General features: G+C 58.3%; 5 protein-coding genes across 11 annotated transcripts in view; 3 read left to right on the plus strand and 2 right to left on the minus strand.

Annotated features, from left to right (window-relative positions):
* Window positions 1-25,209: 25,209 nt before the first annotated feature.
* On the plus strand, window positions 25,210-87,421 carry DAGLA (diacylglycerol lipase alpha). Of its 4 annotated transcripts, none has more exons than XM_068556360.1 (20): window positions 25,210-25,314; window positions 60,883-61,021; window positions 61,417-61,628; window positions 63,014-63,115; window positions 63,963-64,101; window positions 67,662-67,749; window positions 69,731-69,865; window positions 70,467-70,544; window positions 72,211-72,335; window positions 76,059-76,212; window positions 76,795-76,878; window positions 77,041-77,118; window positions 77,594-77,674; window positions 78,524-78,666; window positions 78,987-79,055; window positions 79,391-79,463; window positions 80,671-80,867; window positions 81,703-81,832; window positions 82,363-82,550; window positions 84,010-87,421. In XM_068556360.1, the coding sequence occupies exons 2-20, from the start codon at window positions 60,927-60,929 to the stop codon at window positions 84,959-84,961; spliced, it is 3,123 nt and encodes a 1,040-aa protein (XP_068412461.1). In that variant the 5' UTR covers window positions 25,210-25,314; window positions 60,883-60,926; the 3' UTR covers window positions 84,962-87,421. The 4 variants fall into 4 exon arrangements, with proteins under 4 accessions (XP_068412461.1, XP_068412462.1, XP_068412463.1 ...); XM_068556361.1 differs by lacking the exon at window positions 25,210-25,314 and adding an exon at window positions 52,049-52,131; XM_068556362.1 differs by lacking the exon at window positions 25,210-25,314 and adding an exon at window positions 59,723-59,786.
* A 5,097-nt stretch (window positions 87,422-92,518) lies between these two features.
* Window positions 92,519-123,365, plus strand: MYRF (myelin regulatory factor). 2 transcript variants are annotated; one of them, XM_068555255.1, is made up of 27 exons: window positions 92,519-92,577; window positions 104,756-104,843; window positions 105,008-105,271; window positions 107,709-107,770; window positions 108,684-108,933; window positions 109,991-110,241; window positions 110,331-110,454; window positions 112,181-112,376; window positions 113,722-113,798; window positions 113,982-114,092; window positions 114,484-114,574; window positions 114,937-115,137; window positions 115,404-115,515; window positions 116,007-116,116; window positions 116,814-116,974; window positions 117,047-117,119; window positions 117,377-117,465; window positions 117,757-117,825; window positions 118,260-118,340; window positions 118,496-118,581; window positions 118,693-118,884; window positions 119,140-119,391; window positions 120,710-120,815; window positions 121,059-121,133; window positions 121,504-121,609; window positions 122,957-123,031; window positions 123,213-123,365. In XM_068555255.1, exons 1-27 carry the CDS (start codon window positions 92,532-92,534, stop codon window positions 123,291-123,293), a joined length of 3,429 nt encoding a protein of 1,142 aa, XP_068411356.1. In that variant the 5' UTR covers window positions 92,519-92,531; the 3' UTR covers window positions 123,294-123,365. The 2 variants fall into 2 exon arrangements, with proteins under 2 accessions (XP_068411356.1, XP_068411357.1); XM_068555256.1 differs by lacking the exons at window positions 92,519-92,577; window positions 118,260-118,340 and adding an exon at window positions 95,403-95,421 and having other exon boundaries at window positions 118,493-118,581; window positions 120,728-120,815.
* Window positions 123,366-126,288: 2,923 nt separating this feature from the next.
* On the minus strand, window positions 126,289-129,663 carry TMEM258 (transmembrane protein 258). Its single transcript, XM_068555903.1, has 4 exons — window positions 129,587-129,663; window positions 127,634-127,743; window positions 127,007-127,143; window positions 126,289-126,394 (listed from the first exon to the last, which is right to left on the minus strand). The coding sequence occupies exons 1-3, from the start codon at window positions 129,587-129,589 to the stop codon at window positions 127,017-127,019; spliced, it is 240 nt and encodes a 79-aa protein (XP_068412004.1). The 5' UTR covers window positions 129,590-129,663; the 3' UTR covers window positions 126,289-126,394; window positions 127,007-127,016.
* FEN1 (flap structure-specific endonuclease 1) lies at window positions 129,524-132,644 on the plus strand. The gene is made up of 2 exons (XM_068555902.1): window positions 129,524-130,044; window positions 130,748-132,644. The coding sequence occupies exon 2, from the start codon at window positions 130,766-130,768 to the stop codon at window positions 131,906-131,908; it is 1,143 nt and encodes a 380-aa protein (XP_068412003.1). The 5' UTR covers window positions 129,524-130,044; window positions 130,748-130,765; the 3' UTR covers window positions 131,909-132,644.
* Window positions 132,645-134,600: 1,956 nt separating this feature from the next.
* Window positions 134,601-136,642, minus strand: part of FADS1 (fatty acid desaturase 1) — a 14,203-nt gene continuing 12,161 nt past the window's right edge. For all 3 annotated transcript variants that reach the window (XM_068555507.1, XM_068555505.1, XM_068555506.1), the window contains exon 12: window positions 134,601-136,642. This exon is cut by the window's right edge and continues 473 nt beyond it. The gene's annotated coding sequence lies outside the window, so the exon portion shown is untranslated.

Consider the following 136,642-nt stretch of genomic DNA (forward strand, 5'->3'; position numbering starts at 1 on the left):
GAGAAACCGTTCACAAAATATTGGTTCAGTGAATAAATCAGATTATGGAATAGGATGCAGGGTACGAAGCAAGACTTGAAGGAAATATACCAGACTGTGGAAAGGAGAGATCTCTGCACAGCTGGAGCAAATATAATTTTTGCTTCTGCTTTGTGTTTGCATTTTCCCGGTTTCACACAAGGAGCATGTTTTCGTTTTTAGGAAGAAAAGTATTTTATTTGATTCGCTTAAAAAAATAAACGACTTTCATATATTCCTGGTGGGAATTCAATATGGCTCATTCTCTACGAAAGGCAACTTTGCAGTATTTATCAAAGTTGCAAATGCATTTGCCCTTTGACTCAGCAATCCTGAATCTACATTTTATCCTATAGGTAGAGCTGTTCATGGATGACATATGAGGCTACTCCCTACACCATTGCTTATTATATAGCAAAAGATCGGAAACAAATTAAACATGCACTGTATAGGGGTTTGGTTAAATAATCTTTGAAAGGAATACTATACAGCTGTAAAAAAAAAAGAATGAGGACGCTTTCTATACTGCTAGGGAAAGGGCACTGGGATATTTTTTAATGAAAAGGGCAACATTCAGAACAGTGTATTCATAACTTCTGTGTGAAAGAAAGGAAGGGAGAAAATATATTTTGTGTCCGTTTGTACTTTATCATAATGATGCTGAAAGGCAAGGTGATAATGAGAATATTTAACCGCTAGTACACAACAGATTACAGCTGGCCTTATAACCACTGCTGAAGGGGAACCCAAGAAACTAAAGAAGTAGCTGCCCTTAGAGACGGGAAAGTGGGGTGCACAGGACAGGGGTGGGGACCAGATTGACTTCTCAGACTCTGCCATTTTATACTGTTTTAATTTTTGAACCATGGAACTGTATTACCTGGTCAAAAAATAATAATTTCAAAAACACCACACACAAAATAGTGGCTTTCAGTCCCTGTTATCCCACCCCTGGGACATGAGGAAGGGGAGAGGGTTCGTTGGATTGCGTGAGCAATGGGTATCAGGGCATCCCCTGTTGTACTGGCCCAGGCATGTAGAAGACGGCATAGGTAAGGGTCAGGGATGTTCTTCCTGTCCTCAAAGGCCTCCGCAGGCTTCCTGGTGGGAGCAAAGGCCTTGGGGCTTTCTCGGCTGCCTCAGCCTGGCACAGTGCCTGGCACACAGTAGGCTCTTAGTAAGCGTATGTCTAATTAATTGCTCCGCCGCTGGCCTGATTATTTCACCCTTTGGGTGTAGGTAAGCCTCTTACCTACACAGATCTGCCCCCGTGGCTTAAGCCGTGGAGTTGCTGGTACGCGGGGCCATATTACTTTAATCAGATAATCAGATTACTCTTTCCCCTTGCATCTGGCAGAGACCAGGGCATTACTGAACGGGAAATGAAAGCATAAAGCGTCCATCCCATTGGGCAGATGTTTATCAAGTACCTGCCATGCACGGGCCCCAGGCCTAGGTTCTGCAATACAACATGTCCTTGGACTTCCTCTCCCAGGGCAGCCGGTCTCTGTGCACCCCCTTGCAGCTAATGTCTATGCAGCACTCACACGCAGCGTCTCTCTTGGTCCTCCCCCTAGCCCTGCATGAGAAGCGCTTTCATTATTCAGTGCCTGCAGGTGCAAGTGACACAAACCAGACTCGAACTCACTTAAGCAAGAGGAGATTCCTTTTTTTTTAATTTTTATAAATTTATTTATTTTATTTTTGGCTGTGTTGGGTCTTCGTTGCTGCGCGTGGGCTTTCTGTAGTTGCGGTGAGCAGGGCCTACTCTTCGTTGCAGTGTGCGGGCTTCTCATTGCGGTGGCTTCTCTTGTTGCAGAGCACGGGCTCTAGGCGCGCGGGCTTCAGTAGTTGTGGCACGTGGGCTCAGTAGTTGTGGCTCGCAGGCTCTAGAACGCAGGCTCAGTATTTGTAGCGCACGGGCTTAGTTGCTCTGCGGCATGTGGGATCTTCCCGGACCAGGGCTCGAACCCGTGTCCCTTGCATTGGCAGGCGGATTCTTAACTACTGCACCACCAGGGAAGCCCAAGAGGAGATTCTTATCGGCTTGTACAACTGAAGGTTAGTAGGTTTCAGGTATGGTGAGATCAAGGCTCTGGCTGTTTCTGTTTTCTTCTGTATCCCCTTTGTCCTGAGGCCGGCTTCCCTCATAGCAGCGAGATGTCACCAGTAGCAGGGGGCAGTATGTTTCCCTGTTCATGTTCATCAGAAGAGAGACTGAGCTTTCCAGGTCTCTCTCTCAAGAATAAGGAAGATTCTTTCCCAAAAGCTTTGAGTAAACCTAACCTCACATCTCATTAGCACACATTGGCTTAGACTTTCCCACCCCATAATCCAGTGGTTCTCAACCCTGGGGCTGCACATCAGAATTAAACAGGGAGTTTTTGAAAAAATATCTGGTGCCCAAGCCCTTCTACCCTGGTCCTATTAAATCAGAAATTTTGTAGGTGGGGCCCAGGCATCAGCATTTTACGAAAGATTCCCAGGTGTTTCTTTTCTTTCTTTTTTTTTTTTTTTAAATTAATTAATTAATTTATTTATTTATGGCTGTGTTGGGTCTTCGTTTCTGTGCGAGGGCTTTCTCTAGTAGTGGCAAGCGGGGGCCACTCTTCATCGCGGTGCGCAGGCCTCTCACTATCGCGGCCTCTCTTGTTGCGGAGCACAGGCTCCAGACGTGCAGGCTCAGTAGTTGTGGCTCACGGGCCTAGTTGCTCCGTGGCATGTGGGATCTTCCCAGACCAGGGCTCGAACCCGTGTCCCCTGCATTGGCAGGCAGATTCTCAACCACTGCGCCACCAGGGAAGCCCTCTTTCTTTTTTAAAAAAATATTTATTTAGGCTGCGCCGGGTCTTCGTTGCGGCATGAAGGATCTTTAGTTGCAGCATGCAGACTGTCAGTTGCGGCATGCATGTGAGATCTAGTTCCCCGACCAGGGATCGAACCCGGGCCCCCTGCATGGGGAGCACGGAGTCTTACCCACTGGATCACCAGGGAAGTCCCTTCCTAGGTGTTTCTAATGCACAGTGAGGGCCTCAGGATTAGGCTTGGGGAATTGTCTCCCAAGGAAGTCATCTGTCCAGTGACAGAGAGCCTGGTCTGACTGAATCAGAAAACTTCACACCTGTGGCCCATTGCTGGACCCTGCCGCCTGTCATACCAGCAGTTAATAATTTTAATAAATCCTATAATTTTCTTGTGAATAGTGTAATTATATTGCTTAGCAATTTGTGTGTGTACTAAAAGCATTAATTTGTTAAATGTAAACATCTAAAATATGCCACAATTATCGTAAGCTCTGTTAGCATGTCTTGGTTTTTTAATAAGCTGGGAGCTTCCAGAACTGGGTGTAGCCCAGGCCTCTAGGCTTCTGGGAGATTCCCAGCCTGATGTCCGGCCCCAGGCTGAGTCACCCAGACCCGGACCCTTCCCTTTTCTGGAAATTTGAAATTTTGATCCCAATTCTTCATTGCCCTGTAGTGGTTTTGGCAATACCCCTTCACAGGGGCCTTGTGGTGGGTGGGGTGCCCTCCCTGCTCTTGACCGTGAGCTTGATCACATGACTTGCTTTGACTGGTGGGGGAATGAGGTGAACCGAGGCTTGAAATGTGCTTTCCTGGCTGAACTTGCTCCCTATCTTGCACATCTGTCACAGCCCCTGGAAAACCACATCCCAGATGCGTGGCCCCTTCAGTCTGGGCCAAGGATGAGACATGCATCTGAGCTGAGCTGGACCTGCTGCCTGGAGCAGAGCCACATAGCCAAGCCCAACCCTGCTGCAGACCCATGAGTGTGAGAAGTCGTGATTGTCCTTTTAAGCCACTGAGTTTGGGCGTGTCTTATTATACATCACGATTGCCGCATTCATTGCCTGATACAGCTTCTCAGACTGTGAGGTGGACAGACATATCAGCCCCAAGCTCTTTTGGCCCCAGAGGACATTAGGGACCAAACATGGTGACAAGGAGAGTCTGAACAGAGAGCATTTCTCTTCTGCGACCCAGTGATAGCATGCAATGCTTATGAAGGTTATGGCCAAGCCTTAGTCTAAGTGTAGTGATTACAAGCATAGGTTAATTTGGAGCCAGTTTGCCTGGGTTTAAAGCCCAGCTCCACCACTTACATGCTGTGTGACCTTGAACAGGTCACTTAACTTCTCTGGGCCTCAGGTACCTCATCTGTCAAATGAGGATGTTAATAAGAATACCTACCTCTGTTGTGAAGATTAAACAAATTAATTTGTATAAGATGCGTAAAGCAGTGCCTGACACATAGTAAACAGTATACAAGCGTGGGCTCCTATTATTAAGCACTCTCCGTGCGTTTAATTCTCTCAACAAAGCAACCAGAGGATCTTATCACTGTTTTGTGGATAAAGGAACTGAGGTTAAGAGAGGTCAAATAACTTGTCCAAGGTTACATAACATGTGAGTCACTGAGCCAAGGTATGAAAACAATTCCATCTGATTCCAAAACATTCTTTTATCTCTGTATCCCCACATTTAGTGCGAACTTGGTGCCTGTCAGGAAACGATGCATGGTGATGAATGAATGAACAGGCATGGCTGGTGGGCAGCAGGCTGGGCTGTGACCGGAACTCCTTATCCAGTGCTCTCTTTACTTCTCCCAGTTTTTAATTGGGCTGCGCCTGGTTGATGAACGGGAACCTCCCGTTGGAGTGGGGGGATAGGGTACCATGGAAGCTGCCCCAAGTTGGGAGGCCAGGTCCCACATTCCAGTCCTGGCTCTGCCCAATCCAGCTTTGCCCAATCCCAAGGCCAGAGGCTTTGCAAACTCTCTGAGACTCGGTTTACTCTCCGCTTAAAGCAGGATCCTGCGGGAAGGAGAGCCAGGGAGCAGCAGGGCAGCCAAAGCCAAGGTCTCCCCTCTGTCCTCTGCTGCCTGCAGAAAGGCTCTGTCCTCCGAGGGAAATCTGAGCCCTGCTGAGCTGGCACATTCTGGGGTCCAGACAGCTGTGTCCCCTTTACCCCCAGCCCAGAGTGAAGGCCTGTGCCTCCAAAAGGCAAGGACAGGCATGGGGCCTTCTCAGGGCAGCAACGTGCCCTGGGCTGGACCCATAGGCTGAGCCCAGAGGGCTCAAGGGCCAGATACACCGAGGTGTCTCCTAATGGAAAAGGGCAGGCCGAGCCCTGTGGCCTGGTGTAGGGAAGAGAAAGGACCCGGAGGCAGAGCCTAGGGCTCACGTCCCAGCTCTGGTCTCTTAGCCACATGGAGCCTGAGTTTCCTTGGAATGGGAATCATAATTCCTGCATCTCAGGGTTGTGCTGAAGCTACAAAGGGGGTTCCTAGAGGGAGAAGGCCCTCTGTAAACTGTAAGGTCATCTGCTCCAGGAGGCTGCTTTCTGGATCTCAGTTTCTATGTCTTAAATGAGAGCAGGGAGCTCAAAGGATGCTTCTAGCTGGGAAGACCCTCGGCCCAGCCCTCTAAGAAATGGTGACCATAAGTCAGAATCCCTTATGAGATATTAGGCGGCTTCTGGTGTGATGCATTGCAAAGGAGACCACCACCAACCACCCTCCAGGCGTCCTTGTCCAAAATGCCTCATAACTGGAGTCCAACAATTTTCCTGGCAGTACAGGAGACAAAGGGATGAACTTAACAAGGCAAGAGGGAAACAGGGAAACAAATCCTGAAGGTGGAGCATTTGGCAAGACAACCAGTCTAGTCCTCACAAATCACTGTCATAAGAAAAGGACCTGCCAAACCCAAAGAGACCTAAGTGCAGCCAACCAGAGGGTCCTGATAGCACCCTAGTTTACACAAATCAGCTTAAAGGATGTTTGGAGGACAATGAGGGAATTTGAAAATGTGCTGTGCCTTAGATAAGATAAAAATGTATTGATGGAGAGGTCGAGATTGTTAATTTAGAAAAAAAGCAGGGCTTCCCTGGTGGCGCAGTGGTTGGGAGTCCGCCTGCCAATGCAGGGGACACGGGTTCGAGCCCTGGTCTGGGAAGATCCCACATGCAGTGGAGCGGCTAGGTCTGTGCGCCACAACTACTGAGCCTGCACTCTGGAGCCTGTGTGCCACAACTACCGAAGCCTGTGTGCCTGGAGCCCGTGCTCTGCAACGGGAGAGGCACCGGGACGAGAGGCCTGCGCACTGTGGCGAAGAGTGGCCCCCACTCACCGCAATTGGGGAAATCCGCATGCAGCAGCGAAGACCCAACACAGCCAAAAATATAAATAAATAAATAAATAAAAGACTAGGTAGAGGCTGACCTAGTCAGATGCACATTAAAAAAAAAAAAAAAGCAAATTACAAGGCAGCAAGGACATTTTGAGCTTGTCTTAATAAAAATATAGGGACTGCCCTGGTGGCGCAGTGGTTAAGAATCCGCCTGCCAATGCAGGGGACACGGGTTTGAGACCTGGTCCGGGAAGATCCCACATGCCACGGAGCTACTAAGCCTGTGTGCCACAAACAACTGAGCCTGCGCTCTAGAGCCTGCGAGCCACAACTACTGAAGCCTGTGCACCTGTAGCCCGTGCTCCGCAACAAGAGAAGCCACCGCAATGAAGAGTAGCCCCTGCTCGCCGAAACTAGAGAAAGCCGCGCACAGCAACGAAGAACCGATGCAGCCAAAAATAAATAAATAAATAAATAAATTTAAAAATATATATGTATATATATTCATAAAAAGAGATCTGGGAAGACAGACAAGAAGGTGTTTACAGCGATCCTTCCCAGATGGTAGGAATAGAGTGATTTGTTTTATTTTTGCTTATCTGCCTGTTCCAACTTTCTACAATGCATATATACAGCTTTGGTGATAATCAAAGGTTATTTTCTTTTATTTATTTATTTGCCGAGTCGTGCAGCATGTGGGATCTTAGTTCCCCAACCAGGGATCAAACCCACGCCCCCTGCACTGGAGGCATGGAGTCTTAACCACTGGACCGCCAGGGAAGTCCCTCAAAGGTTATTTTATGTTATTTATTTATTTATTTATTTATTTGTTAACATCTTTATTGGAGTATAATTGCTTTACAATGGTGTGTTAGTTTCTGCTTTATAACAAAGTGAATCAGTTATACATATACATATAACCCCGTATCTCTTCCCTCTTGTGTCTCCCTCCCTTCCACCCTCCCTATCCCACCCCTCTAGGCGGTCACAAAGCACCGAGCTGATCTCCCTGTGTTATGCGGCTGCTTCCCACTAGCTATCTGTTTTACGTTTGGTAGTGTATATATGTCCATGCCACTCTCTCACTTCGTCACAGCTTCAAAGGTTATTTTAAATTGGAGAAGTTCTCTGCACGGTCCCTGACTCTGATGGTCCCCTCTGGCCTCAGCCTCCTCTCCGAGCTCCTGCCCCATCTGGGACCTGCTATCGACACCAATCAGGCACCGGTGTCTCCCTCCCTCCCTCCCATCGTGTTTCCCCCGTGGAGGAGTGTCCATTGAATTACAGTAACATTCCAGCCTCTCCTGTGGAGCTCACTCCCTCTTTCTCCCCTGCAGAGAAGTGACTTATCTGATGGTCAAATTTCAGAGGAGCTCTTGGGCACACCCAGCCCAGCCCCTTCTCTTCTGGAAGCCTTTACTGCATCCCCACTTGGGCCAGGGACTGGGTAGTTTTGGTGGGTGAATGTCAAATTCAAGGGTGGGATTGTAGGAAGCTCCCTTGGTCAGCAATCTGCAGTCACAGCCGGAGGGAAATATTTTGATCTCTGTCTGGATGGCTGCTGTGTGTTTCTCTCAGTGGGTTCCAGGCTTGGATGGGGACGAGGAATGTTCTTTGCTGAATTCTCTAAAACCCGCATCTTGCTCTCCCTCCCCCAGTGGCCACTGCTCCCCTGCTCAACTTCAGGCCTCAGAGGAAACCCATCTTCTACCAGTGGAACTTCAGGGCTGAGTTTCTACTGAAGAGGAGAATAAGGCATCCCTGGGTGTGAAACCGTGCACCTCAGATTGGGATTTGAACCCACGTGCCGGGCCTCTAACCCAGCCTAAACCCAGATTGGGACTCGAACGCAAGCAGCCAGGACTCGAACCTGGCCAAAACCCATGGTCTTCCAACTGAGATCACACGTCTGCTTTCAGGACTTAATGCAGCTCAGGTTCTTGATATCTCATGGCAGGAAGAGTTCAGTGAGAGAAAGTGATAAGGAAGAAGTGGATTTATTTAGAGAGAAACACACGCCACAGACAGAGAGTGGGCCATCTCAGAAGGCGGGAGTGGCCCTAGGTATGGGGTTGTCAGTTTTTATAGGGGTGGGTAATTTCATAGGCTAATGAGTGGGAGGAGTATTCCAGCTATTTTGGGAAGGAGCGGGGATTTCCAGGAATTGGGCCACCGCCCACTTTTTGATCCTTATTGTCTGCCTTGGAACTGTCATGGCGCCTGTGGGTATGTCATTCAGCTTGCTGACATGTTACAATGAGTGTATACTGAAGTTCAAGGTCTAGTCGACTTGTCCGCCATCTTGGACCCATTTGGTTCTAATCCGTTTATGTCTTGTCCTCGGGCTATGTCATTTTTTCAAAGGTTGTGCCCTCCCCCCTTCCCTCCTGTTTCCAATCAGAGTTTTGATGGGTTTGAGTCCCAGCTGCGTGGGTTTGAGTCCCAATGTGAGTTGCACGGTTTCAGGTGGATGGAGCTGAGAGTGGTGGTGAGGCTCTGGCATCCAGACAGAGGAAGCAGCCTGGGCCCAGGTACAAAGGCTGGATGGCAAGGTGGGAGGGAGGAGTGAGCAGAGAGGAGGCCGTGCCCTGTGCCCAGGCTCAGCGGGCACCCTGCGGGCCAGGCTGAGGGAGTCGAATGTGGGGCCACAGACCGGTTTTAGGTCCAGATGTGGCACAGTCACCTTCAGATATTGGGACCATCCCTTGGGGCCACTTTGTGAGGACAGACCAAGGAGGAAGTGGCCTAGGAGTGAGGGGACCAGCAGTGGGATGGTTAACCCAGAACATTTACAGGGAAGGAAAAAAAAAAGAACATTTACAGGGGAGAAGAAAAAGAGCTGTTTAAAAGAATAAATGATGGCAGCAGCCTCCACATTCAAGTGAGCTGAGAACTTCATTTCAGAAACAAATCACTCCTGGTTGGCAAGAGCTCAGGAGTGGGCTCTTAATTATGCAAAGGTGGGCCCTTGAGCAGTGGCTGGCAACCCCGGCAGACCCAAGCCCCCTTTGGATGACAAATATTTTGTAACTACCCCTGTTGCCAAGCCGAAATGAAATTCCTAAGTAAACACACGTGCCCTCATAAGTGCTTTTTTAAAAAAAATCAGTGTAATATCCTAACTATAATACGAAGGAGAAATTAAAGGAAAGTAATTTATAATAAAATCATTTCAGGGACTTCCCTGGTGGCGCAGTGATTAAGAATCCACCTGCCAATGCAGGGGACACAGGTTCGAGCCCTGGTCCGGGAAGATCCCACACGCCATGGAGCAGCTAAGCCCGTGCATCACAACTACTGAGCCTGCGCTCTAGAGCCTGCGAGCCACAACTACTGAGCCTGCGTGCCACAACTACTGAACTCCACGTACCTAGAGCCCGTGCTCCGCAACAAGAGAAGCCACCGCAACGAGAAACCTGCACACCGCAACGAAGAGTAGCCCCCGCTTGCTGCAACTAGAGGAAGCCCACGCACAGCAACAAAGACCCAACTCAGCCAAAAATGATTAAATAAAATACAAAATAAATTTATAAAAAAAAACATCATTTCAGGGTGAAAACGCACAAGCCGACTGCAGAGGAGATGGGATGACGTGGCCCTGACACTTGATCCCAGTGGGACCACTGGGAATACGACAGCCACGGAGGCAGACGGACCCAGGTGGTCCTGATGGTGACTCAGACACCACGAGCCGTGCTGTGGCTGGTGGTGTGAAATGGGCAACAAGTCTTGGCAAAATTCTGAACAAAACAAAGGACAGTCTTTTCCTTCCGTGTACGTAATAGTCGTGTTACTGGAAAATTCTGTGTGTATTAGAAGCATGCAGAATTACTTTGTGTTTATATATAATAACTGGTTACACACACATTGTGACAAAGAAAAATGCCCTTACAGATTTCCCTGACCCCTCCTAACAGGGCTGTCTTGGTCTCACTGAGCATCATTGTCTTAGAGCCTCTTCTACAACGACAGCAATTGAAGCCAAAATGTAGATGCCCTGAAAAATCAACTTTGCATCTTCTGGTGGCTGAGAAGTGGGCAGAAGCCTAGGGAAGTGGGAGGAGGGTATGGAAAAGGGGATGGTGAGCAAGCCCCAAGAAATGGCATCAGATCTGGGCCAGAGGAGGCAGCGGGCTGGTGAGACACTTCCTGAGATGGGCATGCACAAGAGATGCTAAACATGGTGAGGTCCGCGGTTCAGCTGTAAACTGTTCTGCGGCTGCACTGTAATCCCCCTCCTCTGTCCCCAGACCTTCCATAAAATCAGTTATAAATAGTAATACTCAGTGGGGGATAAATAAAAATGATGGCTCATGCCCCGTAACTGCCAGGCACTGGAGGCTTTACCCACATCAACTCATGTGACCTTCAACCAGCCCAAAGAGGAGGAGCCACACCTGCCCATATTTTATAATGAGAAAATCAAAGCCCAGAGGGACAGAGAACCTTGCCCAAGGTCAGGCAGCTGTCTGTCAATAGCAGAGCTGGGCTTTGAACCTGGACAGTCTTGCCCTTGTGGTCCCGCTTGATCACCCCATCAGCAAGGGCCAGGCCTGTGCCTGGGTGAAGCACAATGGAGAGAAATCGCTGCAGGGGGGACCTGAGACAAGGTTGCAGAAATCTGGACTAGGAGGAACCAGGAGAGAGATCATGAGCATCTATTGGAGATTCTCAGAGACGCAGAGAAGGATGCCAGACTTCCCCAGTACAAAGAAGAGGGACTCAAGCCACTTCAGCTGGATCTTCTGGGAAAGGGTGACTCAAGGGAGGTGGAAGACTTGAAACATTCCACCTCCCCCCACATTTTGGTTACCCCCAAATGGTCATACTGGCTGACATCCAGGGCCATCTGATCTCTTTTGTTTTCTGAACTCCTACATTTCAGTTTCACCTATTCCCACCCCATTTATCAACAGTTGTATTTCTGTGAATTCACTGAGAAAATATAACACAAAGACGACTGTGAATACTGAAAAGCTTTCAGTAAACTTGAATGTTATTAATCACAATGGGATCCACATACATTGAAAAACATTACACACACAGAAGCCGAATGCTTTCCAGCTACAATGCTTGAGGACCTCCAGATGATGCTGGGTTAAGGGCACAGGTGGGAACCAGAGGCATGGTAGGGGCAGGCGATGCATCAGTCACGCAATTCTCCCAGGCCCCAGATCACCCCAAGGTCGGGGGGGCGCTTAGGGTCACCACAACAGTACTGATCCATATCATCGGCTCCCTGCTGGTACTATATGTCCTGAGGAAGGGCTTTGACTGGGTGGTCCTAATGCCACACTTTTTGAGAGTCCTGGACCCAATTTCAATGTGTGTGTGGGGCTTCCCTGCACCAACAAGCAATTCTGCCGCACCATCAGGGTGTCTGAGAATTCAGCTCAATCCTGACACCATCTACCCAGATAGCATCAGTTTCCGCAGGTTAAGGGCTCAGTCCCACAAGACTGCCAGTCACAAGCCCAGGTTGTTGCCTGTGCTTCTGGCCGACCAGCTATAAATCAAAAGTTCCTCCTTGGGTTCAGTTAATTTGCTAGAGCGGCTGCTCACAGAACTCAGGAAGCCAGTTTACTCACCAGATTACAGCTTTATCACAAAGGCTATTAAAGGACACGAATCAACAGCCAGATGAAGAGGGTGAGGTCTCAAACAAAGGAGCTTCTGTCCTCGGGGAGTTTGGGGCCAGGCCTGGTGGCACGTGGAAGCATTCTGGTTCCCCAACCTGGAAGCTCTTCCAACCCCCATCCCTTTTGTTTTTTTAATGGAGACTTTATTACTTAGGCATGATTGATTAACTCATTGCCATTGGTGATTGATTCAACCTCCAGCACTTCTCCCCAACCTGGGAATCAGCCCCACCTCTCCCTCTACTCATGGTGGTTCCCCTGACAACCAGCCACCATTAAGCACTTTCCAGAAGTCACCTCATTAACATAAACCCAGTTGTGGTGGAAAGGGGTTGGTTATGAAAAAACAAAACACCCATTTCACCTTTATGTATGTGGAGAGATTTCAGGAACTGAGGAAAAGAGACCAAATATTATTATTATGACTTTTAATAAAATTATTTATTTATTTATTTATTTTTGGCTGCATTGGGTCTTCATTGCTGCACGCGGGCTTCCTCTAGTTGTGGTGCCCAGGCTTCTCATTGCGGTGGCTTCTCTTGTTGCGGAGCACGGGCTCTCGGTGCGTGGGCTTCAGTAGTTGCGGCACGTGGGCTCAGTAGTTGTGGCTCGTGGGCTCTAGAGCAGAGGCTCAGTAGTTGTGGCATACGGGCTTAGTTGCTCTGAGGCATGTGGGATCTTCCCGGACCAGGGATCGAACCCGTGTCCCCTGCATTGGCAGGCGGATTCTTAACCACTGCGCCACCAGGGAAGCCTCAAATACTATTATAAAAGATGCTCCCATTGGTCTTACTGCAAAGGAAATTCCAAGGGTTTTGGGAGCTGCGAGCCAGGAACCATGGACAAAAGCCAAATATATGAGAAATATATGTTTGGCCATCTGAATGACAAAATATATATTTCTTATGTTATCTGTCATAGCATCAAATACTCATTATAGTGTGACTTCATGGGGTGGAGCTTAGGTCAACCCCCACAAGGGGATTAACTGACCTTCTGTCCAGTCTGTATAGAGGTGCCTTCAGACTGGGGGCCAGCCCAGGGCAATCAGCTCTGACCAATGGAGTCACTGCAGGGAGTGGCAAGGGGAACAAGTTGGGTCACATTAGCTGGAAAGTTGGCTAAAACTGAAAGGAGAGACCCTACCAAATGTTGGCAAGGATGTGGAGCAACTAGAACTCTCATACGTGGTTGGTAGGAGTGTAAATCGGTAAAGCCACTTTGTGAAACTGGAAGAATTGACCAAACCTAACATACATATATCCTATGACCCAGCAAATCTACCCCTTGGAATATACTCAACAGAAATAGGTGCATGCATATGCTCACCAAGACATATAAACAAATGCTCATAGCAGCAAATATCCATCAACTATAGAGTGGATAAATATTAGATTGAACCTTATGAAATGGTCTTTTATATTGTAGATTAAAAGGCTGAAGATTTGCAATTTCATATGATTAATCCTAATAGATTGTAGTATAGCCATGCAATGGAATACTACACAGCAATGAAAAAGAATGAGCTACTACTATATGCAATGATATGAATGAATCTCACAGATATAACAAAGAGTGAAAGAAGCCAATAACAAAAATAAACACACTCTATGATTCCATTTATTTGAAGTTCTAGAACAGGTAACATTATCCATGGTGATATACATCGGAATGGTAGTTTCCTTCATGGAATACTGACTGGGGGGAACCTCAAAGACTCTTCTGGGATGCTGGAATGTTCTAAATTTTGATCTGTATGATGGTTACCCAGTTGTTTAATAAATTACTCAAGCTGCACACACTGAAGATTTGTATGTAACTTATACCTCAATAAGAATAAAAAAGAAAAAAAAAACTACTTAGAAATGGCCAATAAGCACATGAAAAGATGCTCAACATCACAAATCAAAATCACAATGAGAGGGACTTCCCTGGTGGTGCAGTGGTTAAGAATCCGCCTGCTAATGCAGGGAACACGGGTTCAAGCCCTGGTTGGGGAAGATCCCACATGCCGCGGAGCAACTAAGCCCGTGCACCACAACTACTGAGCCTGCACTCTAGAGCCCACGAGCCACAACTACTGAGCCCGCATGCTACAACTACTGAAGCCAGTGCGCCTAGAGTCCATGCTCCGCAACAAGAGAAGCCACTGCAATGAGAAGCCCACGCACCGCAACGAAGAGTAGCCCCCGCTCGCCGCAACTAGAGAAAGTCCACGGGCAGCAATGAAGACCCAATGCAGCCATAAATAAATAAATAAATAAATTTAAAAAATCACAATGAGACACCACTTCACATCCATTAGGATGGCTATGATAAAAAAATAAACAAACAGGGAATTCCCTGGCGTGCCAGTGGTTAGGACTCCGTGCTCTCACTGCCGAGGGCCCAGGTTCGATCCCTGGTTGGGGAACTTAGATCCCACAAGCCATGCCGTGTGGCCAAAAAATAAACAAAAAACAAAAACAAACAGAAAATAAGTGTTGGCATGGATGTGGAGAAATTGGAACACTTGGGCATTACTGGTGGGAAAGTAAAATGTGTAGCTGCTATGGAAAACAGTATGATGGTTCCTCAAAATATTAAACGTAAAATTACCATATGATCCAGCAATTCCACTTCTGGGTGTTAAAAACAAGGTAACAGGCCCAAAATAAAGTTGCTTAAACCCCATGTCACCAAACTGAGACTTAATTAGTTCTGGCTTTCCCAGAAATGGAATCTTAAACCAGTCAATCAGGAATCGCCTGACCAGTATTAGTTAGGTCTTCTGCCTGATAGACCCCTAGCAACCCCTAAAGGAAAGTAGTTTTGCAATAACCAACCTGCTTTTTTGCCTAGTGTAATTTGCTTGTTCCCATTCCCTTCTGCCTATAAAAGTCTTTCCTTCTGTTCAGCTCCTCAGAGCTCCTCAGAGCTCCTTTCTATCTGTTAGATTGGCTGCTGCCTGATTCGAATCAATTTTTGTTCAAATTATTAAAATTTTTAATATGCCTGAGTTTAACTTTTGACATAGGTATATACCCAACAGAATTGAAAGCAGGGGCTTGATTGGATATTAGTACATCCATGTTCACAGCACTATTATTGTTATTACCAAATAACAATATTACCTATTACCAAAAGGTAGAAATAACCCAAATGCCCATTGATGGATGAAATGTAGTCTATACATACAATGGTATATTATTTGGCCTTAGAAAGGAAGGAAATTCTGTCGCATGCTATAACATGGAAGAGCCTTGAAGACATTATGACCAAGTGAAAAAAGCCAGACACAGAAGGAAAAATATTGTGTGATGTCACTTATAGGAGGTACCTAGTGTAGTCAAATTCATCCAGACAGAAAGTAGAACAGTGGTTATAAGGGGCTGGGGAGAGAGGGAAATGGTGAGTTCTTGTTTAATGATACAGAGTTTCTGTATAGGGTGATGAAGAAGTTCCGGAAATGGTTGCACAACACTGTGAATGTACTTAATGCCACTGAACCGTACACTTAAAAATGGTTAAAATGGTTAATTTTAGATCATGTATATTTCACCACACACACACACACACACACTTTTTTACACTGCTAAGAAAAGGGTGTCTGAGAGCAAAGGCCAGTCCTGAAGTTTCCTGAGTTCATCCTGCCCACTGCAGCCCATCAGGTTCTGTCCCCTCTGATATCTGCCCTCCCAAGAAGACCCATCACAAACCTGCCTCCAGTGCCCTGTGGTACAAATGCTAGCTTACCCTTCTTGACATGGCTTCAAAAGGCAAGGAAAACAACAGGGTCCTACGGTATAGCACAGGGAAATATATTCAATATCCTGTGATAAACCATAATGGCAAAGAATATGAAAAAGAATGTATATATATGAATAATTGAATCACTTTGCTGTACAGTAGAAATTAACACAACATTGTAAATCAATCATACTTCAATAAAACAAATTTTTTTTAAAAAAGGTAGGGAAGGGAGTTTCCTGGAGGTCCAATGGTTAGAACTCTGAGCTTCCAGTGCTGGGGGCCCGGGGTTCAATCCCTGGTCGGGGAACTAAGATCCCACAAGCCACTCCTTGTGGCCAAAAAAAAAAAAAAAAAAGTTAAAAAAAAAAGGCAGAGAAGTCTCTGAAAGGTGCCCCATCCCCTTAGAGCCCATTGGGAAGCCATTTTCATTCATGAAATTACCACCTTCCGACTCACAGTTCAGGATGAGGATGGATGACATCGGTTTGTCCGATCAGGGGATCAGCCTTGAGTTCCTGCTAACTGTGCTCATGTCCAGCCTGGAATGTCGCTGAGACCCCAGGGCAAAGGCTCCAGGAAAGCACCTTGGCTGAGCACCTAATAGGGTGCCCAGCGCCATGCATGGCATCCTCACCACCCCCAAGCCGGGCAATGTTATTAGACTCATTTTCCTGATTAGGAAACTGAGCCTCATTGAGGGTTTTACAGCCAGGAAAAGCAGGGGTGGGGGTTGTTTAGCTGGCTCTACTTGGCTCCAAACCCTGCTTGTGGACTCTCCAGCTTGGGACTGGCCTGGCGAGAAGCAGGTTCCTCGAGCTTGGGGCCAGCTCAGTCCTTCCTCCGAGGTGAGAGGAGGTGGCGGGGAGGGCAAGGTCCATCCTGTGAAGCTCGTCCACATAGATTTCCCTCCACACCTTGCAAGTCTGTTTGGTAGAGGAGGCTTCAAGCTAGAGGGACTTCTGGTGTTTTCTACAGAATATATGTCTCCTCCCCCCTTTGCCTGTCTCCTCACCCACTGCGAGGGTCACCCTGACCCTTCCCAGAGGGGAAGCCTTGGAAGAGGATGGAGAGAGAGAATGTGTGTGTGTATGTGTGTGTGTCTGTAGGGGGAGAGCTTGAAAGGAGGAGGAGCTAATGACTCAGAACAGGGCTGAGAGGGGTGGGGCGGGCGGGTGTAGAGGTGGGGCACTCCTAAGTTGTACTGAGTGGAAAGAGCCCTGGAACAGGAATCAAAGTCTTGAGCTTTAGTCCTAACTCAGCCTCCACCATGCTGTGCAACCTGAGGCAGGTCCCTTCCCTCTCTGTGCTTCTGTTTCCTTATCTGTACAAGGACAGGGTTAGAGTTCATAATTGCTAAGGGTTCATCCACTAGTCACACAAATATTCATTGAGTCCCTGCTCCAGCCACCAGCCAAGGTCCGGGAACACAGAATACAGACCCGTCCCCTGCCCTCCTGAAGCTGAGTCTAGTGGGGAAGACAAACATGGCGTGACGAGGAAGTACAAGCACACTGTGCGCTCTGCGGGCGAAGTATGAGGGTGCTACAGACACCCACAGCCGGCAGATCCAACCCAGCCACCAGGATTGGTCTCAAAGAACAAAGAATCAGCTCAAAGAACAACCTGCTTTCTGCCTGGCCTTGACCCTGGATCCCCAAGAGGCTCCCCGGGTGCTCCAGATCCCAGCAGGGGCACAAGGATCCCAGACGGGGGGCTTCCACCCCTGCTTTCCTAATGAGCCTGGGGGTAACAGGAACTGTCATTCTCTGAAACGGGAACTCTTCAGAATCAACCAGAAAGGGCTGAGAGGAGCTGAGAGCAGAAGGGCCTACAGCAGAGTGGTTTGCAAAGGGGAGCAGCTGAGACTGCGGGGTTTCCCAAGGCTCTTCCAGGAGACAAAGGCAGCATTATCGTGCCCTTAGCAGCCAAGAAGCGAGTTCTGCTACACAGTGGTTCTCAACCTCAGCTGCCTGCTGGAATCGCCAGGGGAGCTTTGAAAACTCCTGATGCCTGAGTCCAACCCCCAGAGATTCTACTGTAATTGGCCCGCGGTGCAGTCTGGGCAGATAATTCTAAGGTTTTAAGTTGAGAACCAGTGTCCTGGCAGAAGGCTGGGGTCTGCTCAGAGGCTGAAGACCGTGAGTCAAGGAGGCCATAGAGGTCAGAGGGTGGCCAGCTCTGTCCAGGGGACAAACAGATCATGAGGACTCAGGTCCCCAGACAGGCCTGCTTAGTAGTGAAGCAGGGATTAACCCTCACCCCACTCCCGCAGCCCCATTGCCAGATAAAATATAGGGTGTCCAGTTAAATTTGAATTTCAGATGAATGACAATAATTATTTAGTATAAGTATGTCCCATATAATACTTGGGACATACTTATACTAAAAAATTATTTGTTGTTCATCTGAAATTCTAATTGAATTGGGCATCCTGTTTTTTAATTTGCTAAATCTGTCATCCCTACCCTACCCCACTACTGAACTAGGAGTCAAGGGCCCCAGTCTCAGGTCCCAGCTCTGATTCTAACTTGTTGGGGAGCCTTGGGAAACCCACTGCCTCTCTTGGAGTCTTGGTCATCTCCAGACTCATAGATAACACCTCTCCTGCCTCAGGGGCCAGGCTGACTGTTTCCAAGGCAGTAAGTATGAGTCACAGGTCCCTGCAAAGGCATCAAGCTGTCTGTAAAGGAATACAGGGCCTTTCTCACTAAGAGATCAGCATTTCCCTCCTGAGGGTTTGATTCACATGAATGGTTTTCAAGAGTCTTCTTGCCCTGGTGGATGCTGGTGAAATGAGACTGAAACTGAGGGCAGAATCTGGGCCTTGGTGGTCTCCAGGGTGTGTGTTTCTGTCTTTCCTCCTCTCTCCTTTCTTCCTCTTCCTTCCTCTTCTCCTCACTTCCTCTGACATCCTCACTGTACCCAGACATCTCCCCCTCCCTATCAAACAGAAGTTCATTCATTCAATAGGGAGGAGGTAGCTGCTGTGGGCCTACTATGTGCCAGGCTCTGGGGCTATGTGCTAAGGACATGGGGGTGACCCAGTCCCTACCCACATGGAGCTTCTAGTCTGGGGATGGGGTCTTGGGGAGGGGAGGGGATGGGGGGCAAACTCAACCACCTATATGAATATGTCATGGCAAACCTTGACAAGTGGCCTGGAGGAAAAGAAAAGAGTGCTTGGATATCACATCAGTAACTGGGAACCTGACCTTCTTTCCCTGAGGAAGCATCCTGGGAACTGACAGCTAAAGAGTAGGGGAGGGGAGAGCCTTCCCAGCAGAGGGAACAGCACATGCAAAGGGCACCTCCGAGGAACAGCATGGCTGGCTTGCCTGATGTGGCTGGAGGGCAGAGAGAAGAGCTGAGAGTGGCCCAGGATGGGGCTGGACACGTTGGCAGGGCCAGACATGCTGGGTGGTAGAGATCACAATAAGAATTTGAGTCTTTTGCCCATCCTGCGACCCAGCAATTCCACTCCTAAGCATCTACCTGTATTAGTTTCCTATTGCAGCTGTCATAAATTGCCACAAACTTGGTGGCTTAAAACAAATCTGTATCTTAGAGTTCTGAAGGTCAGAGGTCCAGAATGGGTCTCACTGGGCTAAAATCAAGGTGTCGGCAGGGCTGTGTTCCTTCTGGAGGCTCTAGAAAGATGAACCATTTCCTTGCCTTTTCCGACTCCTTGGCTCATCTTCAAAGCCAGCAATGGCTTGTTGAGTCTTTCTCATGCTGTCATCTCTCTGGTTCTCTCACCTAGCTTCCCTCTCCCAGTTATAAGGATGCTTGTGATTACTCTGAGCCCACCCAGATAAGCCAGGATAATCTCCCATCTCAAGGTCAACTGATTAGCAACCTTAATTCCACCTGCAATCTGAATTCCCCTTTTTCATGTACTCGAACACATTTACAGGTTCTGGGGATTAGGACGTGGACATCACTGGGGGACCATTATTCTGCCTACCACCCAACCTAAGAGAAATAAGTGCAATGTCCACCAAAAGACTTGTACAAGAATGTTCATAGCAGCCTTATTCGTTAGAGCCCCAAGCTGGAAAAAGCCATATATCCATCAACAGCAGACTAGACAAACAAATCATGGTATATTTATCTAATGAAATATTATACAGTAATAAAAAGAATGAACTATTGATACACATAATAACATGGATGAATCTCACAGACATAATGCTGTGCAAAAGAAGCCAGAAACAAAAGAGTGTGTCCTCTATGATTCCATTTGTAGGAAGTTCAGGAATAGACAAACCTATGGCATAGAAGTCAAATAGTGTTTACTTCTGGGGGGTGGCTATTGACCATTAAGGGCACAAAGAACTGGAAATATTCTGTATCTTTGTCTGGGTCTGGTCACAGGTATATACATACGTAGAAATTCATTATCTGTACACTTTACTGTATACCCAACAAAAATTGGGGTCTGTATTTTCAGAGCGATAAGAAACCACAGCAGGGTTTTAAGCAGTGACATGATATAATCTGATGTTCATTTATAGAAGGTCACTCTACCTGTTTGGTGCAAAATCGAGGAGAAGTAAGAGCAGTTAGGAGACTATGGCAGTGGCCCTGAAGAGACAAGTGTGTCCTGGACTTGGGTGGTACTGGTAGAAATGGACAGAAGTGGGTAGTTGCAAAGATATTTAGGAGGAAAAATCAACTGGACATGATTTAGGACATAGTTGGGTAGATGGATGGGTGGATGGATGGAAGAGTTGATGGATAGATAGGTGGATGGATGGATGGATGGAAAGATAGGTGGATGGATGGATGGGTTGATGGATATGTGGATGAGTAGATGGGTGGGTAGGCGGATGGAGGAGTGAGTGGATGGGTAGGTAAGTGGGCAATGGACAGACTGGGTAGAAGAATGGGTGAGTGGGTGAATGGGTGGGTGGATGGATGGGTGGGTGAAGAGGCAGGTGGGAGAATGAGTTGTTGGGTGAATGGGTGGATGGATGGATGAACACCCTCAAGAGTACTCTCTACTCTTGTTATTATTGTCCAGAAAGTGCAGATGAATCACACTAGTCAGTAAGCAGGCAATCTTTCCCCTGAGACATCTGTCTTTACATCCCATAGCTCCCTAGCGCCCCAAGGAGAAAAACTAGTTACTACAATGTTCATTAGGGAGCAGACACTTACAAATAGGCTGGTTTAATGAGATGCAAGGATCCCCCAATCCTCTGGGCGTTACAGTGAAAGTGCTGGTGATACCCAAGTGAATGGAGGATGAGGTGGGAATGGAAAAACCCCTTGGAAGCCATCAGTCCTCTTTCTCCTCCCTATCTTCACCACCACCTAGACTACCATCACTCTCACCTCCTCCAGCATCTCCACCGTTATCACTCCATCACCACATAGATTTGTCGAGACCCTGACGGCAAATTATGCTTACTCAGGTAAAAGGTATGGGTTGTAGGTCCCCTCTGGTGGGAGGGGACAACTTGCTTCTTGTACAGGACCTCAGCACATCCCAATGGTGGCTGATCTTTTAATCCCTGGCTGGTCCAGCCCCTACTTCCAGGCTATTTGCCCCCATGACACATACCTGTATCTCACAGCAGGAGGAACAAGAAGGCAGGAAAGAAGCTGTTTGCAGAGGGAAGGAGGATTGAAATCCTGCCATGAGATAGCCAGGATGATCCCTAGCTGGGTCCAGGTGTCCCAAACCCCAATTCATATGCATTGTCTAGACCTCGCAACTGGCTAATTTCTCTCCCTGTGGGAGTCTGACAGCTCAGCCTCCAGAGCTTTTCTCTCGCCTCCCCAGGCAGGCGGAGTTTGTGCTATGTGGGTAAACAACATTCCCCTTGGTTGTGAGATGCAAACATTTACCTGGTGGTGGGACTGAGTGATTCCTTCCCATCCACCCCATCCTGGGTACCAGGATTCTGGGTGAGAGCCAGCACTGTACAACACTCAGAGATGGGGGACCCAGCATCTGGGAGTGGGCAATGATCTCACACTGACTACTGGGAAAGTCACATTCACTATTTCACTCAGGGGCCTCCCTGGATTTTTGCATTTGGGAACAAGCCAGGCTAAAGTCGCCATGCACAGATCTATGATTTCATCCATTATCTGATACCCTGCATCCAAGCTAAAATGTGGTCATTGGATCTCCCGCGGCCATAAGCAGATACTATATACTTCAAAACACTGCATGCTTTGAATTCCCCCAGCCTTAAGCCAGTATGCCACATTGGCTTTCCCTCCCTCGGGCTGTGAGGAAAGGCGGTCAATCGCTGGGACCACGGGGCAATGCCGTCAGGGGGTTGGTACCCAGCTCAGGAATTCTGCAGTTGTCTTTCTGCAGGCAGCTCTAACCTGATGCAATCACTAGCCAAGCCATCCCATCCTGCAGCTGCTGGGAGCTGAGAGTCTGGGGCAGGGCACAGCTGTGCCAGCTGTCGGAGACAGATTACTCTACGAAGCTGGGCCGTGACTCACGTTCCAGTACAGGGGAAATGAGCAAAAGTTATACACCGTCTTTGGGGGTGCCAAAAATCATCTTGGTTTTGCCTTGCAAGATGTTCAGCTTGCAGAGCATGGGGCAGACGGAGGAAGGGGGTGGGGAGGAGGCGAGGGGAGCAGATCTGTCTCCAGTCTACTCTGCCTGTCACACACCCCCCATTACTCTAATAACAACGCTCAGCATTTAATCAGCCCCTTTGTGGAAGCAGACGATGTCACACTCATTAATTAGTTAATCCACACAGCACCCCTGGGAGGAGGAGCCATGTTATTATCCCCACTGGGACCTAGAGGGAAACTGAGGCCAGAGTGGGAATTTGGCACCGAGCTGAGGGAACACAGCCTGGCAGCTGGACCTGGACCAATCTGTGGCTTGTGGCCCATTCTGGAACTTCACTCTTGTCTCCCTCCCCTGCTCCACTCTGCTCACAACGCTCGTGGCTGTCTCCAAAGACACCTGGTCAAACTCTGTCAGAACTGGGCCTGAGGGCATTCAGAGGGGAGGACAAACGTGTTGTTGGAGTGGAGGGGGAGCAGCCTGGTGGCTGGACCAGGTAAGGCCCCCAGTGAATGTGTGCTCTGAACCAGACATCTGTTATGGTATGTTTCCTCCAAAGGGTCTGGGAACTAGGGGTGGAGGCGGTGATGTGAGTTTCACCATTGTCAAAATGCCTGCTGTCTGCCTCCTGTTCAGGCAATTCTGAGTTTTGATTGTCTGGTGGTCTTGGAACTGAAGGGAGGAACATTTCCACCAGGAGGCACAATAACGGTTCCACTGAATTGGACACTGGGACTGCCACTTGGTCACTTGGGGATCGTCATCTCACACACACACACACACACACACACACACACAGGAGGGATATGGGTGGAACGCAGGGTCCTTGTGGAGTACCTCCTACACCATCATGCCCAGTGGTAAAGGCAGACAGAATTCTGCTGTGATGCTTTACAGCCAGGATCACCAAAGGCTCAGGCCCTCAAGGATGGAGACTCGGGTCAGTCCACCAGGAAAATGAGATGCAGGCAGGAGGCAAGTGAACCAAGGAATAAAGAGTTAGAGGAAGAAAGTCATAAACACCTTTTAGGAGTTTGCAACTGGTTGCAAAAATAAAGACTGCAGCCGCTACCTTGATGGTTACTGGAGTCGGTTATTTCCTTGTTGGTTACTGGAGTTGCTGAAGATTAAATAATTAACCCCTCCCCCTTTTCTTTTTAAACAGCAATGATTACCATTGAAAAGCATTTTTCATACATTTCCTTTTCCTTTCCATCCATATTTATAATAGCAGTGCTTCTCCAACTGTAATGTGCATACAAATCACCGGGGGATCTTTTCAATCTGCTGAGATGTGGGGGCCTGAGCTTCTGCATTTCTCACAAGCTCCTCGATGGTGCTAATGCCACCCTTTGAGCAGCAAGAATTCGAAGGACATGTTTGTGGTAGTTAAATGCACCCTTTAATTCAGTTGTTAGATGCCCAGATGGGATCACCATAAACCTTGAGGAAAAAGAGACATGGACATCACCTTGAAGACCTTGAACTTGGATCTTGATCGTGACAGCAAGTCTGGAGGTGGCCGATCAGGGAATATTGGAACACAATATTGTTTGGTGAAGATGACTTTGGATGAATGGGAGGAAGATGTGTGTGTGTGTGTGTGTGTACATGTGTGAATTTGTGTGCACTGGGCAGCTAAGGGGGTAGAATGTAGCTGCTATGATTGACCATGGCCCAAGCTGGACCAACAAGATTCTTTCTTTTGGGAATCTAGAACTTTGAACCAAGGGACATTACATTTGGCAGTTTTGATTCTGATTAATTGCAGTGATCTAGACAGAAGGTCCCCAAACTGCTATGCTACAGTCAGTCCTTAAAGCCTCCCTGATACCCTGCCCTTCCTGAGGCTGGGAGAGTCCAACTCTTTCTTGAATCCCCTGTGGTATCCCACCCAGTATTTGCCCTCCCCACCCCCATTTTTCTTTTTTTTAAAATAAGCCGGAGTTTGCCTTCAAAATAACCACGGGTAATACAGAGCTCCTTCCAGAAGTAGGTCCCACCTGCTTCAACAGAGGGGAAGACTGCCCTGGACTCAGAGTCTCACTTTAAACCCAAAAGTCCAGATAATTTTCAGGCGGATACTCCACCGCAGGCCCCTGTACACATAGCTCCTTACGCTCCCACTTACACTAAACTGCTATGTATCACCCTGTTTTCTTGGGGTGACAACAGGGCCCAGAGAACATTTTAGAGGCACTCCCCGTGCTGAAACATGCTACTCTCCTTTTTGCCTCTGAATTCTACTCCACCTTTGAGACCCAGCTGGGTCATTTCAGCCTCCAGACCCAACTCCCTCCCCCACGGCTTGCTTAAGTGCCCCTCAAAGAGCTCCACCTGCCCTCTCTGCTGAGCTCCTACACCACAAGCACCCTGTACTGTGATGGTCTAGTACCCCCTAGACTGAACCGAAGGGCAGGGCCTGGGTTCTGCTTGTCTTCGGGCTCACTCACTCCCCCAGCTTAGCACAAGGCACGTGGACAGGGGCGCTCCCCGCTCAAGGCTAGCTCTCAGGGAAGATGTGTTAAGTGAATGAATGGATGCGTGTGAAGCAGAATAGGAAGGGCAATTTTCTTTATTTTCCAGGAATTCAAAATTGACCAAGCGCCCTCTTGGATGCCAGGCATGATGCTGGGCCCTGTAGGGGTAGAGGGTGAGGGGAGGACAGAGATGATTATGATGTGCTCTGACCCCCCCGCCCAAAGGAGCGCTCAGCACCCCGAGGAGGTGGAACCCATCTCTCTCTTTCCTCCCCCCAAATGAACCAGTTCTCCAGTGATCCTACATGCTTTTTTGCCTCTCCCACGCTAAACCCGGTCACGCGGGGCCTGAAGGAGGGGGACCCAGGCAGCTCCCTTCCCCGCATGCAGCGCGGCCGGTCCTGCCCCTCCCGGCCGCCCACGAAGCTGCGGCGGCGGCGGGAGTCCTGCACCCACCGCCCCCACGCGTGGAGCCCCGCGAAAGACTCCGCTCACTCCGGCCTCGGCGCCGCTCCCCTCCCTGGCACCAGAGGGCGCTGCCGCCCCGCGGTCGTCGCCATGGTCACCGCTGGCGGCGGAGTGGGGTTTACGTAAAGGACGCAGCGTCCCCCGGGGGGCGGAGGCGGCCTTCGCGCCGGCGCCGGCGCCCTGCGGAAGCGGCGTTAGTGAATTGGGGCCTTGGGGAGCCCAGGATGGAGGTGGCGGTCGCGGTGGCGGCGGCGGGTCGAGCCCTGCGGCGGGCTGGAGGTAAGGGGGGCCGCGGGCGCGGCGGGCCGGGCCGCGGACTCGGGCGCGGTGTGAGCGGTGCGGCAGCTGGGCAGTGTCCAGGGCGCGCGGTGGCCCGCCCGACGGGTCCGCGGGCGGAGGCGCGGCTGCCACGCGCGGCCGTGGCAGGTGTGAGATCCGTGGAGCCCCTGGCACCAGTGTGGGAATGGTGACACCCGTGGCACGGGCGTGGGCAGCGTGGGTCTGGCACAGGCAGCGTGGTTTTCCTGGCACGGGTGTCAGAAGAGTCACCCCCACCTTGGTGCGGTGGTGGGTGCCCAGGTGTTAGGCGGGCGCAGCCCTCAGTGCAGGTTGGCGGTGGGCACAACACTTGGACTGGTTCTGGAGTGGCGGTGGCCAGCTTGTGGGCGCATGGTGGTGCCCCTGGCAGGGGTGTGAGGAAGTGCTCTCATTAATAAGGTGTCGGATGGCTCTGGCCTTGACATGGTCTGGAGTGATGGCACCCGGGGCTTGAAGAATTCGTGTCCTCAGCATGGCAGGAGTTCCTAGCGTGACTGTGAGAAATGGCCCTGGCACAGCGTGGTGCCGGGGCAGCCTGGTCCTGCGAGGGGAGAATCCATGGCCCTCAGACCCTGGTGGATGGGAAGGGTAAATGCCCATCCTCCCACCCTGGTGATGATGAGGGGCATTGCCTCTGGCACTGCGGGCCCACCTTTAATATCTGTTGGGTGCACTGGACTGAGGAAGGCAGAAAGCTGAGAGAAGGTTGGTGTCCTTTATAATGGACGTGAAAGAGAGATGCCTGGAGATGCTTCTACCCTGAGGACGCCGACGGTGACCCAGATGGAGTCCTGTCCCAGCATTGTCCTGGGCTCATGAATTCACGCAGCTTTGGGGAGGAGAGGAGAGGTGGACGGTTCTCAGCTCTGCTCACTCTCCCTGAACATGTGTCCTGAGGAATGTGCAGGGCTGAGAGGTGGGCCGTGTCGGTGGGCGGGGGGAGGTGTGTTGCTCTATCCGTCTGTAGTTCCCGGGCCCTGCCTTTTCCTTCGCTCCTGGGTGTCTGGGAGTTGCCTCTCTTCTATGATGCTTGGAAGCTTTTGGGTCCAGAGGATCATTTGGGTGATGTTTGAAAGATGAGTCTGCAGCCACCAGGAGTGTGCTAGGATTGCGTCTGCCCTCATCAGTCCTTTGGGAAGCTCTGGGTGAGGGTCACACTCAGCGTCACATGTGTTCTACTTCACAGAGGGACGATTTACGACCCCCAGAGAAGTCTTAGGATGTGGGGGAATTTGTTAGGTCTTTGTGGATCTCTCGGGGGGAGAAGAATAAATGAGGCTGGGCCTGGAGAAGACCTTTAGGAGTCCAGAAAGACCAAGTTGAGGGTATGGGAGACTAGGGTGGGGGTGGCAGCTCACTTGCCAAAGTGGGTGCTTGGAGATGCTTCTGAGGTTCCTCAAAGCTAGAGTGTTGTCCAGTGCATGCGGAGCCAGGAAACTTGAATTCCAGCCTTGCCTGTGTGACCTTGAGCAGGTGACTTTACCTCTCAGAGCCACATCAGAAGGCGGTCGCAGAGGATGAAAGATGGTGCCCGTGGAAACCCTTTGTGAAAGGCTGTCCAAAGGTCAGGGATTATCATCAGGTAAAGAGACCAAGACAGGAGGCAGAGGAAATGGAGGCATGGAATGTGATTGGGGAGGAAGGCAGCCGGAAGGTCGAGGGCCTGTCATAGGGAATTAGAGGCCCTGAGCGTAAGGGCTCCTGGTGGGGAAAGTGGGATCTGTTGACATTGTGAGTCAGCTGCCGAGCAGGAACCAGGCCCCAGGGCTCCCGAGGACTGTCCGAGCGTGGCCACAGCAACTGTAGCGTCCTGCAGGAGTGGCCAGAGCAAGAGGGAGCCCTTCGCCGGGGCTGCAGACGTGCTCGTGGCCGTGCAGGGCTGGGAGGTGTCCTCGGCTGACAGATCTGGGGTACCTGGGTGGGAGCGAGACTTGGAAGTGTGCACTTTCTCTTGAGAATTTCCTTTGGCTCTGGGTTCAGAGGATGGGGGTGGGGAGCAGCCGCATCAGAGTTTTGGGGGCTGTGGCCTGGAGAAAGCCCAGTGGGTCACAGTCACCAGAGGGATGCAGGGCTGGGGGGTGCTGTGAGCGAGGTTGAGGCTGGTTGGCAGGAGGCTGGGGCCCATGGGGGGCGCCCTCGGATACACGGGGCAAGGAGAAGGGGTGATGGGTACCCTCATAGGGGGTCTCTGAGGGCAGACAGGTGTAGCAGGAATTCCTCGGGACGTGGGCCCACTTCTGCCTGAAGGGCCTTCCCAGGTGGAGAAGCTGAGGGTGGCTGCCAGTTGCTTTACTTTCTGCCACTGGGGCCTAGTTCCTGATAATGGGCTGCAGAGCCTGGATTACATACCCCACGGCGAGAAGGCTTTGCACTGGAAGGCCTGATTCCGTGAACCCAGGCCCGGTTTCTCCAGCATTCCATGTGAGTGTCTGCCTTAGCCAGCAACCCGTTTCACAAGCTTGGTCCCGAGGCAGAAAGTTTCTGTCCTGTGTCCATGCTGCAGTGTCAAGCCACAAGGGGAGAAAGAGGACACGACCCCCACAAGGGGGAGGGGTTGCCGCCTGGACACTGCCTGGCGCTGCAAGTGCCTCCTCGGCCACTTGTTCCCAGGTCATCCGCGGGGTGCCCGAGGCCTGTCCCACATGCTCCCTGGGCCCCTTTTGCTGCCTCTGCAGGAGTTGCCAGCACTTCAGCTCCTGCTTGGAAAGCTCTCCTAGTGCAAGTCCATTAAGAGGAAGCCTCAGGCCTCCCTGATGTGAATATTCAGCATTCACATCCCCTCAGCTCACCCTCCACACCTCCGCCTGTTTGTTCTGATTTGTGGCTCAGCCTCATGGTTTGGGGATCCAGGAGCCACCCCTTGCTCCACCCCTTTGCAGCCACCCCTTGCCATCTGCTTGGGATGCTGGGACTCTGCACAGCAGAGCTGGGTGGCAGGCGGGGCAGATCGGAGACGTCGACAGGAGGAATTGGCCTCTGTTTCCCAAAAGCAGAGCAGGGCTTTCTTCCGAGTCCTCAGGGTTTGAGGCCACAGGGAGCCCAGCCAGGTCACCACCACCCCTCGTCGTGCTGCACAGCTGCTGATTTTGAGCAGATTCCAGCTGGGGCAGGGGGCTGGTAACACAGGAGTGGCCGTCGAGGGCAAGCGGCTCTCTGGAGCTGAGATTTTTTTCAACTCTGGTCCTCAGTCCTATTCCTATTTCTTTGTCCATGTTTCTCCAAAAGTTGCTTAACTCAGCTCCTGGCAACCTTTCCTTCCTCAGCCACCTCATAAATCATGGTGCCCAGTGGCTCAGCTTCAGGGGTGCCTGGGAATTGGGCATCTTTGGACAGAGGCTTCCTGGGCCACAGCTGAAGGCCCAGACCCTCCCCGCAGTCCCTCTCGCCGGGACCAGAAAGGGATCCCCCTTAGGGTTTAATCGCCTGTTGGCCCACGTTCCATCTGAGTTCGGTTTCTCCCTGGAATAGCTTTACATTACACTCTAGTGGACCGGGTGAGTGGCGCTGGGGAAATATCAATGAGCATGCGGTCAGAGGACGATAAATCTTTTAGAGCCGTGGAGCCCAGGACATTGTGGGATGTGGTTACATCTCAGCGGGTAGGGCTAAAGACTGTTAATGTTGATTTTCCTTTTTCCTTTCTGATACAGACTTTGGCTGGACTGGATCTCCCTGGGTGGACGGGACACTGGGTGTGTAGGCGAGGAGGATCCAGGAAAGCCCCTACCCTGTGGGGTCCTCTCAGCTGCTGAGGGGGGTCCAGGGAGGTGATGTGGAGGGGAGTGGTTTGGCCACAGGTGAGGGCGTTGGGCAGGAGTGCCCAAGTCCTCTGCAGGATCACGGAGACGGGCAGGGGTAGGGCCGTTGTCACTGCACGGCTGCCGGGCGATTGCACGTGTGCAAAGCCGCGTGTGCCCGTAAGCAAGCGTTTCTGTGGGAGGTGAGGGCTGAGGGGGTGTGGAGCGCCTGGTGGCGGGGGAGCTTGTGGGTTCCTGTGTCTGGCTGGCCTGGTGTCAGTGGGTGTGTGCAGTGGGGTGTTGCTGGGCCCCACGAAGCAGGAGAGAACAGTGGGAGTCAGGGGGAGGTCTCCTTCCAGCTCCAGGAGGGTGAGTTTAACGTCTCCATGTGATTCTTACGAGAGCAACCTTTCTGCTTTCTCAGTATTCCTTAGAAGGACGCCCAGGCTGGGGGTGTGGCTCTCTGATGCCCATATGTACTCACACACGCCTGCTTCCACCTCCTCCCCAAGCCCACTGGGAAGTCAGCCGGGGACAGTCCTCCGGGGTGACAGAAGAGAGCACTATAGCCCAGAGGCCTTACGATTTGGGACTCTGGAGTCAGACAGACCCGAGTTTGAATCCTGCTATCTCTTTACACCTCAGTTTCCCCATCTGTAAGATGGGGACAGTAAAACCTCCCACAGGGGTGGTTGTAAGAATCCCATGCCTGACGAGTGGAGAGATCATGATGGAGGCACGCACACTCGGTTTACATTTTTGCTCCTGCAGGCAGGATCTTTTCCACAGAAAAGCAGTTACATCATGATCTGCATACATTAGCACCGGGGGAGATGTCATAGGTCATGTCCCTTTTCTCGATAAGGAGAAATTAGCTCCACCCTACCCTTGGCATGGATGGAATCTGGCCTATCTGTTAATAGAATCACACACAAGATAATGTTTTGGCCCCTGGGGAATGGTTCCACCCCGACTGAGTCGATAGTTATTTCTTGAGCACCCACCGAGGGTTGGGGTCAGTGAGGGCCATGAAGATGCAGTGGACACACTAGCGCCTCTAAGGTATAGATTCTGGTGTTCAAAATCTATTGAGAAGATATGAGATGGACACAGAGGTCTACGCTGTAACGTCAAGAGGTGGGTGCCACCGGCGGTCAAAGGAGATCAGGGGAGACTTAAGTGGTGGTGACCTTTAACCTGGGCCAGCCAGGTGATTGTAGAGGAAATGGCAGCAACAGGAGATATGGCTGGGAAAGCGAGGGGCTGACCGTTTGTGGTCTGGCTTGACTACAGGCGCCGGAAACAGAAGTGATGAAAGGTTGAAATCGTGAGCTGGGGGCTGGGTCCCCAAGAGCCATGACAGTGAGGCTGAAGGTTTGGCCCATGAACGTGGGCAGTCACTAAAGTGTTCTGAGCGAGAGTCTGGCAGCCGGTGCCGGCGGGACCGGGGGGCAGGAGTGGGGAGGCCAGCTGGCGTCTCGGGCAGGTGCCGGGTTTGGAGGGCTTGAACCGGGGCAGGGGCCGCCCTGGGCAGGGTGGGGAGAGACCACCCTGACTGATTACGGAGGGGAGGTGGAGGCCCCGAGGTTTGTCACTTTGGTCAGTAGAGGCGGGGCCTGGAACAGGGCCTCTTCCCTGCCTCTGATGCGGCTCCCACACTTGACTTTCAGCTGCTTTGAGTCTGGTGGGTTCCAGGCCCAGAGTGTGAGTGGGAGGCTGTTGGGGATCCCCTGAAGGAGGCTGTTCTCGTCCCTGAGGACCCACTGAGGGGGTTCCAGTATTCTTAGCACTTATTTCCGGGTGTTTGATCATTTTCTCACCAAATTACCCCTTGAAATTTCTCCTGCCTGAGTTCAGCCCAGGAGGTTACTATTCTGGGAAGTTTCATCAAAACCCTCCGGGCATTTGAGAGCTCTCTTAGCCTGGGGGGTGGCGGGGGAGGGGAGAGGGTCGAGGGGAGAGGGGGAGAGGAGGGGGAGGGGGAAGGGAGGGGGAGAGGAGGGGGAGGGGGAGGGGAGGGGGAGTGGGGAGAACGGGGCTTATCTTCACCTGTGTTTTGGGAGCTGCTCCTGAGAACCAGTTCCGCCACCTGGAGATGCTCCTGGCCACAGAGCCTGCAGGCCCGGGCCAGAGAGGGTGGGCTGTGCCGTGTAAGGTGAGACAGGATGCCGCCTCTAATTCATCCCAAAGAGGCCCCTTGTCCTCGCGTCTCCTGGAGCCATTTAATTAATTTATGATTGATGTTCCTGGACTTACTTGAGGTTAATTTATTATTGATGTCTCTTCATTATAGACAATCTACCCTGCACCTCCCAGCACATGGCTGCCCCTGCTGGGCAGGCCTCACGGTGGGGTGAGCTTGGTGGGGCTGCTCCTCTGGCCCCCACCCCCACCCCAGGAACAGCGCCTTGCACTTGGCTTTTGCCAAACCCTCTCAGGTTTGGGGGTCGGGAGGCCTCAGGGCATCTGTCTCCAGGAGCCTTTGCTCAGCCACAAAACAACAGTAATAATAACAATAGTTTCCATTTTGTGAATTCGGGGAACTCAACCTGGCACAGCATACAGTATAGACAGGATCCCATTTACTCCTTGTAATAGGTATCCCTCTACTCCCCCCATCCCTCTACCCCTGTCTTACAGGAGGCTCAGACAGGGTGAGTTACCTGCCCAAGGACACACAGCAAGTAGGTGGGAAGCCAGAGTTTGAAACCAGGACCCCTCCCTCTGCTCTGTGAGCCCTGCCTCTCCTTCAGGCCCACACAGACCCCCTCTCCCGTGACACCTTTCTTCCAGCCCCATTGCACTCCAGGACTGTCCTACCTGACGTGATCAGGGGGCAGAGCGCTGGCGCCCCTCTGAGCGTGTGTTGTTAAATGTTCGTGGCTTGTTCCCCTCGCTAATCCATGTCCTCATTGAAGGCTAACAGTGATGGCAAATAGCACTTACTGAGTGCACACGCCAGGCGCCATGCTAAGCACTTGACATGCGTTAGCTCATTTAATCCCCGAAACCACGCGAGAGGCAGGTGGTATTAACCCATTTTATAGGTGAGGTTTAGAAATGTGCTCTAGGCACTCAGCTAATAGAGGGCAGGGCCTCCTGGACGCCAGCGGCCTTGAGATACAGGGTGCTGGTCTCGTTCTTCTTGTAATTCTCTTCTCTCTCCATCTCCTCTGGCCTGTATATCAGATATCTGTATATTTATCCAACGCCTCAAACCTTTCGCCTGTCTGGCCTGATGTGTCGGGCACCCTCCTTTGCCATGGGGACCAGGAGTACCCACTCCTGGGATCCCAGGATGGGTGATTTTAGGGAGACAGCAAGGCAGGTGGAAGGTGCTGGGCCTGGATTCTGCCCCTGGCTCTGCTGGGCAACTTCAGATGAGTCACTCAGCCTTTCTGAGCCTCAGTCGCCCCGTTTGTATAAGAGCAACAATGATACTCTCTCTCCTTCATGGGCTGTCCCCATGCTCAGAGGTGATGCTGGATGGGAAAGACACTGTACTGATCAAGGGTTAGAATTGCTCGTGTGTGAGATTCAAAGCTTCAGGAGCTGGCGTGAAGGCCAGGAATGCTTAAGACGGGGCATAGTCCCGGGCCAGGGCATCTGCACCCACCCTCTGAGTTGCCCGGATGGGCTAGTGAATTCCATGGTTTGCCAGCTGGAAGGCCTTGCTCAAGGACCCTGTTGGGCCAAGAGCTGGGCAGGAGGTCTCTAGAGTGGGGGCCAGACCGCTGTCTGGTGTCCCGGTTGGCTGACCAGTGCCTGGGCCCTTGGAGGCCGCCCCACCTGCGCTGGGGCCTTGGGTTGCGTGGAAGTGCGTGGGGCCCACCTGGGGTTTCTGGGCCTCACCACCCTTCTGGTCTCCCACACGCCCGGGCAGCCTGACCAGGTCGCTTCAGGCAGGGTTTGGTGAGGAAGGAGGATAGCTCACCACGCAGCCGCCGGGACCTCTCCTCACCCCTCAAAATATGCGGAAAGCCTGGTGAAGAGGTGAGCCCTGCGTCTGTTCCGGAAAGCGGTGAGACTGTCAGCCTCTCGATGGCAGGCTTCCCAGGGCGTTGGCTAGAAACCCTCTGCTTTCTCATCAGCTTTACTCCGAGCACGTTTCAGCGCCGAGCTGGGCATGGGGAGCGCAGCATGTGCTTCCAGGGCTCCCCCGGGCCCCGGAGAGGAGGGCAGAGGCCTCAGACTGTGGGTAGGGGCGAGGCCTGCCCGGCATGACTGTTGGAAATCTGTGGCCGGGCTGCAGTGAGGTGACGGCTGGTTTCACTTCCCAAGTTTCCACCCTCTGCAGGCGGGGATTACATCAGGCTCCACTTCATCCACGCTCCTGCATTGCCCTGGGACAGCTGCCCTGCTGCAGCTTCAGGCAGGACCTCTCGGCAGCCCTGGGCCCAGCAGCCGAGGGCACTGTCCTGGCCTTTGCAGTCTCGCTGGATACGCTACCTCCCAGTTGGCACTGCCCACCTGGCCCTCTTGGGTTGGGACTGCCAGGTCTCCAAGACGATGCTGCCCTTTCGTTCCTCCCATCACCCACCTCTGATTCATTTTCTTTCTCTTTAAACTCAGTGTAACATAGGCCTGCAAACATGGACTTCAGCGTAAAGCTCCATTCGAGTCCACTACTACTCGGGCAAGTCACTTAACCTCTCAGAGCCTCAGTTTCCCCATCTCTGAAATGGGGGATCTAGTGGAATATGGCACACTGGGCAGCTGTCGGGATCAAATGAGACGCGACCTCTTTGGAAGTTCCGCCCGATGCCAAGAGCACTGTCAGTGTTACCCGCTGTCCACTCTTCTGTCCCCCCAGGCGGTGCTAAACTGAGAGGACCCTCCCTTTCCTGAGGCTGTGTCCTGCAGCCAGGCAACCCTTGCACCACCCCTGGCACTTGTCAGAGCTGGCAGCGTCTCACCGTCCCTCTGGCACTGACCCTGTTCCCGCCCCAGCACTCTCTGAGGCTGCCCGTCCCTCTTTGGTTCCTCTCCTAGTTTGGTTTCCTTCCCTTTGGCGCCTCTTCCATCCGGCTGCCTTTTTTTTTGGTCCACCTTTTCCTCCCCTGAGGCCTTTGGGGGAAGCCAGGTCTTTCCTTAGACACTCTCTGACCCTCCCTGTGCCAAGTGGCAGCCCCCCAGCCCCTCCCGCTCCCCTCGGCTGTGGGAAGATGGCCTGTGGGTGAGCTTGTGCATCCCGAGCATGGCAGTCATGGCTTGGCCTCACAGCCAAGAACACTGGCAACCTTGACAAGTCCGGAGTCCCGTCCGGTCCGTTCCAGCCCTGGGAGCCTGTCGGTTGGGGCAGCGACTGGAGAAGGAAGCCAGCCTGCGGGGCCACAAAGCCCCACCTGAGGCTGGAGTTTCCCGTCACAGCAAACCCTCCCTGTCCTCCTCGGTTCCAGGGACGTGTGGAAGGAGAAGGCCAGAGTCAACCCCAGTGTCCCGGAGCCAGAAAAACCAGCCGCATCTGGAGTCTCTTTCCTCCTGGGAAGCCAAGGAATTTTTCTCAAGAGGTGGTTTCAGCCTCATACCTTTGAGAGAACTTGGTCTTCTGCCGACACCGTCCCCGGGACTGGGGCCAGATTGCAGAGCAGGGAAGAGTCCTGCCGCTTGTAAACTCCCGTCACCCGTTCTCAGGGACACTCGTCAAGCAGCTTACTGCACGCTTAACCCTGTGCCTGGAGCTGGGAATAAGAAAAGTTACCACCACTTCCTCAGAGAGTTCCCAGGTCAAGGACTGACACATAAACAGACAAATGTAACAACAGCAACAATAGCAAAGCGAGCCCTCTCTGCCAGGCACCTTCCTAAGTGCTCTATGTGCGGTAACTCATTTAACGCGAAGGATAGCGACCGCTCTCGTGCGGCGGGCGCTCACCGTGCTCTGTGCTGGGGCACTGCCCTGGGAGGGAGGCGCAGGTGTTTGACAGCTGAGGGACAGGTTGAGGATCTCAGCTTCCTTGGAGAGCTGAAGGGACCTGCTAGAGGCCGTGTACCTGCAGCTGGCCGGCTGGGCCTCGGACCCCCCTTTGTCTGGCCCCTGCTCTCGCGGTGTTCCTTCTTGCTCCCCCATCTCGTGTCAGGTTCAGGGACCCCGTGAACCACAGGAAGGACAGACAGGTTCCTACAAAAGGAAGACCCCCTATGGCCACCCTGTTGCTGAGAGGACCAGCCTGCCCACTCCTTTTCATTGCCCATGTGTGGGCCCGTCTGTGGCTCAGACCCTGCACCTCGCCGCCCTGGCAGGCAGCACAGGAGGCTTCCTCTCACCCCCATTCCCCCTGCCAGCGGTGCTGAGCTGCTGAAGATTGTTCTCCTTGCTGCCTGCCTGCTCTACCGTGCAGTTTAATAAACGGCTAACAGAGGGCCCCCGTGCTCTGGGGCCGCCTTCTCCATTTCTTGGCCCCTTCAGAGAGCCTGACCCACCCCCCACCCCAGGTGAACCCCATTCAGCAGGCTTCCGGCGGCGGTAACTAAGCCGGGCGCCCAGCCCACCACCTGCTCAGTACTTTATAAAAGATTAACCTTAATGGTGTAATGAACTCCCATCATAAAGCAGCTGGAGCAGTGCATCCTGGGATGTATAAATTATAGGAGCCCTCTGAAGTTGTAATTGGAAATGGCAGCAAGTGGAAGGTTGAAAGGGGCCGGCCTCGTTGGGCTGAGCACGGCTATTCTCTGCTGCCTTTCAAAAGGCACACTGAGCTGAGTCTGGCTGCGAAGAAAGAATGTCCTCAGACCATACTGAACTCCTGGTTGCTCCGCCCCGGTTCCCACTTCCTGCCCCCGGCTGTGTCCGCAGAGCCTGTGGGCTTAGGAGGCGGAACCCCTACCCCGGCCTGGGCCGCAGACGGAGTGGGCCGGGAGGGAAGAACACAGGCGTGGACGCAGCAGACTGGGAGGCCCCCGGCCCGCCGTTTCCCGGGGAGCGCTTCGGAGCAGTTGGTCTGACTCCCCCGGTTTCCGAGGTCTCATCTGTAAAGTGCGGAGTCGGAGGCCACCTGTCACAGTGGTTGTGGGGCTTGAACAGGAATCCGCAGGGGGTGTTGTGATTTGGGGTGAGGGGCTCTGGAGCTGGACCGCCCGGCTTCTGGTTGCAGCTCCTGCTGGTGGCACTTGGGAGACCTTAACCAGGTCATTTAACCTCGCAGCTGCAGAATCTCAGCTGGAAAATCAGGGGAATCATTGACCTGCGTCTGAGGAGTGTTAGGAGGATGGGGTTAAGGTCTCAGCAAAGTGCTGCTTTAGGGACTTCCCTGGAGGTCCAGTGGTTAGGACTCCGAGCTTCCATTTCAGGGGGCATGGGTTCGATCCCTGGTCAGGGAACTAAGATCCTGCAAGCCTCGAGGCACTGCCCAAACAAATAAAAAATTAAAAAGTGCTGCTTTAATGGGCACACAGATCCCCAGGGAGCTTGCCAATGCAGGTTCCCATTGAGGCTGGATGGGACCACAGATCTGCTCCTCAGGATGTGGCTCACGGAGCACACCTTGAGCGGCCAGGGCACAGTGTTCGACCCATAGGAAGTGCTTACTAAGTGCCAGCTGTGATCGCCCCTCCAGGCACAGTGCCCATCGCCGGCACCTGCACGTGGTACCCACACGGGTTTAGTTGAGCGCTCCTGAGTGTGGCCCATGAGCCAGCAGCAGCACCTGGAAACAGGTTAGAAAAGCAGAATCTCAGGACGCCCCTCCCTCCACTGAATCAGCATCTCTGGAGTGGGGCCCAGGACTCTGCAGTTTAACCAACTCTGAGGTGCTGCCTCTGCTTGCTCAGGTAGGAGGAGCACTGGTGGGCTTCATCCTCGAGAGCCGGGCTTCTCGGAGTGCAGGGAGGTTCAGAATCTCCTGGGGCTGGCCATGCTGGGGCTTGCTCAGCCATAGGCTCCTGGGCCCTACCTTGGACCAACTGCTTCAGAATGTCTGGTAGGGGCTGGAAGCCTGCGTTTACCCATCTCCTCCCTGCCGATTCAAGTTTGAGAGTCACTGGAAATCACTCACTGTCTGAGAGCTGTGGAGAAGGGCAGGACCCCCATCCCTACCCCCCTCCCCACGTTCTGCACAAGGCTCCGCCTCTGCTGGGGGAGAATGAACCCTAGAGAGAGCCAGGAGCCCCGGGCTCCAGCACCACCCCGTGGGGGCCTGGAGCCACTCATCCTGGGGCCCAGCTGTGGGGCTTTTCTCACAGCGAGAAGAGGGAAACAGCCTAAGGGCCACCAGTAGGGAACTGGTTGAATAAACTCACATACCCCATGTGCATGGACTGCTCCACAATAATGAGGGAAGGTAGGGCTGGAAAAATGTTAAATGAGGAGAAATTTTCACCTTCTCTAGCTCAGTGAAAAAAAGCGGTAGGTACGGAATGATCCCATATTTGAACAGGGAAAAAAAAACTAGACAGATGTTAATAGTTAATAATTTTCCTAGAGGGATCATGGATGATTTCTATTTTCTTTCCCTTTCTCTTTCTCTTTTTTTGGTTTCTGTTTTCTGTGGAGAACATGTACTTTGTGATAAGAAGGAAAAAGTAGGCATAGATAAGTATGTCTGGTCCAGGGTCCTCAGGACACAGGTGCCAGTGGCAGCCCCAGACGCCCAGGACAGTGTTTCTCTTGCTCGACCTACCTGCTGGGGTATCCTTCACCTTGGACCCTCTCCTCCAGGCTGTGCCCAGTGTTCCCCAGTCCTTCCTGCTGTTTCTCCCACTTTCTCACTTCCTCCCTGCCTTGAGTCTTCCCTGGTGATGGCGGGGCACGTCCTCCTCTTTACACAAGAGGAATGAGTGGGGAGGGGAGAGCCGAGGGATGGGAGGCCCTCCCGGCTTGCAAGCCTCTGGGGCAGAGTTCAGTTTTCATCAGGGCATCACCTAGGAGGCTAAGCCTAAGTTCCAGAATCTAGACACATAGCATGTGCTTGAGAAGTAATGGTTGAATGAATGAGGCTTGGAATGCAGCCAACAGGAGGACAAGGACCCATAGCTGTGTGACCTTGGGCACATCAGCGCACCTCTCTGGGCTTAAGAGTCTTCATCGCTAAGAGTCAGGGAGTCTTGAACTCTGATTTCCCCGGGCCCTTCCAGCTCTCATCTCTGGTGAGTCACATACCTTCCCACTCCTGCTCCTTTGCCTGATTTTCTAAGCAATTTGTGTTGTCCAGGAAGACCCCACCTGTCCGTTCCAGCTGCCCCGTGAGAGTGTGTGCAAAAGCAGCTGCTCAGGGCAGGGCCCTCAAGGCAAGGGACAAAGGGAGGAGCAGGAGGAAGGGAGACCCATGGTGCTGAGAAAGCCACCAATAGAAGAGGGCTTGAGGGCATTTGAGCGTTCCTGGATCTGATAGTGGCCTCCCACAAACGCTTTGTTGCCTGTGTGTCATTTTTTATCTTCTCCTGACCAAAGCTGCCTTTATCCCAGTGCCTCTTGCCTGGCTTTGCAGCTGAGACCCAGTTTCCATCAGGCCCCAGCAGCCCCGAGTGTGGCCCTTTGAGCTGCTGTTTTCTAATGAGTGGCTCAGTGGAGAGAAGGGGTGGGAGAAATCCATTCAAGCCATTTGTTTTAAAGACATTTCAGTAAACTCATGGGATTTGTGGTCACATCTTTTCAGTGTTCTTTCAGAGAAATGGGTGGGTTTCTGGGTCTCTCCAACCACCAACTCCCCTTCCTGGCAGCAACCTAGAGGCAGGAGTTGGGAGCTAACGGCGGTGCTCAGCACAGGGCACTTCCAGGGCAGAGGAGAGGGAGACAGGCTCTGTGCTGGCTGGGGCGCAGCCCCTGCACAAGGTGCATTGGCCCCCGGGGGTTCTGGGAGGCTTCTGTGTGCGGGGTGGGGCAGGGGCCTGGTGTCCCCCCTCTTTCTGCCTGGTGGTGAGCTCCTGCTCAGCTGTGAGCACCCTCCTGGAAGCCTTCTCTGTCTGCCTTGGGCTAAGCAGCTGACCTTGCTGTGGGGTCCCTGGCATCAGAGCCTTGTACTCCCTGACCTGCGTGTGGATTTCCTCCTCATTCTGCACTGTGAGTGCCTCAAGGTTGGGGCTTGTCATCTTTGCATTCATAGCCCCCGAGGCTCCTTCTTTTTTTTTTTTTTTTTTTAATTTATTTATTTTTAAAATTTTATTTTTGGCTGCATTGGGTCTTCGTTGCTGCGCACGGGCTTTCTCTAGTTGCGGTGAGCGGGGGCTACTCTTCGTTGCGGTGCGTGGGCTTCTCATTGCGGTGGCTTCTCTTGTTGTGGAGCATGGGCTCTAGGTGCGCGGGCTTCAGTAGTTGTAGCACGTGGGCTCAGTAGTTGTGGCTTGCGGGCTCTAGAGCGCAGGCTCAGTAATTGTGGTGCACGGGCTTAGTTGCTCCGCGGCCTTTGGGATCTTCCCGGACCAGGGCTCGAATCCGTGTCCCCTGCATTGGCAGGCGGATTCTTAACCACTGTGCCACCAGGGAAGCCCCCAGTGGCTCCTTCTTAAGATCCCGTTGAGCGCATCTGAAGCCTCAGCTGGGCGGGTCTGCTTCCCCACCTGAGGCAGTGGGTGGGGCGGACTCAGAGCATCACCCTCCCCTTACCTATGCCCAGAAGGTGGTCCTACCCGGGCAGGTGTCAGGCTGGAAGGGATTGGAGTAATGGAGTAGGTGGCGTTCAGCAGTGAGGCACCGGCCCGGCAGGACCTTGCCCACCAGGCCCCCTGCACACTCAGGCAGCCGGAAGCAGCGAGGTGGCCGCTAACGCCAACCGCCAACCGGTCTGGCGGGTTTTTGGGACCTGGCCGGGTTTCTTGAGGGATGGGATGTCCTGCTGGGAGCAGGCTTTGTGCCTGTCCTTTCTGTCTTTACCCTTTCAGGCTGCTCCTCTCCTGGCCTTGCTCTCCTCTTTGCCCCGCCTCCCTCCTCCTGGGCAGAGCCTTGACCCTGCCCTTCCTGGGGTTCAGGGCAGCCTGTAGTGGAGGTGCCCAGGCAGGAGACTAGCCAGGGCCCCACAGGAACGAGGTGGCCCCGTGAAGGCCTAGAGGCACTGAGACCCTGGGAGGCAGGATGCCCAGTGGCTGGGGAGACAGGCACGGGGCCGGAGCTGGCAGTGGCCTTGGCGACCGAGCTCCCACCCCCTTCCTCACTGCTGTGTCAAGCATAAGGGACCAGAGCTCCGAAGAGGCCGCAGGGCAAGGCCCAGGGCCTGAGCCCTCACTTGTAGGGCCCCTCTGAGCCCTGACTCCTCCCTGCCCCGCAGCCAGGCTCCCCTCTCAGGGAGCAGGAAATGGGGGTGTTCTCTCGCCCTCTGCGGGGAGGGGCTGGGCACCCCACTCCGTAGGTGTCAGCGGAACTGTCACCCAGCGGTGGGTGCGGGTGCCAGGATTTCCCTGGCTGACTCACTCACCCCGGCCTGGCTGTGCCTCAGCCCAGGCGGGAGCTGTTTGTGAAGGTGTCTGGGTAGCGAGAGCGGCTCACACGAAGGGAGTCCCGGGAACCGGGGGAGTGGGGGCCGGGGGGAGGGCAGCAGTTCCCTCCACGGAGCCTCAGGCCTCCCTCCTGCCCCACGGCACGCCCCCCGCCCGTCCCCGCCTAACCCCACACCTCCATCACGCACAGCGACCCCACTTCCTGACACGGGAGGAGCCGTGAGGCATCGAGGGTCCTGAGCCCAAAGAACGGGCCTGGCTGCTCCCTGCCTCCCTGAAAGATTCCCCCAGGGGTGATGAAACGCCCTCCCTCCAAAGGACAGAGGAGCCATTGATTCCCTTGATCCCCAGGCATTTCACAGACAGGGTGACCAATGGGGGTGCTGAGAGGCAGGAAGTGGGGCCGGCACAGTGACCCAGCCCAGGGGCCAAGGACCCCTGGAGAAGGGGTGAAAATTGTCGGCTCCCCTCCAGAAGAATTCACACAGGCCTGTGCGCAATTTCCGGGCCCACAGATGCCCCGGAGCACAGCTTCGGGCCCTCCGGGCTGCCAACGGCCTGTGCCGCCCTCCGGAGAGCAGGCAGGGGGACGCAGGTGTCGCAGTTACGGTGTGTGGGGGGCAGGGGAGGACCGAGCAGACAGAATGTGGAGCGCACGGCTGGAGAGCGGGCCTGTGGGGGCGGCAGCAGCAGGGCCGCGTGGGGCGAGCTGGGCTGGGGGTGGGATGGGATGCACAGTTCTGGGTGATTGCCCCAGAGCTCCTGCCTTCCACTTGCCGAGGCGAGGGGGAGTCGCCCCCTGACCTCTCCAGGCTGGAGTGGCAGGGGCCGGCAGCCCCCCACCGCCCTGGGGGCCAGGCTGCCAGGGCTGAGGTCCCTGGGCGACATTTAGGACCCTGGCACAGTTCAGTCTAGGTGGGCAGGCTTCTCAGCCCCCTACCCACGCTCCTGGTCTGGTGAGAGATGCAGCGGTTTTTGTTGGCTGGGTGCCGGCGGGGAGCTCCAGTGTCTCTGATGAGCGAGCTGCCTAGCCCCCTGGCCAGCATGTCCAGCCTTGTTGGCCACATTAATCCCTCTGTGAGCAGGGTCAGGGCAGGGTGGCCCGGGGAACGAATGGGGTTCGCGGGCCCAGCCTCCAGAGCAGTGGGGCTGCAGGCACAGCCACGAGGGCAGGGCTCTCTCTCCCCGGCTCTCAGCTCAGCCCCCTGCTGCGGTCGGGCACGGAGGCTGCCGAGCAGGCAGGACGCGAGGGAGGCCTGGCCCGAACTGGGATGGGCCCTCGAGACAGGGCCAGCACACCTCAGCCCTCCAAGGGCAGCTTTCTTTAAAGGCCAGAGGACAGCCCTGCACAGGAGCCTACAGAGGCCCTGGGAGCTGGGTTGCAGGCCAGGGGTCTTGTTCTGCTCCCGACCTGCTGCTGACCTTGGTGTGGCCTGGGGCAGGTCTCTGCATCCTTAGCCCTCACTTTCCTCCCTGAAATGAGCATGTGTGACTCAGTGGCCCAGAAGGTTCCTTCCCACCCAGATGTTCTCCTGTTGTTCACTGAGCCCCCAGCTTAGAGACTGAGGGAGGGCCCGAGGACCTTCTCCTGATGGGCCTAGGTGGCCAGGTGCCCCCGCACCGCGGAGCAGGGCAAAGGTCCTCTCTTGGACTCTCCGTGTCTCCTCCCTCCTCCCTGGGGTGATGGGCTAAAGTGAGATAATGGCCACAAGCTCCTAGTACAAGACCTCTGGCAGGTCGTTGGGCTCTCGCTAAATAGTAGTTGGTATTGTCACCCTTATTATCATTATGTTTGAGATGTTATTGTTGTGGTGGGGTTGGCTCCGCAGAGCCTGCAGGGGGCTCCCTGGAAGGGGTTGTGTGGCCCATGCCCTGGGCTGGCATCCGGGCCCCCGGTCTGCTTGAGAAGCAGGAGGTCAGACGGGGGCAGCTGGAGGGTCTGGGCAGGCGGGAGGGGGCCTGGCCCCTTTCAGGCTTGGCTGAGCCACCGGCTCCCATCTGCAGAGGGGCGGCACGCCCTCCGCGAGTTGGCTGGGAGACCTCAGAGCTGAGGAGTGCGTGTTCTCCAAACATCTTGTTCACAGCAGATGGCAGCCACAACTCCCTTTCTCCCTGCAGTTCCGGCTGCACTTCCGTTCCCTGTGCTCGCCCTCCTGTTAACTTTGCTTTCTGCTTTTGGAGATGGAGAGGCAGCCTGCAGCCCCCGAAGCCGCCTCTGACTGTGGTGAAGCTTGGTGCTCAGAGCGTGGACAGTGTCCAAGGGAGGGGAAACCTCGAGCCCCCATCTGCTCCGTCAGGGAAGCTGTCTTGCCCAGGTTCCCACACTCTGTCTTAAGTCTCTTTGGCCAAACAGGCCAGCAGCGTGATCTCAGAAGAACAAGGGCCTGGGCCTGGTTTGACTTTTCTTGGGCAGCTGCTAGGCACCAGGCACTGCCTGGGTGCCAAGGACACAGGCAGGAGGTGCAGCCCCGCCCTCTAGGAGCTCCCAGCCTGGTGGGGAACCAGGGTACCTGGGGCAGGAATGGAGGGGCGCTGATCAGGTCTGCCTCGGGGTTGGCAGGCTTCTGTGGGCTTCACCGAGGAGGTGGTGTTTAGGCTACCGGGCTGGCGGAGTGCTGGCGGGCTGAGGAGTTCCCAGGAGAACAGGATTAGAAAAGGCATCCTGTGCAGCGAGAACGGCCTGTGCAAAGGCACGGAGGCATGAAGAGCTCAGACCCTGCAGAGCGCTCGACTGTGGCGAGTAGTAGAGCAGATAAAGGCCAAGCTGCTTCATCAGCGTGCCCGTTCAACCCCAGGGTGGGGTCTGCGAGGAGGAGTAGACAGTGCCCCTCTGGCTGCTTGTGGGGCAGGGCCAGCCTGAAGCAGGAGCCCTGCATGGGGACCAGTGGGGCCCTAGGCAGCTGGAGGGAATTCTGGGATATGACTTATGGCTGCCCTGAGTTTGGGGCCAGCAGGAGCATCCCCTGCTGGTGGAGCAGCCCCTGCTGGTGAAGCAGCCCCTGCTGGTGGAGCAGCCCCTGCTGGTGGAGCAGCCCCTGCTGGTTGAGCCATAGGTTAGAAGTCTCCCCCAGGGGCTGAGGCCAGGAGGCCATGAATGAGCATGCCATCGGAGGGTGTGGTGCAGACTTCCACGGTGCTGCCCCTCGTTCTGGGACCTGTCCCAGCTTCACCCCACATCCATGTGGCACTGGACAGAGCCCCCATGAATTGAGACCCTAGTCTATGCCAAACTGCGCTAAGTGCTCCCACACGGGCCTCCTCCCATTTAACCTTCACGAGAGCGGTGCACGTGGGCATCACCCCAAGGTCCTGAGACTTGTTCAGAGTCACCCAGCCAGGACGTGGCCAAGCTCCAGGCCCAGGTCAGCCTGCCCCTCCCCTTGCACGCCTCCTGCAGGGTTTCGTACCCTGTCCCCTAGAGAAGTCTCGGTGTGCAGGGTTGGGTGGGGGTGACCCACAGTATTTGCTTTTCCCAGCCCTGCTTTTGCTGCGCCGCCAGCACCTGGCTGACTGTTTGCCCAAGGATTCGTCCTCCAGGAAGATGGGTGGGGCTGGACGGGGCTGGCAGGCAAGTGGTCCGCTGCTTCTGGGCTTCCAGCTTTTCTGCATAACTGAGAAGGGCTGCACTGCCCATAAGCGCCACACCCTGCAGTCCGAGATTCTGCCCCAGCAGTGCCTGGCCTCGCCCACGCAGAGCATGTGACTTTGCAGTGCTGGGCCTGGCATGCCTGGCGTGCCAGGGCAGCAGTGGCAGCGGCAGCTGGACAGTCAGCAAGGAGCAAGAGAGGTCCCCAGAGCCCTTGTGTCAGGGCACCAGTGTGGAGGCGAGGGGTGGCATCAATGGGACTTTTGTGTGGCCAGGGGCAGAGGAGCACATGGCCCAAGCCAGGAGCGTTCCACCAGACCCCTCTGCCCCTTCCTTTCCTGGGGTTGCTGCGCCTGTCCGCTGCGCCTGTCCACGGCCCCTGCCCTTCCTCCCATCGAGGAGAGCCTGCCTGGATTCAACCAATCCCTGGCCTGCCCTCACCCCCTTTCAGAAGAATCAGCCCCAGGAACTTCCCTGGCCCTGGGCCCTCCCCTCCGCCTGCCCTCCTGAGACTGGCTTTCACTGACCCCGAATGTGCTGGTGGCTCCCTGAGGCCAGGGGCCTGGTCCTCGGGGCCAAGGGAAACAGATCAGGTAAACAGAGGCTGGGAGGGCTTGGTGTCCCAGGGGAGAGGGAGCCCTTTCTTCCCCGGAGCTGGGACCCCAGGGAGACGCCTGCATTAGCTGGGCAGGGAGCCGGCACCTCCCTCCCCGCAGGCCTGCCTGTGGCTCCGGTCCTGGGAGGATGAGGAATCTTGCCTCACTGCGGGGTGCCCACCTTGCTTTGCACTGTGGCCTTTAGCAAGCCCACTGCTGTGGCCTGTGGTCACTCCACCACTTGGTAGCTGTCAGACAAGCGGTGAGGAATAGCAGGCTGTCACCAGGAGGCTGTACTGCGCCCACCATGGGCAAAGAGCCCCGTACACAGAGGGAGCCAGGAGAGCGTCCTCTCTCAGGCTTGGGGACAGCCTTCGCAGGTGAGCTCAGCTGCAAGAGGTTGTCCAGTCACCCATGCTGGCCCTTGGGGGGCCGGCTGTGTGCTGGGGCTGGGGAGGCAGCCTGGTCCCTCCACCACCACCTCTTATCTGGGGAGCAGGACTGACATGGAAGAGGGGAGTGCTAGTCTCCTTTTAGATCACAGTGGCCACCAGGCCCTGCTCAGCCCTCTCTCCTGCTGCTGGTCAGGGATGGGTGCCCGCTTGGGGATGGACACAAAGTCTGCAAGCTCGGGCGGCATTGCAAACAGCCCCATCCTCAGGCCTTTCATCCAGAAGGAGGCTCCTTAACGCACCTTGTGCTCAAGCAGCCCCTGCCAAGCACTTGACTGTCACCCCCAGGAACGGGAACGCGAGCGCTGTGAGGCTGGTACCCTCGCAGTCCCCGTTTGCAGGTCGTACTTTAACCACTCAGATCTTATCTCCCACCCCTTTTCCAGGAATCGGGGCTCCAAGAGTTTGCAACTTGCCCACAGTTAGTAGCGGCTGAGCCCAGTACCAAGCCTGGATTCTCTGACAGCGAGCCCCATGCGTCTCCCCCTCTGCCCCCGACTGAAACCAAAGTGCTAATAAATGAGCACATTGATACATAATTCATCCCACCTTGGATCCCTCTGGCCTTTTTTCTCTGAGGAACTCTGAGCCCTTCCCAGACGTGATCTCATGTGTCCTCCCAAGGCCCAGAAGAGTTGAGAGGAAGCCAGGCGCTGAGGGTGGTGGAAGGGCTGCAGAGAGCGGGCCACGGGGCCTAGAAGCCAGCCTGCCCGCCGTCCAGGTCCCCTTTAGCCCTCTGCCTCTGGTAGGGGAGATGCTGGGGCGGGGACGTGTCTCCCGGTGGGCCTGCGCTCTGCCTCTGGTCTCCCGATTGTGCAGGTGTGAGCCAGGAAGAGGAGGGACGCTGGGACGGCGGGGGTGGGGGAGGGTGGTGGTGGAGGGGGGATGTCGAAGCCCAGGGCTCTGTCTTAAAGGGAAGTAATCACATTGTGAGGCTTTTTATAGTGCTTTCCTTCTAAGAAGCCTCCGCTCTGTCTTGTTTGTTCTCCTCACATTCCTAGGAAGTTGGCAGAGAGCAGATGAGGGTCACGGGGAGGAGGCAGAATGAGAATCTGCAGGGCAGGCCCTTCACCAAGTCGTCTGCCGTCCCCCAGCAGCCCAGGAGGCAGCCACTGTTCCCGTCTCCGTTGTCTGGAGAGGAACGAGGCTTAGAGGCTCCAGGGTCACAGGCAAGTCACTGACGGCCTAGGTTTTGGCCTTGGTTCTGATTGATTTAAAACACTGTGCCTAGAGTGGTCCTTCCTGGCCCATCTCCCTCCCAGGGCAGCCATTCAGTGGCATCGGTATTTCAGCATCTTCCCTGGCATTGTGTCCCCCAGGCAGAGGCCGAAGGCCCTTGGCAGTTGAGCGTTCAGGGGAATCAAAAAGCGAGTCCTGGGGAAACGGGAGATCGCTGAGGCTCTAAGAGGGGAGTCATTCCCCAGGTGCTCCCTTTCCTCCTTGCTGACAGCAGGCCCCAGGGTCCTGGGGAGCCCCCCTGGCCACCCGGGCTGCAGGCACATGGGTCCCTCAGGGACCCTGTGGCTGGGAGGGGACTCGAGTGCCCGCTGCGTCCCGAGAGCACGGCCTGCGGTGCCCTCCCCGCTGATGTGCGCCCGCCCCCCAGCGGCAGGTGGGCACTACAAGCCGCCCTCCCGCGGACAAGAGGCTGGGGCGCCCGCTGGGAGGCGCAGGGGAGCCAGCTCATCAGTGCGGTGGAGCCCCTCAGCGGGGTGGGGCTGGGGTGGGTGGTTGCCCAGCAGACAGAGACACCCTCTCTCCGAGCGTATTTCCCCTCCTGTAGGGGGTTCGCATCAACTCTGAGATCTCCTCTGCCTGAGTTAAGGCCCCCTCCGCGTGGCCGTATCCGTGGTCAGAGACAGTGGCCGGAAGAGTAAGGAGTTGAACATTGAAGGAGAAATGCCTCCAACCTCTAGCTCACTGTGGGGAGCCCTCAGTTGTGGGAGCAGAGCCCAGGGACCACCCCTGAATGGGTGCCTGCTGGACCGACATCCTGGCCTGTGGCACACCCGAGGGCATGACTGGGCCAAGCTGAAACTCTGGGGAGTGCGTTCCTCCAGGATCGGGGGAAGCAGGGCGTGGTCCATCCTCCCCTGACGGCGGGAAGTGCTCCAGAGCGGGCCGGCCCCGGTGTCTCAGGGATCCCAGGGCTGGTACAGTGCCGGCCCCTCCGCCTGTCCGGTTGCACGGCAGTCAGGCTGGGGCATCCTCGGCAGCGCCCATCCCGTCTGTCACCACTGCCTGCTGAATCTCGGTCTGAGCCCTGCTCCTCTCCCCACCCCCGTCGTGCCCGCCTTGGCCCGGAGTTTCCCACTGCCCCCAGGATGAAGCCTGGCTCACAAGACCCGAGGAGCGTCTCCAGCTTGGCCCTCCCCTCTGCTCCCCCGTCTGGCCGGTCTGGTCTTTAATCCATCCTCCGGGCTCTGCACACGGGCCTCTTCCATGTGTTCCTCCGCTACCCTCTCTTTGTGGCTGCCTTACTCCGTCTTATCCTTCAGATCTCAGCTCCGGCTCCCAGTTCTTAAGACAGCTGCCCCTCACCTCCCTGCTCAGGCTCTGACACAACCCCTCTTCTGAGCACAGGTCGTAGAATTTTTCACTGTTGTGTGTGAAGATTAGCTTGAAACCTCTTTCCTTCTAGCCTGTCAGCTCCGGGAGGGCTGGCCCCAACTGGGCCTTTCCTTACTGCCGTGGCCCCTGGCACGTAGCGGGCACTCCGTGCGGCGGAGGGTGGAGGGTGACTGCATGCGTGAACTTAACTTTTACTAGGCTTCACCTGTGTTCACACCCCCAGGCCCCACCTGGGGAGCTGTTCCCAGCCTCTTCTCGCCTCACGTCCCGGCGCCGCACCAAGCCGGGGAGTCTGAAACCAAACTCTGGCCACATGTGAGGGCTGGGGTCCTCACCGCTGCCAGGCCCGGGGCCACCTCGTGTCCTGTGCTCCTGGGTCAGCCCAGGCTGGGGTTTGGGGCCCGGGTCCGCCTGGGGTCTCTTGAGGAGGGAAGGGCTCACTCAGATGCCTGCCACCGATTAGAAGAAGGACAGTCACAGTCGAGTGCATCCAGGGAGGCTTCTGGGGAGATGGCAAGTTTGGAAGCCAGGTGGGGTTGCCGAGGAACCGTGGACTGAGGAGGGGGCGGGGGGCCCGGGGTCAAGGGGCCTTGGAGCCTTCGGGCTTGAGGATGGAGGCTGCGGTGGGTGGTTACGGGCCTCACCTCCTGTCTCCTCTGTGGGTCGGCCAGGCCTTCGCTCTCTGGGGACCCAGTGTCCCTGGGACTTGCCACCAAGGTGGTAGAAAGGACAGTTGTGGGAGACTCGGGGTCGGGAAGCCGCAGCCGTCCCCTCAGTGTCAGGGTCTTCCCGGCCCTGGCGGGGGCCCCGCTCGAGGTGGGGGTGGGCTGTCGGGCAGCAGGGACGTTCTGGTCGGGCGGCTCCATCTGACGCTGGCAGGGAGGGGCACCCAGGAGGCCCCAGAGCCCACGATTCTAGGTCACCTCCTGCACCATCCAGAGGCAGGAGTGGTATTTATAGCAGCCAGCAGCCGCCGAGGGTGGGGCAGTCAGCAGGAGCCGTGACGCAGGCCGCCCCCCTCTGGTCCCCTAGCTCTCACCGACTCCCTCACCCCCCCTCCGCCCCACTCCAGAGCCTTCCTGGGCAAGCGGCGAAGGGCTGGGCCTGCCGAGGGAACAGGAATTGTCGCACTCCCCCCCGAGCCCCAGAGGAGACAAGGTGCCACTTTCTGCCTGGCAGGAGCCTCGGCCTCAGCTGGTCTGGCCAGGACCCTGTCTCCTGAACCCCAGGTGGGCATCCCTTTAGCACTCAGTGCCCGGCCCTGCTGGTCTCTCTCGATGGCGCCGTCGGCTCTTGTTGAAAGGTTCATCCCCTGGAGTCACCAGCAGCTTTGCCGACCTCCCCAGGGCCGGCAGGTGCAGTGAAAGGCCTGTCTCATCCCTACTGGTAGTGGGCAGTTAATGGGGCCACAGGCACCTGCCCCAGGTTGACTGGGAGAGGCCCCGCCAAATGCCCATTAGCTCCGTGCCGTGACCTTGTTAAGTGGTTGTGGAGTGCCACTCAGGGCTGGAAGGACAGGCAGCAGTCCAGCCCTCGGTCCCCAGGGCTGTGCCGGGCAAGCGGCCCCGGCTCCACCGCCTGCCACACCCAGGGAGGAGGCCGGGAAGCAGAGGCCACAGAAGTGACAGTGTGACGAGGCTGGGGCCCCAGGCCCTGAGGGTGAGTCCCCTGGGAAGGAAAGGGACACCCAGCTCCAGAGCCCGAGGTCGGGCGCTGCTCTCTCCGAGCCTTCACCTGCCCAGATACGGGGCAGGACCGAAGGGCGTGAGGAGGCAGAAGGCTGACCTTTATCAGGTGCCTGATGGGGTAGCCCCCACTGTGGAGGCCAGTGCTCCCCCCATTTCCAGTCTATGTGGCCCCGAGCCTCTGGGCCCATCCCCCAGGCCAGGAGAGAAGCAGGGGGAGGCCAAGGTTTCCTCCTTGGGCGCCTCCAGTGTAGCAGAGAAGGTGAGGCAGCAGCGCCCGGAGCCTGCAGGAAGGTGGGCTGCCACTTCACTGGTTAGCCACAGGCTGACCAGCCAGGGCTGGGGCTTAAGGCCAACTGGACAGGCCCTGAGCTTCGCCGGGGAGGAACCCCTGAAGTGAGCAGGTGTCTGGAGAGCAGGAAGCACCGGGCCGGGCCCGCTCCATTGATGAGCAGGAGATGGACATGGGAGCAGGAAACGGGCTTGCCCAGCGGCAGGGCCGGGGGGGCTGTTGGTGGAGAGCTTTATAGCTAATGGTTGGGAGTTTTAATCTTATTTAAAGGGCAGCTAGGAGCCCTAATGCGCTTTTGAGGAGGGGGTTGATTTAACTAAAACCGTAAACGTGTGTGCATGTAGCTAATGCTACCAAGCAGCCCCCCCTGGGCCGGACCCAGCTCTCAGCACTTCACAGCTTTGAACTCACTTTGCCCTCTTCCACGAGGGAGGCGCCGTCATCACCATCCCGTTGTACCGAGGAGGAGGAAGCAGTGGTTGATCCGTCTTGGGAAGTGACTCCGTGCTGTACTGTACTTGGAAGGTCGAGGCTCAGTGCACGTCTGAGGGGACAGAAGCACTAGGACAAAAGCCGGGTCCAGCCCTGTCCTCCATCCAGCGGCCTTCGGAGCCCGCACCGCTTCCTGGAGGCCTGTGGTCACGTGCTTGGGTCTGGCTCTGTCATGCCTGGGGAGGTGCGAGGGGATGAGGGGCCTGTAGGAGTCTCTGAGCACCTGGCTCAGTGTTTCCTTTGGCCCTTTGTGGCCAAAGGCCAGGCAGACACGTGTGATGGTCGAATTAGCTTGGGCTCCTGGGTGGAGCCGTCCTGCACCAAAATAGCAAGTAGAACTCTAGAAGTCAAGGCCAGAGTGGACCTGACAGGTCATCCTGTCCAGGGCCTCTCAAACGTTTTTCAGCACTGAGACTGTTTAGCTCAAACACAGTGTTACGAGGAGCCCCAATATGTAAAAGAGGTAAAAGCTGCTCTGACCATCATAGCCTGCAAACCCTAGCCTGCTGTGACCGTCTCCCCTCATCTGGGGGTGCCTCAGGGTTTCCGGAAACCCACTTGGGAGAGCACTGCCATCCGCTCACTGGGCACAGGAGAGGAGGGCCACAGAGGGGCAGGGCCCGGGCCGAGGCCTGAGGGCCGTTGGAAGCAGCACCTGCCGCCTCCAGCGATGCTCTGCGGGGGACAGGGGACGCTGGCCCTCCGGTCGCACACGGGAACTCTGCAGACCTCCTCCCCCCCGGGAAAGAGCTTGTGTTACGCAGTCACTCGATCCCTGCGTGCTTCTGCGATGCCCAGGGAATGGTTGAAGTGAAACTCAATAGCCTGAGTGCGGGCCTGTGCCCTAGATGGCCATGCCGCCCGGGCAGGTGGCCCCTCTGCGGATCCTCCGTGGCCCACGCAGCCTCCCGGAGTCTGGAGAGCGTTTCCCCCAGTGCAGGCAGAGGAGGCAGGCGCGATAGGACCGTGGTGGCACAGGGTATGCTGGGCGTGGGGGTGGGTTCCCAGAGGGGAGGTGTCAGGCTAGGTGTGCCCACTTAGCACCCTCATTAGCAGCCTCGCTCGGGGGCCCCTCATGAAGTGGAGGGTGCTAATTCCTCTCAGAGGTGTTGCCAGCACCTGGAACAGGGAGTCTCTTCTCGGAAGCTCTTGGGAAGCCGGCCAGAGCATTGCAGATGAACTGCCTTCTGGGGGCCCCCAGGCACTGGCTCGCAGGAGAGCAGAGGCCCTGGGGGAGGCGAGGGGCGAGAGGGCCTGGCGGGGACTGCCAGTAGGATGCAGAACCGGGCAGATGGGCATGAGCAGTGGGCTGCTGCCCCTCAGTGCATCCAGAGTCTGAGCTGGGAAGGGGCCTACAGTGGGGCACTGGGAAACTCAGAGACACAGACAGACAGGGGCATTCCGCAGGAGCACAGGTGTGGCCTTGGGCCGGAGCTCCCCAGTCCCAGCTAAGCCGTGGGATGGTGATTCCCATCTCAGTGGATTAAGGAGGCAGGGCCAGTGAAGCCTCAGCCTGGCAGGTGGGGCTCCTAGGAGAAGCTGCCATCCCTGCCTGAGAAGGTAGGTCAGGGCATTATGTAGGCTGGCACAGGTGAGGGCAGGCATGGGTCAGCCTGGTGCCAGGGGTCAGGAGCAGGGCCTTTCCGTGTGGGAGGCTTGACTTCCCTCACGGAGATCAGCAGCCCTGCCACAACTCGGGCAGTGAGGACGAGGTCTACGCACTCTCAGGAGAGATGACGGATAAATAATAATGATATCAACTAATACTTCCCAAGAGCTGAGTGCTTTATATGCATTATTTCACTTACTCCTTACGACTCCCTGTGAAGCGGGTACCTCCATTGTCCTCTTTTGCAGATGAGGAAACTGAGGCTCCGAGAAATGAAGGTCACAGGCAACTAGAAGTGACAGAACCAAGATTCAAACTCGGGGCTGTCCCACTCCAGGGCAGGAGGGAAGGCAGCGGCAGGCTCCTTCCATGAGCCATCACCCTCCAGGTGCACGCATTTGAGAGGGTGGGTTCCAGGGGAGGCGGGGTAAAGACGTCTTAGCACGGTGAGGGAACGTGAGAAGACCACAGGGGCAGCACAGAAAGGACTCCGCCTGGATAGAAACAAACCTGGGATGGGTGCCCGCATCCATCCACAGACAGACGGGAGTAACTGGCCAGGGGCTGGGAAACCCAGGCGCCGCGAGTGCCCATCAGGAGGCCAGCAGAGCCCGCCTCTCTGGGCCACTCCAGGGCACCTCTTCCCCGGGCACCAGAATGAGTGTGGGACAAAGGCCATTCCTAGTTTCAGGAAAATAAACAGTCTCCAAGGAAGAATTCAGAAATAAAACCTGGCCTGGCCAGAGGGGAACCTCTTCCACTATGGGAAACAGGTCCATTCCGGCCCAGGACTAAGTAAGCCCTGGTGTAACCGCACCCACCCCCACCCCCCAGGAGAGGACAGGGAGGGCAGCGGAGTAGCCATGGGAGGGTCCTGCTGCCTCCCGGGCCCTCCCTCCTCGTCCCTCCGCAGCCAGCCACTCTCCCAGAACAGCTAGTTGATTCCAGGGGAGCTGGCTGGTGTCAGTGACAGGGCCCGTGGCAGATGGCAAATTCTGCTTGTTGTAGATGAGTGGAAAATAATTAGCGTGAGGAGGAGAAGCTGGAGCCTCTGGGATAAAGGGAGCCCTGATGAGGGCTCGGGAGGGGCTGAGAGCACAGCCTGGAGCCTCGCGGCCTGGCCCTCACCAACTGAGTGACCTTGGGCAAGTTCCTTAACTTCTCTGGGCCTGTTTCCTCATCTGTAAAGTGGGTTACCAATAGCACTTACCTCATAGGGTTGCTCAAAGGATGAAATTAAAGTAGGTAATATCTGTGAGCTGCTTGCTACTACTGTACCTGGCATGTAGTAGATGCCACATAAGAATTTTTTTTAAATAACTGGTGATAGAATAATTGTTGGAGCTATTTCCAGGTCCAGCCCAGCATGACCATAGCCGTGGCCCCCAGTAGTTGGGGCTGCTCCTTTTCATCCTCTTCCCTGAACTCTGTGCCCAGCTCCCAGATTGCTCTTTCATGGGGAGGGGCTCTGGCCAGCAAACACATGGATGTGGAGAGAACGCAGCCGAGAGGGCTGGCTTCGCAGCCTGACTTGGCCTCCCACTCCCTGGGCTATTTAACCTTGGAGCCTCGGTTTCCCCATCTGTGACATGAGAACAGCCATACCCACCCATGGGCTCGTGGTGGGGAGGGCCGGGAAGGGGCTTGCGAGTCTGAGACTCTGCGGGGGGAGGGAAGCAGAGGCAGCAGCAGCCCCCTCCTGCCCCCACCGGTTTCAGGCCCACCGTTTCAGTCCCAGGGCCTGGGTGTGTGAGGACCCATCTCTTGCCGAAATCCGGCCTCAGCCCTGGGCTGGCTCGGCTCTGCCTTCTGCTTCGGCACAGCTGACGTGTGAAAAGCAACAGCTTTCCGGCCCCTAACTTGGGTTGCACGCACCCAGGCCCAGGCTGGCTGTGCACGCGGCCCCCGGCACACGCGCACTCCTTCTCTGTCGCCTCCCTCGCTGCCCTCCCCATCCCCGTGCCTCCCGGAGCCCAGCTTCCGTGTGGGACCCCACACCTGGGAGGGAGAGGGACTTGAAGGGCCGAAGGAACATGTGGGAATAAGGAATCGCACTGACGGGCAGAGAGTTTTCCTTTTAAGTAACTCAAGGAGGCTGCTTTGAAATCCCAGCCCTGCCTCGTCTTTGTCATGGGATCTTTGGGCAAGCCATTGCCCCTCTGTGACCTCGGTTTCTCCATCTATAAAGCTGGGGTGGTACCCCTACTGTCTGATGAGGCTGGAGTAAGAGGACACATAAAGTTTCTAGCTCTGGGCCCACCACCCCCGCACCTCCAGGCAGCCCTCAGTTTTCCTTATCTGGAGAGTGGGGCCAATGCCCACAGTCTCCCCGTGGTGGTGTGACCAGGAGTCTGGAGCCACAGGAAGACCCAGAGAGCTCTTTGTGGTCCCTGAGGCCCTGGCCCCTCACTCCATGGGGGACACGGGACGCCCGCTCCTGGGTTCAGAAACAGGCCTTTAGCTGAATCCTGCTCCTCAGAAGCAGCAGTTAAGACACGGGCTCTGGAACTAGGCTGTGTGACCTGGAGCAAGTCACTTCATCTCATCTGTCAAACGTGGTAATAGCAGTGCCTACCTCACAGAGTTACTATGAGGATTAAGTGAGTTATGTTTGCAAAGGGCTTAGACAAGGCCCAAGACATGGTAGGCAACTGACAAATGCTGGAGGGAGCAGAACAACTGGGTCCCCAACTTCAGGTGGGCTGAGCTCTCCTCCATCACCCTGGAACCGCCCTGCAGCCTCGTGAAATGATTCTAGTTAATACGTGCGGATCCCCTCTCTCGGCAGGTGCTCCCTCATTTAAGCCTCACAAGCCAGCGGAGAGATTAACTAGGTCTCTTAACTAGCCACACAGCTGAGAAGTGGAGGTGCTGGGATTTGACCATCCCTGGAGCCCGTGCTCTGGACACGGCTAAAGAGGGCGGGAGCCGTCTGCCAGCCCACGTAGGCCAGAGGGCGGCCCCTGGTGAGCCCGCCCCAGCTGGGACAGAACCTCTGGGGGCCGCCACTCGCCCTGCAGGCTGCCCGGGGTCCAGTCTCCCTGCAGTCAGTCCCCCAAGTCAGATGCACCCCTCAAGACTAGTCAAGCTCCAGCGCCCAGCACAGACAGACCCAGAGGGTCTAGCAGGCAGCAGGTACCTGCCCCTTTCACTGTTTTTGGAGTGTCTTCTCATTTCAAAGCCCTGTCACGTGGGGCATCCCATTCATTATGGGAATGGGAGTCCTGGGCCCTCCCCTCAGGGCCCCAAGGATTGCAACACCTTACAGAGCTAAAAGAGTCCTTACCCAATTTCCATTTTTAACTTTGGCCACCAGGAAGCATGGAGTCTAATGATAGTTTTACATGTAGCTCCTGTGAGGGCCTTTACGTCTTAACACATGTACAACAATTTCCCCGACCTTCTATTTTAATCTACTTACTTTTTGTTCTGAAGTTTGTTTCTACATTTATAGTCCACCTTTTCATTGTTTGTGGTTCCTATACAGGCACATGCAGCCTTAGCTGTGGATGCAAATAAATATTAACAAATACAAAAATACAAGCCTCCCCTTAGTCCAGGCTCCTCATTCTTCAGAAGAGGTAACTGAGGTCTGGAATGGTGGTGACTTTCTGGCCTGGGGATGCTGCCCTTGGTCTGAGACTGGCAGCTCTGGCCCAGTCACCAGGCCTCAGCAGGTAGGGCTAAACGGGGTCTAGGGAAGGTGGGCTTGAGGCTGAGGTGTCCTCTTCTTCACCGGCTGAGCTGCAGAGTGATAGAGACCCCACCCGCCGAGAGGTGGAGAGCTAGCCACTGATGACTCTGCATGAAACCGTACAAATGATGGATGCCTTCTTTCGGGTTGATCTCCAGCGAGGGAGCTCGTGTGGATTTTGCCGGCTTCCAAGAGAGTTACGTATCAAGAGTGCAAAAGAGAGGATCTCAGCCCAGGCTCCCTGGGGTGACACTCTGCTAATGGGGGTGCCTCTCCGGGAGTTCGAGAAGGGCGTGCTGTGAGGAAGGGGAAGGGATGGGCCAGCTTGGCGACTCTGACTGTGTATTCAGCACCAGGTGGGGTGGAGGTAATGGGAAAGCTGGGAGCCTCTGGGGCCTTTCTGAGCCTTGGTTTACTCACCCATAAAAGGGGGCCCCAGGACTGTTTCCAAGGCCCCTTCTAACCCTGACGTTCCTGCCGTAGGTGTGGGCTTTGGATGGCAGAAGGAAGGACCTGTGTCTCTTGCCTGCTCAGCCTCCTGCTCCTCCGAAGGTGGGGGGCAGAGTCTCTAAGCCTCAGCCTCCTCGTTCTTCAATAGAAATATTTAGCGGAAGAGCCAGATTCACTGAGCACCTAGTCTGTGACAGGTGCTGGCTTAAGTGTATGACTCATTTAACCCTTGTGACAATTCTGAGGTAGCTACTGTTCTTAGCCCCACTTTAGACATAAGGAACCATGGCACAGAGAGGTTGAGTAACTTGTCCAAGGTCACACAGCCAGTAAGTGCAGAGCCAGGACTCAGCCACAGCCTGTTTTTAGAGCATGTGGAGTGAGAGCGAGGCTGTCACCCTGCGTCACTGCTGTGAGGATAGCAGGTGATTAGTCCAGGACATGGGAGGTGCTTAGTTGATGTCAGATGTATCCCGGTGGCCTGGACCTGGCTGTCATCCCTTCCTTCAGGCTCAACTTCTAGCCCATTTTTGGCCCAGATGCCTGAAGCCGCCTCTGCCAGGTGGGAAATCTCATGGGCTGACATAGAGGCTGCTGGTGACACTGGACGGGCCTCCTACAGCATATCATCCTGTCCTCTGTGGTTCACACTGACCCTGGTGTCCTGGCTCCCCTGCAGGCAAGCGAGGTGACCTCCCATGTCCCACCAGCCCCGAGCTGGAACTCTCTGTCCCGGAGGCAGCCCGTGCCCTCCTCCCTTCCCTGGGAGCTCTCAGCACCCCACCAGCTGGGACCCACTGCCAAGGGGCACTTCTCCCTGAAACCTGCTCCCTGGACCAAGCCCAAGGGGGCCTTAGGATCAGGGGATGAGCGCCCAGCCCAGGGCGCTTTAAATAGCAGCCCCCCTGCTCAAGGCCCGTGGCGGGAGCAGGTTACCCTGTCAGGGCTCATATGTGCTCAGTCCGGCCCTTACTGATCAGCTGGAGCCAACCATGGGCATCAGCAGCACCTGCCCAAACCCTGGCACCTGTCGCAGATCACCCTGCCACGAAGTCCCCAGAAGCCCCTCAGGAGCCCTGTTGATATGATGCCCCCCACCCACCCACCATGTATGGAGCCCTGGGCTCCGCCAGGACCTATGCAGACCTCCGTGACCTCGTCCCAGCCAGCTCTCGCTGCAGCCTTCCGTGGGGGTGATGTTGTCCCCGTTTTTCAGCTGAAGAAACCAAAGCTCTAGCACAGTTAAGACAGCCAGAGGAGAGGATGGTCAGGGAGAGCGCTGGGGAGGGACATTTCCCCAAAACTGAAGGATTTGAGCGAAGACGGGAAGGAGCCATGCCTCCAGCGCTTATGGCAGCTGCTTCAGGGGGATGGAGCAGTGGTTTGGAGGGGCCAGGGCTGCCCAGGGGGAGAGGGGGTGTGAAGGAGAGCAATGCTGCAAGGCCCCCGCCCCCCGGGACTCTCGGTTGAGCTGGGACAGGGATGGGCAGCAAGGAATCAGCAAGTTTAAGACAGTGCCCAGGGCTCCATTGGGATGTCTATGCCTGGGATCCTTAGGGCTTGGGGAGTATCTTCCTGCTCCAGGACTCAGAGAGGGCAAGACACCTGCCCAAGGTTGCACAGCCTGCCTGCCAGTTACTGAGGCCCTTAGCTGCTGCCTGAGAGGCTTGGACTTTATCCTGCAGACCACTGGAGCCATGGAAGGTTTTTAAAGTAGGGGTCAGCATGTGCATTTTAGAAAACAGTTTTGCATTTTTAGAGAGAGGAACTCCGAGAATGGTTAATACTTAACTCGGGGGCCTGAATCTCCATCAAGGAAATTGGGCTTTGTGGGTGGAGGAAGGGGGCCTCGGAGTGCCACTCAAGTCATTCCATCCACGTGTGGGGGGTGTCCTGGTGCCCCCCTCACACCTGGCCTCTGTTGGGGGGGTGCCCAGCCAGGGGCATGGGAGGCGCCCAGCAGTGCCCCTGTTCTCCCCCGCCCGCCGGAGGGGGCGCCACACCTCCCCTGGAAGTGCCCCTGGTCCGGGTAAGGAAGGGAGGCTGTGCGCTGCCCCCACTGAGGTTACTGAAGGGCACGGACCCTGTGCCCTAGGGGAGGAGAGCCAGAGGTAGTGCTTTGTGGCAGCCCGGGACCAGGAAGTAGCCTCTGCCCTCCCCCATCCTGAGACATTTCCTCCGGATGAAATCACATCCCCAGCAGGGGAACAGGCCCCCATTGTGAAGGGCTGGGGTCTCGAGAGAAAGGGCGTCTTTCAGGCCCTTAAAAATAGCAGCCCTGAGATGTATGATTCTGCATGGAGTAGAGTGGCCCACCCTCCCCCCCAGCAGCAGCACAGGCCCTGTCGCCCCCCCAGCCCACACCATGACCTGGTGGTGACCAGCTGGAGAATCCACTAGTCCAGGCCGGGGAGGGGCGGCTGGTCCACCGGGTTCACACACCCTCCCTCTGCTTCGCCCGCCTGAGCTAAGGCCGTCGCTGGCTTTGTCCAGCACTGCTGGGCCCTCTCGTATGGTCCGCACTGGACCCTTAGCAGGTGGGGATAATCGACACTTTACAGATGAGGAAACTGAGACACAACTAGTAAGTCATACCTTTAGTGGGTGATGGAGCCCGGGTTGGAAGCCAGGCAGCGCTGGGCCTAGGATTCTGCAGTGGTGGGCTGGGCCTGGGTGCAGGCTGGAGGGCACGGGGTGTGGTCCCCAGGCCTGTAATGGGGCACCCGGTGGGGTCAGCCCGCAGCAGCCCTGCCACGTGACTTCGGTGGGACTGGCACTGACCACAGCTGTCAGCTGGGCACTCCCTGAGCTGGGGGACAGAGGCTGCCACCGGCCGTATCACTCCAGGGTCTTGACAGATCTTCGGCCACTTCTGCAGGGGTGCCAGGCTCGCCCCACCTCTCCTGCCTGAGAGCAGGGAGGGCGGGGCCGCGTGCATGCGAGGTTGTTAAGTGAATGATACCTGTGAGTTGAGGGAGTTTTAGCCATTCTAGACTCCAAGAGGTGAAGGGCGGGGGTGAGAGCAGGCGATTGGGAAGGGTTCACCCTTGCATCCCTGAGAATGAGATGTTCTAGGCTCCTGGCAGGGCAGCCCTCACCCGCCAGCCCCTCTGGGACAGCCCTCCCCTTCCTCTGCCGGGGTCTGGCCTGATTAGAGCAGCGCTGCAGCACCTGCTGGGACCTCTCAGTCATTTCATTTGTGTGAGGGGCCCCTGAGCCCAACCCCACGCTCCAGCTCACCCTCTGTGGGCCACCTGGAACCAGGGAAGGGCTGTAGAGAGCTGGCGGCTGAAATACCAGCTGTTGGCAGCTCTGTCCTTCCCAGCCCTGCTGCCACCCATGGAGTCCCAGCCCCTCCCATCCCGTCCGTCCTTTCAAACCGGAGCCGGTGCGGTCAGCCACTTGTCACAGACACAGGACTGGAGCCCCGGCCTCCTGCAGTCCCAGACCCCCACCCCCGGACACCCCGCCACGCAGCTCCGTGCTCTCCATCCTTCTCCCGCTTCCCAGAATCCGTGCTCCGACTCCTCCTAGGAGAGAGTGGGATGATGTCACTTCCTGAGGGTGGGGGGAGGAGTAGGCACGACCCCAGCAGGCTAGCCCGCCAGCCTGCCCGCCAGGCCACCACCTCTCTGGGAGCAGCCTGGCAGCGGGTGGATGAAGTGGCTGCACCAGGGAGAGGGCGACCGAGACGGGCTGGGCTGGACGTGCTGGCCGGCCACCTGGCTCCACACCCCATCGCCCACCCTGAGGGCCGCGCCCACCCTGAGGGCCGCGCCCACCGGCCGGGGAGACTTGGCCACTTCCTGAGTGATGCCGGTCTGCGCAGACACTCTTTTTCCCTGGAGCCGTCACCGGGGAGAGGAGGACTTGCCGCCCACCTCTGGACCAGGTGCCATGTAAGCCTCTGCCAGCCTGGGGGCAGCTGCCCACCAGCACCCAGCCTCCCGCAGCAGGGGTCCCTCCGCACAGTTGAGCGCAGGGCTGCCCCGGAGCCCCTCACCCGTGTCTCCCGGGCCCCCCCTGTGGGGAGCCAACCAGCCGGCGCCCCTGCCCTGGTTCCTGGGACTCTAGGGAGGGGGGGCCCGGATTCCTGGGCCCTCCTCCCTGAGCTTGCCTGTGGCTAACTTGAATTCAGCTACTTCAGAGAGTTGGGATCTGGGCGGTAAAGGCTGCATGGCCCAGGGTGGGTGTGGGAGCAGTGGTCGCCAGGAGGATGGGATACCAGCTGGGCTTGCCCACTGCCCTTCTGGCAGAGAGGCTGGGCACCCCAGCTACGCTCCTGACCCCCCATCTCAACCACGTCCTTCCCTGCCAAGAGGCATAGCTGTGGTTGGGAATTCTTTCTGACAGGTGCAAAATCAAGTCATGGAGTGTGCTCCCAGCATTCCAGCAAAGCACAAAACGGAAGACATCATTCAACAAATATTTACTGAGCACCTACTATGTGCTGGGCGCTCCCATCCTCCATGTGTGCCAGCCCCACGCATGCCCTCACTCCCACCTTCCCCAAGGCCTTCAGCCTTCCACCTGCCCGGCTCGGCTCATGCCGGGGGACAGGCTCAGGCTTGGCCTCGGAAGCCCTCACCCAACCCCAAGGACAGCATGAACTGGGCAGCAGGCGGTGGGTGAGGGGGTTCCCTGATCCCACGGAAAGGGAGGCAGGGGTGAGCCCAGGTCTTTAAAGGAGCTGAGCAGTTCCTGTTGGGGTAACCCCAGGCAGAGCTGATCCCAAGGGGTCTGTGCCAGTGTTGGGGGGAGGAGAGTCCTCAGGGGTAAGGCTGAAGCCAGTGTCTGGCTGCTACAGTTTTAGATGTCGGCTCGAGGGGGTGGATACGGTGGGAGGTGGATCCTGCCCAGGGATGGGCCTGAAAGGCCTGGGGCTGCAGGGCCTGGGAGAGATGCCTGTGCGGCTGGGCACGCCTGACCAGGAGCGCCGTGGCCCTGGGTGCCGCAGCAGCCCGGGCAGCCTCAGGGTCCTCTGCTCTGTTTCAGGAGGTGAGCGCCAGGCCCGCTGAGCCTCTGCAGAGCTGCCAGCCATGCCCGGGATCGTGGTGTTCCGGCGGCGCTGGTCTGTGGGCAGCGATGACCTCGTCCTGCCAGCCATCTTCCTCTTCCTCCTGCACACCACCTGGTAAGTCTCGGGGCCACGCCACAGGCCTGGAAGGAGGCCTTCTGGCCATCTGTCCCAACCCTGTTGCGTTCCCAGCTCCCCGGAGTTGGTGCTGAAACGGCTACGCCTTTAGGGCGATACCCCCGTGGAGCCCAGAGACCCCGCCTGGCCACCGCCGGACCTGACCCCAGCACTGGGCAGAGCTGCTGTGCTGTCTGCCCACGGCTGGTGGCTGGGCTCCCTGCTCCCGCTCCCCTGTCCCCGGATGCCCGTGTCCTCAGAGGGACTTGCTGCCAGGTAGACAGTGGTCCTGCTCCCAGAGCAGTGAAGCCCTCCACCCCGAGTCCAGGCCGCCCGCCAGAGGCCATGGGAGGTGCGTGGGCCGCCTGGCCCCTCTCATGTGCACGTTCCCCCAGGTTTGTGATCCTGTCCGTGGTGCTCTTCGGCCTGGTCTACAACCCGCACGAGGCCTGCTCCCTGAACCTGGTGGACCACGGCCGCGGTTACCTGGGCATTTTGCTGAGCTGCATGATCGCTGAGATGGCCATCATCTGGCTGAGCATGCGCGGCGGCATCCTCTACACGGAGCCCCGCGAATCCATGCAGTACGTGCTCTACGTGCGCCTGGGTAAGGGCCCCCTGCCGTGGGTGAGGGGGCCGCTCCGGCCCACCCCCACCCCCACCCTCCTCCTGGGCCCAGCGTTCTTTCAGCCACACACGATGGGCTGGGCCCTGTGCCAGCACCGGGGCCAGCAGCGAACGGGCAGACTTACTGGGCCCGCATCTGGACCAGGGGTGGGCAGACTGCGGCCTGAGGGCCAAGCGCAGCCCCGCCGTCTGTTTTTTAAATAAAGTTTTATTGGAACCCAGCCACACTCATTCATTTAGTACTTATTGCCTCTGGCTGCTTTTGCGTGACCGCAGCAGAGCCGAGTAGTTGTGACGGACGTTATGACCCACAACATCTAAAAATATTATTTACTCTCTGGCCCTTTACAGAAAAAGGTTGCCGACCGCTGCTCCATCTAGGCTGTGCATATCTCTTCAGCTGCTTTGTGATCCTTCCCCAGACAGCCCCCCACCCTCCCAGGGAAGCCCCTCAGGGGCCTGGACCAACTCCCGGAGGACCCGCCCCTCTCCTCTTCCTGGGCTCGGGTTCCAGCCGCCACTCCCAGTCACTCCTGGTGGACATTCTTTTGCTCCTGTGGCCTGTGCTAAGTCCTCTTCCCGTGTTAACTCAGGGAGGAGCCATTGCTGGTCTCATTTTGCAGATGAGGAATCTGGGGCCCAGGGAGGTTACTTTGCTCTCTTAAGGTCACATGGCTAGTAAGCATATGAGTGTCAGAGCTGAGATTTGAACCCAAGTTGTCTGGCTCTAAAGCCTGGGCTCTCGGCTGCCACACCGGGATGCCTGTAGAGCTGGGGCTTCCAATGCTGCCCCCTGGGGGGGCCGTCAATTCTCCCACCTGCCTCCCTAACCCCATCTCAGCCCTGGGCCCACTGCTCTGGTCTGGGCAGGGCACCTTGGGCAGCTGGCTGCTGGGGCCCCTTCCCCCTCCTGCCTCAAGTGCCAGAGGCCTCCTCCTGGGAATAGCAGTTTCCATGAAATGAACACCCCGTCACCCAGTTCTCACAGCCCTGTACCATGGACCTTGTCACCCCCATTTTACAGACGAGGAAACGGAGGCTCAGAGAGATTAGGTAACTGGCCTAAGATATGTCTGATCCCAGAGTTCATGAGTATAGTTCTAATTCCTGAACGAACAGAGAAACGCCTCTTCGTTATGCACCTTTGCAGTCACCTTCTCAGGGAGGCGTCGGGGCCTGAGGGCACATGAGTAGAACCGGTGGTGGGACAGCCACACTCCCTGGGCCCTCTGCGCCACGAGGCCTGTGTGGCAGGGGCGGCGGGCAGTCTGCTGCCGAGCTGGCCGGGCATCCTGTGGCAGGAGGAGCCGGGCCCAGGTTCCAGGGCCTCTCCGTCCTTCAGCTGGGGCCCTGCTCTCCTTGCAGCCATCCTGGTGATTGAGTTCATCTACGCCATCGTGGGCATCGTCTGGCTCACTCAGTACTACACCTCCTGCAATGACCTCACTGCCAAAAACGTAACGCTCGGTATGTTGGTCGGCCCGGGGGTGGAGGGGCCGGGGCCAGCCCTAACCCTAACCCTAACCCTGGCATGGAGGGCACAGGGCCAGGTTAGACAGGGCAGCCCCGGGATGGAGGGGACGGGGCCAGCCCTAACCCTAACCCTAACCCTAACCCTGGCGTGGAGGGCACAGGGCCAGGTTAGACAGGGCAGCCCCGGGATGGAGGGGACGGGGTCAGCCCTAACCCTAACCCTAACCCTAACCTGGCGTGGAGGGCACAGGGCCAGGTTAGACAGGGCAGCCCCGGGATGGAGGGGCCGGGGCCAGCCCTAACCCTAACCCTGGCGTGGAGGGCACAGGGCCAGGTTAGACAGGGCAGCCCCGGGGAGGAGGGGACGGGGTCAGCCCTAACCCTAACCCTAACCCTAACCCTAACCCTGGCATGGAGAGCACAGGGCCAGGTTAGACAGGACAGCCCTGGGGATGGAGGGGACAGGTCAGGTTAGAGAAAAGGAAGCTCAGGCATCGTGGGAGGGAAACAGTTTCCATGAGGACGCCGGGCAGGTTGCCTTCATCCCGCAGTCTGCCATACCCCCTTGGGGAACCCTGGGTTTCGGGGGCAGCAGCAGGCACAGCGCTGCCCGGGGCTCCGGAAACCCACACAGCCGTCTGCTCGTGCCAAGGATGGGCCTTGGGGTCACGGCTCAGCCAGGGGACGGCTGTGTGGCCAGAGGCTAGGGCCAGGGCCTTTGGAGCCTTGCTCTTGGGCCCCAGAAGCAGCTGGGGGTAGGGAGGCTCCAGTGCCCCTTCTTCAGAGCCAGAGAGGCGTCCCCAGCACCATGACCCTTGGCTTCCCACGGCCGCCTCCACAGGGATGGTTGTCTGCAACTGGGTGGTCATCCTGAGCGTCTGTATCACCGTCCTCTGCGTCTTCGACCCCACGGGCCGCACCTTCGTCAAGCTGAGGGCCACCAAGAGGAGGCAGCGCAACCTGCGGACCTACAACCTGCGGTCAGTGGGCCGGGCGGGCGGGCGTCCCCCACGGGGTTTGCTGACCGTGGGCAGAGCCCGGCCCCGCGCCTCCCTCCCGGCGTCTCAACCTGTGTGAGCCCCGGGCGCCGGCCAAAGGCTTACCTCAGGTTCCTGGTCTGTAAAGTGGGAACCGCAGTAATTCCTGCCTCGTGCTCTGCTGTGAGGTTTAACAGAGTGATTAACACCGTGCTCACGGGAGGTTCGTGCTCGGTAAATGGTAGCCACTGTCATCACCTTCAGCGCCACCAACACGAGAGTAATGGTGGGAAGCGCTCGGACGGCGAGCCAGGAATTGCATGTATTAACTTACAGTCACTCCCTGAGGTAGCTGTTAGTGCCATCTCCGTAATATAGAGGAAGAAACAGAGGCACAGGGAGCTTATGTGACACAGCTGGTAAATGGTGGGGCTGGGGTCAAGCCGAGGCAGTCTGGCTTTAGAGCCCTTGCTCTTAAGCACTAGGCGAGGCTGCCTCTAGGATTAAGGGGGCTGGAGGAGGTTAACCAAGGAAGGCTTCCTGGAGGGGAGATGTTTTGCACAGTGTTTTGGAGAAGGGGGGAGGCCGTGCCATGGCAGAGCAAATGCGGGAGGACGTGCAGGCACATTCACAGGGTTCGTGTTTATTGAAAGAGAAAGAGAAGGGGGTGCTTCCAGGGTGGGTCACAGTGACTCCTGTATATTGAGCTTCTGTTCTGCATTAGGCCCTGCACTGAGGCCCTTCCGCCATCAGTCTGTTTAATCCTTTTGCCAACCCTGGTGCGGTTGTGAGACCCATTCTACAGATGAAGGGTCCAAGTCCCAGAGAGGGCAGGTCACTTGCCCCAGGTCAGGCTGGTGGGGAGTGGAACTGGCACTCCATCCCCAGCCCAGGGCAGCAGGGTCAGGAGCCCTCAGCCAGGGGAGTGTGCTGCCCAGGCCCCCACCCCACCCTCGCACGCCTCTGTGTCCCAGCTCCCCTGGGCCCTCCACGTCAGCTCGGCACTGCAGCCAGAGCCACACCCGTGCCTGGGCTGGCCCCCTCCCAGCCCCAGATGCCAGGTTTTGGAGCCAAGGCCCCAGAGCCCGTTGTTCCTCCGGGCACAGCTGGCCACTGCCACCAGTACCATTCTGCTCATTCCAAGCACATGCCCCCACTTGGCCTGGTTTCTGGGCTCCTGGGGCCCTGGGGAAAAAACTCTCCCCTCCCCAACTCTGGGTTATTGCCTTTGGGGCCCAGGGCAGCCAGCGCCTTTGCAGTTGGGGGTTGTCGGTGGCTGTCATCTGAATTAGGAAGTTTTCCAGCGGTGCCAGGCCCTGAGCGGGTAGCGAGAGTCCTCAAGCTCACAGGTCCCCACCTGTTGTGGTTTGTCCAGCTCTTGAGCGGGCTTGGGAGGGCAGCCCAGGCCACAGCTGGGCTGCTGTGACCACCTCTCAGGCTCTTCCCCGCTCGCCCTCCCTCTGCTCTGAAACCAACAGACGGTTTTTCTAACAGGGACGTTTTCAAGCCTGCTGACCCTTCATCCGCTTCCAGGTTTGGGGCTGTGCACAAGCCCTACTGCGTCACACCAACGGGGTATTTTAGTTTCTGGGAGTTAGGGAGCTGTTTAAGTCCTTTGCTCTTTCTCCTTCCAGTGAAATCTGGTGGGGTTTGGGGTGGGTTCTTCCCACCACTATTTCCTAGGAGCCTGACCTTGGATCTTTGCGGAAGGAGTGTCTGCCCTCCCTTCGCTTTAGTGAGCCCCAGGGCGGGGGCGTGCTGGGTCCATGAACTTTCTGTCCAGACTTTTTTAAAAAATTTATTTATTTTATTTATTTATTTTTGGCTGCGCTGGGTCTTCGTTGCTGCGTGCGGGCTTTCTCTAGTTGTGGCGAGTGGGGGCTACTCTTCGTTGCGGTGCACAGGCTTCTCATTGCGGTGGCTTCTCTTGTTGTGGAGCACGGGCTCTAGGTGCGCAGGCTTCAGTAGTTGTGGTACGCGGGCTCAGTAGTTGTGGTTCACGGGTCCTGGAGCGCAGGCTCAGTAGTTGTGACGCACGGGCTTAGTTGCCCCACGGCATGTGGGATCTTCCCGGACCAGGGTTTGAACCTGTGTCCCATGCATTGGCAGGCGGATTCTTAACCACTGTGCCACCAGAGAAGCCCACTTTCTGTGCAGATTGAGTGTGTCTCTCCCTGTCTTGGTCTATGTAGCCTAACTGATGCTTTAGGCCAAATGTGTCATTGGCTCCATCTGCCCCCTGGTGGGCATAAAGGGTACTGCAGTAGAGTATACAGCACTTAACATCTGCCAGAGGGAAGGGAGGAAGTTCTCTTCGAATGTTTAAAAGCCAATTTGGTTAAAGGGTTAAAGAACGTGATGCTCTGGGAACTCAGCTTGGCCAGCATGCTGTCCCTTCATCAAGTCCCCTGTAGGGGGGACGTTGGCTTAGGATGTGAGGCTGCCCAAGTCCCTTAGGGCTGGCAGGTCCCAGAAATAGCAAATCCCTTGCACTGTTTCCTAACCCCCTCCTGTAGCCCTGGAAGGCTCTGTGGCTTTCCCTGTCCTTGTGGCCCATGGCCGGTGAAACCAGGGTTGGGAGCAGGAAGCGGCCCTTAGCTGCAAAGAGGAGCCGAGAGGCAGGGGAGGAGGACCCCGTCTGTCACTCCTGATGGATGCTAAGTGCCTTGCAGGCATCCAGGGCCACCCGTGTCTGCCCCTCCTGACCACCCAGCACCAGGCTCTGAAGGAGCTGATGGGAGGGCACATGTCACAAAAGCAAGCCAGCCCCTCTTGCTCAGTCTGGAAATTTACATTTTTAATATTGGATCTGTTATCTTTATGCTCAAAACACACCGACTTCTGGGCACCCAGCATTGGAAGGGTCTCCGTGGATAATCGGTCAATTGCTCTCCCTTTGGGTGCAGACTCCTGGGTACCCTGACTCCCCATCAGAGCAGCCAGACCCATTGGGGCTGGGGTTGAGGGTGGAACAGACAGGGGCCAGCCATGCAGATGAAGGGCAGGGGCCCTCTCCCCTCTAATGTAACAGATCCAAGGAGTTGAAGAATGCAGAGCCTCATTCAGCCCCTTAAACTTCCCCAAGTACAGACAATGTGAGAAATCCTTTCTGAGAGGGGAAACAGGTCTCTCCGGCAGGTCTGCTCCAGGCCAGGAAACAAGTCGGCAGAGAGGCCAGCACCCTGCCACCATCTCCCAGGGCTCTTGATTTGAGCTTTTGGAGTGGGCCGCAGGGCAGCCCCCAGTTCGGGCTGCCAGCTCTGAAGCCCCCAAGTGTGCTGTTGTCAGTCTGCCAGAAGCTGGGAGCATAGGCCCTGGCCTCGGCCAACAGCGCACCATCTTAGGCCAGCAGGAGCCCCCCAGGGAGAGCCCTGCTGGCTGATAGGCAGGTCATTGGCCACCCAGCCTTGGCCGGACCCAGGCCTATTCTCCCCTAGACCTTCCTACTGGGGAGCCCTTTGCTGGGGTCCTGGGAACAGGCTGTCCTGTTTCTGTAATGTCTGGGCCCAGCTCTTCTGGTCGGGCCCTCTGACCTCACACATACCAACTCTCCCCCACTGCAGGCACCGCTTAGAAGAGGGTCAGGCCACCAGCTGGTCGCGCCGGCTCAAAGTGTTCCTCTGCTGTACTCGGACGAAGGACTCCCAGTCAGTAAGTACTGGGAAGTCGCCGTCCTGGGGCTCACATCCTGCTGTCGGCGACTCAGGAGCCTTTGCTCCTCAGCTCTGCCGGGTGGGGCAGGGCTGGGCTTTGAGCAGGAGCGAGGTGACAGCCTGCTCCTAAGAGGACCTGTTATTATTCACTGAAGGACTCCCTCCAGCATGTGAAACAGCCAACCCCTTGCTTTGTCAAGGAGACAGAAAAATGTGAAGACCTTTTATCCAACCCCTTGGAACTCAAGAGTTTAGTTTAGGAGAAGAGATACTCAAATATCAGGGCAACCTGAAGACAGAGAAAAGCAGCATCTCAGCAGCCGCAGGTCCCTCTGGAAGATCCGTCAGAGCCGCGCGGTCAGTGCGGCCCTCGCTGTGCAGTGTTAGTCCTCCGCACCCGCCAGGGCGCTGCGGGTCAGTGGTGGGTGGCCCCCGGGTTGGGGAGGGGAGGCAGGGCCCTGGGGGAGGGCCCTCGGCGGAGCCCCCCCCCCAGCGCTGGCAGGGCCCTTAGGGGTCATATAGTCCCACCCCTCGTTTTGCTGATCAGGCAGCTGAGGCCCAGAGAGGCGGAGTGACTTGCTCAGCATTCCACAGCTAGTTAGTGGCAGAGCTAGTGAGGTCAGGAGACCACTCCTCCCCAAGCCAGACAGCGAGTGCCCTCCATGGAAGCCACTGGAAGCCTTGAGTGGCTCCTACCTGCTAGCAGCCCCTGGTGAGCGGTGGAGTGAGTAATCAAGCGTAAGAAAATCCCTCCCACCCCCAGAGGTTCCCTGGTGGGTGGGAAGCACCCCCCCACCCGGGGCTCTCGGGGAGTCTGAGGGGTCTCAGCCCAGGGCGTGCAGAGGACACACCCACCCCTCCTGGCAGACAGCTTCAGGGCTGGCGTTGGAGCCTGGGGAAAAAGCAGAACGTCCTTTCTCAAAAAGACCAGGGGTCCCCAAAACTTAGGTCCCATCAAACACTGACGGCCTGGGGGGTCAGGTCAGGTCAGGTCCAGCCCAGAGAACGTTTTGATCAACTCATGCTGTGTTGCTTAAAAATTTGAATTGGTTGCCAACATTTAAAAATCAGGGGAGTTTAGGTAAAGTTCAGTATTTCTCGATTTGCCCAAGGTGGGCCTCTCAAAGCAGTAGCAGGCTCTGTTTGGCCCCATTAGGCTTTTGAGTTTGTAGCCCTTGATTTTTCCTCTCTTACATGTGCCAGACACTCAAGGGTGAAACCCAGCGAGAGAAAACCAGTTGCCATGAGTTTCTTCCCACCACAGCCTCTCCTGACCAGTTAGGGAAGAGGTTCCAGACTTCAGCTTGTCGTGAGGCAGGGAAAACTGCACACTGCTAGCAGGGCTGCGTCTGTCTGCCTTGCCTCCCGTCCCCAGGCCCCAAGCATGGCTGTCCTGAGAACAGAGCTGGCAGGACAGCCAGGGGGGCCAGTGACCCCAGGTCACATGCCCCTTCTCCAGGCACATGGTGGGGGTCCCTGAGCCTACAACTCTGGACAGGTTGGGGAGGGGGCCTGAGACCCAGGGCTCCATACAGCCCTTAGCAGGGCATGCAAGGTCACAGCTGGTGGGAGGTGGGAAGAAACTCAGTGAGGGGAAAGCAGCCAGGAGCTTAGTTTTGGCTCCTCTGCTAGAGAGAAAGGCCGAAGGAGAAACAGGCCAGGCCCAGGCCTTGATTCCTAGTCCTGGGGAAAGAACAGGAAATGGCTCGCGGGGGCATCTGTGCAGGGTAGACGGTGCCCGGTGAGTGCCGAAGGAGAAGGGTCAGCGATGTCTGGGACAGCTTCTGCCGGGTCTACGGGGGCCCGGAGCCCAGGACAGGGCCCTCAGGGTCACGGCTGCAGAGGGCCGCATGTGGGGGGCTAGGGGGAACTTGCACAGGGGACCCCGAGCAGACACCCAGCCCCGGGCATTCACTCCCCGTATCTCGTCCTCTCTCCTGCTCCCCTGCCGCCGCCTCCTGCCTCCCTGGACCTCGTAGGACGCCTACTCGGAAATCGCCTACCTCTTTGCCGAGTTTTTCCGAGACCTGGACATCGTGCCGTCCGACATCATCGCTGGCCTGGTGTTGCTCCGGCAGCGGCAGCGGGCCAAGCGCAACGCCGTGCTGGACGAGGTGAGCACGCGGCCATCCTCAGGCCGCCTCCCCGCACCGCCCTCCTCCCGGGCCCTCCCTGCCGCCCCTGCTGCCCCCCGGGTTCTGCCCACCCTCTTGGCCCAGGAGGCCACCCTTTGACATTCACTCCCCTCCCTTCCCCAGCTCACCCTTCACCACTCGTGGCTCTTGCTTGAGCGACTTCCCTCTGCAGGGCCGCAAGGCTGCCTCCAGGGCCCCAGGGGACGTCTAACCACAGGGGCCCAATGAAGCATCCAGCTCCGCGCTCCAGCCTCTGCGCTTGCCTCTCCACCCCACCCCAGCCAACACACCAGTCCTAGTTAGGGTCTCCCAGCATTCCATGCAAAATACGTTTTCTCCCGGCCTGGGCTGGCAACGTCCCCGGGGATTGATGCCTTGGGTGGAAGGGGAGCAACTGGAGACATGAGGAGACCTCAGATTTTGGAAAACTGGCCAGGTCACGGAAGAGCTAGAAAGCACACGCTCCTTTGGGCTCTCAGGCCCTGGGGAGGCGGGCAGGGTGCAGAGCTGGGGGCCTGGACCCCTTTCGCAGCCGTGCAGCTGGGCCCGGGGCAGTCACCCTAACGCGCCTGTCTTCCAGGCCAACAATGACATCCTGGCCTTCCTGTCTGGGATGCCGGTGACCAGAAACACCAAGTACCTCGACCTCAAGAACTCGGTGAGTCGGAGCCACCCCGCCTCCACCCCGTGCCGGTTCCCTCTCTCCCTGTGCCCGGGCGACCCGAGCAGACCACCTGCCCGCTGCCCTTGCAGCGTCGGCCCCACCCCCACCCCTGCGTCACGCTGGTTCTACAGAAAAGACCCCTGAATCGGCCTCACGGTGCTCAGATTGCTTGGTCCTGGCCTCCTGAGATGATAAAGGGCTTCAGGAGGGCGAGCTGTCACTATTATTGCCACGGTTGCTACTGTTACAGAAGGCAGCAGGACACAGCACTTTGGTCTCCAAGCTTTTCTGAGTAGCAGAACCTCTTAAGCGCCTTTAGGAGAAATCCGGTGTGCGTGTCCCAGTAAAGGAGCTCCTCACCCAGGGCTGAAACTGCAGCTGGAGAGCCGGCCCTGCCCCAGAAGCAAACCGATTTAGTGTAGCGGGGCGGCGGGGAGGGGGAGCTGTGACCTTGAGCAAGTCCCTGACCCCTCTGAGTCTGTTCCTGCAGCAGCATAAACAGCGCTGGGCCTGCCTTTCACCCAGAGCCCCGGTGGGGAGGGGACGAGCCATCCTGAGCCCCGTTCCCTGCACGGCGCCGGTATACAGTGGTGCCAGTCGGGACAGTGCTAGAAGGATGACAGTGTTCATCCTTCACATCTGAATCCCCTGGAAAAGCCTGTTCTCCGTTTGCCCCCGCTCCCCAAAATGGGCATTTGTGTCCCTTCTTAAAATAGCCTGTCCATAGCATGTGCCCAGAGCAGCCGTCCCAGCCTCCCTCTCACCATGCCCTCTCTCGCCTGTGGGGGGCAGGGGAGGGGCAGCTGAGCCTCCAGGTGCCAGCGCCCCGCCCTCCGGCCTGAGCCAAAGAGGACAGCTACCTTCTCCAGTGCTTTCCTGGATAGCAGACAGGGCAGCCAGGGGACGGTTCTACCCCTCGGGGCCCTGATGAAGGTGCTGTTTATTTCACTTCACAAGATGACTAATCACCCTCTTCACCTTTTACAAGGTGACTAATTCCCTCTAAGTGCAGGAGTCCCCAGTGCCTGGGGCGCCCGGGACACTGGAAGCCGCTTTGCTGGGATACCTGGGCCTCCTGCCTTCCTGCAGCCGTCAGGCTGATATCAGCCACTGGCCTCAGACACCACCTTTCAAACCGGCGCCTTTCTCAGAGATCCCAATCTGCCCAGATGCCCTGACGGTGGGCCACTGGTCTGGTCCCCAGCATGTCCATGTCTCCAGGGCCGGCCCTGCTGCTCTGTGGCCTGGGCAACCCCCTCTGGAGGGTGCGGGCCTCTCAGGGTTAAATTACCCTTCTCGGGGGGCCTGATTCCCGAGGTGGGCGACTGTCGCTGTAACCTCCCCCTCTCTTCCCTTCTCGGGAAAACGGGCAAGGAAATCGATCCAGTGCTCTGAGTGTTTTTCTGTCCCCAAATCATTAATTTCTGAGATTGGAGCAATGGGACAGGTCTTAGGAGGATTCGTGCCCTGGTTGCATGGAGATAATTAGGGAAATGCAATTATCTGGAGGAGCGGGTCCTCCAAGGCGGGGGTGGGGGTGGTCTGCAGCCCGTTGGGAGGGCAGCTCCTGACTCCATCCTCCATCGAGGGGAACCCATGGGCCCTGAGGCTACAGGCAGGAAGGGCAGGAGGTGACCGCCCTCTGCCTCTTCTCTTCCAGCAAGAGATGCTGCGCTACAAAGAGGTCTGCTACTACATGCTCTTTGCCCTGGCTGCCTACGGGTGGCCCATGTACCTGATGCGGAAGCCGGCCTGTGGCCTCTGCCAGCTGGCCCGGTCCTGCTCGTGAGTATACCGGCCCGTCCCCTTAGCTAGCGGCATGTGCAGAGGGGCTGTGGTCACGATGCCGGGCCTGCCCGTGGGGGGCTCTCCCTAAACGGACTGTACCTGCTACCCTGCCCCCTGCGGCCCGCGTTGCTTCTCTTCTGCACCATCTCTGGGCCTCAACCTTTCTAGTTCGGCATTATGCCTGGATGGGGAAGAGCGTGGGCTTTGGAATCACACGGTGTCAGGTTTGAATCCACGCTTTGTCACTGGCAGCCTTGGGCAAGTCGGTCTACCTCTGCAAGCCTCAGTTTCCTTATCTGTAAAATGGGGATGGTGATAACATACCTCCTGGAGTTGTTTTAAGAGGACGAAATGAGACGTTGCCCAGCATCTGGCTGTGCAGCTTACCCCTGTCCCATCTCTCTCCCTGCCCCCTCAACTACTCCCCTCTGCCCGCATCTTCCTTCTCCCGGCTCCCTTCCTGTGCTCTGCCTTTCTGGAAGAAAGGCCTTTCCCGGTTGAGGCCCAATCCATAGAAGCCTCTGGAAGGGCAGCAAGAAGGCCCTTTGTGAAAGGCTCCAGCCCTCTTCACAAGCAGTTGGCAAGGCCTCAGCCGGGTGCCGCCCTTAGCCCACTGCCGGGGGCCGGGGTGGACTCTGCTTTCCTAAGTGGGCCAGAGGAGGGCTCGGCTCCACAAGGGCCCCTCCCCTTCTTTGGTGTCTCCATGCTCTGCCCAGGCTGGGCAGAAGGAGGACAGTTCCCTGGGCTGCCTGTTCCGGAAAGGCTGGCATGCTGGGCGGGCAGCGTCTGTTCCACGACATACTTACTGGGCCCTTGGGGCCCAAGTAGCCACTCCCTCCTCCAGCGTCCTTTTCCCAGAAAGCTGGGGGGGCTCTCAGGCTTGTTCTCACCATCCCCCAGCGACTGACACAGCTGACCAGGGCGTCCCCACGCCCCTCCCCGTCTTTGCCAGCCCGCACACTGCTTCTCCCCGCCAGCATCCTTGGGAGCCCCTGCAGCGGCTGAGAGCCTTCTCCAAGTGAGCACTGGCCCAGGAGTCCTGAGACCTGGGCTCCGACAGCCCTGCTCCGTTACTCACGGGCAGAGTGGGGACGTCATTTGTACAGGCAGGGTCCGTCCTGCCCACCTGTGGGGTATTTCAGAAGCCGGGGAGTCACTGGCAGCCTGGGCACTTGAGGGGCTCTGCAGGCAGGAGCGAGGCTTCTCGATGCTGCAGGGAGAGGAAGCAGAAGGACCTCAGGCCCCGTGAGGGCTCTGTGAGAGCCCGGTGCCTTGCGGGGCGGAGAAGAGGCAGGCCTGAAGTCCCGGCCTACAGCCAAGGGTGTCGGGATGGAGGCCAGAGGGCCGGACTCCCTTTTCTGAGTCCCAGCCTGTCCACAGCAGCCCAGAGTCCCAGCACTGGCTTCAGGAAGGAGGGCAGCCCACCTGCCTCAGGCCCTTCACCTGGAGTGGTCCTCCCGTCCCACACAGAGCATGGCAGGCCATGCCTGCCTATGGCCCCGCCACCCTGGGGACACCCCACTCGGCTCCAGCCCTGCCCTGGACGTGTGGTCAGTCTCCTGTGGGCAGGAGAGGCCCTGCCATGGGCCAAGCGGGTCCTCAGGCTCCCAGGACCTTGGAGGCCCTCAGCGCCCCAGCGTCCTCTAGGCGGGAGTGCTGGCCTCGGAGGTGCCGCGGGCCCCTCCCTTCCAGGCTGCCGGCCCCGCTGCTCTCATCGGTTCCCCTGGCCCTCAGATCACCGACTCAGGGGTAGCCTTCTCCCTGGAGAGAGGGAGAACCACCATTTATTGGGTGCCTGTTGTATCAGGTGCTTCCTGCCTCTCGGGCCTTTGATCTCACCCCAGCCTTGTGAAGTAGCTATCAGCACCCGCCCACCAGGCCCTCGCGGTCAGGAAAGGCCACCAGAGCAAGGATTCAAGCCCAGGTCTCTGTCTCCGAAGACTACGTACACTTTGGCAGCCGCGTGCTCGGTGCTGGAGGGCGGGGCTGAGGTTGGAGAGGGGCCACAGCTGCCTGGAAACAGGAGCCTGGCCCACAGACCGGGACCTGTCCCCACTTGGCCCAGCAGTGGCGGGGGAGGGGTGGGGGGGTCTCCCAGAGTAAATGGAGGTGGTTGCCCACCCCAGGCCTGGTTGCTTCCGAGACTTGGCTCAACCCTGGGTTTTCTCAGTGAGGCCCCTTCCCGTTGGGAGGTACGTATCAGTCCCTCAGGTGCTGCCCGAGTGAAGACAAACCTCTCTGCATCACCAAGATCTGGGATTCTTAGTATCAATAAAATCTCAGCCGTCAAGCCAAGAAAGCAGGCAGACAGACACAGGTCACATGCTCTCGGGCTGCAGGGCCCCATCTGCTGGGTGCTGGCTCCCTCTGGTGGCCCGAGGAGCAGCTGCACTCGAGCTGGGTGCCCAGCTCAGCCACTCACCCGTTCATTTTGGGGAATCCTGCTATGTGCCTGGCGCTGTTTTTGGTGCTGGGGACGTAACTGTGAACCAAGCAGAGCAAACCCTGCCCTGTGGAGCCCACCGCCTGGTGGCAAGGCACAGACAAGGAAATGCAGCCCATTGGAGCACATCAATCAGTGTTCTGGAGAAAAATTAGGCTGGCTGTGTTGCCAGGCTTGGCAGGGGCTAGCTATGTCAGATGAGGTGGCCCAGGCGGCGGACCTCCCAGAGCATAACATTTGAGCAGAGGCCTGAAGGAGTGAGGGATCCGGCCACACAGAAACCACGAGAAGAATGTTCCAGGCAGAGGGAACCACGGTGCAAAGAGGCTGAGGCAGGAATATGGCCAACGCAACCAAGGGGAGTCGGAGGCAACAGGCCAGAGAACCAGGGCCAGATGGGGCAGGGCCCTCGGCCCTTGCAAGGACTCTGGCCTTTATACTGGACAGGAAGGGCAGCATCGGAGGGTTTTGAGTGCAGTGATGTGGCTTGACGTATATCTTAAAGGGTCGCTCTGGCAGCCACGTTGAGAACGTAAGGGGCGAGTATAAATGAGGGAGACCAGTCAGGAGGCCCCTGTGACACTCCAAGGCAGGGATAAGGTGGCTTGGAGCAGGGTAGGGGGTGGCGGCGAGGGCAAGCGTTCGGAGTCCAGATCTGAATTTGAAGGCAGAGCTAGCGGATGTGCTGACGGACTTGATGTGGGATGTGAGGTGGGGTGAGGACCCGATGGCGATGGCGCCGAGCGTGGGGCTGAGCCCTGAGGGGTGGGTGTGGGGACTGCCGGAGCACAGGGGGCGGGGCCTTGGGGACTGGGGCCTGGAAAGGTTGCAATCCTGTGGGACATCTGGGAGGAGGTGTTGCACAGGCAGTTGAATGTGAGCAGGTCTCTGGGGCTTATTGGCGCATAGGTGGTACTTAAAGCCCAAGACTGGACGAGGCCCCAGGAGCGAGTGTCGCTAGAGAGAAGAGGAGCCCCAGGGCTGACCTCTGGGTCCTCAGTGAGAGGACGAGTACGAGGAGGCTGCCCCTGAGGGAGAAGCAGCCCAGGAGAAAGGGTGCCTCCAGCCGAATGGGGAGAGCGTTTCAAGGGGGAGGGCGAGTCTTGTGCTGCCGAGAGGCCGAGTAAGATGAGGGCTGGGCCCAGGCCGGGCTGGTGGAGCTTTGCAGGGGAGGCTTTAGAGAGGGGGTAGGGCTGCAAGAACCAGTTCCAGAGAGGATGGGGGAGACCGCTGCTCCATCGGGGTCCCTGGCCCTGAGCCCTCTGCCACCCGCCCAGGTGCTGCTTGTGTCCCGCACGGCCCCGGTTTGCCCCTGGAGTTACCATCGAGGAAGACAACTGCTGCGGCTGCAACGCCATCGCCATCCGGCGCCACTTCCTGGACGAGAACATGACCGCGGTGGACATCGTCTACACCTCCTGCCATGATGCGGTGAGGGTCTGGGGCGGGCTGGCCAGGCAGCATCCCGCCAGCCTCGGTCCTCCACAGGCCACAGGAGGCAGGCAGGGCTGCGGTCTGGGGTGTGTACGCTGTCCCCCTCAGCAGCAGGAGCCCTTGGCTTGGCTGGCATGGCTGACCGAAGCCTCCAGGCCTCCCCTCGCTGGGCAGACCAGAGATGGGCCGCCTCCTTCTCCCCACATCCTGGCCTGCATCCACTCTGGGGCTAGGAAGTGGACCCCAACCCCGCACCCGGCACTGGGACTTCCTGGCCCTAGCCTTTGGGGGAAGGAATTGAGAGGGAAGAAGCAGGAGGCACTGGGGAGGGGGCAGCCCCCTCAGGACTAAGCAGGCAGGACGGCAGCAGTCAAGGGCACCCGGGTCAGCGGAATTAGGAAGGCCGGGTAGGCCGTGTGCTGGGTTGGGAGGGACCTACTGCGACCCTTGCAGGCGACAGGGGCCCAGTGGCCAGTGGAGCCAGATTCCCGGGCCCTGAAGGAGACCGGCTTCAGTCACTTCCCCAGATCTGGCTCCACCCTGGGGGCCGTTCAGGCTCATGAGCCGCCCTTCTCCTAGGTCTATGAAACCCCCTTCTACGTGGCAGTGGACCACGACAAGAAGAAAGTGGTGATCAGTATCCGGGGAACCCTGTCCCCCAAGGTACGCTGCCCCCTCACAGCCCCCGCGGGTGCCCGCCTCCTTTTTCCTGTACGCTGCCCAGTGACCCAGCCCACCCCGTGGACCCCCTCACAGCCCCCGAGGGTGCCCGCCTCCTTCTTTCTGTTCTCGGTCCCGCTCCTCACCGTCCTCTCTCCCCACAAGGACGCCCTGACAGACCTGACCGGTGACGCCGAGCGCCTCCCTGTGGAGGGGCACCATGGCACCTGGCTGGGACACAAGGTACCCCTCCTCGTGGGCTCCCCCGGCGGCCCCTGGCCTTCTCCTCTCCGCTGCCAGCACGCAGGCCTGTCCTGTTGGGGTAGGGGTTCCTCCGGGGTCGCTGGGCTCACCAGGAGAGACTGGTCAGAGCGGTGCGGATTCGTCTGGAAAGTCCACTGCCCCCCACTTGCCAGGACCCCCGCAGCCCTGCCCGGCGCAGATCCTGTCCCACAAGAGCTCAAGGAGGCAACTGGGAAGAGATCTCACTGGTTCCTATTAGGCACACCATCCCTCTGAGCCTCAGTTTTCTCATCTGTGAAATGGAAATGATGTGATAAAGTGTCCACCAGCCCCCCCCACAGCCAGCTTGTCATGAGGACCAAAGGGGGAAATGGGAGGGACAGGGTTAGTGCGCTTCACATCCCTGTGGTTTTGCTGGCCCCTGACAGGCCTCCCTCCCTCCCTGTGACACCCACCTCTGTTCCTCCTCACCCAGGGAATGGTCCTCTCGGCTGAGTACATCAAAAAGAAGCTGGAGCAGGAGATGGTCCTGTCCCAGGCCTTCGGGCGAGACCTGGTGAGGCGTTTTCCATGCCATGAGCCCTTGCCACACCCAGCTCGCCCACCCCCAGGGCAACAGACTGGGGACAGGACAGGTGAATGATGGGGCCTCCCCTGCAGGCCAGGCTCCTACACTCTCCTTCCATCCCTGGCTCCCAGCCCCCTCCTCACTTGCTCAGTCCCTCCCACCCCCTCTGGCCCTTTCTTCTTTTGTACCAGCTCCTCTTGAACACCCCTGCTCAGCCCCACGCAGTTGTGAGCACCTGCTCGGTGCCAGGCACTGGAGGCTAAAGATGGCTCAGTTCTGGGGCTTCCAAAATGTTGAGCAGAATGAACATAGAAAATAATTGCAGAACAGATAGAAGGGGTGCTGCTCTGGTTGAGGGCGATCTGGGCCCTGCCCACTGCCCACTCCTCCCTGTGCAGGCAGGCAGCTCCTGAGGTGCTCCCAACTGCCCTTCCCAAAGCCAAGCAGTCCCTGGCCTCAGGAGACCCCAGTCTAGTGGTTGGGGCACAGGGATGGGAGCAGGTGACCAAATGATTATAATAGAGTGTAATCCTTATATTTAAAGGTCTATCCCAGGTGCAGATGCAGTATCTAGGAGGGAGCAAGCCTCTCCTGGAAAATCAGGAAGGGCTTCTCCAAGGAGGTAACCTCTGAGCAAGGTTTTGAAGGATGAATAGGAGTTTGTTATATAGTCTCCCCAAGAAGTTGCTCTGTGGGGGCCTAGCTTGGCTCTTCCTCTGCCCCAGCAGCCACACAGCACAGACATGATCCAAGGACTCTGGGAAGCCCCCTCTGCCTCCCTGGTGTCAGCTTGGCAGGCAGCGGGGCAGGACTCTCAGGGCTTCTCTCGGTCCCCAGGGCCGCGGAACCAAACACTATGGCCTGATAGTGGTGGGCCACTCCCTGGGCGCAGGCACTGCTGCCATCCTCTCCTTCCTCCTGCGCCCCCAGTACCCGACCCTCAAGTGCTTTGCCTACTCCCCCCCAGGGGGCCTGCTGAGGTGAGCAGTCTGGGGCCTCAGACTTGGCTGGGGGCGATGGGTGGACAGTGCTGGGAGCTGGCTCGGTCAGGGGGCTGGACTGGGCAGTCTGGGTTCCGATCATAAGGGAACCTGGGAATGGCCTGGAGAGTGGAGTTGGGGGTTCTGTCAAAAGCCAGGTGGACCCTGGGATCTAGCCCCAGCAAAGCCTTGCTGACGGGATAGGCGGGCAGGGAGCAGGCAGCCCCGCTCCTCAGAGGGTCTTGGAGTGCTGGAGCAGAGCCCCCTCGGGAACACCACGCCCCTCCCCTGCCTTAGCACCCCCTCGGCTTCCCTTGCAGCGAGGACGCCATGGAGTATTCCAAGGAGTTTGTGACAGCTGTGGTCCTGGGCAAAGACCTTGTCCCCAGGCAAGTCGCTCCCTCTCTCCACCTGCCTGGCCTGGGCTGTTCTCCCACCTCGGGGCCTCACCCAGGTGCCCCGTCTCTCTCACTCAAATTCCCACCTCCTCGAGGGACCCCAGAATCCCCCCCACTCAGGTGTCCAGGATGAGAGGGCAAGGTGGGCCCGCCCTGCCTGGCCTCCCCTTCCTGGCTGGGCCCTGCCGAGCTACAGGCTCTTCACCCACCCCGTGACCCTGATGGCCTGGTCTTCTTGTTCCCGGGAGCCCTGCTGCCCCTCACCCCGCCCGTCTCCCTGTCCTGGGCCAGCTCAGGCTGACGCCCCGACTTGCTTCCTTCTCCAGGATCGGCCTCTCCCAGCTGGAAGGCTTCCGCAGACAGCTCCTGGATGTCCTGCAGCGAAGCACCAAGCCCAAAGTGAGCTCACTCCCCTCCCTGCCGCCGGGGCACCCTGGGCTCTGGGCTCCCCGTTTGTCTTCTGCCCCACCTGTCCCTCGGCCCCCCGCCACGTGAGGCCAGGCTGGGGTATGTGATGTCTTGGGGACCTCAGGCCCTCAGCATCTCCGAGCTCACCCCATCCGCCCCCTACCCGTCCTTGTGCAGATGGGGAAACGGAGGCCCAGGGTGGGCAAGGGACTTGCTTTTGCTCACACAGCAAGTCGTAACGCAGTCAGGACTGGAACCGAGGGCTCCTGAGTCCTGACTCCTGTGGCACAGAGCTGCCTGCAGTCGGGACAAAGCAGTCCCGAGGTCAGTGCTCCGAGCGTGGCAGGAAGGCCTCCTCCAAAGCCCACTGCGCTCCCCAGGCTCAGGGAGGCTGGAGGTCGCCTGGGGAGGGGGTCTGGGGGCAGTTTGTTCTGGTTTTCCCTGCGGCTGAGAGGAGAGGACCAGCCCTCCCTAACCCCTCTTCAGGCCTGCAGAGGACACTGGGGGCTCTTCCTGTAGCATGGCCTTCGGCGTTCCAGGCTGGGGGGGCGGGCATGCTGCAGCCAGGCGCCCTGAGGCGGGCAGGGGGTGGCCGGCCAGGCCCAGCAGGGCCTCTGTGCCCCCAGGCCCGCCCTCACCCCATTCACCCTCTCAGCCCAGTTGGGACTGTTCCCAGCCTTGGTGCCCGTGACCGTGTGGCAGGCAGGGCACCAGGTGCCGGGGTGAGCAGGCAACGAAGACTTAGGAGGAGCCTAAGGACATGGAACTGCCCCTCTCAGACCCAGTCCTGGGTGCTTGTCAGGCCCAGGAGGCAGGTGGCGGGGCGCCGACCCCAATGTGGCCGGGCCTGGTGGGTGCAGCTGGGCTGAGCTTCGGGGTCTGTTCTGCCTCTGACTTATGAGACGACCTAGAGCAAGTCCCCTCCCTTCGCTGGGCCTGTTTCCCCTCCGCTAGATAAGGGGTTGACTGGTGTTGCAGCCCTGAAATTCAGCCATTCCATGTCATCTGTCCTTGGCACCTTTTTGGCCATCGTGGCCGCTGGACACCTCAGCCCCCGCCTCTTCACTGGGTGCTGCCCTTCCCTCTGCCCCATGGCCATCCCAGCTCCCCACCATCACCTGTGAGCTCTCCTGAGCACCCCCTGCCCACCCGGGCAGCGCCCCTCAGCTCCATCCCCCTCTTCTCCCTGTCCCCACAGTGGCGAATCATTGTAGGGGCCACAAAATGCATCCCCAAGTCGGAGCTGCCCGAGGAGGTGGAGGTGACCACCCTGGCCAGCACGCGGCTCTGGACCCACCCCAGTGACCTGACCATCGCCCTGTCAGCCAGCACCCCTCTCTACCCCCCCGGCCGCATCATCCACGTGGTCCACAACCACCCAGCGGAGCAGTGCTGGTAGGTGCTGCCCGCGCCCCGGTCAGCTGGGAGGTGGCGGCAGCCAGGGCAGGGGAGTGGAGGATGGGGCCAGCCTTCATTCTGTCACCCTCGGGGCGTAGGTGCAGAGGCTGGTGACGGTGGCCCAGGGCGCCCACAGCAGGGTTGCCCCAGCCTCGGGCCCTGGAAGTGCAACGACAGGCCGATCCAGAGCAGGACTCCAGGCTCCTCTCTTGACGGTCCCGGTCTTCGTCCCCAGTGTCACCCTTCCCTGGTGTCCCCCAGGACAGCTGTCCCCACTCGCATCCATTTAAAAGCGGACGCCCTGGAGGGTCACCCTAAAGCCCTGGCCAAGCTCACGCCTCAGTTGTCACTTGGCATCGCGGCTGGGATGAGTTGGCAGACAGCTGGTGGGGGCAGGAGAGAGAACAGGAGAGGGCTGGTACGGCGACCTCTCCCACCTCACCCCCCGACCCCTTCCCGCTCTCTCAAAGGGTTGGGCTGCCTCCTCGACAAATGGCTTGTGAGCCGGGACCCTCCCTGGGGTGGAGCAGGTATGGCCCAGGCCACAAGCAGGTGAAAGGCTATGTAGGGATTGGGGCTGAGGCGCAAGGTCAGGTTTTCTGGCTCCATTTGGCATGAATGTTCCTGGCTGGGGAGCGGGTGGTGGCGAGGGCTGAGGTGAGGCAGAAGCAAGGAGCCCGGGGACACAGCCCTGCTGGTCCAGCCGGGCAGGGCGTCTCCAAAGCCACCCCACCCCCACCAAGCCAGGACAGAGAGCAGGGCCAGGGGCCTGGGGGCCAAGGCCAGGCTGCCCCCCGCCCGCCCGCTTCCCTCTGGCCCCTGTGCCCCTCAGCTGCTGCGAGCAAGAGGAGCCCACGTACTTCGCCATCTGGGGCGACAACAAGGCCTTCAACGAGGTGATCATCTCGCCGGCCATGCTGCACGAGCACCTCCCCTATGTGGTCATGGAGGGGCTCAACAAGGTGAGCCCCATGGCGCCTGGCCGGCCGGGTCTCCGTCCCCATGTTACACACAAGGGTGCGACGCTCAGAGAAGTGTCCGCTCCCTGGACACTCAGTGGGCCAGGGAGCCCACTCGTGTCCTGGGCTCCACACCCGCCTCTGTCCACACCACCGTGTGGTCCCGTGGTGGGTAGGTGCTAGGAGACGCCCAGGAACCTGTCCCTGAGGCAGGCTGAGCTAAAACCCTGAAGGCCACCTGGCACTTGGCGGACGCATGGCCAAGCAGGGGCAGCCTTGGCCATTGCCCGGCCGTGGAAGGGCCGACCACAGGGTAGGAGAAGTCCAACCTGTCCCATCTGTGGGGCGGGCGAGGCACGATCACGGGGCCCGGCCCCGAACTTCCCGAAGGAGCCGGGCCCTGTTGGGGGAGGAGAGCAGGCCCGGCTGACCCCATGAAGCTCTGCTGGGCCTGAGAGGCCTGGCCTACCGCCCCGCCTCCACACATGATTGTCACCCCTCCGCCACCACCAGCTTCCCCGTCCTGTCCCCAGGTGCTGGAGAACTACAATAAGGGCAAGACGGCCCTGCTCTCTGCTGCGAAGGTCATGGTGAGCCCCACGGAGGTGGACCTGACTCCCGAGCTCATCTTCCAGCAGCAGCCGCTGCCCACGGGACCACCCGTGCCCGCCGGCCTGGCCCTGGAGCTGCCCGCCGCAGACCACCGAAACAGCAGTGTCAGGTGAGCGCCGTCGCCCCGCAGCCCCGCCCCAGAGGGTGTGTGCAGTGGCCACGCGCGTGCTTTCAGCGCGCGAATGCTTGTGCACGTGTGCATTCTGTGTACGCGCCGGGCCCTCGTACGTTCACTCCACTCTGTACACGTGCACGGGAGGGATTGAACTTGCCTCTGCTGCTCGGGGTCTCTCCTGCTCTGCCCCCACTGTCCCCCAGCCTGCCACCACTGAAGCCCATGTGGGCTAGTAGGCATCTAGGAATGCACAGACCCCTGACCACAAACACACAGATTCACTCATAGCTGTTTAGATCCAAACAGATGGACACCCGTGCACTTACACGCACACACGTATTAAAGCTTACACGTGTATATACATGTGTTCACAAATAGTAGCTCTAAGCGCACAGAGCCCCATACAGACAGACTCACGTATAGGACACACACCAAGACGGAGGCCAAGACGCTTGTACACAAGGACACGCTTGCGCGGGCAGCCATGTGTGTAAATGATGGATGCACCTGTACCCAGACCCAGCCTCTCAGATACATGGGCCGACTGACATACAGACGCCTAATATGCATGCTGCACGCAGAAACACAGCGTGTACACGCTTCCAGACGCAAACACACCCCACATTCACACGCACTCTTTTGGGGGTTGGGCTCTGAGGCCGTGGCTCCTGGGGTGGGTGGGGATCCTCCTGCCTCTCTGGGACCCTTCCCGCCCAGGTCCTGGGTCCAGGTTACAGATCTGGCCTAGAGGCTGCTAAAGAGGGTGGTGGTGGCTTCCTGGCCCTTGGTGGGGACACCTGGACTTCTCTCCCTATCTTACAAGCATTTCCCATAGCGGCTGCACGACCAGATGGGGGAGCCAGCGTCCGCTCGCAGCCGCAGTGACTCCTGCGTCCCCCACCCTGGCCCTTCACTCACTCCCTGCAGGCCGGTGTGCGGAGACAAGGGGCTCCAGGGCCCCATCCAGCAGAGGGCTACACCCCATGGGAGAGGTGGGAGGAACCCCAGGGTGAGGAAGGAAGTGATAGGAGCTCAGGCAGGGGCACAGAGGGGTGCTGGCCTGGAGGGTGGGGTCGGACCCAGCGGGGGCGGCTCTGGGCCATGCTCTCTCCCTCCCTACCTTCCCTCCTTTCCTCTCTACCCTTCCACCTCTGCCTCCAGTGGCCTGGGGCAGCGAGTGTCTCTGGGCCTCAGTCCCCAGGTGGGTACAGCGACGTCGGTGCAGTGATGGGCACCAGTGCAGACCCCCGGCCCCCTCTCCCCAGCTCAGCCCTGCATCAACTCTCTTGTCTTCTATCTTGGGGTCTCGTGAGCTGGTTTTTTAAAATGAGGGTTCCCTGTCCCCAGACTGTTCAGCCACTTTCCCCTCCTCCCCCTCCCCAAGTTCCCTCCCGCCGGGGAGCTAGGGGTGGGCCGCCGCCCCTCTGAGTCTCACCCCTCCCTGCCCCCTCAGGAGCAAGTCCCAGTCTGAGATGAGCCTGGAGGGCTTCTCGGAGGGGCGGCTGCTGTCCCCTGTGGCCGCGGCAGCCCGCCAGGACCCGGTGGAGCTGCTGCTGCTGTCCACCCAGGAGCGGCTGGCGGCCGAGCTGCAGGCGCGGCGGGCGCCGCTGGCCACCATGGAGAGCCTCTCGGACACGGAGTCGCTGTACAGCTTCGACTCGCGCCGCTCCTCCGGCTTCCGCAGCATCCGCGGCTCGCCCAGCCTCCACGCCGTGCTGGAGCGCGACGAGGGCCACCTCTTCTACATCGACCCCGCCATCCCCGAGGAGAACCCGTCCCTGAGCTCGCGCACCGAGCTGCTGGCGGCCGACAGCCTGTCCAAGCACTCGCAGGACACGCAGCCCCTGGAGGCCACCCTGGGCAGCGGGGGCATCAGCCCCGAGCGGCCCCCCAGCGCAGCCGCCCACCACGAGCTGGAAGAGGGGGGTGGCGGCGGGGCAGCCCCCCGCAGCGGAGAGCTGGCGCTGCACGACGGGCGCCTGGGGGACTCGCCCAGCCCTCAGGTGCTGGAGTTCGCCGAGTTCATCGACAGCCTCTTCAACCTGGACAGCAAGAGCAGCTCCTTCCAGGACCTCCGCTGCATGGTGGTGCCCGGGAGCCCCACCAGCGACTACGCCGAGGGCCCGAGGTCCCCCAGGCAGCAAGAGATCCTGCTCCGCGCCCAGTTCGAGCCCAACCTGGTGCCCAAGCCCCCAAGGCTCTTCGCCGGCTCGGCCGACCCTTCGTCGGGCATCTCGTCGTCGCCCTCCTTCCCACTCAGCTCCTCGGGCGAGCTCACGGACCTGACACCCACGGGCCTCAGCAGCCGGGAGTGCCTGGCAGTGGACAAGATCCGGACTTCCACCCCCACTGGCCATGGGGCCAGCCCCGCCAAGCAGGGTGACCTGGTCATCTCGGCACGCTAGCACGCCAGGAGTTGCTGCCAGCTGAGGCCCGGGCCAGAGCGGGTGGCTCCTCAGGCTCCTGGTGGCCGCCCCCGCCCCGGCCGGGCAGCTCTGAGGAGAGGCCCCCGCGGGGCCAGTGTAGCCTCAGGCACTGGGCATTGCTGCTGAGCTGGGGGTCCGCATCCCTACCTCAGCTTCGGAACCCCCAGAGCCAAGGCAGCTGGGGTCTGGGCCCTCCAGATAGGGAATGACAGGGAGGGGCGTGGAGCAGGGAGAAGCCCGGGGCAGCCTGCCGGGTGGACAGGGCCACACTCCGCCCTCTCAGCCTGAGTGCCCCCCACAGGGGCATCCTGGCACCTCTTATTCCGGGACAGGCCATGAGTATGCCGACGCCCCGTCACTGCCCTCTGGCCGCTCTCCCAGGGTGGAAATGGAGAGCGGCCCCCTCCCCACATATTCTCATCTGTGGTCCAGGCTGGCATCTGCCCTGGCCACCCCCAGATCTGGTGCCTGCTGGCCAGCCCCCTGGGGTGACCTCCCCCCCCCCCCCGCCCCCCCGCCACCAAGGTGGCCCGCAGTGCTGTGTATGTTTAACAGAAGCTGCTGGGCTGGGCTCAGGATGTGTCCTGGGCTTGCAAGCCCCCTGACCCCTGCTGCAATCACGTGTTTAGTAGCCCCCTTCTGGGCAGGCAGGTGCCAGCCTCCTCAGGGCCCAAGGCAGCCATGGGGCCTGGAGGGGCCTACAGGAGGGTGGGGTCAGGACCGCCCCCTCTCTGCTTGATATCCCCCATGCTGATCTCTCTGTCGATGGGTCCTGGGTACCCAGGCCTGCCCCATTACTTCCTGGCCTGCCTTCTACCCCCGGGGATCCTGGCCACTCAAAGGGTTGAGGGCACAGGTGTGACCACCCCTGCCTGCAGAGTCAGTGCCCTGGAAGGAAGGAGGGCCCCACCAAACCCCCCTTTTAATCACCTCCCCCCAGGCCTGGGCACCCCAGGCCCTGGGCTCTGCAACCAAACACGCCTCCACTCTGCACAGCTGCCCCTCCCCGCTGGCCTGGGCTCTCTCCTGGGAGCGGGCCTCTCTTCCCTCCCACCCCCAATGTCCTGTTGGCCCTAAGTGGAGCCAAGCATGGGGTATTGTGGGACCCGGCTAGAGACCCAGGAGGGCCAGGGGCCCTGGGGCCATCCCAGTTTAGCCTGAGGCCTCCACAGCCCCCACTTGGGAGGGTTCCTTCCCTGCTGGGTTGGAGAAGCAGCGGGGAAGTGGAGCCCCTGCCTGTCCCCAGAGGCAGAGCGGCGAGGGGGCGCGTGCCGGCACGGGGCGTGTGTGCGCATGTGCATGAGTGTGTGCCGAGGAAGGGGCTGCTGGGGCGCCCTCCCCGCCCTGCCCGCCCTGCCCGCCCTGCCTGCCTGCTGCCCCTCCCAGCCTGCCAAGAAAACAGGCAGCAAACATGATGAGCACCATGCGGCGGGGGCCGCGGGACGAGCTCGGCTTCGGACACGGCCCGTCCCCCTCATCTCGCCGGCTGCTCTGACCCCTGGTCTGGAAAACTGGTGTGTGCCGAGGCGTTGACCGCCCACTTGTGCCTTCATTTCCTTGGAGGCAAGGTCCCCCGACTCTGGGCCTGCCCATGGCCTCCCTGGGTCGGCTAGGCTCCCTTGACCAAGACCCCCGTCTCATGATCACTGGTACCTGGGACCCCTGCCCACCCTGACACATGGGGACAGAGACCTGGGAGCTGGGCCCCCCTCACCCTCTGCGACTCCCAAACCTCATCAGCCCCATCAGGCTTCTGCCCCTGCTGGGCCCACCCCCTTTCCCGCACAGAAGCAAGACGGAATCAGTGGCTCTTACAGTTTAAAGAAAAACAAAAAAAAAAAGACAAATCATAAATCAGAGTAAAGTTCCAACAAGCACCCCAGCCCGTAGCAGGGAGACTTGGGGTCTGGCCTTTCAGTTCCTCCTCCACCAGGGTGGGCCTGGGATCTCTGAGGGGGCGTGGTGCCCACCCATGCCCAGGACTGAGCCATCAGGGACAGACCCCCCCCACCCCCAAGGCTGCAGCCGCACAGGGTTACAGGCTTGGGGCTGGGGCAGGCTCGGACTCAGCCCTGGACGCTCCAGGGTCAGCCCACATCTCACCCGCCCCCTCCCCCACTCTCCCCTGCAGGATGGGCCTGCTGTGTGTCTCTCCCTTCCTCTGCACACCACACTTGGGGGGTCTGAGCCACCCCCCTCAGCCCGGCTCAGCTCAGACCGACCCCCATTCTGTCCCCCAGACCTGCAGCACAAGGTTTCCTGGCCGTACGCTGGCCTGTCCTCCCAGGGGCCCGGGCGACCTCCATATGCAATCGGTAGTGAGCAGCTGGGCCCCGCAGACACTCATGCACTGTACGTGCCATTCTCCCATGACTTTTTTTGTACTTAATGTATGAAAGACCCAAACTAATATTGCTGTAAAAAGGAGAGACAAATTAATATAGCTTATTCTATAAATATATCTGTATATAAAGTTTTCTGTATATTGTATAGAGCTGTGTATAAACTGGATGTAGAAGCACACTGGCAGCCTTGAGTGACCTCTCTTCCCCGCAGGTGGGGTGGAGGCTGGGTCTGAGTGGCAGAGTGGTGGGAGGGGCCTCTGAGGTTGGCTGTCACCGCTGTCGATGCCCTGGTCCAGGACCACACTTTGAGTCGCAGTGAGAGACCGGAAGACCCTCAGAGCCCCATTTGAATGGGGGCAGCTCCTTGTTGAGCCCTACCTTCGTGGGGTACATGCCAGGGGCTCCGTCTGACCTCATTAGGGCCTTGAAAGATGGGGCTTCTTAGCCCCTTCTCCCTGAGGGGTCTGGGGCTCCGAGAGGGTGAGTAAACTGCCCAAGACCACAGAGGTAGTGATGGGGTACCAGGCAGGTCTGACAGTGCCCGCCCCTTCCCCCCAATGCTGAGAGCCAGGGTGGGGTGAGGGCACTAAAACTCCCTGGCTGGGTAGCACTGGAATGCAGGGCCCACTGGAAGTCTTTGCTGAGGGCTTCTCTAGGAGGGTGCAAAAGACCCGGCCAGGCCCAGGGCACCCCAGGGACGCCCTCCCAGCCTGGCCCCGGGACAGTGAGGCCAGGGGAGTGGCTGCAAGGCCACGGTGGGCAGGCAGCTGGGCCTCCAGCCAGCCCCGTGCCCAGGCCTGCCCCCTCCACGCAGCAGATGGCGCTGTTCCTCCAGCCAGTCCCAACGGGACCTGCAGCGTGCGGCCCAGGCACTGACCCAGCCAAGCTGTGACCGGACCTTGACCTTCCCCTCCCCACACCGCCCACCCTCCCAGCCCTGAGTCCAGAGTGGGGAGTTGGAGAGGATGATAGAACCGTTCTGTCTTCACCCAGGCAGGCCTCTTTGAACGGAAGAAATGGAGGCTACATAAGGGTGGAAACTTGCTCAAGGTCACTCAAGCCTGGGGACAGATCTAGGACCAGAATCCAGGCCTCCAGGCCAGGACTCCGGCCTCCACCCTCTCCTCATGGTTTTCAGAGGTTCTTCACACCCTGTAGTCTCATTTGGTTTGCATATTATCCTATCTAATTAGTGGAGCAGAGGCAGAAGAAGCTGAGGACCAGAGAGGTTCTGTGACTTGCCTAAGGTCACACAGCCAGAGCGAGGAATGGGGAGGGCCCCTCGTGAGGAGCAATTCCGGGAAGGGCTGGAGCAGCGCTTTGCCTCCCAGACCCTCGGATGTCCCCTTCCGTCTCCGCTGGGAGAGAGGTGGGAGAGAGGTTACCCTGCAGGGTCCCCAGCCTCACTGACTCCCTGGGTTCACACCCACCACCCTTTGGGCCCTCCTCTCTTCCTCTGCAAAATGGGCAGATGCCAGGGCTGCGTGGGCCCACGGGAAGCCTGGAGTCCTGCGGTAGGGAGGGTTCTGTCCACAGAACCCCACCCTCTCCTGGGCTGGCCTCCAGCCCGTTACTCATTAACTCTCAAGTCCCTGCCCCCCTTTCCCCAGGGCTGCCTGCTGAGCTGCCGGCTCCTCCTGGCCCTACTGGCACTCAAAGGCCAGCACTGGGCACTGGCAACTGACCTGGAACCAGAGAAAACACCATTTATCAATCACTTCCCTGGTACTTTACCTACACCGTGAGGTGGGAATAATGGGCTGATTTAGAGATGAGGCCTCCAAGGACCAGAGGACAGGGTTTGGAGAATGGCGGAGCCAGCCCACAGGGACAGCCGTGTCTGCCGGGCCAGGACTGAAATCTCGGTCCCTCACTCATGTGGCTTGGTGGGGAGGGGGTACCAATGGGGACCCCTCTCCATGGATGGGCCCCTCAAGGTCCTGATTGTGCAAGGCTCCCTGGGGCTCCCTTGCCAGTCTCCACCTCCTTCATTATGGATTTGGGGGTGGCAGCCTTGACTCTTAGCTGAGCCCTGGAGCCTGGGACCTTTCAGTCACCCTTCTCCCGCAGCCCAGAGATGAAGATCCCCGGGGACCGTTGCTCCTTTGCTCAGTGGCCCAGTGGAGTCAGGGGAGACGGCAGGGCTAGAACCTCCGACCAAGGCCAGCTCCCACGGGATTAACAGGAGGCTGCATCCCACCCCGCGCAACTTCAAGGCTGACCCAGAGACATAGTAATGCAGCCTGCGGAGTTGGGTGTTGGGAACAAAATATGCATAGCCCACCCGCCCATGGCAAGGGCAACGCATAGCTCATTGGGATGGCCCTCTAATGCTGGACTTTTTGGTACCCTGTAGGATGTGGCAGAAAGACCTGCTGGTGGGGGAGGCTTATGAAGAAGCCGGTTTTCCAGCCAGTAACTGCTAAAATAAATTCATTTTTTTATGAATTTAACTGGGCAACTGCTAAAATAAATTCATTTTTAAATATCACACGGCGTAGGCGGTGTCTACTGTGTCCACAGGCAGGCCTGACCCGGGTGTGGGAGGGGGCAGAGCAGAGAATAACAATTGTCTTAAGGGAGGCTGCAGAGGGAGAAAAACCTCTGGGGTGTATCAGCTGGAAAAGAATAGGCGTCTCAGTGTGGCCCTCTCCCCCCACCCCCCGCTCGGCCCGGCCCCTGCGGGGGGAGAACTGGTCAGCACACACAGCTGGGGCCTCCAGCAAAATCCCATTCTATATATCTAAGAGCAACAGCTCGGAGAGCGGCCCCTGGGGGACAAAACCTCATTGTGAGGCGCCCGCCGGCCTGGGCGCCCCCTCCCCCAGCCCCAGAACTGTCGTGGCATTGACCCTCCTCGGCGGGCCACCGCAGGCCTGCTGACTGGGCCACATCTGGGGCTCAGGCCCTGGCTGTCCCTCCCCCGTGGCTGGCCGCTGGGGAGGGGGAGGGTGGCCTGGGAGGAAGCCGCTTTGTAGGCTCTCACCCCCACCCCTACCAGGCAGCCCAACTCGTACCCCACTCTCCTCTGGGGGGCCACTGGGGGGCAGAGTTGAGAGCTCTGGGCTGGCTAGGCTGGCATCTTGATCTGCCAGTGAGTCCTCCCACCCCCCCCAAGGGCCTCAGTTTCAGTTTTGTCTTCTGTCAAACAGTTCTGGGGTGGGATGGGTTTTTCCAGCTCTAACCTGCTGTGTCTGAGGACCCAGGGAGGCTGTGAGCTGAGCCACTCTGTAGTGAGATGATTTGCTGGGTCCGGGATTCCATAATTCTCTGCTGCCAAGGTTTCAGAGGTCTAGGATTCTGCAGTGTGAAGCTGCCACCATCCATTCATTCATCACATATTTATTGAGCACCTACTGTGCGCCAGGTAGTGTTCTTGGTGCTGAAGCTAGAGCAATCACCAAGCCAGAAAAATCCCTTAGCCTCATAGAGCTTCCATTCTTGAGCGAGGAGAAGGATAATAACAAAGAGTAGATACAACTCTTTTATGTGGGGAGAAAGAAAGGCCTAGGCAGGGGGAATTGCTTTCAATAGGATGGTCAGTGAGGTGATGAGTGAACTGAGACCTGACTACTACAAAGGAACCAGGCCTGTGGGATCAACATTGCAGACAGACGGAACAGCATGTTCCAAGGCCCTGCGGCAGGGAAGTCCCTGGTGGTCCAGTGATTAGGACTGTGTGCTTCCACTGTAGGGGGCACGGGTTCAATCCCTGGTCAGGGAAATAAGATCCTGCATGCTGTGTGGCCAAAAAAAAAAAAAAAAAAAAATCAAGGCCCCGCGGGCAGGTGTGGGTCTGGCATATGTGAGTGATGGCAAGGAGGCCTTTTGGTGGCTGTGACTTAGTGAGCAATGGAGAGAAAAATATAGGAGCTGAGGTCAGTGGTACAGGCAGGGGCGGGTCATACAAGGCCTTGGAAACCAGGGCGGGAGTTTAGATATTGTTTTTTAAATGTTTATTGAAGTATAGTTGGTTTATAATGTTGTGTTAGTTTCTGCTGTACAGCAAAGTGAATCAGTTATACATATATAATGCCACTTGCAGCAACATGGATGGACCTAGATATTGTTTTGAGTGCAAAGGGAAACCACAGGTTTTAGCAAAGAAGTGAAATGATCTGATTTACATTTTAAAAAGAGTAATTTGGGAGGATGGTAGAGGAGATTGGGTGGGGAGAGAGGCTGTGCAGTTGGGCAGAAAAGAGATGAGGGGGCGCTCACAGGGGTGGAGGCAGAGGGACAAGGCTGGTGGATTCACTCGGGACCCTCCTGGATGACTGAGGGGGAAGTTTCCCAGGTCAGCCAGGATCTGGCACTGATGCTGCCTTTGATGCTAATTACTTGGAAACCCTTCCACCTGCACTGTTCAGTACCGCAGCCACACATAGCTATTTAAATTTGATCTAATTAAAATTAACTAAAATTGGGAAGTCAGTTTCTCAGTCTCAACAGCCACATTTCAAGTACTCAGTAGCCACATGGGGCCGGCGGCCGGCGTTGACCATGCTGGACAACGCAGAGAGCATTTCCATCGTCACAGAAGGTTACACAGGACAGACTTCCTCAGACGGTACTGAACTTCACTGAGCCTCAGTTTCCTCATCTGTAAAATGCGCGTAATAGTTTCTCCTTTGTAGGGTACCTGAGAGGACAACGTGAGATAACCCCTGTAGAGCGCTCACTGTGGGCCTGGCACATAACAAATATTCGAGAAATGCAGGTTATTATTATTATTGCTGAGAGGGGCGTGGATAAAGGAGAGGAAACCGGGGATGTCTCTGAGGTTTGGTTCTGAAAATCTAAGATTCAGAAGCCAGCTATCTTCCCCTGCCCAAGAGGCGGCCGAGGACTGCGGGGGCCCTGCCCTCCCGGCATAGAGGCTGGGCCGCCCCTCGACCCCCAAGCTGGTTAGGACCCCGCGCCGAGCGCCCCCTGGAGGAGCCCCGCGCGTCCTGCCCGCCGCGGGGCTGCGGCGCGGGGATGGGGCGGGCCGGCAGGGGGCGCTGCGCGCGGCGGGCGGGCGGGGCGCGTGGGGCGGGCAGGGGCCGGGCCAGTGCCGCGCGGGGGGCGAGCGCGGCGGCGGGCCGGGCGGGACCGCAGCCGGAGCCTAGCCGGGACTGTCGCGCGGGCCGCGCCGGCGATGCCGCGCCCCCGGGCCGGGCTGTAGCGGGGCCGGGGTGGAGTGTACGCGGGGCAGGCCGGACATGGAGGTGGTGGACGAGACGGAGGCGCTGCAGCGCTTCTTCGAAGGTGAGGGACCGCGGGCCGGCGGGGGCGGCGACCCTCTCGCGCTGGGAACCCGCAGCCGATCTCCCCGGGGGCTGGGACCCCCGACTGTGCTTTCATCAAGCTGGGACCCCCAACCCCCGCCCAGAACGCCTCCTCTGGGCTGGGGCCCTCCTCCGTCTCCTGGAGGTTACTACCCACCTCCGCTGAAGTTGGGCTCCCCACTCCGCGTACCCCAACACACAACTTCCTTGGAGCTGTATCCCCTTCTCTGCTCGGTCCTCCTTCATGCCTTCCAGGACCTGCAGTCCCCCCTAAATTCTGACACCTCCCACCCCCAGCGCACTTCCCGACGCCGGGACCCTCTACTGTGCTTCCCTGGGACCCCATCCAGGCTGGGGCCCCCAGCATGCTTTCTAGGATCTTCCATGCCTCATAGGCTGGCACCCCAGCATGCCTCCCAGAGACTGGGACCCCCGCCTAGAGACCCAGGCACCTTGTGTGCCTTTCAGGTTGGCACCCTACCCCCAGCCTGACTCCTACCCCCAGCGCCTCCCCACCAGTGCTTCCCTGAGACAGGGACCCCCTTCAAGACTGTCACCCACCTTCCACAAGGCTGCTCCCTCCCCCACGGCTGAACTTCCCCTTGAAGCAGCTATCTCTCCCCTACTTAGGGCTGGGAACCCCTCCCCAGCATTCCTCTGTGGGCTGGATTTCCCCACCTCCCACCCTGGAATACTCTCCTTGGTTCTGGAACCTTCTTGAAGTTGGCATCCCCCCGTTAGCCACCTCCGCACTCCGAGACCCTCCCAAAGCTGGGAACGGCATCCTGCCAGCTCTGTGTGGCTCCTCGGGGCTGTTTCGCTCACACCTGTCCCTGGAGCTATGCCTCCTCTGGCTGTGCCCCCATCCCAGGAGTGACCTCATCCCCTCACCTTGACCCTGATAGGACCCTCCCCAGGGCTGGGATCTACACACACCCTACAATATTTTCTTCTACCCTCTCCCTGCTCCTGGCCAGTGGTTTTGGGGGTCTGCTCCTACATCTCACCCACTCCCCTTTCCTGAGTAGTCTCTGCCCCTTGAGGCTGTCCCCCTCTTAGGTTCTGGGTTCAGGAGGGGTGAGACAGAGTGTGGGAGGGGGGTGCAGAGGTGCAGGCTGACATCTCCCAGCTTCTCAGACCCTCACTGGAACATCCAGCCAGACCCTCTGGGTGCTTTTGCGTCTCTCTCCGCCAACCTCGATAGCCCAGCCTCTGCCCCCACCCTCCCCCTAGTCCCGAAGTCCATATCCTGCACCTCAGTGCCTTCAGAACCCAAAACTCAATGATCCAGAACCTTCCATCAGTGTGAACCTGCCTGTGGCGAGGCGCGGGTGGCCCACGGGGCACACTGTGCTGCAGCTGTTGGGCCACAGGGCAGGGAATTAGGGTCCAAGTTTCAAGCCCAGCGCCCAGAGCCCTTTGGAGTCCCATGAGGGAGCAAGGAAGGCCTTTCTTTGACTTAGTTTCTCCCTGTCTGTGACTGCCGGGGGGGTGGGAGCCTTTGTCCACTCTGCTTGCTGAACAGTCCAGGTAAGGGCATCCCCAAGCCTCAGGCCTCCCCACTCCAGGATTCTGGACACCCCCAGAATCCAAGAAATCAGGTTTGGACTAGATGAAGTGGTTGATCCTCAGGTAGTTGGGCCACTTGAGGTTCCTAGGCGTTTCCCCGTCAGTCCCGGGGGCTCTTGTTCTCCCCAGATCCTGTTCATCCTTTAAGAGCCTTGAAGGGCCTTATGGGGGCTGGGGGCTCTGGGGAGGTAGGAAGGGGACACTAGTCCTTGCTTGGGGGCCACTATTTTGGGGGTGCCCGGAGCCCGCCGGACATCCCAGATGACTCACGGGCCCGGCCCCCTTGCTTCCTGCAGAAATCCCTGTGCCTCCTCCCCCAGGACCCTGGGCCTGGGCAGAGGGGTGGACCTGGCTGGCCCAGGCTCCCTGTCTCCTGAGCCAAACTTTCCCTCCTGGCCGTGGGCGGGGTGGGGGGTGGGGTGGGGCCTGACGCCACGGCTCAGCCATGCGGCCGGCCTGGCTTGGCCTGGCGGGGAGGCTGCTCTGCTCCCTCCAGAGAGATAAGAGCAGACTCAAGAATGTCTGTGGAGGGAGCCAGGGGCTGGAGAAGTGCTCCCAGAGCCTGAGATGGGGGGAAGGTGGGGCGGGCGCGGAGGGCTGGGGTCTCCGGGGCCACCTGGGGGGGAAGGCCTGGCCAGGAATCCGGTGGGCAGCGGCATGTGGGGGACGCAGTGGGGGTGTTAGGGCGCCCCTGGGCGGGGGCGCTGCTGAGTGTGCTCACGAGTGGAAGTGTGGAAGTGCAGCGGTGCTTTTGCGCACGTGGATGTATTTCCCAGGAGGAGGGAGGGGAAGCAATGCCTGCGTCGCCCTTGGGACTGGGGACACCTGAGCGCTCATCCTGGGTCCCGCTTGGCCTTGGTCACTCCCCAGGACAGTGGGTACGGCGGGCAGGGCCTGTGCTTTCAGCTCTGGACTTGGAGGTGGGAAAGGGCTTGGCTGAATGGGGCAGCGTGTGCCCAGGCGCCCCGTGTGACATGGCCCACTCTCCAGGCACACCAAGCATATGCCCTGGGTCCTGCCTGGTCCTGTGCGGTGGGCCCGGCTGTACCCTGCCTCAGGGTGGTGGGCTGGAGGCTAAGGCGCTTTGGGCCTCAGGTGGGAGGCTGGGACAGGGCGGCCCCCTCGAGGCTGGTACAGCCCGGCCCCCGTGACTGCCCTGCTAATCCCCTAGAGGGAGGCTACGGCCGCCCAGATCGGCGGGCACAGGGCCTGCAGAGAGGGGACCCTCCGGGCAGGATGCACTGGCTCCCAGCAGGTAACCGGGGCACAGTGGCAGGTGTTCTCCTCATCACCTTGACCGGCTGGGGCCTTGGACTCCCAGAGCTCGTCAGGGACAGGGCAAGGCAGCATCAGAGGATCCCCATAGGACTTTAGAGGTTCTGGTGCAGGCTCGGCCACTGAGAGCTGCATGACCCTGTGCAGAGCTCTCGCCCTCGCTGGGCCCCTTTTCCTCACCTGCAAGACAGGAGTGGGTGGCAGAGCAGGTCCTGATGATGCCCTCGGCTGAGCCTCGTCCTCCAGCCCTGGGGAAGAGGGACGTTTTAGAAGGGGGAGGGTGCTGGCCCCTGGCTCCGGGGGCACACGGGGCATAAGTGAGCAGCGATCAGCTCTCAGGAAGCCGGTGGATGTGGAGGAAGCGACTGAGGGGAGCTGGGCTGGAAGGGCCACCGAGAGGTTGGGGGACCTCCCTTGGCCTCTAGAGCCCCGCCAGGGCTGGAGCTGGGAGCCGGGTTTTCACTCCTTCCATACCTGATGGGTGCCTTGGCCTGGTGACTTTCTTTCTCTGGCCTCATGTCCCCTCCTGGGGTAGGCAGGTGGGCTGGACCAGAGCAGGGACTTCCAATGTGATTCTTTTTAGCCACCAAGCAAAGACAAACTCCTGGCCTCCGAATAGGACATACACACTGGACACGGGGCGGATGGGCTCCTCACAGACCCCAGACGCCAGATCCTGGTTTGAGAGCCACCCTTCCCCAGCTCTGGGATGTGGGAGGGGAGGGGTGGCATTGGCCCCCTTTCCCAGGGCCCAAGACTGCGGCTCTGAGAGAAGGGAGTTAGCCAGCGTGAGCCAGGGCTGACACCCAGGCCTCAGCACAGCCCTCTGCCACCAGGGCCTTGGGGGAGGGAGGGTGGCCTTCCTATGGGGATCAGCATCTCTGCCTCCAGAGGGCAGGAGGAGGCCCCAGGAGGAGACCACCTGACCACTTGTGGGAGAGGACGCCCACCCTGGGCAGGAATCTGGGGCTGAGGCGCAGTGTGTGATGGGGTGGCACTGTGCCTTGTGTCCGCCTGTCTGTCTGCCGTGCGACCAGGGAGTAGGCGGATGGGGGAGACCGCCGGACCCCTGACTCTCAAGGAGATGAGATGGGGTGCCTCTCGGGTCCACCCAGAGCCCCCCCGGAGGACTCCTGTCCCAGCCCCACCTCCCAAGGTCCTGACTCCAGCTGGAGGGGAAGTGGTAGCCAGGGGTCTGACTCATCGCCCTGTCCCCAACACGCAGCACAGGGCCACACGGGGTGGGAGGGGGGCAGGAAATGTTCCCAAGGAATGGAAGCAACAATGACTGTGTGAACAGAGGCGGGGTGGAGGGCGCACCCCAGGAAGCTGACTCTCTGTGAGGGCCTGGCTCGGTACAGGGGAGCGGAGCCGGCTGCTTCCAACCTGCTGGCCTCAGGGCCTCTCCTGAGTCTGGGGGTCTGGGCAGAGTACCCCTGGGGGTCCTAGGCAAAGCCAAGCAGGGTGTCTGGGGGAAAGACTGGCTGCTCTGGGCAGAACGGCCTCCTCCTGGGGGCCTGGCCCCCGCTCCCTGACTCCCGAGGGCCTACCGGACTGGGGGGCCCTGGCAGCAGAGGCCGCTGGGTAACAGCCTGGCAGGGCTGCTGATTGGCTGCTGCCCTTGGACTTTGCCCACTCGATAAGGACGGGGAGAAGAAATCATTAACTGAATTATTAACCAGGGATGGCCCCGCCCCACCCAGGCTGCCTGTCCTTTTTTCCCACCTTCTTTCTCCTCACGGCCCCCTCCTCTGGGCCTCAGTTTTCCTCACAGCCTGGGTGTGTGTATGGGGGGGCCTCCCCTCTCACCTCCATCTCCAGCCCCCGCTGCCACCGTGTTGGGCAGCCCCTCGGGTCTGTGTTGGTCATGTGCACTCCCTGGGGTGGGCTGAAGATCTGTCCCTAGCTCTGCCGCTTACCCACGGTCCTTCTCCTGGGCCTATCACTGCACCTCTTTGTGCCTCCATTTTCCCATCTGTAGAATGGGAATACAGTTGCAGTAAGAGTACCTGCCTCTCAGGGTTTCCGTGGGGGTTAGGTAAAAGGGGCTTGAGCAGGGCCTCGTGCAGTGCCTGGCACTGTTCCACTCTATGAATGTCAGCCTGGATTGTGATTATTCTCCCCTGGGAGGCTTACAACAGGTATTATGCTCCCCACTTGGAGGATTTATTGGTCCACGGGTAGGTCGGTGCCCCCAAGCTTGGGCTGGGGCCTGTGGCTGGCGCCGTGTGCCTTGGGAAAGCCCCTCACCCTCTCTGGGCTACTTATCCCAGGGATGAGCACACTCTATACTCAGGAGCTCTGCTCCATGACAGGTCTGGCCCTGCCTGGTCCTGATGCCGGCTCCAGCTGGGCCTGCCCCGCCCTCTACCCAAGAGATGCGGAACTTGGGCCTTGGGCAGGTGGCGGGGTGGGGGTGGGGGGGGAAGGGGCTTGACTGTCCTTTTTCTTTGCCTGCCACACCCAGGCCGGAGGTTTTCGCATGTGGTGTCTCCCGGGAGTCCTGGGCCTCCGTGGAAGTGCGGGTGTCCCCTCACTTCCGAGAGGGGGCTGCTGAGGCAGGAGGGGAAGGCAATGGGTCAGGCTCACTCAGGGCGGCCACGGCAGAGCTGGGCTGGGATGCCGGGTCTCCTGACCCGTCACAGTTGGGTGCTAGCTTGGAGTGGGGCGGGAGGGAGCCTCTCCTCCTTGCGTGCTGAGGGTCCTCACCCACCACTGATGGCTGCGCTGGGTGACTGCCGTCCAGCCCCTTGACCTCTCTGGGCCTCAGAGCCCTCACTCAGATGATCTAGGTTGTGTGACATAAGCAGTGAGACCCCAAGAGTGCCAAGGCCTGGAGTGGGAGGGAAGGAAGTTGGGTCCTGAGCCCCCACTGGCCTGGACTATGCACAGGGGGCTTCAGGGCTTCCTGGCCTCCCCCTGTCTCCAGGCTGCATCAGTGCGAAAGTTTTCCCTCCATCTGACCTAGATCCCTCCAGCCCCACCAATGCACAACCGCAGCCTCTGTCTCTGTGAGGAGCTTGGGGATCCTCCCTCACTCCCCTCTTCATCATCTCAGTCCCCTGTGCTCTCTTCTCCCCCCATGGTTCTCCCTCCTAGGGTCTGTGGCCTTGGCGGGGGCTGGGGGGTGGGGGGGAGTCCCCATCCCCTGCTTTGCTAACTTGGAGGGGGCTGCCTTTGGTGGTGGAGTTTGGGGTCTGTGACACCGAGTTCGCTCAGCTGGACTGGCTCCACCTAGAGCTGATGGGGAGGTGTGTTGGCCTGGGCCTGCCACTGGGTCAGCGAGCATTGGTAGGCACAAGTGTAGAAGTCTGTGAGGTGTGCTGAGATGTGAACATGCCTCAGGGCCTTTGCAGTGCCTCCCCACTGCCTGGAATGCGCTTCCCAGATGTCCATGTGGCTCACCTCCTTCGTATCTTTGCTCAGTAAAGCCCTCCCTGCTACCCTGTTTAGAATTGCAGCTCTTCCCCACCCTCCTAGCACCCCAACCCATCTCCCTGCTTTATTGTCTCCGTAGCATTTGTCACCTTCTAAAATGCTGTGGATTTTACCCATCTAGCTTGTCATCTGACTCTGCATCCAGAATGTCAGCTTCATGTAGGCAGTAGGTTTTGTCTGTTTACTGCTTTATCTCCAGAGCCTAGAGTTGTGCCTGATACATAGTAGATGCTCAGTAAATAATTGTGTGAAGGAATGAATGAGCACACTTGGAGCATGCTGGTATGTGCACATGTGTGTGTCAGTGTACGGGGGGTGTGCCTCCGTATATGCGTATGTTCGGATGTACACGATCATGTGCGTGCCAGTGGATACATGCCTGGGAGTGTGCCCTTGTGTATACACATGCCTGTGGGGCATGCTGGTGTATGAACACAGGTGGGCATGGGTAACCCTGGTAGAGACCTGCTCCCACCCCAAGCTGCAGGGTCTCTACTCTGCCTCTGTGGGGAGGGGCCTTCCCCAGCCTGCCTGGCCTGGTCCCTGTGGGAGAGGGCTGGGGCCCCCCAGAGCAAAGTGGAGATCCCTAGGGACCAATGTGGGTTCCCTAAGAAGAGGCCACAACTGCTGGGCCCGGCTCTGTTGGACCTGGCTTTGGGAGCATCTTTGGGCTGGAGTTCAGCCTTGTGTGGACCTGAGGACAGGGTGGCAGCTGTGTGGGGACTAGGGGAGGACATAGCTATAGCCCAGGGGTGGCTAAAGATTTCAGGTCCCCTGGAGGATCTGGGTCTCTGCAGACAGGAGGCAGAGCTCTACCGCATTTTTGGCAAGAAGTTGAGAGGGAACAAAGACAACCGTGGATCAGATTTAAGGACCTGATGGCAATGACTCCAGAGCTACATCCTTGTCATTCAGCCCCAAGCTAATTGGGGATTTGATGCAGAGATGCAAAGCTTAGCTTGCAGAATCAAGCATTTGGCCTGAAGGCATTTTGAGTGAGAAGGCTCTGGTCACAATTTGAAGCCTGAAGTAGTTGTCATGTTAATCATAGATCATATTAATAAAGATAGAAAGTCCAAACCAAGGGAGGTGAGAGCCCTCTGTGCCCTGTCCCAGTGTGAACTAGTTTGGTGCATGTTGATCAGCTCAGTCAATATTGGGAAATGAGCCACAGCACTGGGGGCCCTCTGTGACTGGGGTGATTGAGGAGGGACTGCCAGGGTAGGCAGGCAGTCACAGAAGGCTTACCCACTGGAGAGGGGATGGCTAGAGCCAAATCCTGGAGGCTGGACTGTGCCATGCGTGTGCCAGAATAACATCATGGCACAGGTTGTGCCTGGGCAGGAAAGGAGATGGGAGTCCCAAGAGAGATGGCAACAGAGCAATTTGAGGAATGGCCTTCTAGGGGCGAGGAGCTTTCCCACCATCTCACTGAAGACTCACGACCACCCCGTGATGCAGGGATCTCCTTCACTTGAGAGAGGAGGGAACTGAGGCACAGGGAGGTCAGGTCACTTGCCGAGGGTCACGCAGCAATGAAGGGGGACCCGCGTTAGCAACCAGGCCTCTGACCCCAGGGGTCCCTTAGGGCATTATGGGGATGCCAAGGTGGGCAGTCCCCTGACCACTGCTACCCTGGCCCAGCCATTGCCTGGAGGCAGGATGCCCCTCTGATTCAGATGGCTGGAGTGGACACTCAACAGCAGGGGGACAGACCTGTGTCCTGTCAGCCCCAGGTTCAGATCAGCTAGGCCTGGCCGGCATCCTTAGGCCATGGCCTGCCCTGCCCACGGCCACGTGGCCGACGGGATTTCCGCCATGTTTGGGGCATGAATTGACAAGTGCCCCATTGACGGTTGAGGGGGAGGGTGTGGGCAGGGCACAAGCCTCCCACTGTGCCGGGTCCCCACCCTCCCCCGTTCCCCGGGACAATGGCCGAGACTCAGCCAGTGGCCACAGCTGGTGGGGGGGGGGGTGGGCATGAGCACGAGGGGGCAGGAAGGGAAGGGTCCAGGGTGGAGGACCACCTGGGCCCCCATCCGCCCTCATCCCGCACCTGGTTTGTGTCCCCTCGGTTCCTCTTCTGCCTAGCTGGGTGGCCCTAAAGGGAGGAGGAGAGAGGAGGGGAGGGGCTTCCTTCCCACAGCCCCGATTCCCGCCTGCCTGGGAAGGAGCAGTGTCTGGCTCCTGTTAAAAGCAGGTAATAAAGGGCCTAATTAATGAGGAGCAGCTGGGGTGCATAGCTCAGCAGGGCAGGGGCGGTGCCTGGAGGGGCCCTGTCTAGCCCTGGACCCTGACCACGGCATGGCCGGGCGGAGGTGCCCAGACTCAGGCAGGCCTGGTCCCAGTGCCCCGCTTGCCACTTTGCTCATTCATGCCGTGAACATTTATCGTGTGCCTGCGGCATGCTTAGATGCTTACACCGCTGAGAGACAAAACGGGGCAGGACTCACAGCCCCGCTGCCACACCTCTAAGCTATGGGAAAGGCGTTTATCCTTTCTGAGCCGCAGTTTCCTCATCTGTGAAACAGGGAACAAGAAAACCACCTACGCCGTAGGGTTGTTATGGGAATTAAATATGAGCCATATACCGTGTGTGGCATGGGGCTGAGCAGAGTGACCGCTCGGTGAGTGTGTGCTATGGGCAGTGGGTGGGCAGAGGACTGATTCTTCCCCCAAGGTGTGTGCTGGGCAGGAGAGCAAAGAGCCTGATGAGAAAGTAGAAAGGAGGCCGCTCAGGAGAATGGGAGAGTCAGACACGGTCTCTCGGAGGAACTTACATTTAAGCCAAAACCGAAAGAGTCACGAGGAATGGGAACAGCATGTGCAAAGGCCCTGATGTGCAAGGGGGTGTTTGTCCCAGGATGGAGTGAGGCGGGGGCTGGACTGTGGAGAGTTGCAGGGAGGGGCACTGGGGCAGGAGCGGCCATGGGGGCAGGCAGGGGGTCGACCACGTCAGGCCTTGGACGGACGAGGGTTCTGGTTATCCCGAGCAATGGGAAGTTGAAGGGTCTGGGGAGAGGGAGGGCAGGGATGCTGGTCTGTGACCTGGTGGTGCCACCTTCAGGCTGTGGGACCTTGGGCAGCCTCCCCACCTCGCAGGGAGGTCCTGAGGATCAGCATGAGACACTCTTAGCTTCCTGCCTGACGGGTATCTGCTGCTGCTCAACGGTGTTCCAGGATGTTCCGGGGTTCTTTGGGGAGCAGTGGGGGAGGGGGCCCTGCCTTTCTCCTGGGTTCCTGGGGGCTCTGCCCCAGCCTCAGGAGTCCCTGGGCTCCTGCAAGTCCCCACTCCCCCCTGTCCTGCTGGAACGTTGGGTTAGAGATCTCCAGTGTGGTTCATGGGATAGGCGGGGGGCATCTCCTGGGTGGCTGGACCCTTTGGGACAGGCGGTGAGGACTCCCCGAGAAAGAGGAGGTGTGGGGTCAGTGTTCCTCAGGAGGCCCACCAACCCCCCAAACCTCATATTTCTCTCCCACCCATTGGCCCACCCCCACCCTGCCCCAGTGGCTCCCCCCTCCCTCCTCCATCCTCCCGTCCGCCCGGCCCCTGGCACCGAGGGTCTCTCCTCCCCCCAACCACATCTGGTTCTCGTTAGGGGTCTCCCAAGATGCCTCTGTCTGAGGCACCCCCCATCCCGGGGGAGGTGGGCAGGAGGATTAGGGGTGATTAGGAGTGCTCCTGGCCAGGGGAGGAGGAGGAGGGGAGGAGGGGGCCTGGCCTGTTATAAATAGCAGCACCATGACTCTATCACCCCATCATTCACTGTGGATTCCAAGTTCAGTCTCAAAAACCTGCAGCTTCAGCAGCCAAGGTGGGAGTGACGCTCCAGTACCCCCTCCCTCCCCGTCTCCTATGCCTGATCCTCCCTCAGGACCACCCCCTCCCCCTCATCCAGTGGGGCAGCCCAGGATGGCTGGGAAGCCTCAGCGACCACCAACTACACTTTCCCTCTTGGAGTCAGGCCCCCGCACTTGAGTTTGGCTTCTCCTTGCTGTGTTGCCTTGGGAAAGAGACTTGACTTCTCTGAACAAAGGGGGTGATGCTAATAACAAACACCAAGTCTGCAGGGGCGACTGGGAGGTAAACCTGTAAAGCACTTCGGATAGCGCTGGGGCCCGGCACGCACTCAGTCAGTGTGAGCCACTGTCATCGTCACCATTATAGATTGGGAGAATTATGTCACAGGAAGAGCCTGCAGGATGCCTTACGTATAATAAACTCCTATGATTATTAATGTACTTGGCTCTGAAAGTGCCTGGCACACAGCAGGCGCTCAATAAAATGGGACCTTCGGTTAACAGGGAAGGACGGGGTGGGGGTCCTAGAACCTTGGCATGCAGCCTGGTCATTCCCAGCTTGAGAAGCTCCCCTTGCCCTGGGCGGCCATTGGCGGTGCTTGGTGGGTGTCCCTTGTTCCTGGCTGGGTGAGTCCAGTGTGGGGGCCAGCAGGAGGGCCTGTCCCAGGCAGCGCGTGACTCCTAGGAGGGCTTAGCCACTCATTAATCACCTAAGCGGGGCTCAGCATTCTTGAAATGCCGGCCAGGGCCAGGGAGGGGCCTGGGCTGGGGGTTCCTGGGGACCCCAGGGCTCTGGGGAGTGGGGACAGCCACTCTGTTTGCTGAGCACCCACTGTGTTCCGGGCACTTTATATACCTTAACTTGTTTCATCCTCAGAACAACCCTGTAAAGCGTTAGCTGTTCATGTCCCCATTTTACTGAGGCGACTGAGGCTCAGAGAGGGTATGTGACCTGCCCAAGGTCACACAGCAGGGAGTAGGTGAGCTAGGATTTATTACTGGACCTGAGCTCTGTTCCCAGGGTTCACCAGGGGAGGGGGCGTGAGGCGCAGACCCCAGACTCAAGGCCTAGGGGCCTGTGGGAGGGGCGCCTCCTGCCTCAGTGGGGCCGGCCAGCCCAGGTCAGCAGTGTGGGTGGGGCCGTCCTCCATTATCGGAGTTGACGCATCTCCCACGTCAGCCCCCTTATCGCCCAGCACTCCAGCTCCCCCTGCAAGGTGACCCCGGGAGGGGAAAGGCCAGCGCCTCCCCCTCTCCTTCGCTGCTGATGCCCAAGAGAACTTGGCTGCCTTTTCTGTGAGTCCCTCCCGTTGGTGGGGCTGGGGCTAGCGGGGAGGGCCCAGGAGAGGTCAGGCAGAGGAGCAGCGCTCAGGCCACCATTGTCCCCCGCCGAACCTCTCTGGGGCTGTTTCCTCCTCTGGGCTCAGCCCTCGATACGGGGGTGATGGGCATACGCAGTGAGGGTGGGCTGGGCACTCCTGACTCCGACCCCTGCTCCCTCTCCACCTGCAGCTGGGGCCCGGGGTTCAGGAGTCTCCCCCAGCCCCATGGGCCCCCCAGGATGTGTGGCCCAGCCCGGCCAGGCCTCCTGCTCCCGGCTGCCCGCAGCTGGGCCATCTGGAACCGCCTCCTGGAGGACAGGGCAGGACAGAGTCAGTGAGTCTGGGTCTGAGTCAGTGAGGGGGGTGGTATCCGCTGGGCACCCAGCTAAATAAAGCGCCTCGTTTGCTCCTCACAGCACCCCGTAAGACGGGGACACGGTTACCCCATTTTATAGACAAGACGAAGGGACTTGCTCAAGTCACGAAGCTGGAAAGGAGAATGGAGGGGCAGGAAGCAGCCGGTCTGTCCAGACCTGCACTCTAGGCCCCGCCCCTCCCTGCAGAGCCCAGGTGGCCTTGTGGACTGAGGGCAGCAGCACCAATACCTCCTGGAGGGGTGTCAGGTGGGGGACGATGAGGGATACACAGATGGGGAGGGCCCAGCCTGGGGAGAGTTGGCGGGCTGGGCCCAGAGGCCTAGGAGTCTCGGGGAGCCAATCTCTCCCCTCTCTCACGTCCACCCCTCCCCGACAGGCCACGACATCAACGGCGCCCTGGAGCCCTCCAACATAGACACCAGCATCCTGGAGGAGTACATCAGCAAGGAGGACGCCTCTGACCTGTGAGTGGCCCCCGCGGCACCCCAGCCCCTTTGGCCTCCACCTGGGAGGGGTGACGTGGCCCCGCCTCTGCAAGCTGCTCCTTTCCCAACCACTGAGCCGCCCTGCGGGTGGGAGCCCCGGGGGTGGGGCCCGGCTGGCGCTGAGCTTCCGCCCTTCTCCGCAGCTGCTTCCCTGACATCTCTGCTCCAGCCAGTGTGGCCTCCTACCCCCATGGGCAGCCAGCGATCCCCGGCTCCAGCGGGGTCCACCACCTGAGCCCCCCCGGGGGCGGACCCTCCCCGGGTCGCCATGGCCCCCTCCCACCCCCGAACTACAGCGCCCCGCTCAACTGCAACAACAACAACGGCATGGGTGCTGCTCCCAAGCCCTTCCTGGGGGGCTCTGGGCCCCCCATCAAGGCAGAGCCCAAGGCTCCCTATGCCCCCAGGTGAGTGAGGGCAGTGGGGTGGGGTAAGATGCAGAGGCCCAGGCGCAGGCCGCCTGTGGGACCAGTGACTGGGGGCCTGGGAGGTGCCAGCCAAGGCTGGGCGGTGGGGATCGGGCTGCCCTGTGGGTAGGTAAGGTGGCTGGGGGACCAGGGCCAGGCTGAGGAGGCGCTCACGGCTTTGTGCTGAGGCAGTGGACAGCCACGGAGGGTTCTGAGCAGGCGAGTGATGAGGGCTGACCTAAGTGCTAGAAAAATCTCCATCCCCGAGAGCTGTGTGGAGAGTGGCGGGGAGGGAGGGAGACTGGAGGCAGAACTGTTTACGCTCAGGGGAGCACCTCTGCACGCCTGCAGGCACCCGGGGCACCCAAACCCCTCCCTGCACCAGGCCTACCCAGTCACTCGTGCATTTATAGCTGCCGTTTCCCGCGGCCTCAGGGAGTTGGCCGATGGCACAGGTGCGGGACCTGAAGTTGGTGCAGATGTGGGGACCCTACCCAAACCGGCCCCCCAGGTCCTCCCCAGCTCCTCTCCAAGGAGCCCACGTCAGCGCCTGACCCAAGGGCTCAGCCTGGGCCCGGCTGTGACCCAGGGTTCCAGGTGGCCACCAGCCCAGCCAGACCGCAGGGCAGTCCGCAGGCACATGCTCGCGGGGAGAGGCAGGGAGCGTGGGTCTGCTCGGCTCTGCAGAGGGGCTCGGAGAAAGTTCTGGGCTCCCCAGGCTCGGGCAGGGGGCAGGCGACCCTATCTCTGGGTGGAAGGATGACAGGGTGCTGGGAGCACAGCGCCGGCCAGGCAGCCTGCCTCCGTCGCCAGCTCCACCATTTCCGGCCTTCTGGGTGCTAACCCGTAACCTCGGCACCCCGGCTGTGAACGGAGCCCCGAATGCTTCCGCCCCCGCGTGACTGGGGAAGTCAGGGGAGGAAACCCAGAGGAAGTACTGGGGGGACAGTGGCTGTGTCTTGACTTACAGGGGGAGGGCCGTGGAGGGGAGCTGGGGTGCCAGGCAGGGGTGAGCCATTGCTGCAGGGCAGCTGGCTGCTTGAGGCGCAGAGGCTGTCCCTAAGCCACAGGCCCCGAAGGGCAGGGAGGGAAGGGAACTGACACATAATAAGCACCTGCTGGGCGCCCGCTGCTGTTCTCCATGCCTCTGCGAGAGCTCATCGACCGTCCCCAGTAACCAGCTCCTGGGGGACCCCAAAACCAGCCAGCCTGTGAGTAAAGCCCCACCTCCCTCACAGCAGGATTCGGTGGCACACTGGGGCCATTTCCTAGAGAGAGAAAGCGCTTGTCCAGAACCACTCAGACACGCTGTGGCCCCCGGGCCGCTCCAGGGCCACTGCCCCCACCCATGCCAGGCCCTGTTCTAGGTGGTAAACAAGGCAGGCACATCCCTCCTGTAGTGGCTGCTGCGGTCTAGTGGGGGAGGGAGTGACTAATCAATAAATCAGCAAATCGAGGACTCGTGAGCTCAGTGAGGAGTTATGAGGAAGAACACAAGGTCCTATGGATTCGGCACATTTGATAGGGGCCAGAGGGTGAGAAGGACCTTTACACAAGGCCGCTGCCAGGGCAGCGCAGGGAGTGGGGGGAGATGATGGACCCGGAGCTGGAGAGGCCCCGGTCAGCACGCTGGGCGCAGCAAGGACCGAATCCCCATCACTTTTTCCTGTCATCTTCACACGGCCTGCAGGGTTTGGGTGAGGGGTGGCTTGTCCAGGGGAGCTGGGGGACCCTGCAAGCAGGCCAGGGCTGTGTCCACAACAGCTGGGCCGCCTCAGAAGCTGCCTGGGCATGACGGTGGGCAGCCTTTCCAGATGTGGGGACCAGGATGGCCAAAGAGTCAGATCCCTCAGAGAGTGACCGCAGCCGCCCCCTCTGGGCGGACTCAGGGTTCACGCAGGACGTGTTGACCTCTCAGAGCTGAGTTTGTTCTTTTGCCCGAACCACTGATAAAACAAAACCTGCAAGCAAAAAATAAGTGCAGGCCTGGCGAGCTGGCTCCCTGCCCAGCCTACACCTGCCTGTGGCAGGGCAGCCCCCCTGGTGACCCACTGAAGTTTCCCAGGCCCGGCCCCTAGAGTTTCCAGGAAGTGGGACTTCAGTGGGTGCAGGAAGGAAAGAGCTGGCCTGGCCCTTCGGTCTGCAGAGGGAGTCCTTGAATCCCTGTGCCATCATCAGGGACACAGGTGACAGGCTCCCAAGTGCCCTGTAGGTCTGAGGGGATGCTGGGCCAGAGCCCAAGGCCTGCACCCACAACTGGGCCCTGCCAGGCACCCCAAGGTAGCTGGTACAGAGAAATGCCCATAACGGGGGCTGTGAAGAAACCTCGAAGACTCCAGCCCCTGGGTCTCCGGGACCCTGCCCCACAGAAGAGCTGCCCGGCTGGAAGGCAGGGGCTCGGCTGCCCACCCAACCACCCTTTCCTCTTGCTCCACAGCACGCTGCCAGACTCCCCCCCAGACTCTGGCTCCGAGGCCTACTCCCCCCAGCAGGTGAATGGTGAGTCCAGCGGGCACCGCCCTCCCCCTCTGGGGTTTGGGCAAGTGGCTGGGGCGGCCTTATCGGGAGGGAGGGAGCAAGCAAGGGAGGGAGGGGGCCAGCGGCCGCCTAACAGGCCCAGATTATCGCTGGTCAAATACTCCCTGGCGCTGGCTATTGTTTCCCCATGGGCGGGTGGGGAGCCTGGCCCTGCCTCTGAGCAAGTGTCCCTGCCGGTGATGCCACCCGCCTGCCCGCCTGCGCCATCATGGACGCGCCCTTCGGCGGTAAGTGGACGGCTGGGGGAGGCTGGGTGCAGCCTGGACACAGGCCTGGCTGCCGCCGGGCCCACCTCACCTTGGGAGGTGCTCAGGGGTGCAGTGGCCCCCAGGTGGCCAAGAGCAGAGGGCTCACGGGCAGCCGTCTCCCCACAGCCCAGAGAGGGGTCAAGAGTTCTGTTTATCTTACCAAAAACATCTCTGGAATGCCTCCTGGGGAACAAAGGGAGCTGGGGCCTCCCCCCTCAGGCTGGGGGGCTGGCCCCTGGGGCCAGCCGGAGGGAGGAGGGCCCCCCGCAGGACAGCGCTGGGGGTCCCCGGAGACTCGTTCCTGAGGTTCAGAGGAGGAGCAGGCCTGAGAGGGGCTGGGGGAGAACCTTGGGATGCGGGACCTCCCCAGGGAGCCGGGCCTGGCCCGGCCCGGGGGAAGGAGCTGGCTCGGATGGGGTGAAAGGCTGCCCACCCCCTGGGCAGGGTCTGGCCTCCCCACCTGGGCCTGTAGTGGCCAGCCTCTAGGCTGCCCAGCCTCCTCCCACGTGGGATCGGCGGGAGGGCAGCCCCCAGGCTGGGCTCAGGAGGGGGCGGGTATCAGGAGACCCTGCCCGGGGAGAGCTGGTGCCGGGAAACCTGATGGCCACCCCGCATCTCTCCCACAGACCCCCATCTCCTGCGCACCCTAACCCCTGAGAGCCTTTGCCACGTGGGGGTGCCCTCCCGCCCGGAGCATCCCCCCCCGCCGCCCCCGCCTCACTACCCCGTCCTGCAGCGGGATCTGTACATGAAGGCTGAGCCTCCGATGCCCCCCTACGCTGCCATGGGGCAGGGGCTGGTGCCCACCGATCTCCACCATACCCAGCAGTCCCAGATGCTGCACCAGCTGCTGCAGCAACACGGAGCCGGAGCCGAGTAAGAGTCGGGCAGCCTCCCCCGGGGTGGGGGGCGGGGAGATGGGCTGGTGGGGGCCGGGTGGGGGATGCTCAGGGCAGCAGCAGGTAGGGTAGAGATGGAGGTAGGGGCGGGGATGAACCCAGGAAGGATCGAAGGCTCTGACCCCAGAGGTGGGGGTCAGTGTTATGTATACGTATGTGCGAGCAATGCATCGGGCACTCACAGCCAAGGCCAAGTGCTCCCAAGTACCTTATTTGACGGGCACGGCCACCCCCATTGCCCAGATAGGTAAACTGAGGCTTGGGGGGTGGGATGCTTGCCCTACGGAGGTAGGAGGGAGCTGAGCCAGGACTTGAACCTGGGACTGTGCTCTTACCCAGACACCAGTGACTTTCCAGTCGCCATGGAGTCCTCGGGTTTCTGAGGAGGTTCTAGGCATAGACCCAAGCTTCCTGCTCTGACTCCAACACGTAGAATTGTCTTTTTATCTGTTTTGCACATTGAGATGTTGTGAAAGATCTCATTCAAGGAAAGATTCCACTGGCAAAGCTTTTTGTAAACCAGAAGGGGAAGGGGTGCTGTGTAGCCCCCAAATCGTCAGCCCCCTTCCCAGGAAACTCTGTTTCCCAGCCTTCGTGGCCCAGGCCCTCCGTGGCTTGTTTCTAACCATGGAGGCTGCTCTCCAAAGAGCCGTCTCTATAAAGAGTGACCCTGAGAATGACACCACAGGGAAGGGACAGACTCACTCGTTCATTCCACGAATGATTCTGAGCACTTTGTGTGCCAGGCCAGTTGCTGGGCGTGATGGGGACGTACAGACAAGCCAGGTGTGGGTCCTGCCCTCCTGGATTCCACAGTCTGGGGGGTGGGGAGGAGGGACAGAAACAGAATGATAACACAGAGTAATGGGGGAGCACTTAGGAGGTAAAGGCACGGGCTTCGTGCAGGAGGTATCCCCTGGGCTGGGCGTGTCCTGCTGAGACAGGGTGAACAGGGGAGCGGGGGTACTGCCCAGTGGGAGGGGACTCGGGGAGGGCCAGCCCCCCATGGTGCACACCTGTGTCCCCCCCCCCAGGCTCCCCACACACCCCTCCAAGAAGAGGAAGCACTCCGAATCACCCCCCAACACCCTCAATGCCCAGATGCTGAATGGAATGATCAAACAGGAGCCCGGGACCGTGACATCCCTGCCACCGCACCCAGCTCGAGCCCCATCCCCACCCTGGCCTCCCCAGGGCCCGCTCTCACCCGGCCCTGGCTCCTTGCCCCTCAGCATCGCCCGGGTCCAGACGCCGCCTTGGCACCCACCAGGTGCACCCTCACCAGGTACATGGCTGGCCTGCTCAAGCTTTCAAGTTGGGGGTGTGGGGCCCGGGGCCCAGAGCCCGTGGCCCATGGCCGTTCTCTCTCTCCAGGTCTCCTTCAGGACAATGATAGCCTCAGTGGCTCCTACCTGGACCCCAATTACCAGTCCATCAAGTGGCAACCACATCAGCAGAACAAGTGGGCGACACTGTACGATGCAAACTACAAGGAGCTGTGAGTGACCTATGCTCCTCCTCACCCCTCCTGGTCACGCCGTCCGGAGACCCCCAGCCCTGGCATCACAATCCTAGAGCAGGGCTGGGGAGCACACCGGGTACGAGATGGTCCCGTTTCACAGAAGAGCAGACAGGCTCAGGGAAGAGGTAGCACTGGCACTCAGGGTTCCTGACTCCTGAGCCAGCCCGAGGCCTCCTGAAGAAGGTGGTGTCCGCCAGGGAGGGGCCGGTGGGGCCAAGTCAGGGAGCAGTGGGTGGAGGGGTGTTCGCTGGCTCCTCCTCCCCCTCCCCCTCCCCCACTCCTCCTTCTGCATTCCAGGAAGGTAGCCGGAAGTGGAGTGTCAGCAAGGCCCTTCCAGCAGCCCCCTCCCTGGAGGGGAGGGATGAGTGGGTGGGGGAGGACTGGGTCAGAGGCTGGCCGGGCATTCCTCGCTCTCCTTCAGCACCCACCCATGTGGATTCAGCTTCCTGGGACCTGGCCAGGAGCACTCCGGGACCACTCCCCTCACTCCCACGGAAGGCCATGGCTCACCGTCAGCTCATTTGGACATTGCCAGGCCTGGGCAGGGTGTCTGGGACTTGGCCCTCTCGCAGCTAGACCAGCCTCCTGGAGTTGGGTGTCCCAGGCTATGTCGGGTTGTTAGGCACAAGCCCTCAGGGCTGGGGCAGGGGGTGTCCAGCTGGTGTAGTGGTGAAAGGGTCCTTTGAGGCCCTGTCCGGGTGGCAGGGGAGGGAGGTCTTTGGCTGTCCAGCCCTATGGCCTGGTGAGGAGCCCCCATTCCTACTACGGTACTTCTTGGGCCAGCCCTGCCACCCCAGGTCCCAGGGCCAGGAAGTTGCCAGCTGAGGCCCCCAGTGTGGCCCAGGCACTTCCTGGGTGTTCCCCTGGGTCAGGTAGGTGGGTGGAGCCCAGGGAGGGAGAAGTAGTGAGCTCTGGGCCTTCCCGTGGACGTTAGCCAGGCCCAAAGGCCTCTCCCCACAAGTTTGGAAACACTGTCCCTGCCCAGCTTCCTCCAGGCGGACCCTGGGCATCCGGGGCACTGCTTTTGCCTGGGGACCTGGGTGAGGGCGGGCCAACAATCACCCCCTTTCAGGCCACCTGGAGGTCCCCCAAAGGGTCCAGACTTGGAACACCTGGCCAGCAACAGATGCGTAAACTGAGACTGAGGCCAGGCTGCCCAGGGTGCCCCCTCCCCAACCGGGCAGACGGAGGAGTCAGAATGAGGACGTTTGGGGGCTTGAGCAAGCTGGTGGGCAGGGGCTGGGCCAGCGCAGAGCCGGCGCCTGGTTCCACCGTTTCCATGGCAACCAGCTGTCAGGCGCAGTGAGCCTCCACAGACGCATCCCCTCTCACCCCGTCTCCCGTGAGGGAGGGGGCTTTGGGCAGCGTTCTGGGAAGAAGCCAAGTGTGGTGAGGGGCCGTGAGGCCCCCTCCTCAGGAGTTCCCTCCCGTCCAAGTGTCTTGCCCAGCCTCCCCCCATCACCAGGGTGGGGTGGTCCCAGGCACGTAGTGGGAAGAATATTGGCTGAGGCATTGGCAGACCTGAGCTCAAATCCTCCTGGGGACTCAGTTTCCATTTCTGAGAAATGGGGGCAGCCCCGAGAGTGCTTTGAGGATGGGGGCACCAGATGGGAAGTTGCGTTGGAACGCAGGCATGTGGGTGGGACGGGCAAGGCAAGCCCGGTGTGCGGGGCCTCGGGTGAGTGCCCCCACCTGCCCCCAGGCCCATGCTCACCTACCGCGTGGACGCCGACAAGGGTTTCAACTTTTCGGTGGGCGACGACGCCTTTGTGTGCCAGAAGAAGAACCACTTCCAGGTGACGGTGTACATCGGCATGCTGGGCGAGCCCAAGTATGTCAAGACGCCCGAAGGCCTCAAGCCCCTTGACTGCTTCTACCTGAAGCTGCACGGAGTGAAGGCAGGTCTGGGGCTCGGCAAGGAGGGCAGGGCAGGAGGGCAGGAAGGCTGGGGGGAGTCGAAAGAGCCCAAGGCCAGGTGAGTGTGTCCTGAGGAAACCCCTCGTGGCTAAGTCCAGTCCCCCCTTTCCGCCTGTCCTCCTGTGCCTGCCCCTTAAGTGTCAGGCCCCTCAGCCCTCTTCTCAGGTACGCTTCCCGTTTCCTTCTCTACCCCGTGATCCCAAGTCTGCACCCCCCAGCCAAGACCCCTCTTCTGACCCCACTGTCAGCGGCCTCAGTGCCACACCCCCAAATGAACTCCCTGGGAACTTGCCCCTCTCCCGGGCCCCCTCTCTGGGAACGGGGCTCCAGGGCCCTGGTTACCTGAGCCATGAATCCGGGGCCCACTTGCCCACCCCTCACCATGCACCAGGCCCTGCTGTCCCCCAGAACTCCCCTCCATCTGGTCCCCTCCCCCTCCCCCACCTCTGCCGGGACCAGGCCACCTGCCTCCTTGTCTGACCGTCCTCGGCAGCTTCCGCTGTGGCTCCCGACTCGTGCTCCGCCTGAGACCTTTCCCATTCTTCCTTCCAAGGCCTCCAGGACCCCATCTCCCTCACCCCAGCAAAGCCCTGACTGCTAGGCTGGGCCTGCAGAGGCCCTCGGGAACCCAGCCTCACCTGGGTCCTGCCATTCGCTGTGCCCAGTCGCAGCCCCGCCTCCCCCAGGTGGCTCCCTTTCTCTGGGATGCCCACTGAACACCACTCCATCCCTCCTCTCCCAGCTCCACGTTTCTTGACCTTCACCATTCACTCTGCTGCATCCTCGGGGACACCTGCCCTGAGGTCCCTCCCCTGCGATCCCCCGGCACCGCCACAGTGGTGGTTGATCTTGAGCCCATGAGCTCCCCGGGGGGTCGGCCGGGTGCGTCTCCATCAGTGTTGCGAGCGGGGTCTGGCGTTGGCGTGGCACAGCCAGTGCTCGTGGAGGGGTTGAGGGGAAGTGGGTGTGGGATGGGGTCTGGGGAATGTGGGGTGGGGAGTGAGCAGGTGACTGTGGAGGCCGGTTTGGGGTGTGTGCTCAGAGCTGGGAGGGGTGTGCGGGCGTGGATTGGGGGCCAGTGAGGGTGAGTGTGTGTGTGCGCGCTCATGCGTGTGCACATAGGTGGGGGAGTGGTGTGGGCGTGGGGCTGTGGGATGTGTGGCGTGTAGGAGAAGGCACCAGCGTTTGTGGGCTGAGGGGAGGGCAGGGCCTCGGTTTCCTCACAAGCCCCAGCTGGGCCAGGCCTGGGCCAAGAGGCCGAAGGAGGGCGGGACCCGGGGGGGAACCTGGGCCCTGAGGTGCCTTTGGCCTCTGCTCCTCCCCCAGCTGGAGGCCCTCAACCAGTCCATCAACATCGAGCAGTCGCAGTCAGACCGAAGCAAGCGGCCCTTCAACCCTGTCACGTGAGTGTCTGGCCCGTGGCGGGTGGTCCCCAGGAGGGCTCACCCTGGCAGGAGCCAAGGGGAGCGCGGGAAGGCACCCACAATGTGCACCTCCTACACACTCCTGACCCCAGTGCCCCACTGTGGCCTGGCTCTCCGCAGCCCCCTTCCCTGCGCCCTGAGTACCCTGCCCCTCCTCTGCAGGGTCAGCCTGCCCCCCGAGCAGGTCACGAAGGTGACTGTGGGGAGGTTGCACTTCAGCGAGACCACCGCCAACAACATGCGCAAGAAGGGCAAGCCCAACCCTGACCAGAGGTGAGCAGGCTGGGCCCCTGCCCTGGAGCCGCTCCATTTCTGAGGACGAGGGGCGGGAGGGTGCCACCCCACATAGCACGCCAGGCACGGAGTCCCACAGACTCACCCATTTCACAAAAAAGGGACCTGGGATTCAGAGCCCTTAATGACTTACAGATGGGAGAGCAGAAGCCTGGTTCCTAGCTGGTGGGCCCTGGGGAATTTCCGCCCCCTAGTGGAGACTCAGGTTCCTCCTCTGTAAGACGGGGTGTTCATGCCCTCTTCCTGGCTGGTGGGAGCCTGGGCGAGATGACCGAGTGGGCACTGTACATCTGACCCAGGAAGGCTGGCGGGGGGTGGGGAGGCAGTGGGGCAGAACCCGTGGTGCCTCTAAGACCCCTGTGTGCCCCAGGTACTTCATGCTGGTGGTGGCCCTCCAGGCCCACGCACAGAACCAGAACTACACGTTGGCCGCCCAGATCTCAGAACGCATCATCGTGCGGGTGAGGGCCACCTCCCCCCAGAGGGCTGAGAGTCCTCCCCAGACCTGGGAGAAACAGCACTCAGGAGAGATACAGGGGTCCTCAGGAGTCAGGAGCCGGAATGCTGATCCTGCTGGGCACTCGCTGTGTGGCCTTGGGCAAGGCTCCCACCCTGTCTGGGTCACAGCGTCTCCTTCACAATAAAGTGTGGAGGTGGCCAGGACCTGGTTGCCACAATGGGAGGGACAGTTTAAGCTGGGCATGGTGGGGTGAGGAGGTCTGGCTGGAGCTGGAGAGGTGGCTGCGGGGTTTCCCCCTTTCCTTTCCCAGGGCGCTGCAGGTCCCCCATCCCCCAGGGCTGATCCAACCCCACCTCCTGCTAGGCCTCCAATCCGGGCCAGTTTGAGAGTGACAGCGACGTGCTGTGGCAGCGGGCGCAGGTGCCCGACACCGTCTTCCACCATGGCCGTGTGGGCATCAACACAGACCGGCCCGATGAGGCGCTGGTGGTGCACGGCAACGTCAAGGTCATGGGCTCGCTCATGCACCCCTCGGATCTGCGGGCCAAGGAGCACTTGCAGGAGGTGGGGGTTGGGGCTGTGGGCGGGGGCAACTGAGCGGGAGGAGCTGGTGCCCGGGGGTTGCCCGCGGGGGGCGGGGTTGCTTTGTGGGCGGGGCTCTGTAGGGGCGGGGCTCTGTAGGGGGCGGGGCTGCAGGGGAAGGAGTTGGGGGAGGCTGGCCCTGGATCTCTGGATCCCGCGACCCTAGTAGCAGGGTCTCCCCTCCACACTGCTGCCTCCGGACGGGCCCAGGACGGGAGGCTTTCAGTTCGGCCCTGGCTCCCGCGCAGGTGGACACCACCGAGCAGCTGAAGAGGATTTCGCGCATGCGGCTGGTCCACTACAGATACAAGCCAGAGTTTGCCGCCACTGCTGGCATCGAGGCCGCGGCGCCAGAAACGGGTAAGGATTCACGTGCGCAGGCTGGGATCTGGTAACCCCGACCCAGTCCCTGTCTTCTGGAAACCCTACTCCCAGGAACCCCTTCCCATGACTCCTGGAAACCTGCCCCCGGGAATCCAGGCCCCCCCGGAAGACCTGCCCTTCGGGCCGGACCCCTCGCCCTTTGACACTGGAAGCCTGGGACTTGTGGCCCTGGGATCCTCGCTCCTCTGTTCCCTAGATGAATCTTGCCTTTATTCTCCTGGATCCCTGCTCCCTTTCCCCTGGGGTCCTTACTGCCTGGAATATGCGCCTATCCCTAGCCCAGGGAACCCCACACCTTGATCCCTGGAACTGCGACCCTGTGCCTCGGAGCCCCCTGCTCCAGGGCTCCCTGGATCCCAAATCTCTAGCCCCCAGAATTTCACCCTCACCGATCCCAGCCCCTGCTTACATTACGGTGCTGTGGGCAGTCCTCCCCCCTGACACACACTTGGCTTGCCTCTCCCCAGGTGTCATCGCTCAGGAGGTGAAGGAGATCCTGCCTGAGGCCGTGAAGGACACTGGAGACGTGGTCTTTGCCAATGGGAAAACCATAGAGAACTTCCTGGTGGTGAACAAGGTCTGTGGAGGACGGACTGAGGGAGCCCAAGGGGCAGAGGGGTGGACCAGCTGGAGGGCGTTCACCCCCTCCGTAGAGACCGGGGACGCTGAAGTGCGGAGAACAGGGGCATTCCCCCTGCCCCCCAGTCTTCTCTCATGCTGCTTCCAGAGCCCCCTCCCCACCCCACTGGGAGAGGAGGAGGTGGGAGGTGGGAGGTGGGGACTCTGCCAGTCTGTGGCTGGCTGTGCGATCAAGGGCAAGAAGAACGTCCTGAGGGTCATCTTCCTCCCCTGCAAAAGGAGGGAAACGATATTTACTGCTAAGAAGTTCTAATGTGGTTATGGCAAAGCTTAAACATGGGGTTTGTTGTGAGGATAATGTTTGTAACTTTCCTGGCATGAGGATGGGCACCAACGAGCATGTGATATGTTTTGGCCTCTGCTGAAGTCTGAGACATCGTGTTCATCAGACGGGGAGATGGAGGGTGGGAGCCTCTGAGGGACAGCGGGTTCTGACCGCGGGTGGGGAAAGGCGCAGAGGCGGGATGCTGTTCGGAGGCAGGCACAGGGAGCCGAGGGAGCTGAGGCTGGACGAGAGGCAAGGCTGGCCTGGGTGGGGAGCCTTTGAGTGCCCTCCTCCTGCGCCCCGATGGGCCCGTAGCCTGGGGCTCCCAGGGGCTGACTGTGCCCTCGACACTGGCCGTTGCCCGCGGCAGGAGCGCATCTTCATGGAGAACGTGGGTGCTGTGAAGGAGCTGTGCAAGCTGACGGACAACCTGGAGACGCGCATTGATGAGCTGGAGCGCTGGAGCCACAAGCTGGCCAAGCTGCGGCGCCTCGACAGCCTCAAGTCCACCGGCAGCTCGGGCGCCTTCAGGTGGGGGCTCGGGGCCGGGGAGGGCAAGACCCCCTTCCCAGAGGCACCTCTGACCCTGCCCTCTTGCTGCAGCCACGCAGGGAGCCAGTTCAGCCGGGCGGGCAGCGTCCCCCACAAGAAGAGGCCCCCCAAAGTGGCCAGCAAGGTGAGGGTGGGCAAGGACTGGGGCCTCCCCATCCTCGTGGCCTCCCTTTCCAGCTGGCGTCTCTCCAGGCTCACTGACTCCAAGCGCTTCCCCTCCCCTCCCTTCTGGACCCTCTAGCCCTCCCAGCCCCTAGTTTCTCCTTCCTCTCCCTCTGCCCCCCGAGGGGATGAGTACCCCACCTCCAACAGAGCCCACCGTGGGTCAGACCATGGGCTCCGTAAGTCTGGGCCTTTTCCTCCTTTCTTCTTGGTCTTCAGTCATCGTCTGTGGTCCCAGACCAGGCCTGCATCAGCCAGCGGTTCCTGCAGGGAACCATCATCGCCCTGGTGGTGGTCATGGCCTTCAGGTGACTTGTCCCCCAGACTCTGGGGGCGGCTGGCCGGGGACATCGGGCTGCCCACGGGCCCAGGCCTGGGGGAAGAGGAAGGCTGGGCCTGGGAGATGAAGTGGCTGAGGTCTCCGGGAAGGAAGGGGGGCTGCCTCGTTCTGTCTCCTCCCCCTGGGACTGGGGAGACCCGCGTACAGGCATCACTTGGGAGTCCAGCCCCCGGGACCAAAAACCACAGGCCCCATCCTGGAGAGAGGGCGCTGGGTGGCGGCTCCAGCTCTAACAATGGCCCCTTCCTGTGGCTCCCAGCGTGGTGTCCATGTCTACACTGTATGTGCTGAGCCTGCGCACCGAGGAGGACCTGGTGGAAACTGATGGGTATGTCCCTGGAGGCCTGGCTGCGGGGGCCATCGCCAGGCCGGGCGGGGCTTTGGCGGGCAGCCCAGGGTCGGAGGAGCCCTGGAGGCTGTCTCCTCTAAAGGGGGTCCCACCTCAGGCTCTCAGCCCGCCAGGGGTTTGTGGGGACGGGCGGGAAGGCCTCTCTGGAAGGGGGCCAGCTGCTTCGCAGTCCTACCGAAGCCGATGTTTCTCCCTGGCCTGCTCAGTGCTCCTCCAGGTAGCTGGGCCTCTGAGTGGCAGGCGGCATCTGAGGGGCCCAGGTTAGAACAGGGGGTAGGGGAAGGAGGGCCGGGGTGGGGCCTTGGGCTCTTCTGCCCACTGTCACCCTCGGTCCTTGGGCCATCTCTGACCGTGTCTTCTCTTTCTCTCCTCCCCTGTGCCTGCCCCCTCTTTTCCTCTCTGCTGCCCCTTAGCTCTTTTGCCGTGTCCACCTCCTGTCTTCTGGCCCTGCTCCGGCCCCAGCACCCTGGGGGGAGTGAGGCCATGTGCCCATGGTACGTGTCTGGACCAAGCCCTCTGCCTCCTGCCTCTGCCTCCTTTCTGCCTTCCTTGTCCACCTCCTCGCGCCCCTCCCGCTTCTCTGGGACTCCCAGGCCTCCTGCTCAGGCTCTCCCAGCCCCTCTGAGCTCAGCCCACCCTTCCCCAGCAGGTCCAGCCAGAGCTTTGGGACCACTCAGCTCCGACAGTCCCCTGTGACCACTGGGCGGCCGGGCACACGGCCCTCTCTGCTGCTGGGTGCGTGCCGGGGCGTGGGTTTGGAGGGATGGGATGGGGAGAGGTGGCTGTGTTCTGGGTCGGGGGGCTCTGCTGCCCCACTCCAGTTCATACAGCCTCTGGCTTCCTCAGTTACCACTGGCCCGACCAGCTCGGCCCCAGCTGCAGCCCTCCGCACCTTGGACCTGTGCTCCAGCCGCCCCTGCCCAGTCGTCTGCTGCTCCTCGCCCAGCCCCAGCCCCACCACTGACCCTAGCCTTGGCCCCAGCTTTAATCCTGGCCATGGTCTCAGCCCCAGTCCCGGCCCCTCCACCAACCACTCAGGTATGGCTCGCTTAGGGCCAGGTTTTGGGTTGGAGGGGTTTTTACAGGAGGCCTAAGAAAGGCCCCAAAGACTCATTGGTGGGAGGGTCTGGTCTCCTGGAGCCCAGAATGAGGCTCTGGAGAAAGACTGGGGGTTCCCTCTGAGGAGACCAGGAGATAGAAGGGAGTCACCCAGAGTCCAGTCGGGCCCTCAAGACAGCTGGGCAGGAGGCAGCCCGTGCCTGCCTCTCAGCCTGTGCCTGGTTCTCTCCACAGGCCCCAGCCAGATGGCCCTGCTGCCAGTCACCAACATCAGAGCCAAGTCCTGGGGCCTGTCGGCCAATGGCATTGGCTACTTCAAGCATCCAAAGAACTCGGACCCTGTGGCCAGCCCTGCGGTCCCCTTTCCTGGAGGCCAGGGCAAAGCCAAGAACAGCCCTAGCCTGGGCCTCCATGTCCGGGGCCGCCGAGGGGCCCCTCAGCTTGGCCTGAGCCCTGCTCAGCCCACCCAGGCCCGGAGCCAGCCAGGTACCTGCCCTACCCCCTCCCCCGCTCAGCCCAACCCGGCAAGGCTCACTGGCCGGGGCCCATTTCAGCCCATCACCAGAATACCTGGGTGCAGAATTGGCAGTCGACAGACATTTGCTGAGCATTACTAAGTCCCAGCAATCAGGCCAGGCTGATTACATAGCGTCATATCGATCGCCTCGTTTAATCTTCACAACACTCCTGCGAGAAAGGAATCGTCCCCATTGTTCAGATGAGGAAATGGAAACTGGGGTGAAGTGACTTGCCCAGGGTCATACAGCTTGTTAGCGGCAGAGGTGGAATTTGATCCCAAGTCCACGTGGCTCCTTTTATGTCACCATGCCAGGGCAAGAAGGGTACTGTTCAGGGTCCCCCCAATTTTCCAAACCTCAAACCTTTGGTTTTAACAAAGCTAGGGTACCCTTTATTGGTTTTCAAACCGGGTTTCTCTGAAGTATCCCCGGGGCTGCCTTGGAGGTTGAAGGGGAGGCCGAGAACCTTCCTGGCTTCAACCAGGCACCTCTGCTCTAGGTATTGGGTCTCCTCATCAACTTCCATTTGATGGGTTTTGTGGCTTAAAGAGAAAAAAAAAAAAAAAAAAGCTTAGAAACTGTGGTTTGCCGAGATTGAATTTCAGAGTGATGGGGGAAACCCCACGGGGTAGATGCTTACCAGGCAGCCGTTTCCTGGGCCCCTCCTCTGTGAACGGCTCCGTACAGGGCACCGGGGGGGTGATGCAGGCGGATGTGCCCTGCCCCCAAGGGCTCACAGACACGAAAACAGCAGTGTGGTGAGGCTCTGAGGGGACACACAGGCAGCTTGGCGACTAGGGAGGGCACAGAATCCAGACTGAGGTGGGGAGGTGATCAGGGGAGGCTTTCCTGGAGGAGGCGACATTGAAGCTGAGTCTTTGAAGGACAGTGGGGCCCTGATTTGTGTGTGTGAATACTCCCGCCATGGCTGATTTCAAGCTACCAACTTGATGTCACTGCACCCCGAGTTGGGAAGAGATGTGTGCAGTCAGGAACAGGGGCCTGAAGAGCGGGCTCCTGTACGCCCCATGCAGGGGATACGGAAGACCCATCCCTACTTCTGGGTGTTCTGGGTCCGTCAAGGAGGCACACCTCAGGCTCATGGGAACTGCGTAGTCCTAGGGCTGCTGGGGAAGATGGTGACCCCAGCCGTTGTGAGAGTCTGGAAAGAATAACCTGAAATTTATTCCTGCTGAGGTGTGACTGACTGATGCGAGTCTCGGGCAAGGACAGGTTTGGCTGCTTCTCATTTGTGTCCTGTCTTGTCACCCTCCTTCCTGCGCCAGTGGCCTCTCTCCTTGCAGACCCAGTGCCGTCCCTGACCTCCATCCAGGTGCTGGAGAATTCGATGCCCATCACGTCCCAGTACTGCTCCTCAGAGGACGCCTGCAGGTGGGCTTGGCTACCTCCCTCCCCCCGCACCCAGGACAGGTTCCCTCTGGTAACATGAGCCCAGGCGGTCCAGGTGTTCAGATCTTGCTCCCCTCAGGGAGGAACTTCCCCCTCAAGGTGGGGCAGCGTCTTTCCAGGCCCCTGAAGGGCTCCACTGTAGACTGGGGGCTGAGGAGTTGATGGGAGTCGGGGGGGCGGGGCGCAGGGTGGCCTCGGGTTGAGCAGTCAGCTTTGCCCTTTCAGGCCTGGAAACTTCACCTACCACATCCCCATCAGCAGCAGCACCCCGCTGCACCTCCGCCTGACCCTGCAGATGAAGTGAGTGCTGCCGTGGGGGGTGGAGACCCAGTAGTCCCAGGCAACCGGGGGAGGGGGCGGAGGACGGGTGCTAGCTTTATTGCCTGCTCCATGCTTCACTGGCTGTGTGACCTGGCAACCTCCAGGCATCGGTTCCTCATCTGTGAAATGGGCTGCTGCCTCCCAGGGGCTGTGAAGGCTGTGTGGGACGGTGGATGGGAAAGGATTTGTAGCCGTCTGGAGCCTTGACGGCTACGCATCATTTTCAGGCTGTGAGGATTCAGTGCCCTGTTTCACCGGGGTGAGGGAGGTAGAGTGGAGGGCTGGCTGGGAGCGGGCTGGGGTGGAGGAGCTCAGAAGCCCACTTCCCTGCTAACTGGGTCTCTCCCAGCTCCTCGGCCCCCGTGTCCGTGGTGCTGTGCAGCTTGATGTCAAAGGAGGAGCCGTGTGAGGAGGGGGGCTTTCCACAGAGCCTCCATGCCCACCAGGACACCCAGGTAGGAGACTGGGAAGCTGTGGGCCAGCCAGGCCGGAGCTTCCTCCCCCCGCCCCCCGGCACGTCTGGGCTCCCAAGCGGGAGAGGAGAGGGAGCCGGAGTCAAGAGTGCAGGCATCTCCACGAAGGACACTTTGGGGCCTGGGCCTCCGTGTCTCAGGGAGGGGGGCATGCGTGCACTGCTCACCGCTGAGTGTCTCCCGGCCCTGTCCCTGCCCTGACGAAAGCCTGGGGAGGAAAACAGTTCCACAAGGCCTAACCTGGGGTGAGCACAATGGTGGAGACCGGGAGGGCGTGCGGAGGGCGTCCTGGGAGCCCGTGGCAGGGAGAGCTGACCTTGTGTGGTCTCAGGGTCAGGCCAGCTGCCCCCAAGTCATGTTTGATTGAGATGAGACCTGAAGGGCAATATGGGATCAGCTGGGGAAAGGAAAGGGGACAGCGTCCCAGGAGTAGGGGAACAGCGGGTGCAGAGGCCTGGCAGCCAGGGAGAGCGTGGCGCGCTGGCAGAGCTGGAAACGTGGCGAGGGCCGTGCGCCACGGGAGACGGGAAGGAGGCTGGACCTGAAGCTCGGGCGGGGGCAGTGGCATGGTTCCATCTGTGACTTTGGAAGGTCTCTTGGGCTGTGTGGAGGGGGCTGCCTCCTGGTCTGGGAACCTGTCACCATCCAGCTCCTCTCTGGCCACGTGACCCGAAGTTGTGACTCTCAGCACAGGTTAAGGAAATTTCTTCTCACCCACTCGTGTGTTTATTCAACAAATATCTATTGGGGCGTCCTCTGTCCCAGGCCCTGCGCTGAGCCCAGCTGAGGGGAGACAGAGGTAGGGAAGAAACAGGCCTTGCCTTCCAAGAATGCACTCTCTAGCCAGGGAGAAAAGAGGTGCAGAAAGTAGCTTGAGTAGAGGATGGAGTGGGTGAGAGCCCTGAAGAGGCTCAGGCCCTGGGCGGGGAGGGCTTGAATCCCAGCGTCGGTGGAGTTTAGGCAGGTAACTCAGCAGTGTCCTCGCCTGTAAGCGGCACCGCCTCAGTGGGTTGCAGTGTGGATGGGGTGAGTGAACTACTTGGATGTGCCCGGAGCACAGTGGTGAGAGGGAAGGCAGTAAGAGACCAGCGGCTGCGGGCCCCCGGGCGCCTGGCACGCAGTACACACAGACGGTGGGTGCTGTTGCTCCCCGAAGCAGAAAGCGCGCCCTCCGATCTCTCTTCACGTCTCTGCTTCTCCGCTTTGTAAACCGTGCCACAGAGCCAGGGCTGCGACGGCCATGGCGAGGGATGCCGGTTGGGATGGGGCCGGGGGTGGGGGGCTGCGCAGCTCTCCTGACCCCTCTCCCCCCCTCCCCCCTCTCCCCAGGGCACCTCCCACCAGTGGCCAGTAACCATCCTGTCCTTCCGCAGATTCACCTACCACTTCCGGGTGGCACTGCTGGTGAGCACTGGCACCCTGTCTGCCCCCAGAGGTTCAGGGTGGGGCTTGGGGGAAGAGGGGGGGGGGGACTGAAGATCACATGGCGGGACACGGGGCAGTGTCAGGCGACGTCAGTGGGGGGAGCGCCTCTGGCCCCCACCCCTGGAGCCACCTCACTGGTTCCCACTGCCCTTCCCCCCAGGGTCAGGCCAACTGCAGCTTGGAGGCCCCGGTCTGGCCGGCCGCAGACTACTACTTCCACTTCTACCGCCTGTGTGACTGAGCTGCCCTCGGAGGCAGCGCCACAGCAGGGCCCGGGGGTCCCCGGGCGCCCCCTCCACACTGGATACCATGGTGTTACACTGGAGCCCGCCGCTGGCACCTCCGCGGAGGAGGTGAGGTGGCTCGGCCCTCCCCGCGCCTGGTGACACTGGAAGTCCTCACACTGGAGCCGCTAGTCCTGCTGGCGGCGCCCCCAGACCACGGAGGGCGCTGGAGGGAGACCTGCGGGCCCAGGCCGGCCCGATTCACGTGTGTCCGGATACGGCCGATGGAGGGCTGGCGGGCGGCAGCGCCCCAGAGGCGGGGGAAGCCCGTGACTCGGCCCAGAGCCCCCCCTTCCTGCCTCCCCTTCTGCGACTGGGAGCCACCCCTCTTTTGGAGAGAGGACCCATCCGCCTTTGAGACCGGCGGGGGCTTGGCTCGAGCCCTCAGAGACTTGGCTGGACCCACGAGTCAGTGGAGGGCGGACAGCCCTTACCCTTGAAGCTGCTCCCTGGGGAGGGCTAGGTGGTGGACTTCTTAGGGTCTGACTGTTACTAGACTTGGACTTCTAAGCTTTAAGCACGGCCCAGGAGGTCTCTTCTCCCTGGGAGAGCTTGGCTCCAAGAGCTCCCAGGGCAGCTGAAGCCAGCCCTGGATGGGCTGACCGCGTGCCTTGTGTACACTTAGTGCCTGGCTGAACCAGGGGAGCCTGTGGGCCAGGTAAGCCTTGGACCCTTGAACCTGGAGTATCCCGAAGGGAAGGAAGTTCCCTGTGAGCCCCCAGGTGGCGTTGCGGCCCCACGGCCTGGGCCCCTGGGAGCTTCCAGAGCTCACAGAGGTCTCTGAGCAGAGGAGCGGGAATCCCTGCAAGGCAGCAGGCCGGTCTTGTCTGGTGGGTGGATGCAAATAGCTTTTGCTGTTATTAATGAAATAATTACTAAAATGCACTTAAACCAGGGCAGGAGTGGAAGGATGGAGATGGAAAGCCCGGAGTGGGCCAGAGCCCTGGGGGGACACTTGAAAGGCAGGGCCCTGGCTCTGATCTGTCCCAGGGAGCCTTGAGACACCCATCCCACTCCCTACCACCAGGAGTGGCTTTTCCCTCCACTCTTGTCTGCTGGTGGCCTCACCTCCCCGGATTAAAGGGCTCCCGTGCTGGGCTTGGACAGCCAGGCTGGGGGCCCCGTGCTCGGCAGTAGTCCCAGTTCCGCCCACTCCTGCCAGGAACAGAGTGGTGGGCTTGGGTTACAGAAGTCTTATCTCAAGTGCCAATGTTAACCTTTCTTAGTGGGTATCTGGAGCTTTCTGAGGCCACATCCAGGCTCACGGAAGGAGAGTGGAAATCATTTCGCCGTGTCTGCCATGGGTTCAGAAATGGGGATGGAAATGCCGTCCTCGCCTTGTGATATTCTGCCACCTCTTTGGGAGCCAGGCCTTGCCCCATCTACCTCTCATTCTCAGCTTTGAGTGGGAGGCCTTTCTGTGAGAGACCGGAATCTTGAAGAAGCCTAGGAACCGCGGGCCCCCTTCTGCTAGGGATGTCAAAGCACTTCTCCTCGGGATAGGGAAACACAGGGGGAATGGGGGTAGCAAGGATACCTCGCCTCCCAGCCCCCTCCCCAGTGTGGCCCCTCCCTCCGACATAGGAATTACATGGCTCCCCACACCATGCTGGCGGCCGAGGCCTGCTTAGCGCTGCTCTGTTCTCCTTCCTCCCACTGGGGGAACCCTCCCTAAATGCCATAAAACTACCGAGCCCTGCCCCTTCTAATAGGATTCTGGGGGGCTTCCTCAGTGGGGGCACAAGTTCTTGGACCGCGGCCCCCCTGTACTTAACTGGAAGGTGACCCTCCACTGCCCCCTGGAGCCATCTGGACACAGCATCGCCCCAATCTGGTTGGCAGCTGGCTGTTTCCATGCCTGGGGAGGGGGTCCTCAGTGCTGTTTGGGGCCAAGGGGGGGGGCGGGTGGTCAACCTTGGACTAAAGTTGCCTTAAGCCCAGTGAGGGAAAGGGGCTTCAGGGAAGGCCAGTGGGCCACCTGCTGGAGGCTGACAGCTGCCTGGTGGGTGCCGGTGAGTGGGTGTCTTGGCTCCATCCCCTACCCCTCCCTTCCTCTCTCCCCTTTGCATCTCCCCTCCCTTCCTCTCTTCCTACAGCATTTACTCCTGTAGCCACTGGGCCGATCTCCCCCACGCTTCAAGCTGTACACAGCGCCTCTCAGTGCACAAGTGCCCCTGCCCACGTTCCAGCCCCGGGAAAGCCTGCGTGTGCATAGCGCGCCCCTTCCCTCCCACTTAACTCCCCCTTCCTGCCCCTGAGCTTTGACTCATATTTATCGCGTACCAACTCTGACTCTGGAGTGGGCAGAGGGAAGCAGCCCCAGGCCTGCTTGCTTCCTGTCCCCTGAACTGTTCTTTTCTGAAGTAAATATACGCATATAAATAAATGTATAAACACTGCTTTGTATCTGAGCTTGCCTCCCCGTCTTCTTGAGATTGTTCTGGTGGCAGATGGGGTCGCCTGTGGGCCTGGGACCAACTGGGGCCCCTGAGCCCGGTGGATGCTTCGTACCCCATTAGCCCTCGTAGCTTCAGGCCGGGCTTGGGAACAGGATGCAGCAGCCCCTTCCCCTAGCCACACCCCATGGACCTACTGCTGCCCTGCCTGCGTTAAAAGTAGCCACCTTAGGGAAAAGCTGAGCCTTTCGAGGGTCCCCGGCACCACTCAAGAGGAGGGGACTGGCCCAGGGCAGACTTGACTGGTACGGGTTCCTACAGAATTTTACACTAGAAGCCACGGTGGAGGGCAGGCCCAGCCCCTTCCTGTCCACAGGTGAGCCCTCAATTCTGAGGATAAGACACTCCCCATATCCCTCTCATAGGCAGAGGGCAGGGCTTCCCAGCAGCAGGAACCACCTGAAAGGCAGGAGAAATGGGAAGGGGTGGGACTGGGGAAGTCGTGGGTCCCAGCACCTGCACCACTCCCACCCCCAGGATGGGCACCAGGCAGGGCTGTCACACATCTGCCTTTATTGTGAGCAGCAGGTGGGACACTTCCGGCATAGTAAAAAAAACTAATTTACAAAAGCAGGGATTCAGTGAAGCCGCCTGGCTGGTACCTGAAAAAGAGGGGTATCAAAATGAGAGCAGTGACCCTTCTTTCCATCAGCTTTTCTCCCCAAACCCCTATGCTCCTGGGGCAAGGGCTGATGGGCACAGTCCTTTGAAGCAGGGCCACCAGAGCCAATTGACTCTAAGTGACCTGTTTGGTGGATCATCTGCAGCAAGGTTGCGGGTATTTTTTTTCAGTCAGTTAGTCAAAATGTATTTCAATGACTGAAAACGTTGAAACTAACTAAAATGCTACTCCTGGCAGCAAGTCCAGGATCCTGGCCCCTTGCTGGGTCACTCCCCAGAGGCTCTCCAATCACTGTGTACGACGGGTAAGAACGCAGATGTGTAACCACGGGAAGCCTGTGCCCACAGCCCTACGTAGTATACCCCAGAGCCAGGTCGAGGCCTCGGACAGTGTGGAGACCTCAGAACTGACAAAGGTGGTCCCACTTGGCTCAAATCCCCATTAGGGGACAGGGAAAGGGGCACGTGTGTGGTGTCCCTATCCGTTCTGCTGAGTCTCACTCCATTAACTGAGGGGTCATGCAGGCCCAAGGACCCCGCTGATGTGGGCATGGGGAGGCCTCTCCAGCGTCCCACCCTGTCACTGCTCTTACCCTTGGGAGCTCATACGTAGATGCCGACCCAGAGCAGCAGGAAGAGCACTCCAAAGCCCATGAAGAGTGAAGCCACCAAAGAGATGAGGAGCTCTTTGTAGATATCTCGAGTGTATTTGGTGGAGGTGACCTCATAACTGGCAGGGCAATTAAGGAGAAGCAAAGGGATGGCTGGTCTGGCTCCGGGCAGAGGGGCCCAAGAGGTGACCTAGACTCTGGTGCTCCTACCACCCTTCCACCACCCATGAAGAAAATGAAGCCCAGAGGGGTTAGGTCACGCAGCTAATGAGCGGCAGAGCTGGGACTGGCCCTCGTACCTCCTGACACCTGAGCACACCACTCCTGACACCACTTTCTCAACTTCAGGTCCCCATACCTATAGCCTCCAGTGCAGCCAGGCCCTCTGCTCACCGTCCTGGAATACGGAAGAGCGAATTGAGCTCACCTGAACCTGGAAAATAAGGCCACAACCCGACTTTGGACGTCAACAGCCTTCCCTCAACCTCCTTACCATCCCCCATCGCCACACCGGAACAAAACTGGCAGGGTGCATGTACCCAGCATGGTTCCTCCCTCAGTTTCCCACCTCACTAATTCTGGCCCACTGGCTGCTCAGTGAAAGGATACACGAAGAACCAGGCGGTGAAGAACATGCCAATGGCCAACAGCACCACGGTCAGATGCGGAAAGACAGCCGGGTTCACTGGACTGGTGTATCTGCTCATGGCCTCAAGCTCCTAAGGGAAGGCGTGAGGTCAGAGCCATCAAAGAATCCCATGACCTCAATCTGGGGGGACTATGGGGTTATCACGGAGCCTCGTGCTGCTGTGACTGCTAGAAGCTTACTTCAGCTTGGGAAATGTGGAAATCCTTCAGAACCACCGTCAAATGATTCCGTTTGGGAATGACAACAATTACATCTTAAACTAAGGCGGCACTTCGTCTTTTCAATATGAGACAAGAAGGGCAGCTGAGAGTCAGAGGCTGAGGCACAGAAGGTGACTGATTAGCTACAGATCAATGGTCCTTAACATTTTCTGAGGCCACCGGCCACCATGAAAAAAACGTGATGAAAGGTATGGACTCTTTGCCTGGGACAAACCGCATCCAAGAAAAAGTTTGCTTATAATTTTAGGAGCTTTATGGACCCATGTCTGTAGACTTCCAGCTCAGAATCCCTGCTGAAAGACAGACTCTGGACTGGCACCCAGATCTCAACTCCTAATCTTGTATTCTTCCCACTACACAATTAAGGAATCTCAGGACCTACAGGCAAAAGACATAAGTTAAAATTCTGGGGCTTCACTGGTGGCGCAGTGGTTAAGAATCCGCCTGCCAATGCAGGGGACACGGCTTCGAGCCCTGGTCCGGGAAGACCCCATGTGCCGTGGAGCAACTAAGCCCGTGCGCCACAACTACTGAGCCTGCGCTCTAGAGCTCGCGAGCCACAACTACTGAAACGCGCGTGCCTAGAGCCCAGGCTCTGCAACAAGAGAAGCCACCGCAATGAGAAGCCCAGGCACCGCAACGAAGAGTAGCCCCCACTTGCTGCAACTAGAGAAAGCCCAAGTGCAGCAATGAAGACCCAAGGCAGCCAAAAATAAAATAAATTAAATAAAAGTAAATAAACAAAGTGATTATAATAACAAAGTGATTATAATAATAACTCTCTCACAAGGCTGATGTATGATTTAAGAAAGGCGACAAACGCAATAGCATCTAACTCACTGCCTGGCATAGAGTAGTTGCTCAATAGGTGTTTGTTTCCCTCCCAAGGTTATAGGGAAGAATATGAGATAATGCTTGTGAAAGAGGGCTGTAAACGTGAAGTTCTGTACAAATGTTAACTTCCATTGTCACCCACCAGCCAACGCTTCTAAAATCCAGAACACAACAACTCTAGAGAAGTAAATTGACCTCATTGTTCTCAGAGACACTGGAATTCAATTCAGTAAACATTTATGCCCCCCTAAAAATGATAAAGACAATCGCTGCCATTGATTGAGCCTCCAATTGCTGGCCCCGTGTTTGGCACTGGAAATACAAAGATGAATAGACATCATCCCAGGGCTAGAGGCACGTCAGATGGTGGTCACTAGGAGGCGTGGCAAATAACAAGTCCACGACACGTGGCAAGAGGTCTGTACATAGGTTGCGAGGCTCCCAGGAGAGAGAGGACAAGTGCCCGAGACAGTTGTTAGTACTTCATCAAGAAGGTGACTTTTGCCCGGGACCGTGTAGTATGAGTACGAGTTCGGCAGGCGGGAAAAACTTTCCAGATAGAGGTAACAGATTGATCACAAGTAACAGAGAGAAAAGCTCGAAGGTATTAGAAATGCTCCCCATGCTCCTCATCCTTATAAACCGTTAGATCAGAAACCCAATGCGATCAAAACCTCAGCCTAAGGACTCCATGGCAAGGGGCTTCCCTTCCCCGCCCCTCAGCCCAAGCCGAAGGATCCAGGAGCCTCCAGCCCTCTGCACCTCGGACATCTGAGGCTTCTGCGAGAAAAACAGGGCGCGGGACGGGCCCCGAGGGGTCCCCAGAGTCCCATCCGGAACTCCCCTCAACCCTCTCACCATTTTGCCAGGCACAGGGTAAACCGCCGCTCAGCCACCGGAAGAACACGTCGGCAGGAGCAGGCGCGCTGTTCAGCCGGAAGAGGAAGTGCAGCTGCACAGGTGGCATTGTGGGATTTGTAGTCGTTTGGTTTCGGGTGTGGCAGGATCTGGGGCCTGCGGGGCGACCGTGGTGCAGTGGGAGCCAGCGGTAGAGAAGGGTAGGGTCGGCTCGCTGAGCGAGTCCGTTCACCCTGGCGGGACTGTTTGTCGTGAGAGAAGCTGGCCGAGAGGGCCGGGGCCTGTACTACACTTCCCAGGAGGCTGTGCGCCGCGGCAGGTCACGTGACGGGAGCGCGGGCTTTGGAAGGCGGCGGAGTGAGAGGGTATCAGCGGCTAGTGCCTAGGAGGCGGCGGCGCTGAGGAGGGAGTTGAGCTGAGATCTGTCCTGGGCCACGCCGGAGCGCCCCAGAGGCCAGGTGAGACCCTCCGGAAGCGTCTCCGAGAGCGGCGGGCCGTTTTGCCCCGGGTGCTGGGGAAGGCCGGCGGCTGCCGCGGGCTGGGCGGAGCGAGCGCGGGATTCGCAGTCAGGCGGGCCCGCCACTTTTCCCGCTATGAGCCCCGGGCCAGTCGCTTAACTTCCGAGCCTCTTTCATCATTTGTAGAAAGAAGATAATTCCCAGCTCATGAGGTCGTTGTGTATTGTGACTAAGCTCCTGGAGGAGAGACATTTTTTTGAGCTGCACTCGTTCACATCCCTTTCCTGCCTGCGTTTGTCGGACGCAGCGGGAGGATGCCCGGCTAACGAGGCGTTGTCCCCTCGGTCCACGTTCTAGCAAAGCAGGCAGCTTGAGGCACGAACCAAAGGATCGAGTGGGTTCTGCAGGGAGAACGTTTACAGAGCACCTAATGTTTGTCGGGGGTTTTTTGTCTGTTATCTCAGTTAACTCTCAGGAGGCCTTAGTATTAATTGAGTGGACTTCCTTACCGGACTGTACGTTTCTTGACGATGGGAGCCTTGTCTTGTTCTTCTCATCTTCCGAGGTGCTGACTTGGTGTCGTTTTGTTGTGCTAGATACGTTTAGCCGAGGGCGTGAAGTTGGTGAGATAGCACCCCTGGTAACCCGTCCTCCTTTTGCATCCTTTAAGTTCCTCCTTGTCTTACCTGCCTTTCTCTTTTAGCTGTCTCTCTGTATTGCTATGGGAATTCAAGGACTGGCCAAACTGATTGCCGACGTGGCCCCCAGTGCCATCCGGGAGAATGACATCAAGAGCTACTTTGGCCGCAAGGTGGCTATCGATGCCTCCATGAGCATTTATCAGTTCCTAATAGCTGTTCGCCAAGGGGGGGATGTGCTGCAGAATGAGGAGGGTGAGACCACCAGCCACCTGATGGGCATGTTCTACCGCACCATCCGCATGATGGAGAACGGCATCAAGCCCGTGTACGTCTTTGACGGCAAGCCGCCACAGCTCAAGTCAGGGGAGCTGGCCAAACGCAGCGAGCGGCGGGCTGAGGCGGAGAAGCAGCTGCAGCAGGCCCAGGCTGCTGGGGCCGAAGGGGAGGTGGAGAAGTTTACGAAGCGGCTGGTGAAGGTCACCAAGCAGCACAATGATGAGTGCAAGCATCTCCTGAGCCTCATGGGCATCCCATACCTCGATGCGCCCAGCGAGGCTGAGGCCAGCTGTGCCGCCCTGGTGAAGGCCGGCAGAGTCTATGCCGCGGCCACCGAGGACATGGATTGCCTGACCTTTGGCAGCCCTGTGCTCATGCGGCACCTGACCGCTAGCGAGGCCAAGAAGCTGCCCATCCAGGAGTTCCACCTGAGCCGGATTCTGCAGGAGCTGGGCCTGAGCCAGGAGCAGTTTGTGGATCTGTGCATCCTGCTGGGCAGCGACTACTGTGAGACCATTCGGGGCATTGGGCCCAAGCGGGCCGTGGACCTCATCCAGAAGCACAAGAGCATCGAGGAGATCGTGCGTCGGCTCGACCCCAACAAGTACCCTGTGCCAGAAAATTGGCTCCACAAGGAGGCCCAGCAGCTCTTCCTGGAGCCCGAGGTGCTGGACCCGGAATCTGTGGAGCTGAAGTGGAGCGAGCCAAATGAAGAAGAGCTCGTCAAGTTCATGTGTGGTGAAAAGCAGTTCTCCGAGGAGCGAATCCGCAGCGGGGTCAGGAGGCTGAGCAAGAGCCGCCAGGGCAGCACCCAGGGCCGCCTGGATGATTTCTTCAAGGTGACTGGCTCCCTGTCTTCAGCTAAGCGCAAGGAGCCAGAACCCAAGGGGTCTGCTAAGAAGAGGGCAAAGACTGGGGCAGCAGGGAAGTTCAAAAGGGGAAAATAAACGGGTTTCCCTTCATTATACCTCCTTGACCCCAGAATATCTGCCGTGTTGTACCCGCAAGAGCTGGCGCTGGCGAAACCTCCGTGGGGGTGGGGAGGGGCTTGCATTGCTTCCCTAGCACCACCCTGCTCAGTAGTGCTTTTCCCTTTGTTACTTGATCTCATGGCAGGAAGGCCACAGAGGTTTGTTGTTTTCTTCTTTTTTAGCTCAGGAAAGTATGTCAGGCTCAAGCCACCTCTCAGGCAATTTAATGGACACTGAATCCATTGTTAGTGAAAGTGATAGCAGCAAGTTTTGAAGAAGAAAGAGGGAGATAAATGGTGGAGACAAAAGACTGGAAATGATTTCCTGCCTGGCCAACTGGTGGCTGGTGGGAGGTGACCGTGGGACTAGACTGTGCTTCTCTTTGGCTCAGCCGTGACCCACCCTGAAGGGTAGCCGTCAGTCAGGAAGACGCAGTCTTAAACAGATGGGAAGAGCTGCCGAGAAATAAGATAGGCAGAGTCCCTGGAGTTGGCAACAAGGGTTTGATTACCAGCTGTGTGTCCTGAGGTGGGCAGAAACTTGAACTTGCTATGTACATAACTCTAGTTTTTACAGTGGTTATTCAGAGGCATGAAGTGGTGGTGCTTCACATGGCCTCTGAGGCAGTTGAGTTGAAACTTTGGGATAAGATGCTGGGTTTTTTGTTGTGAAAGATATGAGGAGAAAAGAGTCAATAAAATTATAAAAGTAACCAGAATGTCCTGTTCTTTGAGAACATTTGAAGACATCTCAAGTGCCCCAGGTTTCAGGCAGTATAAAATATTCTTTTCACTCCAAGTTAACGTGCTGGAATTGCACTGTAGTAATGGGTGGTTTGAGAGTGGCCACAAGATGGCACCATCCTCCATAGAATGGCCAAAGCAGCTTTGGCAGTACTTCAGCCATTTAGAGGATGCCTAGTTTATCTTGCTGGGAAAGGAGTTTTAATAAATTGAACGAATTTCTAGTTTTCCACCTACTGTGTGAGATAGAGGAGCTCCTTTGAGAAATCCTCACAATTTAGATCAACTACTTCATAGCATCCAAGCATTTACTTTACCAGTTTGTAAATCGTGAAAGCTGCCATTCAAAAATCACTTTCTTAAAAAAAAAAAAAAAAAATCACTTTCTTGTTCCCTTTGTGACGTCAACTTCAGGTTACTGTATTTCATAGAGGTGGAATGTTTTTGTACTGAAATTTTTATAATCCTAATAAAACTTGATGGGGGCTGTCCTGTTTGAGTTTCTAATTTTGTAGCATTCCTATCACTTACTGCCATTTAAAGTTAACCAAGGACGCTTAAGTGGTCTGAAATTTAAGTTGACAATATTTCAACAGATTAAGCAGGTAGAAGACTAAAGACTAGTTTTCAAACTCTTGATCTTAGTTATCTGTTCACTGCTCTGTCTCTAGCAGTTGACAAATGAAACCAATTTGCCAGATTGAAGCAAGCCACACAACTTATTTGAGCTCTGTTTTTTTTTTTTTTTGGCTGCACCACGCAGCACGTGAGATCTTCATTCCCCGACCAGAGCTCAGACCTGTGTCCCCTGCAGTGGAAGTGTGGAGTCCTAACCACTGGACCGCCAGGGAATTTCCCTGAGCTCCATTTTCTCATTCAGGTAATTTGATTCTAAGCCTGCAGTAATGGTGATGGGGCCCAGAGGTGGGAAGACTTAGGTGGCGCTTAGCCACTCAGCGCAGTGGCTCTAGTTAAGGGCCTGTCCCCTGTGGTAGCAGGTAGCGTGGTTGGTTTTCCTTCTGTTTTTGAAGTTGAGTTACCTGGTCTTTTCCAGTTTATTAACCACTGCAGGGAAAATCAATCCTGCAAATTCTATTCAGCACTTTTTTAAAAAATAAATTTATTTTTATTTATATTTATTTTTGGCTGCACTGGGTCTAAGTAGCTGCGCGGGCTTTCTTTAGTTGCAGCGAGTGGGGGCTACTCTTCGTTGTGGTGCGCAGGCTTCTCATTGCGGTGGCTTCTCTTGTTGCAGAGCATGTGCTCTAGGCACGCGGGCTCAGTAGTTGTGGCTCACGGGCTCTAGAGCGCAGGCTCAGTAGTTGTGGCACATTAGTTGCTCTGCGGCACGTGGGATCTTCCCAGACCAGGGCTTGAACCCGTGTCCCCTGCATTGGCAGGTGGATTCTTAACCATTGCGCCACCAGGGGAGTCCTGGCACATTCTAATATTCTCGCTTGGAGAGGAGAGCTGTTCTAGTAGGGCAATGGTTAAAAGGGCATTGCTTTGCAGTCCAGCTCTGAGGTGTTATGCCTTACAGAGATTTGGGCAAAAAGGAAACTTATGGAGACTACCTACACAGACTATCAGTTTAAAAGGGTGAGGGCATCGCCTCATGGTAGAAGGAAGCAGTGCACTAAACACTAGAATTCGCTAGCGCGCACAGTCTAGCATTGGAACACGTGGGTATCACGGGAATGGGCTGGCCTTTCTTCTCCTTGCCACAGCCCACCTGTGCCTTGGTGTTTCCACAGCAGCCTGATGACCCTCCCTCTGCCCCAAGGGACTTCGGCAAGGGGGGACTCAGTATGGGGACTCATATTCGGAAAGAAGTGAGAGCCAGAGGCGGAGAGTAACTTGTAGCAGAGGTACAGGGACTCCTGTCAACAGATGCAGGAGAGCATCATGGATCGTAACAGCCTTCGTTTGGTCAAAATTACCTTTATTTCTCAGTTTTTACTCCACTGGCATGTGGTGACAAAATTGGCACACACAAAAAGGATGCTGATATTGGGTCTAATTAAAATGCCTCTGGCAAAGTGGTAGGAAGATGGAAGTAACAAAGATTAAGCATATAAGTTGGAGCTTTTAAAAAGTGAGTTCAAACGTTAGTTCTGCCACATCTATGACCAGAGGCAACTTATCCTCTCTAATCCTGTTTTCTCGTGTCATTGTTTGGATTTGCGATCACTCATGTTACCTTGCAACGTCTGAGCTTTTTGTCACTAGCCTGTCCCTTTGTGGCCATGTGGGACCACAGTGGTCCAGGCTAAGGAGAGAAGGCCACAGTGGTTGAGGTGCTTTGAGGGCTCAGACTTGGCTCAGTAAGTTTCACTAGCTTTGCTCAGATTGGGCAGCCTGGGCCCAAAGCCAGATGGCTTGATAGGCTGGGTTCAGCACCTATTCTGGAATGAAGGAGCCAATGAAAGTAGAACTCTCCAATTCTGCTCCTAATTGTTCTACCCAGACTGTTTTAAGCCAGCTTCTGCCCAAATGGGAAAGATCTAAAATCTTCTGTAACCTGTTCTGCCGTGTGGGCGTGTGTGTGTTTAAGTCTGTCTTTGTCTTGACAAACCTCTAAGTAATCACAACAGCCTTTCCGTTAGAGGTGGTGCCTCTAATCCCACCCCAACATGCCTTAGGACCTTCATCTCCCTGATTACCATTCTCATCTCCTTGCCATTCCTTTCCTAAACTAAATATGAATTCTCCCAGGTCTCTGCTTTTTCCTTGTAGTTTAAGGTACTTTCTTTCCAGTGTCCAAAATGCTCAATATGCTTCCAGTAGATGCTGTTGGGACAGGTGAATGATCCCCTCACCTCACCTGCAAGGCTGTGGGTGTGGGAAGGGGAGAGGGTGTGAATGTTGGTAACCCATGGGGCACAGTCCTGTGTTCACTCTAGAGATGGGTTAAACTGTTTCTATCTTTTAAAGAACCAGGAGATTAAAAAAATTCTATTTCAGTATTAGACTGATACACCTTTAAGAGATTCTCCTAAATTCCTACCCGGTCTCCAGCAGAGAAAGGTACTTGAACAGAATTGCCAGGGTAAGGATGCTGAAGGGCAGCCATGATGATCACAAACGTCTGTGTTTTTCCCTTCCTATTTCCGGTTGGAACTATGAAGTCATTACACTTAACCCACTGCTCCTGCTCAAAAGTAATGCTGTAACATAATTTAGGTTACGGAAAATCTCGTACAGCCCTTATATTCTTTATGACTGAACCCTGCGTTTTCGTCATGACTGGTAATTCACCCTCTCCCAGCTTGGTCACTTTGTGCTCACTAACTGCTACTTTATTAAATTTGGAATTACAGGTCGGGGAGCAAAGGGAAACCACTGGGAGCCCGTTTGTTCCTATGGAGGAGAAGACTAAGCGCCCCGTCTGCCCACCTGCTTATGGAGCAAGAAGTAGACTCCCCATCCTAGGAGTGTTCTCTCCCTTGGGTGGTGGTCATTCGCTCCCTTGGGTGGTGGTCAAAAGAGGTGAATCAAAAGCTGGAAGGATTTTTAATGGCCAGCGGCTCTCTGCTGGCTGTTTTGGCAAGCCCTGGGACCTTATGCTCCTTTGGTACCCTGGATGGAATGTGGGACCAAATCCTGTAGTGCCAGCATCCTTCAGGGCCAGATGCCTCCAACACCACAGCCCTGGCCTTTGCCCTCCCTGCTTCTAAAAGTGGAAAAATTGCTTCTCCAGGAGCCTGAGGCAGACATGGGTCACACCTAGCCCTAGAGTGAGCCAAGCTGCCAGGCCTCAGGTGCTAATGCTTCCTTTCTAAATCTTGCCCAGAAGGTTCAGCTGCTCTGTCCTACTCCAGCCTGCGAACCTCTGAGGTTTGCAAGCAAGAGTGGAGAAGGCACTGAGAAGTGGACCAGTGGGATGAGCTCCTCCCTTTCCTGGATGGCATTTTTTTTTTTTTTTGGCCACACCACGCGGCATGTGGGGTCTTCGTTCCCCAACCAG

The sequence above is a fragment of the Eschrichtius robustus genome, chromosome 11 (genome assembly GCF_028021215.1).
Source record: "Eschrichtius robustus isolate mEscRob2 chromosome 11, mEscRob2.pri, whole genome shotgun sequence".
NCBI lineage: Eukaryota > Metazoa > Chordata > Mammalia > Artiodactyla > Eschrichtiidae > Eschrichtius > Eschrichtius robustus.

Excerpts from the sequence above, each read along its gene's own strand:
- MYRF (XM_068555255.1), top strand. The coding sequence starts at position 92,532 with ATGGAGGTGGTGGACGAGACGGAGGCGCTGCAGCGCTTCTTCGAAG. Across the intron at positions 119,392-120,709 it reads CCAGGCCCGGAGCCAGCCAG|TGGCCTCTCTCCTTGCAGAC; the intron begins GTACCTGCCCTA and ends TTCCTGCGCCAG. Across the intron at positions 121,134-121,503 it reads CGCCTGACCCTGCAGATGAA|CTCCTCGGCCCCCGTGTCCG; the intron begins GTGAGTGCTGCC and ends GGTCTCTCCCAG.
- FEN1 (XM_068555902.1), top strand. The coding sequence starts at position 130,766 with ATGGGAATTCAAGGACTGGCCAAACTGATTGCCGACGTGGCCCCCAGT.
- TMEM258 (XM_068555903.1), bottom strand. Across the intron at positions 127,144-127,633 it reads TTCACCGCCTGGTTCTTCGT|TTATGAGGTCACCTCCACCA; the intron begins GTATCCTTTCAC and ends TTGCCCTGCCAG.
- DAGLA (XM_068556360.1), top strand. The coding sequence starts at position 60,927 with ATGCCCGGGATCGTGGTGTTCCGGCGGCGCTGGTCTGTGGGCAGCGAT. Across the intron at positions 77,119-77,593 it reads GCACCTGGCTGGGACACAAG|GGAATGGTCCTCTCGGCTGA; the intron begins GTACCCCTCCTC and ends CTCCTCACCCAG. Across the intron at positions 78,667-78,986 it reads CCCCCAGGGGGCCTGCTGAG|CGAGGACGCCATGGAGTATT; the intron begins GTGAGCAGTCTG and ends CTTCCCTTGCAG.